Source organism: Melospiza georgiana, chromosome 12 (assembly GCF_028018845.1).
Source record: "Melospiza georgiana isolate bMelGeo1 chromosome 12, bMelGeo1.pri, whole genome shotgun sequence".
Taxonomy (NCBI): domain Eukaryota; kingdom Metazoa; phylum Chordata; class Aves; order Passeriformes; family Passerellidae; genus Melospiza; species Melospiza georgiana.
Window position 1 is genome coordinate 6,049,609 of NC_080441.1, and position 121,945 is coordinate 6,171,553.

The window sequence follows — 121,945 nt, forward strand, 5'->3', positions numbered from 1 at the left end:
TTCAGTTTAGATGAAATGTAATATAATGTAATATAGCATAGAATAATATACTATAATAAAGTAATTAATTAGCCTTCTGATAAGATGGAGTCTTCCTCATCATTTCTCCCTTCATTGGGGCATTCCCTGCAAATACAATAAGGCCTCATTTTCCTCCTGTTCTCCCTGTGGGTCCCTGACCCACATTCCCACTGCCACCCCAGTATTTAGCTGTGCCATCCATCCATGAATCCCTCAGGCACTGCCTGCAGCAGGAGCCTCATTCCAGGGCTGCTGAAAACTCCCAGAGGCTGCAGGACAGAGGGTTCCTGCCCTCACTCCTCAGGAACCCTCTGCCTTTGCTCTGGAAATGCTCTTGGGCAATCCCAGCACCAAAGAGGTTAATCCAGGTTCCTGCGCATGAAAACCAAGCCAGAAGAAGGGATATTTCAGCTCTTCAAGCTGCAAGAGACAGCAATCCAAACAGACCAGGGGTTCAGCCATGTCCCACTCAGAGCAGCAATATTTTAATCAGCACTGATTTGCAGATCTTTGCAATCACAGCAATATTGAAACAACTGTGGTTTCCAACAAAGGCAAAACCAGGCTTGGGAGGGACAGGGGGGAGCTCACCCTCTCCTGGCAGCTCAGCATTTCACACTAGAGCAGGGAACAATGCTGCAAAGCAGGAGCTCAAAAGTGACATACCGCCCTCCTTCACTTTCTTATCCGTCAGCTCAGATTTTCCTCATCCCCAGTTCCTGGAAGGCTCTCTTTGTAATTAACTTCCAGGAACACGTGAGCCCCGCTGTGCTGTGAGTTCCTCGGCAGCAGAGGCAGCTGAGCAGCACAATCCATGGGAAGCTGCTGAGTTGGTGCTGCCCTCACCCAAGGTGTCCCTGGGTGTGGGGACACGGATGGGCTCTCCAGGGAGGGCAGGGCCTGAGCACACCTCAACCCCCAGGAGCTCCTCCTGCGTCAGCCCTTGCGGCTCCCCCAGCCCCGGGATTTTGTTCAGTCCAGGTGCACTTTTTATTGGATTTTGTTAAATTAAACATGTGATCCCATTTTATCTGACCCGGCTCTGAAGTCTCCCAGGCCCAGGCAAAATTTTGCTGCCTCAGCTTTTCATTTCCATGTTTATTTACTGCCTTTCAGATCGCCTGGGCTGCACGGTGCAGCCTCTGATGAATAAATAACGGGTGCCCTTCCAGGCCACATTGATTAGATGGATTTAATTAACGAGCCCAGCTCCCCCTGAGGACTATCCCAAGTAAAATACTGGAACCAGCCAGTGTGTTACAGCGCCAGGACCTATTGATTTACGGGAATATGAACAAGGGATCATTTAGTGACTTCATCGATGCCATAACAAGAGGCTGCAAGGGGCTGGGTCACAGCTGGTTCATCACAGGGAGATTGTTCCCTCCCATTGCTCAGCAAATTAGTGCCTGCAAACATCCATCCATCCATCCATCCATCCATCCATCCATCCATCCATCCATCCATCCATCCATCCATCCATCCATCCATCCATCCATCCATTCTCCCCAGCCTGGCTGCACCTGTGTGCCCAGGGGAACAGGGACCTGGAGCAGCTGGCTCAGTCTCAGTGGGATTGAGCACACACGTGCGCTGGAAAACACAGGGGGAAAAAAAGGCAAAATCCTGAGGAGAGCACAGTGGGGGTTTCTCCACACCAAGGTGAAACCTGGAGCTTTGCTGGGAAGGGGGAGCAGGGCAGGAACACTGAACCCACGCTGGGCTGGCGTGGAGGAGCTGCCAGCACCAGCCTGAGCCCCCGTGTGCCCAGGACCATCCCTCTAAAGGGGACAGTGTGTGACAGGGCACTGAGCCCAGCTGTCCCCCCCCAGCTCCATGGCAGACAGCAGATCCGTCACAGACCTTGGAGAAGGTGCCACGCGGGTTTATTAATTAGTCCATTAAATTATCGCAGAAGTAATTGAGACCCCGTGTTCCTGCTGCAGGTCCCTCCCTGCCAGCCGTGGCACGGGCAGGAGCCGTGACACGGGAGCGGATAATGAGCTGCCATGGGGAGCATCCAGTGCCACCTGCCCTGTCCCCGTCCCCGTGCCCTGGCCCTGTCCCCGTGCCGCCTGCCAGCCTCGTCGCGGTGACAATCGTCAGGTTTTAATTAGTCTCCAACACGACTCCTGTCACAAACACTCTGCTGGGGGTTGTTTGTTTTAATTTGATCAGGGACAGGCACAGAGAGGAGGGGGAAGAAGGAAGGTAATTAAATTTGACTAAAAATCTTGGAATGCGATTAAAGCGGATGTCCTCATTTGCATAATCCGCTCCCCGCGGTGCCCTGAACTGCCACCAGTTTGTTGTGACACTCCCGAGGTGTTCCACAGCAGCCGGGTGGGGATGGCAGAGTCCCAACAGGGGACAGGGGGACACCGGGGTGTGCTGCTGGGGGCACGACACCAGGGCCACGCTGACAAGGCAAATATCCAGCTGTGCCTCCAGATCCCAGCCTCGGGAATGCTCCTGGAGCTGTGGTTCAGGCCCCAGCACAAGCAGGAGGTGGTGGAGGGTCAGAGCAGGTGTCTCTTCTCAACAACTTCTGCCCTTTGGTGCTTCCCTTTCCCTACTTGTGTTTTCCTGTTTAACATGGAGAAAATGGTGCTCCCTGCTTCGCTGTCCGTAGAGCAATTACCTGTAATTATTTCTGCTCATTGGCAAGCTGTCACTAATGATGTTTGCTAAAGATTTGATTATTATTGCAAATGTTGCTTCTACATCTGGACTTGGGGCTGGGATGCTGGGGAAGTTTCTGGGAAAAGCGGGTTTTCCAGGAAGGAGCTGTGCTTTATGGAGATATCTCAGTTGGAGCCAGAGGTTGTGACGCTGTTGGGGTGGGGTTTGTTTGGTTGGGGAGGTTTTTGTTATCTTGATAAAATAACAAATGTGATAAACTCACACCAGGCGACAAACAGGAGTTTGATGAGAGACAGTACAAATCCTGGATGGTTTGGGAAGAAACATGAAATGCCACCAGCTCCTGGCAGGGCTGCAGAGGCAGGGAAAACACCCAGGGTGGAACTGCCTTTTCTAGAGGCACTGAGGGAGCAGTGAGAGCAGGGCAGGGCAGCAGGAGCTGCTCGCCTGCCAGCTGTCCCACAGCACACAACTGCAGCAGGTGATGTGATGTGCTCCTGCCCTAGAAAGCCTCTCATAGCCCCCAGCAGAAAGAGGATGTCATGAGAATGATCCGCACTTGGGAGCAGGATCAGTCTGTTGTTACCATGGAGTGCCCTGGGAGTGCCTCGATGCTGCCCCAGTTTCAGCTGCAGCAGCACTGAGGATGGAGCAGCTGGGGAGGATAGGATCCCCTCCTGACCTCTGCAACCACAGCGAGGGATCTGCAGGGTGTCATCATTCCAGCTAAAAAACCATGGGACTGGCACAGGAACTGTCACTGAAAGGAGAGCTGGAGCATCCTCTGAGCACCTTGCCCAAATATCCTTCCATCCTCTTTTGTAGCTGTGCCTCTAAACCATCCCTGCTTCTAAGAACAACTTGGTCTCCTGCTTCCTTCAGCACCTGGGTGTTCCCCTTGCCACCAGGACTGTCTGACTTCACTTACCTTCAGGATCTGGTCAGATTTGTGCAATCTGTTTCCAGCATGACTCTGCCTGTGTTCCTTTTTAAGCTTTCACAGTCCCAGTTAAAGCAATGTTATCTCCCATTTGCCCCCTTCTATCTCTTTTCTGCCTGAAGGATCTTCTGCACCTGAGGACAGAAAAGGAATGCAGAGCCCAGTGAGGTGCCTTGGGCTGGGAGCTGCAGATGGATAATCTGTGTTCTGGAGCGGGCTGATCCTTTGGGATTCCTGCTGGGACCACTCACCATCCCACAGGACACAGGGCAGGCCCATCTCCAAATTGGGTGTGGGCCAGGAGTGGGGCCTGGCAGGGGCAAACTCTGCATGTGTTCATAGCCCTTTCTTTTATGTAAAGATGAATGGTTTTGTCCCAAATCTCTGTCAGTGGAGTCAGGCAGGGAGGATGCCTGAATTCCCATCTTGTCCATGACCAGCCAATGTCCGTTCTGCAGGAACGCTGAAATCAGAGTGCCTGTTTGTGTGACTGCCAGGCCAGGCAGGTGGTGTGGTCTTCATCCAGAGATGGGGAAAAAGCTCCAGGGAAGCCAGGCCTGAGTGAGAACTGAGGGCTCATCCCAGTGGCAAACAAAGCAAAAGGAAAAGCTGGTTTGGTTTGCTCAAACACAAAGTTATCCTGGTGGGAAGGGGCCTGCCCAGCCATGCTGCACTGCCTGGACATGACTGCAGAGCTCTGCCATGGAGGTCACACCTTTGCAATCCCAGGATATAAATCTATGAGGTTGCACAAGCCTTCCCCAAGCCCCTCAGGGTCTGCATTGTAATATTTGCTGGGCTGCACGACCCAGAGGCTGAACCCGTGGTGGGAGGTGTCCAACAGCCCTACATCATCCAGGCTTGGGAGGAGATGCAGTCCCAGGAGCTGGACCAGGACTGCTGCCAAAGGGTGGGAAATTCTTGGACCACTAACAAAGCTCATGTTGAGAAATACAGCCAGAGTGTAAAGATGCTGTGACAGCAGGGGGTGGGTGACTGGACTGGGCATCACTTGTTTCTCCTGGGTTTATTTCTCTCTCTTCATTAGCATTATAATTTTTTTATTAATTGCTAAGCTGTTCTTAACTGACAAAGTTTCCCTTTTCTTTCCTATTTCCATCCCCACATGGGGAGGGCGGTGGGAGTGAGTGGCTCTGGTGCTGAGCTGCTGCCTGGGGTTAAAAAGCCAAATCTGAGTGCAGGAAGAGAAACCAGTTCACTCCTATCCCCTGAGAAAGTTATTCCAGCCCACTGGAAGCCCCCCAGCATGAAGATATTGCTTAAATCCCCTGGGACAAGAGGGTTTCTCCTGGCTGGGGCTGATTTAGGGCAAGGGGAATATTCTGCCCATGGAGACAGAGAAGCTGCAGTGCCACGCGGGCCCTGTCCTGGCAAAGAGGTAAATTTGAGAAGGGTAGAGGGAGGTAAGTGGGGGAAGGTAGGTGCTGTAGGTGAGGTAGGAGGGTGAGGCAGGTAGACTCTACCACCAGGTGCTACCTGTGCACTGAGAGCTGTGGTTGAGCCTTTAAAGATCCTTCTGCCAGGGCTGAGGTAACAGCCCAAGGATGCCAGGGATGGGCAAATGGTCAGGCTGGACAAGCATCACTCCTGTGCTGGGGATGGCCCACACAGCCAGCTGGGATGGCTGCAGCTTCTCAGAATCATTATTCATTTTCCCCAGATGCACATTTTCAAGTACCTTTAATGAAAGACAACCGTGCATGTTCCTCCCTGTAATTGGGCTGTTTGCACTCTAAATACAGTACAGCTTCTACCTGACTGGCTAATAAGGAATGATTTCCTCTCCTTTTATCTCTAATTAAGCCAAACTGAGCCTGGCATTGCTGCTCTACAATCATTTCCCAATGCAGGGGTTTGTTAGGTTGTAGGGACTGGCTTTTATAAGGTTTGAAAAGATTAATCTGTAATAATGTGCAGGGAGAAAACATAAATCTCTGTTAATGAAACTTGGAGGATTTCAGTAAGAAATTGATTTTACATGTGTGTGTCTGCAAAGCAGGGGTTGGAGGAAAAGAGTTTTGGACTGATCAGGTGATGGTGGTGAGGGGAGGCAGATTTGGGAGCATGGCTGGGGTGAACCCAAAAGCCCTGGGATGGCTCCAGCCAGCTTTGCAGAGGCTTTGGGGTATTATTTGTGTTTGCACCCAGCGCAGCATGGTGCAGGGGGTAGGGAACTCTTCATTCAGTCTGCTGGGGACTTGGGGATGGGGACGATGTGAGGCAGGACAGGGTCCCTGTGGGAGTGGGGGTCCCTGAGAGCTCACTCCCCTCCAGCAGTGGATGCCTGGGTGGCTCTGTGGTGCTGCCATCCCGCTGGGACCCTGGAGGAAGAGATTCCAGCTCGGCCTCCATCCCAGGGTGGGGAGGGTGCCCTCTCCATCCCAGTGCTGCAGCCCTGGCCATGGTGGATTTGGGATGAGCCAGGGTTGCCCCAATACCTCTGCCCATTAGTGCTAAAAGCCAGAGCAGTCCTGCTGCCAATTCCAAGCTCAGAGAGGATTCCTTCCTCTCCAGGCTTTAATCTTGCAGCCTTCATCACCATCATCTTCATCTACTCCAGCATGCTCATTCCCATCACTACTTCCAAAACAGCAGCCAGAGGTGTCTCCTCCAGGGAATTCAACAGCACAATGTGGCTCTTCTTCATCAGCAGCACTGCTGCTGGATGCTCATCTTCCTCCTGAGGGTGCTCTCCCTGCTGCAGGTGACAATGCCAGGAGAGCCCCAAACCCTGGCAGGGCCCTGGAGCACAGCTGGATGTGGAAAACGCTGGGTTTGAGTCTCTTCACCCACACAGGGGCTGCCCCAAGGGCACACATTGCTCAGCACTGGGCTGCTCCAGTGCTGGAGAAGCCCTGAACATGGAGGTTTCCTCATCAGCCAGCAGAACTTGTTAGTACTTTATTAACTGCATGGATGGGAAGAGCAGCCCCAATCCAAGTCAAACAACTGCTGCGCTTTCATATGATACAAAACAAAAGTCCCTTAAATACAAAATACCAGCTGTAAGTGAGCATCACCTGATGCTGAGCTCTGACACCAGAGTTATATATTAATATTCCACCTGTACAAGTATTTATAGATTAAAAAAAAGAAACACTTTAAAAAAATATCAGGAGAAAATTCACTCCCCCACATGTTAGTTATATTTTTATATATATATAAAATACATATATATAAAAGCACAGACTAGAGGCTGACTTGTGCTTTTCTTTTTACCAAAAGACAGACAGCTATGGCCAAACTGACACTGGGGGTCCCCAGCTCATGGGTCGTGTTGCCTTCCAGTTGGAACGACGTCTGGGAATTTGGGTCCCTGCCTGAATGGAGAAACCAGGTCATGTCCTGGGTGCTGACAGCTCCAGTGAACAGTTCCTTCATGAAGGGAAGGAAGGGGTGGAAAGGGGAATGGATGTCTGTGCAGGGAGTAGGTGGGCATGGGCCATGTGTAGCTGCCCAAAGAGGGGTGAATCCCAAACAACTGTCCTTCCTGACTTCCCTCCTCCCTCTCTGGGTACAGCCCTCAACAATGAGGGCAGCACAAAGGGGGAGCTGCTCTGGGGAGTGTCTCCCCACCAAGGCATTGCCCCTTCCCACCTAGGCACAGCTGCTCCAGGGCTCCAGAGTGTCCTGCCCCATGCAAATAATGGGTTGGCTGGTTGAGGATGGCCTTGGCTTGGAACATGGTCCATGCACCCCTCCTCTCAGTGACACCCAGTGCAGAGAGAGGGCTTTTAGCCAAGGAAGAGCAAGGCACAGGAGTACAGGGCTGCTTCTTCCATGCATTCAGCACCAACGCTGCAACAGGTTCCATCTGCCCCTCCACAGGGGCTGGCACCTATGTATCTATAGGCAGCCCCCTCCTCCCAGAACAGCAGCCTCTTCCAGTACCACACAGTGACTCCCTGGCTGTCCCCACCGGGTGACACTGCACACACAGTCCCCCTTCACTGCCCACCCTCACTTCCCACCCCTGCACTGCGACCTGCAGACACGGCCCCGCTTTCCCTGCTCGCTCCTCCCGCCTCACTCCACGCTCCTTCAGCCCTGCTGCTGCTCCTGGCTTGTGTGGGGGCCCCAGCTCCTGCCACAGGCTGCATTCAGGGGTCACCCCATGGCCACTCTTTCCCTCTGCTCCCCCACTTCTCCTGTGGGACACCACGGCTGCCCCTCTGTGGCCACCCTGCCCCGCAGCACCTGGGCCGTGGCACGGGACTGCCCAGCCTGGGGTGAAAGGGTGTTTATAAATATGTGCCTCTGTCTCCCTCCACGGGCACTGCACCACACCGTGCTTCCTGCTGAGAGCCCCAGTCCGGATCCAATGGCAAGTCCACGTCTGAAAGGACAGAGCATCTTCCTGCTGCCTCAGATCTTTGTCTCGGGGCCGACGGGACTCAGGGCTGGGAAGGAGTCTCGGATCCTCACCAGCTCCATGGCACAGAGGTGGCCAAAGACCTTGTTATACCACTCGGGAGACCGACCCCTGGAGAAGAGAAGAAGCAGGAGGGGGTGAGTGGCAGGAGAGGCCCTGGCAGTACCATGGAGCAGCACATCCTGCTGCTGCTGCTCCACGCCCTCCCAGAGGGTCCCGTTACCTGAGGTCAGCCCTGCAGATGTGGGTGACCCGGGAGCGGCCCATGGCGCCGGGCTCGATGAGGTACTGGGACGTCAGCACGATGGCCTTGACACCTCCCTCCACCGGCACCTTGTCGTGCTCCACCGAGAGGGAGCTGAGCAGGCAGGCTCCCCGCGGCAGGTCCGTGCGCCAGCGCCTGCGACACAGCGGCCGTCACTGCCTGCCCTCCATGGCATCACACCCCACAGAGCCCAGGAAAGGAGGAGGAGGAGATGGGGCTGGAGCAGAGGAGTGTAGGACTGTGTCTCAGTGGGTTCTTTGTGTCCACTCTGGCGAGCTACTGACCCTACCCCACACCATCTTACATAGACGAAAGGAAAAGATCGAAAGCGCTTTTTTCCACATGGGGACAGATGTCCTCTGTTTGTTGAATTGCTAGGAGACACCTCAGGCTCTGGTGACTCCCCAGGTAAGAAAGAGGGCATGGCCTGATGGCAGGAGACTTTTATACCCGGGGGGAATAGGGGGGCAGAGGAGGAGGAGGAGCACAAACAGTGGGATACCAGTCAGGAGTGGCGAGGGGTAACCCAGGAAGAGACCACAGGGGGGTACTGGGGTGGGTGAGAGAAAGACCATGTGATGGGGGAAGAACAAACCATGTGATATAACATCAACTATTCAGTGCAATATAAGGACCACTCAGTGCAAAACAACAACTAAATTAACTATTCAGTGCAATACAACAGAGGGGATGTGCCCCACCGAGCCCCCCTCACCGGAGCACCATGCAGTCCCTGCGCGGGTGCGGGGCCATGCTGTCTGTCACATAGTGGTACACCTCCATGTCCTTGTCCAGAGCCTCCACCACCCTGCTCTGCAGCAGGTCCTCGTCCCACAGGTGACGCTCCCGCAGCACCCGGTGCAGCACCGTGGCAGGAGGGGCCTCGACATCCGTGCAGACCTTCCACAGGCGCAGAGGGTTCCCGTCCCCAACCTGAGGGGACGAGGGCAGTGTGACACAGACTGTCCCACAGGACCCCCAGTGCTAACCCCTGAGCAGCTGCACTGATGGCTCCCACTGTCCCATCTGCTGGCTAGTGACGGATGGGGTGGGACCTGCTCTGGCTGCTGCAGAGGTCATGCCATACACATTTCCCTGCATGTTCTCAAGCCCCTCCACAAAAATTTACCTTTTTGCAGGACAGCTCCGTGTTCAGAGGCCCTGGAGTGCTCAGCCATCCCTTGAATTTCTCTGACGACTCTTTGAGCAGGTTCTGGACACTCTGCTCAAAGTAGGAGTGTAAATCCTTGCTCTCTCCCTGGCACACCAAGTCAGCCAGGGGATGGGGATAAGCATCTGCAGCCATATAGGAGCTGCTCAGCTGCAGCAAGATGTCATGGGAGACCTGCAAGCCAAAAGCACATGGATGTTCAGTGAGGCAGAGAGATCTTGTGGGGACTTTGTGAGTGGTCCTGGACAGAGAGAGAACCAAAACTCATTCCCCAAGGAGTGGGGAGGATGGACACACAGCCTGCACCACCTCCTGCTCCAGGACATAGCTGGGCTTGGCTCCAGGGTGAATGGCTGGTGGCTGCTGTCCCACTGAGGTGCTTCAGGACAAGTACCTGCCAGCAAGGTCACAAGTCCCATGGGCAGCGCAGGGCCGGGACACCATTGCCACCCACCTGGAAGAGCTTTTTGCAGTCGATGATCATGTGGGAGAGCCCCTGCGTGGCAGCCATGTTCTCATTGAGGTCCTTCTGGTCTGGCTTCCCCATGGTGCCCCTCTTGTGTATGGCCCTGTGGGGGATCAGGTAATGCTGGCACCAGTGGGCACCCCCTCATTTGTGTCACAGAGCAAAGCCAACAGCCCCCCCCCCGTGTGTCACCACTCCCCCTCCCACAGCAGGCAGTGAAGGAGCACTGGGCAGCTCAGCCAGCCCTTACCTGGGCGATGTGCTTTCCTTCTTGGACACGTTGAGGTGGAAGATGGAGGGGGCCAGGCACACAGCCAGGTTCCCAGCTGTCATCTGGTTCTCCTCGGCCGAGGCGATGTCGCTCAGGAAGTAGAGCAGGGTCTGCAGCACCTCCCTGTTCTCATCTGGCATGAGGATGATGGCGGCCTGCACCGCCTGCAGCCGCTGCTCCTTGGACACAACTGCGGGCATGAGACGGCGTCAGCGGGGCGTCCCCACGGCCACCACCACCCCCTGCATCCAAACAGGGGGACCCCTCCTCCCCAAAGCCCCCGAGGCGCCCCCAGGCTGGCCCTTACACTGGTAGATCTGCAGGAAGGTATCGGTGAGCTTGCTGGTGAAGATGGGCTCGGGCAGGTCGCGGAAGTATTGCTTCAGCAGGTCGGCCACGTCGTACGCCGACTGCCCCGAGTAGTCCACGTGCTCAGGGCTGGTCTCGTTCATGTGCCGGAGCGCCTGGATCCGGGACTTCACCCCGGACTTGCGGAAAATGCCAACCTGGCAGAGCAGAGCGGGGATCAGCGGGCACCGGCCTGGGTGGGCACCACTGGGACAGGCAAAGACTCCCTCCCAAAGGGATCATCCCTGAACCCAAGCAGACACTGAGTGAGGGATGGCCATGGGGATGCTGCTGGGTTCCCACGGACAATCCCACCCTCCTGCCTCAGCACACACCACGAGAGGTGAACAAAGGACCCCAAAGCTGTTTTTTCCCCCAAATCCCAGCAGCCACAGCCTCACCTGGTCCAGGCACTGGCTGCGCAGGTAGCGCATGGCCTGCTGGATGCTCTGGGGCAGGGGCTGCCCCGTCCGCTGCACGTTGACGATGGGTGGCACCCCAAAAACCATCTTGTCCCTGTAGTCAGGGACTTTACTGCGCTTCATGAACTTGGGGACAGTCCTGCAGAGTGGGACAGAGAGACATCAGTGCCATGATCGGTGCTCTCAGCACCTCCCCTCACAGAGAGAGCAGGATCCTAGGAATACACACACATAAACACATTTCTGCAGTATTTGCAATACAAGCAAGGCAGCTTCCCAGCAGGAATGGCTGCACCTTTTATTAAGCTAAAATAATTTTGATACTTGGCTATGAAAAGAAACCACTGTCCCACTCTCGTATGTTGCTGCAGCATTTTTAATGCTCCATGAACACCTGCAGCCCCCACAGTGGCAGATGATGCCAGGAGCCCCCCTGGAAGCCAGGGCGATTCCAGGAGCCTGGGGCTCAGCTCTGGCTCACACTTGTCAGAGCAGACAGCCTTTGGTTCAACTTTTCCCCCTCCACACCCTGAAGCTGCCCCAGGCTGGGGACACAGCACGAGCTGCAGCCCGTGGGCCCCATCCTGGTCCCCCTCTCCCCAGCTCACCACGTCCAGGCCTGCTTGTGGGGCACGGAGTACTTCTCCATGATGGCCGTGAGCCGGAGCAGGGAGCACTTCTGGAGCAGGTTGAGCTGGGCTGAGGACTGCCGGTTGATCTCCAGCGAGGCCGAGTTCAGGCTGGGCCGGTGCGAGTTCTGGAAGCTGTGCCAGCGCAGCTTTCTGGGGACACACGGGACATTCCCAGCTGAGGAAACGCCCACCGCTCTCCACTCCTTCATGGTTACTGCCACATCACCCTCCAGCACAGCCAAACTGGGTGAGGAAAGCCAGAGAGCTCGGCACTAGCCGTAGCTCTGCTGGGGAGAGCCCCGGGGAATACTGGCACAGCGGAGGCTGCGTTTACACTCGTTATTAATTAATGAAAAACCTTTTAATCGCGGGTCTGTGCAGGCTGAAGTGCTGGCAGTGCTGGCAGCGGTGGCAGTGATGGCAGCGGTGTCCTGCGGCCACCAGAGCGCACCCGCGCCCCGCACAGCGCTGCCCTGCCCGCTCCGTGCGGCTCCGGCAGCGCTCCCGTCCCTCCCGCTCCTGCAGTCCGGGAACAGGCGATCATCCAGCCCCGAGGACGGGATCGGCCGCTGCTCCCTCCCCAGACCCACGGGCTGTGCACCCTCCCTGCTGCAGCAGCCCCGACCCCGGGAGTGTTCACGGCCAGGCTGGACGGGGTTTGGAGCAATTCGGTCTGGTGGAAAGTGTCCCTGCCCATAGTGGAGGGGCGGAACGAGATGGTCTCGATGGTCCCTTCCCACCCAAACCACCTCGGGACTCTGTGGTACCTGCAGGGTCTGGTGAGGGATGCTCCTACCCCCGAATCCCGGCGCTCCCGTGTCTCGATCTCTTCAGCCTCGTTGAGGGAGTTCCCAGTGCTATCAAAGTCACTGGCAGAGGTGCCAACATCCGACATGGACTGTTCTTCGAAATGCAGGTTGGAGGGTTCCCCTCCCGAGTCCGACTCCTCCTCATCCTCCTCTTCGTCGCCCCCTTCCTCTCCATCCAGGCCAGGGGAGACGGCTTTACACCAGAGCTCCACCTTCTTCTGCAGCATCCCCATCTGCTGCAGGATGTCGTCGAGGTTCTTGAAGCTGACCTCCCCGTCCTTGCAGAAATCCTCGCTGCTGCCGAAGTCCGGCACGTTGTCGTAGACGCTGACGCGGCTGCCCAGGGAGCTGCAGGAGCCGCGGCGCCGGCGGGCGAAGCCCCTCGGGGAGGACGAGCCCTCCACGCTGCTGCTGCTGCCGCCCCCGCCCAGCCCCACGGCCGCGCTCCCAGCGCCCCAGTGCGTCAGGGAGCCGCCGGCCAGGGGACACAGGCTCTCGATGGACAGGGATTTGGGGAAGGTGCCGGGCTTGTGGTCACAGGGGATGTAGACCAGGCAATCGCCATGGCGAGCCCGGCGCTGGCACTCGGCAGCAGCCCAGGCACCGCCGGCGGCAGGGGCTGTGTCTGTGTCGTAATCCTCCAGATAAACTCCACCGCGTTTGGGGTCAGAGCTGCCCTTGGTGCCCCCGGGGCCGAGCAGGCGGTTAGTCCTGTATGATACCGAGAAGAAGTGCTTTTTGCTGTGGAAAGGGGCAGGTGTCCCTCTTTTAGAGGAGTTGGTCCTGGTGGCTGCAAGGTCCCCATCACCCGTCAGAGAGCCCCATCCTGCCGGGAGAGTGGCGCTGCTGTGTGGAGCCACCCTCCCGTCTGGGCTGGCTTTCTCCTTGTCCTTCCTCCGCAGGGACTCGATCCGCTTCAGGAAGCTCCGAGACCGTCGCTTCTTCACCTTCTCCTTGGCGGCCTCTCCCTGGCCCGAGGGCTGCTCCGGGGCAGAGCCCTCGCTCTGGCTGCAGCTGGAGGCGGTGGCAGCGGCACGGAGGGGGGACAGGGGCTGGGATGGCACGGCTGCAGTGCCCAGCGTGCCACCCACGCTGCCCACACTGCCCGTGCTGTGCAGGGACGTGGCCTCGGGGTTGGTGCTGAGGTCTGTGAGGACGCTCTCGCGGCTGGACACCGGGTGCATGGTGCAGCTCAGGGCCCCCGAGCCCTGGGACACAGCATCGGCGGACCCCACCCGTGACCACCTTTTGCTGTCCCTCTGGTAGGACCACCGGGTGCTGATGGCAAAGTCAACTTCCTCCTCAGAGTCTTCATTCTGGGTGGTTGAGAACAGGGGATGATGATCAATCGGTTGGAGCCACTGAGGGTCAGCACATCCCCCCACCTCAGAGGGGCACGGCCACCAGCATGGCCCCAGGTGGGAAGGAGAGCAGCGGGGTCTCCCCCTAAGCCATCTCGGGAGCCCTTTGGCCTCCAGAAGCCACTCTGTGCCTAGGGCAGTCCCAGAGCTCACGAGGACACTGCCCCACATTGAGCACATGATCCCCTGCACCCCTCAGCCCCTCACTTGCCTCGAGCATGCAGGACTTACCTGTTTACGCTGAAAGTGAACATCCAGCTTCATGGAGGCACAGGTGTTCAGGGTCATCAGCCTCCTGCAAGAAACAGAGTGCCTTTACCCTGGCCCCAGCCCCTGCCCCAGCCCTGCTGCAATCACAGGGATGGCTTTGGCTTCTTTTGATTTTCCTGCCTTAGAGCCTTGGCTGTGTCTGTCACCTGCTGCTTTGAGTCCACAGTCAGAGGGACATCTGACTAACAAGGGGACAATGCCAGCAGATGGTAGCCCAAGCCAGACAATGCCCATGCCAGCTGCTGTGGCAAGTGGACAGGGGTGGTCAGCTCCAGACACTAAAGCAAAATCACCTCAGAAGCTCCTGTGCCCCAGACAGGGAATGACTAAAGGACCTGAAAGCTCAGAGAGGGAGGGACAGGCAGAGACCTCCCATCACCTCCTGCCTCACTGCACCCAGGCAATGGCACGGGGATCCCCTCCTGCCCAGCACAGCAGCCTCTCTGCTGGGAAACAAATAGGAAACAGACCCCGTTCCTGCCTTTTCTCTGCTCTGGGTGGGAGGGACAGCATGGAGCCAGCGCAGGGACATGGCTGTGATGATGTGTCCCGAGAGCCAAGGCAGGGCTGAGTCACAGCACCGAGTGACACACAGCCCATCCAGGCTGACCATGGGTCAGTGCCCTGTTGTGGGTGCCAGCTCTGCCTTGCTCTGAGTGCCCTCATGCTGCTCCCTGCACTCCAGCCCTGCACAGCTCCCAAACCTGCAGCTGCAGCAGTGCCGTGCTCAGGTGGAAACCGGGCTGGGCTGCATTGCCTGGAACTGGGACACCCAGCATCACATGGAGCATAAAAACCTCCTGTTTCCCTGGAACCACCCAGCACCAGCAATGTTCCCTGATCTAACAACCGAGTTCTTACTGCAGAGGGAGTGACAGTACTGGAGCAGACTCTGAGCCCAGCCAAGGTCAAGGCAGGCACCCTACTAAGCCCACCACCACATCAGGCACCCCTGAGCCCACCACCACATCAGCCTGGGCCGCTGTCCTTGTCTGTGCCACATTCCCCCCGCTGATTCCATGTGATGGGGGACAAGGGAGTGTTACCTGCACAGGGATTTGAGGGAATCCTGGTCCAGGAAGCTGTGGTCCTTCTTCACAGCACTGATGTCAAGAGGGAATAATGACTCTGGGGAAGGAAGTGACATCAGTGGCAGATCCCAAGCCAGCTGCTCCACCAGGACAAAGGGCAGCAGTGGGCATGGGAAGAGGAGGAGAAGTGGCTGGAGATGACCCGGAGGTGGGGTATGCCCAGTGTCCATGGGCATGGCTCTTCCCAGGTATGTTAGGTGAGGGTGATATGGAGGGCCTCCATTCAGTTCCCTGCTCATCCCTGAGCACAGACAGCTCTGCTGGGATCATGCATGTGGGACCTGCACCTTCAGCCCCAAGGGTCTCAATCCATCTGTCCACGAAGCCACGGAGTGTGATCCCCACGGGAAGGGAAACAGAGGGAAACACTTGGAGGATGTGGGAAGTTCTGTGGCCAGAGGCTGGAGAAGGGCTGGCTGATCCACAGACTGCAGCACCAGCAGTGCTCCCCAGTGCCCAGCTGTGAGCACTGTCTGGGGCCAGCACCTGGGGCTGGGCATGCCGGCAGGAACACGTGCGGGCTGCCCCCCGAAACAGGCCCTGGCAGCAGACGGGCTGCTCACGGAGCCACCCGCGGGGATGGCTGCCGGGGGCGGGGGCAGTGCCCGGCCGAACAATGGGCCCGGCTGCGGCCGCCCCAGCCCCGCTTCCCGCTATTGTCCGGCCGGACGGGGCCGGCTGCAGCCGCTGCTCGCCCCGCCGGGACCAGCATCCCCCCGGGGCTTCCAAGCACACAGCTGGGCTGTGCGAGCACCACCGCAGCCACCCTGCTACCGCCCTGGAGCTGGGAGTGGGAACGTGGTCTGCTCCGGGCTGGGTGCTCGGAAGGACGGGCTGGAGCTGGGCAGGGGTTGTGGGAGTGGGGAGGGATGGAAGGAGGGAGAACATGCTCGCTCTCCACGTTACCTACACTGGCTGCCCCTGTGCTCCCACCCACGGCAAACACTCCCTGAACCACTTCACAGCTGATGGCTCTCCAAAGCCTGGCTGCCCTTGGCCAAAGCAGCCGCCCCAGGATTCCTCAGAGCCCTGCCTGAAGGGGAAAAGTTCAGGAATGCAGGGAAGTCAACTGGCTGGTTCTCCAGGCCGTGGCCGAGGGCTCAAAGTGTAACAAACAATCATATAATCAGCGAGCAATCCCCTCTGTCCCCTCCTCTCCCTGGAGCTGTGGGCGCTGTCCCTGCAGCCCCCCTTGGAATCTGGCTGGGATGGAGGCCCTGGGCAGGCACAGAGCAGGGGCAGGGCAGGGGCAGCTCTCACCTTCGTACAGCTGGGCATACTGGGGGAACCCCGCTGCCCGCAGCCAGTCACACGCTTCCTTGGCTTCAGCTTCTGTAAGAGAGCAAAGAACCGGCCTGAGCACCCTGCCAGCAGCAGCAACGCCCTGAGAACACAGCCCACACCCCAGAGCCCTGACCCCGAGCCCATGCTCCATGTGCACAGAGCAGAGATGTGTGGCTGCAGAGCCAGGGCTCCTGGGCAGACACAGCTCAGCTGCAGCTCTCTGCCAGCACTGGGCAAAGAGCAGGAGGTGACAGTGGTGCCACCTGAACGACAGGGCCACAAGATGCAGTTTTAACCTTCTGATGAAACGTTTTGTTTCTGAACCCTCCAAACCAAACACAGTTCTTGGCCTGGCAGAGGAGGAAGATCTTATTTTGTAATCATCAGGTCAGAGCTCATGAAAGCTCAGTGCTGATCACTTCTGCAAACATCCCTGAGCAAAGCTGCCAAAGAAACCCTTCCTCCCCACCTCCTTCCCACCACCCAGCCTTCCCCACCTCTCCTTTCAAGCTGGTGTTTGTCCCAGTCAGCACCAAATCCCTGGTGGGGGTTCTTCACCCCTTGCCCAGCTGGTTCCCACCCCTCACACAGGGATCAGCCCTCGCCCAGATGAGCCCATTCCGCAGCCAGCAGCATTTCCTGGGAAATTCCTCCGGTTTAGAGAAACAGCCCAGAGCTCCTGCAGCCACAGCAAGGCATTGCCAAGAGTCAGCACCCATTGGCCCGATGACATTTCTGCTGCTGAGGGTGACAACATCTGACCTCAGGGGTAGAAAATGCCTTGGCAGCCTCAGGGGCTGATCTGTCCCTGCTGGAGGCACACAGTGGGCTGAGCCAGACCCACCCAGCACTGGAATACCCTGATTCCATCCCCATCCGCCCACTGCCTCAGCCCAGAGCTCTGGCTACACTTTGCATTCCCAATTCCAAACTTAAAAAAAGAAAAAAAAAAAAAAAAAAGCTCCAAATAAGCAGCTCAGTTCAGGACAGGACCAAGCCAAAGCCCTGGACCCAAATACTTGGCAAGTTTTGGGAAGAAGTTTTGGAATGAGCATCTGGATCCGGCTCCAAACCACACAGCTGTCATTAACCGTGCCATGAGTCCTGCCAAAACCCAGGGCTGACCCCTCCTGCCCCCAGCAGGGCTCTGACCCAGCAATCCCAGCGGAGAACTCAACCCCGGAGCTATCCTGGGTCAGCAGGTCCATGTGGAGCACCACATCCCTCCCAAAGAACCCAACACCCCACGGCGGGGCACCCCATGGCTGCATCTCTCCATCAGGAGGACACCGAGCCTGGTGGTCCCTGGGAACGCTCCCTGGCCATGCCAGCTCTGGAAGCAGATCCCTCCCACACTCCTGCAGTAGGCAGGACTTCCCACAGACCCTGCCAAGGCACCTGCCAGGTCCCACTCCTGCCCAGCTCTGCTCCCAGTGGGAATTCCATGGGGCCAATCCCAGCCAGCGACTGCATCTCCGTGTGCCCCAAGCCACGAGCAAAAGCAGCAATGTCCCACCTGTGCCATGGATGCTGCCCCAGGGACGGCTCAGGGCAGCAGCAGCAGGGCCCTGGCTGAGCTTACCCCTGCCCACAGCAGGGCTTAGCTGGCACCACAGCATGGCTGGGGCCACACCAGAGCCTGGGGACACCCAGTGTGACCACGGCCACCCCAGCCAGAGCCCAGGGCTGCAGCAGGATGCTCTGTCTGGGCAGGACTGGGCTCAGCCTCCCGTCACCGTGGTGGAAATGCGGAGTCAGAGCACGACATTTCCTTCCCTCCTCCACCCTCCCCACGCAGGGCTGGCGGGGGGCCAGGGCCCCAAACCTCCTCTCCTGTGCAGCAGCCAGCTCCCAGGCTCTGCCTGCTCTGGCAAGTCCTGCCTCCCCCCAGAGCCCCTCCAACATGGAGAATCCCCCTAGAGCAGGTGGATGTTTGACCAGCCCAGGCTGAGCCCTCCTGATGTTTCTGTGACAGAAGTGCTGTCACAGAAAAGGTTTCCAAGTGTCCTGTCCCAGAGGGAGCCAGCAGCCAGCTTCCTCCCCTTCCCACCCTTCCCATGGACGTGCTTTCCCAGGGAAGTGCAGGAAAGGCCAGGCAGGCAAACACTCCTGCTGTGGAATGCTGGCCACAGGGTCACCCATCCCAGCCCGGCTCCCAGCCCTCCCTGCCACCTCTCAGGAGCCTCACGGTCGGCCAGGGTGATGGGACCTGAGCCCAGCACGCATCCCTGGCTGCAGCCTCCACTGGGAATGCAGCCTGAGCCCAGGGATTGCTGCACACAGACCCAAGACCCTCCACCCTCCACCCAGCTCAGCCTGAGCCCCGAGCAGCAGTGACAGAAATGGGTCCCCAGCATCCCCAGATGCCAGGATTCCCTGATGTCTAATGTGGGCTCATCAAGCACTACAACCACCCTCAGCAGGGCACAGAGGGTCTCCTTGCCTCCACTGGTCAGGAAATAATTTCCAGCTTATAGCAACACAATAACTTTGAGATCTGCGGTTTAAATGGTGCAGAAATCATCCCACTCCAGCTGTATAGCAGGAAGAGCAGGCAGAGGGTACAGGCACAGTCCAAGCATCCCTGAGAAACAAGGGGACAAATCCCACCAGCTTCCTGGCTGCAGGCAGGGAGGGCAGACCAGCAGCCCCATTATGGTTCATGCTCCAGAGGAAGCTCTCCATGGGAGATGAGCCCTCAGGAAATGCATGGACAATCCCATGGGGGAAACCAGCACCAACACCTTCAGTGGGAAAAGCTCCCAGTGGTGCACAATCCTGTGGGCCACCAGAGAATCCTCCCCCAGCAAAGCCCCTGCCCTTGTCCAGCAGCTGCTGAGGCTGGAAGGTGTTTCCCAAGGAAAAGGTTTCCACAGCAAGAGGCAGAGACTGTAACCCCAGTGCTACCATGGTCCATCAGAAACACCCTGAGTGGGTCCAATCCCCCCAGCCTGACCCCTCCAGCACTCCCAGGAAGGGGTAGAAATCACAAATGAAGGAAGAGAAGATGTTCCCATTGTTCCAGAAGAAAAGGATGAAAACCAACAGGGAAGTGGAGAAAAAAGGACAAAGTTCCCCAATCTCCTTCTTGCAGTGATTCCACTGTGGCATTTCCCTGGGGTAACCACTGGTGACTCCAGCAGGAATGGCTCCTGGCTGTGGGTCTGATATTTCTATCTCAAGTTCTTTTGGTGCTCCATCCACCCCACTCTGGCCTGGAACAGGGAAAAAAGGGAAAAGCCCAGGACATTCTATAAAAGCTCTAAAACAAGCAACCTGGAACACTGGAGGCCAGCAGAATTACAGGCAGGAAAGCCACTTCCCAGAACCCCAGCTCTGCACTTTCACTTTAACAATCAAAACTGACAAGAAGTCCCAGGCCAGGCTCTCAGCTTCCCACAGCAAGGTTCCAAATCCCCATGAAACGTCCCACACAGCCAATTAGCGTGTGAGGAGAAAACCCCACCACAAAATTGCTCACATGTGACCTCATGGAAAGCTGGAAGCAGCTGCCTGGCACTGCGGGGGAAGCTTCAGCCCCAGCAGCAAGGGGAGAAAATTGCTCTTTTTCCTTTCGTGTTGGTGTGATTTCTTTCCATCCCGCCTGAAAGTAAAACTGCCTACAACAGGGGCTTTCCTTCCTGGCTATAAGCAGAAGTTTCTTGCCTGCTTTTTAAAGGAATGACAGAAAGTCCCAACTCCTCTCCTGAACCAGGGGGATGTGCCTTCAATGCTTGAGAACATGAGGAGCTGGAGCAGGTGTCCCATGGGAAAGGTGAATCCCACCAGGGAGAGAGGGACTGACTCTGCCTGGAGAAATCAGAGCTGCCTTCCTGAGCAGGGCATCTCTCCCACAGCAGCCTAGGGCCAATCCCAACCCTCCCAGGGGGGTTTGGAGGAAGCCTCCATGGTTCCACAGCTGGAACTCAGTGCCCACCCAGCTGGGCTCTTGGGGCAGGGCGCTCACAGAGCTCTACACAGCCACGGGCACCCCCTGCTTCCAGCTCCACTCGGCAGAGGGCAGAGATGTTGGAGCTGCCAGCACAGACATGGACAGGGCACATGGGCAGGAAGGAGGAATGCTCTTGGATGCCCTCCCAGACACGGTGTGTTTCCATAATTAACCTTCACACAGTAAATGGGTCCCACAAGCTTTGGGAACTGCTCCTTGCTATATCACCAATCGGGAATTGCTCAAATGCCTCCTGCACCTCCAGCCCTGAAATGTCTGCCCCAAGGGCATTGCTGCCTGGGGATGGCACCTGGCAAGGGGGATGGCAGCAGAGCCCTGTGCCACCCCCAGACAGCTGCTGGGAACATGAACACGAGGGACATTCAGGGGTAAAAATGATCCTAGAGGTTGTATGGGAATTGCTGGATGGTGTCTGTGAGTACCGGCTGGTACAACCCACACAGGGCAGGGAGACTGTGGCTGTTGGGTGTCTGGATCAGATCTGGATCATAATCCCTGCAGGCTGGGCACAGAGAACCCCCAGCAGCACCATCAGAGCCCCCCAGAGCTCTCCCCCACCTTATCTCTGCCCACTCATCCCTCCGCTGGGCTCCAGGGCTGTGTGTGACCACCCTTATCAGCTGAATGTGGTAGCTGTCATTTCCTCCCCTCAAACGAACCCAACAGCAGCCTCAGGTCTGGTTTACTCAGCCCTCCACGCCCACAGAGTGCAGAGCTTTGTGCTGCACCACGCAGGAACGCGGGCACCAGGAAACCGAGGTGAGGCTGCAGCACCCGTCCACACAAAAGGAGGCACCTGGAGAGGGGCCCAACCTGCTCAGAGAACACCTCTGCTTCCTCAAACAACACCCAGAACAACCTAAATTCAGGTTTGCAGCCAGTGCTGTTCTTAATGGAGATGAGAAGGAAGCACTGAAGCAGACATGTTAGCCACAAGAAATGACGTGTAGGATTATGGAATCGTGGAATGGTTTAAGCTGGGAAAGCTGTTTAGGATCGAGCCCAAGGCCACCACTAACCCAAGTCCCTTCTTCACACCAAAACACCTTCACAGACCCCACAGGGCAGGGCTGAACATGGGATGCACAGAAGGACTGAGTGCTGTGGGACGTGCCATCTGATGGACGCTGGCAGCAGGACACGGTGGGGTGGCACAGACCAAGTCAGTGTCCCCTGGCACTGCTGTGATGGCTGCGGGAGTGTCCTACAGCACATTACAGATTCCTGCTCCCCCAGGCAGCTCCTCAGGGTCCTGCAGCCCCTTGAGCCTGCAGAACACCTCCTCCCAGTAGCTCCAGAGCACTCGGGAGCAGGAGCTCTGTGGCAGCTCAGGGCTGCACGTCCCACTGCTCAGGCTGCAGCTGCAGAGCAGATGTCTGGGGGCTACAAGGGATGGAAAAAGAAAGGAACAGAAACAAAGGGCCAGGAAGGTGAGGACCCTGATCCGTCCTTGCCTCCCCCACCTGCATTTCTGCAGCTGCTCTGAGCCCAGAGGAACAACAGAGAGGGCAGGACTGCCCCACTGTGCTGGGAGCGCACAGCAGCAGCCCCCATGTGTGAGAGTAAGCCCAGCATGGAGGGAACCTGGGGTTCCATCTCTGAAAGGGCAAAGCAAGCTCAGAGCAGAGAGAATCTCTGTCTCCAGCCCACCCTGTGCAGGTCTATCAGTGCCAGCACAGCCACCAGCCACCTCTGTCGGATCCAGGCTTGGGGTGAAGTTTCTTCCTTCTCTTTGGTGTTTGCTGAAGCCAGAAAGAAAAATCCAGAAGATAATCCCAGAATAGTTTGGGTTGGAAGGAACCTTGGAGATTATCTCATTCTGGCCCTATGCCATGGGCAGGGACACCTTCTACAACCCCAGGTTGCTCCAAGCCCCATCCAACCTGGCGTAGAACAGTCATGAGACATGCACAAGGAGCCAGATGAGAACAGCTACTCGGATGCTGAAGAAAATCAATCTGTCTTGCCCATCCTGTAGTCCACCCTTTCTAAAATTGCTCTGTTTTCCTGTTGGCCATCCCAGGGACCTCACACGCCCTTTGTTTGGACAAGCGGACGCCGTCGCTCCGAGGGCAGCCAGCAGTGCTGGAACTTTGGCATCCATCACCCACCACAGGTACCAGCCAGGCTGCACCTCCCAGTGAGGAGCCATCACATCTCACTTTTCTTTACACGGACAACAGCAGAAGTTTTCCAGTTTTCACCATCTGGAAGAGCGTTAAACCAGCACGGACTGAGGTCAATGTCCCGAGTACTGCACGAGACCCAACCCCAGCCACCACCAAAGGCCAAGGAAGGCCAAGCCAAAGGAAAACACCAACAGTTCTGCTAAAAAAACAGAACCAGCAGCAGCTCTGGCTCTGCAGGGAGCTCCAATCACCCATTGCAGCATTGGTATCTCCCATGGATGTGACCTGCTGCAGCTGCTCTCCTGCTTCCCACGCCGAGGAACAACCTCCAGCTCCTGCTGCTAAATCCAGGCACTGAAGAACAGTTATTTCCTTAATACACGAGGTAATGCCCTCCTACTTTCATGCATTTATTTAGCATAAACACGTGTGTTACCAGAGGAACCCATGGAGCAGAATTCCCTTGTGGTCCTGCTGCAGCTTTTTCCATGTTGTACAGGATCACAAACCCACCCCGTTGATGGCTGAAGAATGCTCAGGCTGCAGCAGCTTTGGTGGGAGCCCTACCTGTCCCCAGGGACAGGGAGCCCAAACCACAGCTGTCACACCCAGCCAGTGGCCACTGCCACAGCCCTGGCATGGGCACGAGCCCTTGCACGAAGGAACAGGCACTGAATCCCCAGCAGAGGCATAAATGGTTACTTTAGGGCTCTCTTCTCCTCTTTTGCAATACAAAAATAACCCCAAATCAAGTATTTCCTAGCTCAGCACAAGATCCTTCCTCCTTCCCCACCAGACTCAGCTTTTGTTTATCAACTGGTCCCTGCTGCGCAGGGGAAGTACAGGTGCCTGCATGTGCTCCTTGCTAAACTCCTGAAATCCCAGAAATATCTGCAAAATTCAGGAGTTTAACCCCAAGGAGTCCTGGATGTGCAGCTGAGCACAAGATCCCCCTCAGCTCATGGGGTGCAGGCTCAGAACCCCTGTTCATGCAGGGATCCCTCCCGGCACACCAAGGCATAACCCAAACTCCAAAAATGCAGCCAAGGGACATTTCTCAGGGGGACACAGGTCTGTGTGCCATGGAGAAGGACTGCCACCAGCTCACAGGTCTGTGTGCCATGGGGAAGGACTGCCACCAGCCCACAGGTCTGTGTGCCCAAGGGAAGGACTGCCACCAGCTCACAGGTCTGTGTGCTATGGGGAAGGACTGCCACCAGCTCACAGGTCTGTGTGCCATGTGAAAGGACTGCCACCAGCTCACAGGTCTGTGTGCCCAGGGGAAGGACTGTCACCAGCTCACAGGTCTGTGTGCCATGTGAAAGGACTGCCACCAGCTCACAGGTCTGTATGCCATGTGAAAGGACTGCCACCAGCTCACAGGTCTGTGTGCCCAGGGGAAGGACTGCCACCAGCTCACAGGTCTGTGTGCCCAGGGGAAGGACTGCCACCAGCTCACAGGTCTGTGTGCCCAAGGGAAGGACTGTCACCAGCTCACAGGTCTGTGTGCCATGTGAAAGGACTGTCACCAGCTCACAGGTCTGTGTGCCCAGGGGAAGGACTGCCACCAGCTCACAGGTCTGTGTGCCCAAGGGAAGGACTGTCACCAGCCCACAGGTCTGTGTGCCATGTGAAAGGACTGCCACCAGCTCACAGGTCTGTGTGCCCAGGGGAAGGACTGTCACCAGCCCACAGCTCTGTGTGCCCAGGGGAAGGACTGCCACCAGCTCACAGCTCTGTGTGCCCAAGGGAAGGACTGTCACCAGCCCACAGCTCTCTCCCATCAGGACCCCCTTCTGCTGCACCCCACACCCACGGGCACCGCTTGGGGTATTTCCACCTCCACCCACAGCTCCAAACCCTGTTTTTTTATCATTCCTTCTTCTGAAAACTGCTTTTAAATCAGTGAATTGGTGTCAGCAGGTGATGTCACATCCCAGAGCATGGCTGGCACCAGCACCATCGCACCCCTGGCCATGCCTGCCAGGGCGGTTCAGGCTCGCACCAAAGGATTTTGGCTCAGGAAACCACCGGAGATCAGGAGGAGCTGGCACGCAGCGCTCCCACCAGCTTGGCTGGCTCTGGCAGAAATAAACCCGAATATTGCCGGGGCTGCAGCTCCAGTGAGGAGCAGAGCCGGTGAGGAGAAGCTGCTCGCGGTGTGACAAATGCCAGCCCTGCTCTGTCACCGCCACCGCCGCATCCCCGATCCCAGCAGGGTACAGGGCTCCTGCACGTCCCCGCTCCGGGCACGGCAAAAAAAGGTGAAGGAAATTCTGGTTTTCGAGAAAAGATTAAAAAAATAAAAACCTCCCCGACAATTTTAACAACAACACAAGCGACACCTCTGAACCCTGCGCTCGCCCCCGCTGTGTAAAAGCCGGAGCAAACCGCCCTGCTGCACAGGAAACGCTGCTTCCAAGAAATCTCTAACAAGAAAAAAAGGTCATTTTAGAGCCTTTCCCACCTCCCCCGAGAGCGTTCGCTGCCTGGAGCCTCCCAATCCAAATACAGAGCCGGGACTCACCATGGCAGGAGCTGTTAATCCCGGCTTTGTTCATTGGAACCCGTGGATAAAACGCAGAAAAAAATATCAGCATGACCCCCCCCCCCCCCCCCCCCAGCCTCCTTCACGCCCTCCTCGGCCACCCAGCGCTGTCCAGCGGCGGCTGGAAGGTCTCTGATTCCATGGCAGAGCTGCTGTGCCGAGCCGAGCCGAGCCGAGCCGTGTCCCCGGCAGACAGGACATCCCGGCCCCGCAGGGCTCAGCGCCACGGCGGGGGTGGGAGCGCCGGGAGGGCTCCATCCGGTACCGCTCCCAGCCCCGCCGTCCTGCCCGGCCCGGCACGGCACCGTCCGGCACAGCTCGGCACCCCGGGGCCGCCAGCTGAGCCGCAGCTTCCCGTGCCAAGCCGAGAAATAAAGGGTTAAGGGCAAAGCGTCCCGCACGGTGCCGGCTGCAGGCGCTGGGAGAGGGGCTGGTGGAGATTCTGTCCTGTCTGGGCACCCCAAAACTCCCTCTCATCATCAGACTGGCCACCCTCATCATCACCAAACCAGAGCCGTGAGCCACAGCTGAGGCTCCTCTCGGCAGGTTCTGTGTGCCAGGGATGAGAAAAGTGACAGCCAAGGCTGGGTCTTCATAAATTTCATCATCATAAATTTCCCAGTCCCTCAAGGTATCAAAGAGGACAAAAAGCTCAAAAAGATGGTTCAAGGACAAGAATAGCAGTTCTTGAGTTCTTTGCAATGTGAGATAGCCAGATTAAATCACCCAATTCCCTACAAAATTCCAGTTTGTGCTGAGCCCAGTGTGCTCCACCTGCCCTGGGAATGTTTCTTCTCCATACAGCAGGAATCTGCTCACCTCTCAGCCCAAAGAAGAGGGGTCAGCACGGTCCAAACAACAAGCTGTGGCTGACACAGGATTAGTCTCTGTAGTGAAAACCACATTCCCTGTGCCTGCACTTCCCAAACCAGAGCTTTGGCATAAAATCATTCCCAGAATGAGCTGAGCATCAGCTCACCTTGCTTCTGATTCCTGGTGAGAAACACCACAGGTCTCTCATCCCTATCCAGGGATACAGCAGTGGGAAGCATCCCACCCGCCCTCAGCTCACACCTGGCAGGTCAGACCCTGCAGACCCAGACCTTGCCATCCCCACAGGCTGTGACAATGATGGAAGCTCAGGTGACAGGCCCAATATCATCCCAAAAACATGGGGGCAGTGAAAGCTGCAGAGAGGGGTGGAAACACACCAGGGACATCAGGTTTAGGGGGGTCACTCAGTCAAACAGGAGCACCTGATCTCTTTCTTCATCTCCCAACTGGAAGGAGATGATGTTGGGGCTGGAGCTGAAGGTGAAGGCTTCCCATTCTTTATGGAGCTAGCAGGAGGTGCCAGAACAGCAGGACAAAAGCATTTTGAAGAAGTCTTAAAGGATGTCACAGTTTTCCAAAGAGATGAAGGAACATTTCAAAAAATTACAGAAGTCTCCTTGCCAGGAATGTGGGGAATGTCAGGGAATATTATAAAACAGGATGAAAAACCTGGCCTCAAGCAATATTAGAGACTCTTACGCTGGTCTTGAGGATAATTCACAGGAATGGCAGAGTCAGCTCACATGGTCCCTTCCATCTGCCTCCCACCAGAGAATCCAGCACAGCCAGGTCTGCCTGTGCCCCTTCCCACCCTGCCCAAGCCCACCCTGCACCTGAGCATGGACCAAAATGGGGTCCTCTATGTAAAAAACAGCATTTCTGAGGAGCCAAGGCAAGCAAAGCCTTGTGGGACACAGAGGAGAGCCATGGATCAGGAAGGATCCCAGGATGCACAAAGGGATCTGGGCTGCTCTGTGGCTAAAAACAACCCCAAATCCAAGATCTTTGCTGTAAGTCAGGTGGAACACTTCCCAGACATGGTTCAAACAGTTCCTCTTCATTTTGGTTAATTAACCAAGCAGCTCCCATCCTTCTGAGGGATTTCCAGGCACAGGAGCTCACACCCTGGCACAGCCATTCCGGCTCGTGGGAAGTTATGACGCCGAGCACACCGGAGCCACAGCGGTGGCTGCCAGCAGCAGGGTCAGAGGCAGAGGAACAGCTCCTGGGGTCAGGAGAAGGAGAAGCCCAGGGGTCAGCAGGCAGCAGGAAGCCCCAATTCCACACATCAACCACTTGCAGTAAGAAGCAGAGGCCAGTTACTGGCAGAGCAGCGCCTTTGGCAGGAACGGGCATGTTTGTTCCAGCTTCCCTTCCATGTGAAAGCCCCTCTGTAAGGAAAAGATTTGTCACAGCAAGGCCCACTTGGGGTTTTTTGTCTGGGCCTGACTGCACAACGGCCTCGCTGGTGCTCACAGCTGGGCATGGTGAGGATGGGGCTGCTCGTGGGGCACAGATCCCCTCCTGATGGTGGGCTGATGCCAGGGCTGGCAAAGGCTCCAGCCTGTTCACAGCTTCCCAGGGGTGATACTAAGAGCACTTTGGCCTCAAGACAGTCATTCTGCAATAGCCACTGCTTTCACATAGGGAGGAACCTCACCAGCCAAACCCCCACCACAGCAGCTGTGCATGGCAGGGGAGCCATCCCCAGCAGGCAGGGCTGTGTCCTTCAGAACACTCTAAAATGCTCATCTTTCCCCAAGCCAGCATTCCTTTCCACTCCCAGCAGTGCGCAGCAGTTGCCCCACTGGTGTTTCTGAGGAAGGCTTTGCCTCAGCGAAGCTCTCCCCCAGTGCTGCTGGCTGATGTGTTTGTGGTCAATCAATCAGCTCAAAACCCTTCTAGAACTTTATCCATCTAATTTTATGACTAATTTTTGACTCAAACGTGAGTTCTCAGAAGGGGCCCAAATCCCCAGCACACCTCAGCATCTCTGAGGACGAGCAGCACCTGCCCCCAGCCCCATCCAGGACACCTTGTGCCTTGATTTGCCCAAAATCCCAGTCCCAGAGGCTGGAGGTGTGGCTGCTCACCCAGCAGTGCCTCTCTGAGCCACAGCCACGCACACAAGGCCAGCCACGCTCCAGTGCCCTGCCTGGCATGTGACAGGTGACACCGGGCCGTGACCGCCGCTCGCAAGGACGCGCCGCTCTTCCCGCCGGCTGCTCACCCAGGGCTTCATTCCCACCTGCCCACGCACTGCGGGGTGGCACAGGGTCCCTGCAGCCTGAGAGCACCAGCAGGGCTGCAGGAGCTGGTCTTGGCTCTCCTGGGTCTCCAGAGCATTCCCACAGAGAGGTGGGACATGGCATCTCCTCCCCCTTCCACTGCAGAACACCATCCCCACCCAGGAGCTCGGCAGAGCTGGGGATGAGCTGAAGGGGAGCAGTGCTGGAACAACAGGGAAAGCACTGGCAAAGCCACCAGTGCATCACTCTGTGCCACGATGGGCTGAGGAGCCTGGCCAAGAAACACAAATGCTCAATAATCCATGGAACCCAGTCCTTCACATGCTGCCAGGAGCCCTTCACAGCTCAGTCCCTGCTCAAGGAGCACCATGAGAGCAGGTGAATGCCAGGTGAAGCAGCTGGGCAGGTGAGTGGCTCTGCCAGCACAGCCAGAGAACAGCCCAGGAGCAGCCAAGACCTCTGTGGGTGCTGGCAGCAAGGACAGAATGGGATCTCTGAGGATTTGAGTTCCATCTCGAGCCAGCACTGAGCACTCAGGGGGATGTGGCCCTGCCAAGACAGATGTTCTTAACTCACAAAGTTTCCTTCTGTCCTTAGAGACCACTGATAAAATATCAGTGAACCTTATCAAACGCCAGTCATTGAGACTGCTGACCTTGCTATCTCTGTCGTCTCCAACTGCTATGGCCAAAGGAACAGAGACACAAGACTCAGGACCCTGCCTGGGGGACCCCAGCCCAACCCTCAGAGCAAAAATTGACACCCAAAGCAGGGAGGGAGCAGGGGCTGAGGTGGGGGCGGCCACAAAGTGACTTTGCTTTGCTGAGAAGGGCAGGAAGGAAAAGCGTCAACCTGCGAGCTCAGCCAAGGGTCCAGCACTGCTTCCTGCCACGGTTCTGCAGAGAACCTCATTAATGAGCCAACAGCTGCAGCTCCCCAGCCCCTAACAGTGTTCACAGAAACAAAAAATTAATTAAAAAACAATCCCTGCTGCTCGAGCAGGTGGGAAGGCTGTGAGAGCAGGAGAAGAGAGGCAGCCTCACAAGCGTGGCTGCAGCACGGCAGCCGTGCCCGAGCTCCAGGGACAGCGTGATCCCCGCCGGCCTTCCTCAGTCAGAGGAAGAGCTTTGGGCACACCCAGCTCCTCTCAAAGCAGCTCTGCCGGTGGGGAAGGACATCCACCCAAAACTCACCAGGTCCCAGCCTGTTCCTGCTGCCCCTCCCTGTGCCCGGGATCCTGCGGTAGCCAGAGCTGGCTGGAGCTGCAGGACACGCACCCAAGGGCAGGCTGGCAGTGCCCAGGGGGAACATGGGCACAAAACTGCAGCTCACCAGCAAACCTGACTGTGAGCACTGCTTCAGTCACAGAGAGAACCACAGTGATCACAGAATCATTGACTAAAGGATGGTTTAGTTTGGAAGGGACCTTTCAGCTCATCCAGTTCCAAGCCCTGCCACCAGACCAGGTTACTCCAAACTTCATCCAGCCTGGCCTTGGACACTTCCAGGGATGGGGCAGCCACAGCTTCTCTGGGCAACCTGTGCTGCCAGGGCCTCAGTACTCTCACAGGAAAGAATTTCTTCCCAGTGCCTCAGCAGCACCTGAGGGTCACCTCTGAACCCTCTCTTTGCATTTAAACACTAAAAAAAATAATCAAAAAATTAAATTAAAAATGTGTGCTGCTTCTTTTGTGCTGGGAATTGTCCTCACCACACCAACCAACACCACCTCTTTTATTTACCCCCTCTTCCCTTCCTCCTGCCATGCACACGCCATCCATCCGTGCCACCCCTGTGCCTGGCCCAGCACACAAGGACCCCAGCTTGCAGGTGATGTTTGCAGCCAACCAAACCAGCACCCTGCCAGCTCCCTGCCTTTAACCTGAGGCAGCCCCAGGTGCTTTCAGAGCACCAGTGCTCCCAGCCCAGCCCCGGGACCACCACTCCTGTGGCTGCTGGAGCAGAGCGACACCCCAGCGCTGTGGGGCCGGGAGCCAAGGCAAAACAATGGGAGCCATTTACAGGGCAGGAAGCTGCATCTGCTGCATGAAACGCTATCTTCAAACAAGACGTGTTTGGATAACTCCAGTTTCATAACTCGCCTCTTCCGATGTTAGGAAATCACGGTAATAAAAGGAAAACAAAATGGGGGAGAAGAAAATTGGCACGGGGAACATTGGGGGGCAGCTCGAGCCTGGGGGAGCCCAGCCTGGGGCATCAGGGTCTGGCTGCAGCCCCTGGCCCAGGATCTGACCAAATATCCTCAGGGAAAGAGTTAAACCTGCACTACCCACCCCAGGGGCACAGGGAATGCTCATGATCTGCTGCATTTCCACCTTGGCTTCTTGGACTTTTCAGCGGCAATCAAAGCCATCCTGGGGGAGGGAGGACACCAATGACAGGATAACGGGGTTCAGCAGCTCTTATCTTCATCATCTTAAAGACAATGGAAGGGATGGCATGAAAGCAGCCTCAAGGGTGCCAGCTCAGGCTCAGCACAGTGGCAGCAGCACTGCCAGGGCACAGGGGACCCTGCAGGACCCTGCTCTCACCCTGCTGTGACAGGAGGGACCTGCAGGACCCTGCTCTCACCCTGCAGTGACAGGAGGGACCTGCAGGACCCTGCTCTCACCCTGCAGTGACAGGAGGGACCTGCAGGACCCTGCTCTCACCCTGCAGTGACAGGAGGGACCTGCAGGACCCTGCTCTCACCCTGCAGTGACAGAAGGGACCCCACTCTCACCCTGCAGTGACAGGAGGGACCCTGCTCTCACCCTGCAGTGACAGGAGGGACCTGCAGGACCCTGCTCTCACCCTGCAGTGACAGGAGGGACCCTGCTCTCACCCTGCAGTGACAGGAGGGACCCTGTTCCTCACCCTGCTGTGACAGCCAGCCCAGCCAGCACCTCCCGCAGCTGCCACCTCCACAATTGGGGACAAGGAGCCAAAGCTGAGGTCACCCAGCTCGGCTGCAGACCCTCCCCAGCACCCACCTCCTCTCCCCACCCTCCCCAGGCCAAATATAAATTTGCTTACAGGAAATGCCTTAAAGAAAAGGCACCTCCCTGCGTCCTGAAGAATGCCCAGAAAATAAACTGTCTCTGGACAAGAAGGAAATGGCTTTTTTTTTTTTTTTTTTTTTTTTTTTAAATCACATTGCAAAGCAGCTTTATTAACCCCTTCAGTCCCTGCTGCAAATGTTCCCCGTGTGCCTCAGGGAATCTCAAGGTGTCTGGAGTTTGCATTGGTGATGTGAGAAGAGCCTATCGGTGGCATTGCCAGATCCTGAAAAAAATGGCACAAAACCCAAAATCCAAACATAAACTCTGCCTGGCAAGGAAAGCATGAGATCCCCAAAAGGGCTCATAGCTGGGGACCCACTCTTGACTTCACAAAAGCTCTGGCCCCATTCCCAGAGGCACTGGGCAGAACTCATGCAGCTGTTGGCATTGCTGGAGGCCCTGCACTGCACCAGGGGCTGCAGCTGTGCCCCCTCCCCAGCCAGACCCTTTCCACAGGGGCCCTGAGTGGGCTGTGTGAGGGTCCCTCAGGGGCTGTGCTGGGATCTCCAGCAGATGGAACCGTGGCTCCTGAGCCTGCTGTGGAGGGCAGGGATGGGGTACCCGGGCCCCTGCAGCCCCCCCAGCCCCCTGCCAGCCCTGCAGCTGCTGCAGCCCAGCAGGGACACACGTGGGGGCTTAGGAAGCACAAACGCTGCCTTCACACCAACCTCCTGACATAAGGCACAAGAAAGCAGAAAGAGAAGAAATGCAGGAAATGCAGGAGGTGGAGAAGCAGCTGCCTCCAGCAGTCAGTCAAGGACAGAGCAAAGCCGAGAGCAGAGAGCTCGCTCTCCTGGGCCCTCCAGCACGGGACAGCACAATAAATAAAACAATAAATAAGCTCAGTGCCAGGATCTGGCAGTGTTCCCGTGCACTCACAGGTCACAGCCACAGAGAGGGTGATCCCATTCTCTCTGTGCAGCAGAGGACACCAAAGCAAGGCCAAGGGCACAGCACTCCCTGTGTCCCCAGCCCCCTGAATATCCCCTTAATAAGCAGGCACTTGGTGCTTTCAGCCCCAGAGTGGTTTGATCCAGCTCAGCTGCTGCTGCAGAACGCCTCCATGCCTGCTGGGGTTGGGAATTTCTCAGCAGAGCTGGAAGAGCTGTGGAGGTGTGAGGCCAGGCATGGGGATGGGAAAGGGAAGCGTGGGGTCAGCTGCCACTTGGCTGGGAAACAAATTTCTGTCCAGAGAGCAGCCAGGGCTCAGGGTTCAGCAGGAGAGAGATCGCCTGCGTGGAAAAGAGAGGCAATCTCTGCCTTGTACCTGATTTAGCACTTTGTGTATGTCCATTATTTTTATCTGTGGGAGAACATCCTACATCCTTGCTGCTCCCAAGCCAGCAGCGCCACGGCTCCCAGGACTTCACAGCAGGAGAATTCACCCAGCCACAGTCCCTGTGTGCGCCCAGTGTGTCTGTCCCATGCCAGTGGCTCTCTCCATGCAAAGCCATCCTGGGATTTGCTCAGGAAGGTGTCTGGAGGCCATGGGGCAACCCTCTGCCTGGAAAAGCAAAGCTGGAGCACCAGCCCTGGCTCGGACATCCTGCTCTTGCCCAATGACACTGATGAAACGAGGTCAGGTGCCCTCTGCGTCACCGCTGCGGGCACTGCCCTGCAGCCTTGTGACACCCCTGGCCAGGGGCAGTTCCAGTTTCAGCAGGAGCAGCAGGGCCAGCGGCCAACCCTCTGAAACCCCACAGAGCAAACCCCACCTGCAGCCTCAGAGCCAGCCCTGCTCCAGCCCAGCCCTCAGCACTGCCAGCAGAGCCTCATCCTCTCCACTCCTTTTCCTTTTTTCTTCCTTTGCCCTTTAAATGCCAGCTTTCTTGTGCTCTCCCCCTGCACCTGCAGGGCAGGAGATCCCCCAGCTCACCCAGGCTGGGCACACAGGACCCCTCAGGTTCAGCACAAGCCACCAGCTCCTGCTCTCACTTAAGCAATGGGACCAAGCCTTGGCTGCAGCACCCATGGAAATCCAGATGTTCATCCCAGGACCACGCCAGATGTTCCAGGGCTCATCCTGACCACCCCACCGGCCTGTCTGCCCTGCAGACCCCCAGGCTTTGACACTGCAGCCCTACTGAGATTGAACATGCCTCGAGTACAGTGGGATAGGAAGTGGCTGAGCCCTGGGAGGGTCCCCGAGCTGCTGAAGCTGTTCCAGCCCTGCCGTTAACGTTTGCTCTGCCGGGAACTGGCACGGGTGACGAGTGCCCCGTGCTGATAAGGGCTCTGCAAACAGCCAGGCCAGTGCCCACGTGGCACAGGGACCTGTCAATGATTAACCCAGCAGCTGCAGGGGACAGCAGCAGGCTGGGGACACGGCCACCCGTGGGTGTCACAGCACCCAGAGGCATGGGGACCCACTGGAAGCCACATCCTGTGGGATCAGGGTCACATCTGCATCATCAGGGAGAGGATGACCAGCCTGGAATGGGCAGCACAGCTCCACACCAACAATGCTCCTCCTGCAGCACATGCAGGTAACACACCCAATGAACAGAAGGCAAACAGATAACAAAAATCTGGAAGAGCACCAAAAAAGCACCAAAAAAGCATCCTCTTACTGGAAATGTAGGGACAGGCCCTGTCTCTTTAAATCCCCAGCAGCCTGGAAAGGTTCCCATGTTGCCGAGGTGCCTCTGCAAATGGCAGGAGCCAAAGGGCCAGAGCAGCTCAATCATTAACCTGCCGAGACCCCCGGCCTCGCTGGAATGTGCCAGTCCCCTCCAGAGCTCTGCTCCAAGGTTCACAGCAGCTCCTCTGCCCTGGCCACCAGCCCTGGAGGCTCCAGCCACTTTCCAGCACAGCTTTCCTCCAGGGCTAACCCCCCAGACACCTCTGACACACGTCCCAGCAGGGGTAGAACACCACATGCAAGAAGGGAAGTTGAGAAATAAGAAATCCCAAGTTCTGGGGAGATGTTCCCATGCTAAGCAAACTTGTGACATGGTTTTGGGAGCTGTAACTCCCTGTGGCTCCTCTTGCCTTGGAGTACCATTGCTGCTGCAGCAGGACCAGCATGGGCACGGCATGGGATGGGAAGAGTGGCACAGCAACAGCATCTCAGTTTTTACAGCCCCCATGCTGCTTCTAAAGCTTTTTACATGCACATAAACAGCTCAGCTTTCATCTCTGGGCTCTGGTAATCCTTGTCACCAAATCCAATGGGCAGAAGGGATGGAGTAACATCTCTGCTATGGGGCTGGGGGGAGGAAAGGAGACCCCTGTGTTAAGGGATGCTCTGACCCCTGGTCCCACCACACCACAGGACCCCCAGCTCCCCATGAATCAGGGCCACAGTGACCCCTCCAGAGGCATTCCCTTCCCCAGAGACCCTGCCTGAATTTGGGGATTAAACTCCCACAGACACCGAATGCAGAAGCCTTTCCAAAGCCACACTGAGGGAAAATCCCAAACCCCTGCAACAGGCAAACTGTCTCAGTCTTTACATGGGGTGATCACTTAAAGGAAGGAGACTTCGTTCTTCTCTCTGCTGGCAGTGATTTACCCTCAGCACTGCCTGCACCCTTCAGTGCCAGCCAACTTCCAGGCTTGGTCCTCCTGCCCAAAGTCACGCAGCAGCCTCAGCATGCCCTCGGGGAAAGGGTGACCTTTCATTCTCCCACTCACTTCAATTGACTTTGAGAACCTTCAAATCTTTTTGAAATTAGTACAAAACCAAAGGGAAGTACTGACGTGCCCTTGGGCACAACCACATTTTGTTCTCTTACGAAACTGAAGCGCTGGCAGCCTGTCCTGAGCACACACTGGGGTTTGGGCACTGCAGGCGATGCAGACGAGGAATTCTCAACGGAAGCGCGGCTGGATTTATGCTCTCAGTCTTTTATCAGAAAAATATTTCTTGGAGGAAGTGCGAGCACATGGCAGGAACGTGAGCTGCTCCTCAGAAGGAGCTTGGATACCTGCTCTGTGCTGGAACTTTGTGTTTTGCCACACACAGAAAATACTGACAAGCTGTCAGGATAAGGGTGGGAGCTGATTTTCCCCCTGCAAGAATGGAGGGAGACTGATGGGATGTGAGCTGATATGTGGCCCCTGCTCCTGTTGAGCAGCAAGGGGTGGCTGCACAGCACCTCCTCAGCTGGGCTTTGGTGAGAGTGCAAACAGAAAAAGGCACAGCCATTGATAACAGTTCACGTATGCAAGTGGAAAAGAGTGTGGATTTCTGCCAAAAATTCACGATATGCACTCCAACACCCAGGGACTGTACAAAGGTCTTTAAGTGTAAGAGGCTCTGCTGCCCTCGGCACACAGAGCACTTCAGAACACAAACCACAAATCCAAACGCACAAAGAGCCGGTGTTTGAGCTCGGCACATCAAAGAGCCCCTGAGGAAGCAGCCTCTCACCTTGGCAGCACGCTTCCCCAGAGCACTGCTGGGTCACAGTGTGACAAATGACACAGGCACAGCAAATCCACCCCTCCCTACCAATGACAAAGGGTAGGGAACCTGCTGCAAACGTGCCCAGGGCACTGAAAGCCAGGACACAGAGCCCAGCCTCCCCCACTGCAGGGAGAGGGGCTGATCTGGAGTCCCCTGACAGATGGCAAATCCGTGCTTTCCCAGCCACCAGGCTACCTGCACTAATCCCAGCTAGGGGAGGTGAGGAGGAGCCCTGGGGAAAGGCAGGTGGCCAAACCCCCATCCCTGCTGAGCCCTGCCAGCCGTGTGCAGGTCTGACTGAGCCGAATTGAACGTGCCGAACCCAAACCGGCCGATGCAGGGGCAGATTCTCAGCCAGATTCTCGCCCCACACATGGCCGTGACTCAGCCCAGAGGACAGAGGGGGATCCAGTTTCTGCACGAGGCAGTCAGGAGCTGCATGCCAGCTCCAAGCTCCTCATCCTCCCCGCCTGCAGCACAGCCACCTCCTCCAGGCACCGAGTCCGGCCCAGCACGGACACCGGTACCAGAGCCTGGCGCATCCCAGATGCTGCTGGAGCCACGGGTGAACCACAGAATCTCATTCGGGTTAGAAAACCCACTGTGACCACCGAGCCCAGCACTGCCAAGCCACCACTAACCCACGTCCCCAAGTGCCACAGCCACACAGCTGTTAAACCCCTCCAGGGACAGTGACTCCACCACTGCCTCGGGCAGCCTGTGCCACGGCTGGACAGTCCTTTCAGAGAAAAAATTGTTCCTAATATCCAACCAAACTTTCCGTGGCACAACTTGAGGCCACTGTATCTCTCCGTCACTGCCTGTCGACTCACTCCACTACACACAGAGCTGGAAGTGATTTCAGGAAGGGATTCTGCCACGCTTGTGCAACAATCGGAGCACAGCCCAAAGACAGCAGATTGCTGGGTGCTTTCCCCCAAAATCCACCTCCTCCTCCTCCTCCTCTGCACTGACCCCCATCCCCACGTTCCCCATTTACCTTGCGGCTGTGCCCCGTCCGGCGCTCTCGGGGGACCTGTCGAGGGATGGGGAGGACGGAGGGCTCTGGGGGAGATGGGGGGCGCAGGGGGGACCCGGTGACCGGGCCCGGCAGTGCCAGCCGGCGCTCCGGCTGTTGTCGGTGTGAGCGGCAGGTGCGGGGCTGTGCCACGGGAGAGCTCGGGATCCGCCTCCCCATCCCCGGGATCCGCCTCCCCATCCCCGGGATCCGCCTCTCCATCCCCGGGACCCGGCCCCCATCCCCGGGATCCGCCTCTCCATCCCTGGGATCCGCCTCTCCATCCCTGGGATCCGCCTCCCCATCCCCGGGATCCGGCCCCCATCCCCGGGATCCGGCCCCCATCCCCGGGATCCGGCCCCCATCCCCGGGATCCGCCTCTCCATCCCCGGGATCCGCCTCCCCATCCCCGGGATCCGCCTCTCCATCCCCGGGATCCGCCTCCCCATCCCCGGGATCCGCCTCTCCATCCCCGGGATCCGCCTCCCCATCCCCGGGATCCGCCTCCACATCCCCGGGATCCGCCTCCCCATCCCCGGGACCCGGCCCCCATCCCCTGCACCGCCCGCCCCGGGACCGCCCCGTGCCCGCAGCCCCGGCCCCGGGCTGGAGCGGCGGGGGCTCCTCGGTGCCGCATCGGGGAAGGGGGAAATGGAGATGGAACCTGGAACCGCTCTGCCAGGGAGCCAGGCAGGGAGAGCTGGCAGTGTTCATCTGGAGGAGGCTCCAGGGAGACCTTAGAGACCATTCCACTGCTTAAGGGGCTCCAGGAGAGCTTGGGACAAGGGATCGAGGGACAGAACAAGGGGGAATGGCTTCTCACTGAAAAAGAGAAGGGTTAGGTGGGGTGAAATTCTCTCCTGTGAGGGTGGGGAGGCCCTGGCACACATTGCCCAGAGAAGCTGCGGCTGCTCCATCCCTGGAAGTGTCCAAGGCCAGGCTGGACAGGGCTTGGAGCAATGGGATAATGGAAAGTGTCCCTCCATGGTGGAGGAGGGAATTAAATGAACTTTAAGGTCCCTTCCCACCCAAACCATTCTGTGATTCTGTGCCACACATGGACCCCACTGGAACCCCAAGCCCTGTGCATGTCCCACAGTGCCCCAGGCCCCCGTGCCCCCCCCAGCTCATCCATCCCTGTCCCTCCACTCCCAGACTGGCAGCAGCAACTGCAGGGCCTGGCCTGGCCCGTGGGGCTGCAGGATGGGGACACCAACAGCTGCCACCTCCCTGCAGGACTCAGCACACACAGGGATCCCTCAGGCTGTTCCCCCCACAAACAGGAGCCCCAGGACAATTTCTGGACACACCTGGCTGTCCCCAGCTCTCCCTGTGGTCAGACCCAGCAAATGGAACAGTTGGGGTGCAAGCCACCACGAGGCATTGAGAGGAGCAGTGGGGCTGCTCTGTAGTTACTACTGTCCCCCAAAATCCCCTAGCACTGCTCTGTAGTTATTACTGTCCCCCAAAATCCCCTAGCACTGCTCTGCAGTTGCCATTCCAACAGCACAGAGTGAGGAGGACCTTCTTCATGGCACACACACCTCACAACCTGGCTCTGCACCATACACTTCTGTCACACCAGAGGGGCCACAGGTGATTTGAAAGAGGGAAAAACAGTGCTTACAATGGACTTGAAGGATGAAATTTTTGCGAGTAATGAGAGGTGAAAGGGCTGGAGGCCAGGAGGCACCAGCCCAAGCATGGAGGGAGAGGCAGAGGGGGCAGAGGGTGAGATGGAGGCAGGCAGTGATCTGGGGTGGGATGACCAGAAAAACAGGAGAGAGACCAGGTACATTGCAGAGATGCCAGAAACCACCTTTCCTCTGGAAATCACTGCTTGGAGAGACGCCCAAGCTCCAAACACGGGAGAATCAAGTTAAAAAACAGGATTTTTTCCCCATTGTTTTCATAGTCTGAGAGGCACATCTCCTTCCTTCCTTCCCAAGCTCCTGACTCTCCTCCCACCAACCTCTGCCCCCCCTGCCCTGGCTGTCCCCGCGGAGGGAAGGGACCCAGCACAGGCTGCTCAATGCGCCTCTTGTTGGCTGCAAACCCCTCCCGCAGCTTTGTGCGTGAGAGCCCCTGACAGCTGGACCCGAGGGGCGGCCAGGGGGTGGCAGGGGCTGACAGCAGGCAGCCAGTGCCCCCCGGGGTCAGCCCCAGCGCAGGGACAAGCTTGCTGCTCGGGGGAGATCACTGGGAGGTCATTTAGGCTGTGAGCACCCGCGGGCAGAGGAGGCGGCAGGGGGATGCGGGTGTCAGGACCCAGCCGAGCCTTGACCCCCACAAGTCACAAGCCCACCACAGTCAGGCTCCCCGGCTCATGGGGAGGGGACAAAAAGGGACAGAGGGTGAGCAGAGGCTCTGGAAACACTTCGGGTGCTGGCTGACCCCCAAAGCCAGCACCCCGGGACAGGGATGGTTTTTTCACCCGGGTGGTCCCATCACGCTGACGGCCACTGGAAAAGCGCCGGGCTCGGAGGTTTCGGGCATTTTTCCGCTGGTTCCTTGCGTGAAGCAGGAACAAGGGAGGGTGTGGAGGCAAGAGCAGGAAATCTCGCGGAGACGCTGAGCTGGAAAGCGGCGGAGGGGGCAGAGCGGGGCGGCCGCTCCCAGCCGGGGCTCGGGGGTCCCCAAAGCGCGACCCCCCCACACCCTGCGGGACACGGATCCCTCTGCTGCCCCCGGATCGTGAAACCCCCGGAAGGGTCACAGCGAGGAAACGGCGGAAAGGAACAAAATACGGCTCCTAATCCACGGGAAAAACACATTTGTTCCAGCCGGGAACCCCCAGCAGAAGGGGAACCCAGGCGCCCCCGGACACAGCCTGCTCCAGCACATCACAGCCTTTTCACTGCTGCTTTTTCCAACAACCCGAATAAATGGGGGGAAAAAGCTTACAGTTTTCTTTCAGGCATATAAATACAAACAGAGCCCCATAGTGATGGGCTCTGGGGCATGTGTGTAACACCCAGCTGCCAGGGGACTCCTGCTCTGCTAATGCATTATCCATGGCTCTGTTTTTCCACTGCTGTCGATGGAGAATGGAGAAACTCGTGTTATTTTCTCATGAAGGCTGCCACCCCCTGGCAGAGCTGGCCCAGCCAGTACTGGCACCCTTGCCCACCTTTGGAGGCCCCTTTTTTCTCTGTCCAGCTGCCCTAGTGCAGAACACCTGTTGGCTTTTCCAAGCCCTAAAAGCATCACCCAGGCACTGCCACTGCAGCCCTTCCAACCACAGGGTACCCAGAAAATGCCACAAGGATCCCCAGGCTCACAGGGCATCCCTAACACCACTGAAAACAGTGAATCTGCAGCACAGAGAGGCCATAAACCACCTTTGCCCATCCACCTGGAGCTTCCAGGACCACAGGGATGTTCCAGCACTGGCCTCACACCAGCAGGAAGGGAGCAAACCAGCCAAGAGGAGGAGGATGGCTTCAATGTCCTTCACGAGAGGGAAATGAGGGGAAAGAGGTCGCCTGGCACACCCGAAATGGCAGCTGGAGCTGTGCTGCCAGCTGCATGAACACAGCAGGCAGGAGCTCAGCAGTGCCGAATTCCCCAGCTTCCAAAGGAGGAGGGCGAGAGGGAGGAAAAGAGAAGCTCAGAGACACACACAACAGCATCATTCATGGAGCTGGGTTTGTGCAACAAGGCTCCTGTGTCTGCCTTGGAGCTCCGGGCAATTAAAACAGCAGCCACAGATCTGGGAGAAACAGCAGGAATTTATCCCAGGAATCCGGATTATGTGGCCACTGCTGGAACAGAGCAGAAAGCCCCCAGCTCCTGGAAGGCAAAACCCTGGCAAGTGATGAGCAACCAGCTCCATTATCCAACTGTTCCTGCCTCACCCACCTGAGTCAGAGCTTCCTCTCCTAACATCAGGAGTGGGGGGATTGCTGCTGCTGCTGCTGCTGCCTCCAGACAGGCCCACCAAGGGGCACAGGGGGCTGCAGGGCTGCTTGGGGGACACATGGCAAGGCAAGTGTGCTGTGCTCCCAAAGATAAAGGCAGTGCTTTGCAAGCCTAAGAATGAGGTTTTCCATTCTGGTCCATCCTTGGAAGCATGCACAGGGTTACCAGCACGTGTGAAAAGGGAGACGATGCTGAGCAATCCTGTGAAAATCTTCCTGGCAGGGCTGGCTCCTGGGAGCAAGCACAGACCCTCCAGGAGATCCCAGAGAGGATCTGTGCTCCCTGCTCTCATGTGGATGATCTCAGAACAATCTCCTGTCCCCTACAAGAGATCCTGTCCCCCCTGACCCATGGGGCAAACAGCCCCTGGCTGCAACTCGCCACATGTGCCAGCTCTGAGACAGGCAGTGTCACTGGCACGGGGTGTAGCAGTGGGAGATCTTTAGAGAACTCGACTTCCCCCTTGCCTACAATAAATTAAGCTTATCTTGTCACCCCTGAGGAATTGCCCCCGTCCACCTAGCGTGATTTGGGCCATTCCTGAAGAGATCATTTATCAGCAGAAAGAATGAGTCTCCAGGTGTGAGGTGGAATTGTTCACTAAGCATCACAGCCGATGGAGAAACCAGGCAGCAGCAGTTCCTCCTTTAGATCCCAAAATAAATGGCTTTCAAGATCATTACCCACACCCTGTTATCACAGGCATCTTTACAAGCCACATCAAACCAGTTTTAGCACCCGAGTTCCAAATGAACAAAAACTCCTTAAGCATTTTCACAGCCTGGACAAGATGACTGATACAAGCATCATTAAAACGTTATCAAATACAAAATAATGCTTTTTCTTTGATGAAAAGTGGAAGTCCTTGTCACCTGACCGACTCTTGGGTGGATCATTTGCTTTACCAGTCGGCTCAGAACAGTCCCCGCCTCGGCTTTGTGACCGGCATCACACAGACACGACAGACAGCCGGGCACGGCCCAGAACACCGCCAAAATCGAGTTTGGACGGAAAGCAGAGCCCGCGCTCCTCAGTCAGCCGCATCCCCTGTCTGTGCTCTGCCCTCTGCATCCACCGCACTGACCCACACGGAGCTCTCACCCTGCGCCAGCCGCGTCCCTCGCCCGCCGCGCACCGAACGCGCCGGCCCCGCTGCCAGCGCTGCCCGCACCGGGCTGATGGCAGCCCCGCACCGGGCTGATCACAGCCCCGCACCGGGCTGATCGCAGCTCCCGCACCGGGCTGATCGCAGCCCCCGCACCGGGCTGATCGCAGCCCCGCACCGGGCTGATCGCAGCCCCGCACCGGGCTGGCCCCGCACCGGGCTGGCCCCGCACCGGGCTGATCGCAGCCCCGCACCGGGCTGATCACAGCCCCGCACCGGGCTGATCGCAGCCCCCGCACCGGGCTGATGGCAGCTCCCGCACCGGGCTGGCCCCGCACCGGGCTGATCGCAGCCCCGCACCGGGCTGATCGCAGCCCCGACACCGGGCTGATCGCAGCCCCGCACCGGGCTGATCGCAGCCCCGACACCGGGCTGATCGCAGCCCCGCACCGGGCTGATCGCAGCCCCCGCACCGGGCTGGCCCCGCACCGGGCTGATCGCAGCCCCGCACCGGGCTGGCCCCGCACCGGGCTGGCCCCGCACCGGGCTGGCCCCGCACCGGGCTGATCGCAGCCCCGCACCGGGCTGGCCCCGCAGCCCTGGCCCCGCAGCCCCGGCCCCGCACTCACCTGCCCGCCCGCGCCGCCTTCCCCCGCACGGAGCCGCGGCCGCGGCGCGGCGGAGCCGCAGCCCCAGGGAGCGCCCGGAGCCCCGGCGCGGAGCTGCGACCCCGGCCCCGTCCCGGTGACCCATCGCTCTCCGACCCAGCTGCAGCTCCTCCCCCACAGGGATGCGGGCACGGGACCGGGGCCGCTCCGGGGAACGCCCGCTCCCCTTCCGCCCGTTCCCCGCAGCCCCGGCCGAGCCCCCCCGGCCGCGCCTCCGGCCGAGGAAACCGCTCGCCCCGGGGGTCCCGCAGCATCCCCGGGACCTGGGATCCCGCTCAGCCCCGTCCCCCAGGCTCGGGCATCACCAGGGCCCGAGGTGAAGGTGATGCTGAGCCACGTGTTCCACCTGCACCCCCCAAAACTGAGTCACCCCCGCTCCGCTGCCGCCTCCGCTCCGGATGTTTCCCGGGCAGGGCTCAGGGGTTCTTCTTAAGAAGGGAAGGAATTAACGTGATCAGACTGGCCTGCCAACACCTCACACTGCTTTTTCCCCATCTGACCTATGGGGCTTTGAAAACAAACTCCCGTGAGCATCACACAGCCCCAGGAGACTCCCACAGCCCCATGCCTGCTCCCTGTGCACCAGCTTTGCCCAGAAGGACTGAGGGGCTGCTTCAGGCACAAGGATTACCTTCCTGCGCATGTTAAGGCAGTTTGCATGTCCAAGATCTGACCAAAGAAAAACCACTGCCCAGCCAAACCTTTCCGCCAGTTTTCAGTGCATTTTCTCATGGTAATTTCAGGGAAATGACCGCACTCGGAACTTCCCTCTCGCTCCTTTCAGTCTCATGCAAACCACCCGAGGATTCAGATAGAAATGTACTTTCCTGCCTGCAGTTACTTTCCGTTCAGTCTCAGTCGCTCCTTGCTGCCATGGGAAAAATTTGGCGACACTCCGGGCACGAGGTGGCTAAAGGAGCCTTTTCCCAGCGCGTTCCCTGCACTTCCCACGTGCTCTGAAACTCACCAACACAGAAAAACCTTCTCTCTGACCCAGGCTCTTCCTTTCTGGCCTTCAAAGAAAATCCCCCAACCTGTGAGCGGATCCTGCTGTCCAGAGGGGGGAATCTGTATTTTGTTAGCTACAGGAAATGGGAAAACTTCCAGCCCTGGAATTAAAGCCCAGAAGGAAGGAGCTGGGCTGGGGGAGGGGTCTCTGTCACTGCAGCAGTCATCAGGGGGTCAGAGCTACACAATTTTACAGGCAGAGGGACACAAGAATGAGAACTGGTGATTCACCAGTCAAGCCTGAACCCAGGAGGGCAGGGAAGAGGAAGGAGCAGCACAGAATCCCCTCATCACATGTCCCACCAAACCCACAAATAATCACATTCGGTTCAGCTTTTCTACTTCCCAGCGCTCTGACCCACGCCCAGCCCCATGACTGCCTTTTCCACCATGTAAGAGCAGCAGTTTCTCAAGGAGTTCCAGAATGGGTCTCTGCTGCCACATCCAGCATCCCACTCCCTCCATGGGTCCCCTCTGATGCCACAGCCAGAGCATGGCCCCAGTGCCAACAGCAGCAGCCCCTGCACACCCACAGACCCCAGGGCCTGCCAGCCCCTCTCCCTTCCAACACATTCAGCAAAATCAGATCCCAGTCTCTGCTTCTGCCCCCAAACCAAGGGAACCACAGTCATGGGCTCAGGTCAGGTGAGGAACGGGGGCCTCGTGCTCAGGCCACAAACCCACCAAGCCAGGGCAGGAGATTTTTGTGTAAGGAGAGAAGAACAACTCAGCTGTGACAACACATCAACAACAGCTAAATTTAGCAGGTTATTTTCGGTGATCCAGATGCTGAGTAAATACAACCTTATTATTTCATGCAGGGGCAAAAGTTCAGCCGAGTCCCTCGTGCTGCTTTTCCCTGTTAGTTCAGCACATCCAGCCACAGGAGCCCACCCTGAAATGCTGCAATGTCACCACTGTGACACCACTGTCTGGCTGTGCTGGCAGGAGTCCTGTCAGTCCTGTCCCTGTCCTTGAGCAGCAAGAGGAGCCACTGCTCCATGACATGGGCAGAGCAGCTCCCAAACCCTTCTGGAGGGGCCTGCTGCTGCTGTTGGTAGGAATTTAGTCTGAGGATGCAGTTTTCAGGTGCATGGCCAGGCTGTGAGCCTTTCCTTTCTTCAAGCTTTTCCTTTCTGCTCAGTCCAGAACAATACATGGGAAGTGAATGCTGGGGAGAGGAAACAGAGGGTTAGGAAATCCATGGAAACCTGACCCAGCTGGGATTGTTCCAGTGGTTCAGTCTGGGGCTGTGCAGGGGCTCTGTGTCCCATGCAGCCAAGGGGGCTGCAGGGTGGGCTAGGGAGGGCTTTGATGTGGGAAGGGCAGCAGGAGGGAGAGCAGGGACACAGAAGTCCCCATGTGCTCCACAGCTGGAACATCACCTCCAAGAAGGCAGATGAAATCCAAGTTGTTTTCCACCATCACTGCAGGAGCTGCCATGGCATACCCCGGTGTTTTAATGACTTCATCCAGCCAGTGGTCAGGGAAGGGGCTGTGGCAGCACAACCACAGCTCCAAACAGGGGGCAGGGAGTGGGTCTGTCCATGCCTGGAAAGCAGCTCAGGGAGTTTGCCAGGTGTGTTGGGAGAGCAGCAGTGCTGAAGGGGAAAAGCCAGAGGCAAGCTCTGGGAATTGATGGACAAGACACTTCACCAAGAGCTGCTGGGATAAAGCAGAACCATCTCCACCCTGCCCCATGCCACTGTGTCAGGAGCTGAAGTCCTCGTGCCACCCATCCAAAGTGACTGAAAATCATCATAAGGGAAGGCAATGGTGTCCCCAAGCCCATGGCCTGAATGCTCCCTTTGTCCGAGCATCTTCTGGGGACAATGAGTGAAGAGGACAGCAGGACCTGCCCTGGCCCCTTCCCAGTGGAGGGCACAACCCCCCTGCAGGCTGGCTCATGGGAAAAGGAGAACTCCAGCCTGCCCCAGGCACCGTGCTGCTGCAGGTCACAGTGACACCAGAAGCTGCTATGGCTCCATCATCACATCAAGTCACAGGTGACAAAGCCCACAGTGAGAAACTCTGCAGTTGCTTAGGACACGAGGCTCCTGCTCCTCCTGCCCCCAGAGCCCATGGCCACCCAGCCATCCCTCCAGCAGCCAGAGCTGGGACAGGGACATGTGACAGGCAGGTGTCAGCAGGGGTCATGTGAGTGCCACTGAGCCTTCATCAGGAGAGATCTGGATTCTACAGGCAGTTTTAACCAAGGGGGAAAAAACCTAAAAACATTCTTTGCCCCAAAATCCCAGTCACAGTGTGATCCATAGGAGCCTTCCATGCCCCTTCCCTTCCACAGGGCTCTTTAACTCTTGACTTTTATGCTCTTAATCTCTCCCGTGCAAGGGCCAGAGACCACCCAAGATACCTCTGGGGCTCTCTCACAAAGCACCTTTTGTTTACCCAGAGCTCTCCTGTGCTCTAGGCTCTCACCAGCCAGGCTCAGAGCTCACTTCACCCTTACGTGCATGAAAACAAGAGGCCCTCAGTGCACCACCCTTTGGGCAGGGAACTGCCTGGAGATCCCCAGGCACATCCCATGGGCTCCCTGCATGGGATGGGAGAAGGGATGTTCCCTCTCCATGGTGCCAGGGCTCCAGCCAGCAGTGTGGGCAGCCCCACTGCACCCACCTCCAACACCAGAGCTGTCATCCACAGGGCATGTCCTGAGCCCTGTGCCCAAAGCAGCAGAGCCACCACTTCCAGGGCCACCAGAGGCATGGGACACCCTGTGTAGGATGGGACAGCTGTGACTCTGGGGGTGTCACTGCACAAAGACCCCCAAGGCACCAACAGTGGGATGAGGAAAGGCTCCTCTGCCCCCCTGCCACAGCCCCATCCCCATCCCTGCTTCCTGGTCCTGCTGGCACACACACCTTCCTCCCCCTCCTCCTCCTCCTCTTGCTCCCAGAGACCCCCTCCAGCCTCCCCAGCCCCCACAAACCCCTCATGGCAGGGCAGTCCCATCCCCAGCCCATGCCTGCACCTTGGCAGGGGTCTGATCAGGGCAGCAGCAGCCGTGCACAACCCCCAGGCTCAGCCTGAGCTGCACTGCCAGTCCCTCCTGCCCCACACTCATGCCTGAGACACCCCAGGCACACAAAGCTGGGGTCTCCGAGCCAGGGCTGCCCTTCCTGCCCATGGCACTGCAGTGCCAAGGCTCTGGAGCTCTCCATGGCATTATCTGCTGAGCACAAAGCTGCTCACCACAAAGACAAGAGGACTTGAAAAGGAACCAAGGTTCCTTTGCAAATATATTCTCTTGAAAATAATATTTTGGGGGGAAAATCACACTGCTGGCAGAAGAACCCACAAAAGGGACATTCCTCTTCCCATGATCCCTGCTCACCTGCCCTTGTTTAACAGCAAGGGCACTCCTGCCCCAAAGATTATTGCTGCAGCTTACCTGCATCTTTTTTATCTTCTAACAAGGTGAATTTCTGTGAAAAGAAAGAAAGAAAGAAAACAAACAAAAATAATTTTTAAAAATCATTTTAATTCTCACATTTGTGAAATGCTGCCCCTCACATCTGGGCTTGGCCCCTGCTCCAGCCTCCCCTGTGCCCAGAAGTGACCTGAGACCAGCAGTGCTGACCCAGAGCTGGAACAAGCAATGATGCTTGGGGCCTGACAAAGGCTTCTCCCAAGGGCATCACCCCACTGGTTGTAAAACACCACTGCCACTCCCAAGGCCCTGAGCACTGGGCAAAGACGCTGTGCCCAGCTGGCACCCACCAGCGCAGCTCCCGAGGGAAGCACAAGAAACGGGATTCAGAGCAGCAGGGCAGCACTGGGGACACAGCAGCATTTTGCAGAGGTGGAGGAGTGACAGAAGGTCCCCATTCGTGGTCCCAAGGTGACCCAGAGCCCGGGAGGGTCCCCTGTCCCTGTCTGGGTGCAGACTGAGCCCCTCCAGTGCTGCTGCCCCGCGGGATCACTGCAGGAATGCGCTGCGGGATGAGCCCGGCTTTCCCACGGACCCAGGACCCCTCTTCCTGCCGGGGCAGCAGGGCTGAGCTGGCCCAGGGAAGGCAGGCTTAACCATGTCCCTGCTGCTGTGCTTCCCCAGCCCTGCCTGCCCCAAGGGGTGCCATCACCAGGGCTGGACCTCACAGCGTGCCCCTGTCCACAGGGGAGGTCACCCAGCTCCTCTGGATCCTTTGGCATTGCCCAATCTGTTCCCACACCTTCTTTTTCCCATGAAACCTTCCAGCAGCCACAGATCCACCTCTTTTAGCCTGGAAAGCTTTAATCCCACAGACAGAGCCCAGCACGTTTCTCCCTGTTCAAGGAATTCCTCAGCAAGGAAGGTGAGAATTCCTCGCCTGCTGGTGGTGAGCAGCTGAGCAGCGCTGGCATGGGGAGGAGAGGGCTCCAGGCTGAGGCAGAAGGCTCAGCCCTACAGGAGCCCACTGAAAGCAGCAAGGAGGGTGGTGCCTTGGCCAGCTGGGCCACCAGAACCCTACATTGGGCCAAAGACACAGGCTGAAGGCAGGGGGCTGCTGGGTGCTTCCAAGGAGGCTGAAACCCCTGGGTACCAGAATCTGTGCAGGCCAGGCTGGAGCCATCCCAAGCTGCAGCCGTGCCAGTGGCCATGCAGGACCCAGTGTCACTGTCCCTGCCATCACCAGTACGATGGCAATGCCAACAGGCAGCACACAGGGACAAACAGGGTTAATGAGGACAGCTAAACTCTCCAGAGACAGCGGGGACGAGACAGCAGGGACAAGACAGCCACTAATATTACCAATGAATTTCACAAATGTCATTTTTAGACTCAACTATTTTAAGCATTGCACACTGAAAGCCCGGGGGGACAGCGTGCATTCCACATCCATTTCACCACAGCAGACCCACTCACCCAGCACAGCCCGGTGTACAGCACTGTCTGAAAAGGGATTTTAACACTTTTCCCATATGAAACTCCCAAAATTCACACTAACTATAACTCCACAATCTCCCCAGCTCACCTCCCACCACACTGCATAGGCTGGGACACAATAAACCAACAGTGATCAGGAGGAGGCAGGGAGAGTTGTTTGTTATTAATGTGACAGATGAAGAATTAAACCCTAAAGAAAAACCTCAGATGTCACGCCATAAGAACTGCTGCTGCAGGAAATGAAAAGCTGGGAGCCCTTGGCCTTGCTGCTCCTTTGTCATCCTGCTCAGAGCTGCCCTGACCCTCCACGTTGGCCACGGTCCCACAGCCACGCCACGGGTGACCTGAGCCTCTGGGCTGGGAAGGATGTCCCAGCCTGCCCACACCATACTGGCAGGCTCCTGGCATGGGCTGACCACCTTGGGGGGCTGAGGGTGGGCACACACACACAAAAACACAGACAGACAGACACAGAGACAGACAGACACACACAGCCCCCTGCCCGCCCAGGGCTGCCGGGGCACGGTGACCCAGGACAGGGCAGTGGGCAAGCTCAGGGCACAGGGACCAGCGCACTTACACACGGCCCAGCCAAAATTAAACCCTCTCACATGCACGGCACCCCCGGAGCAGCCGCCGACACCGCCGGGGACGCGTCCCCAGCGCCCCTTGCCGAGGCTTCGCAAAGCGGAGCGTGTCAGCGACGGACACAGCCCTCCCCTACCTTGGCTCTTTTGAAGCAAGCCCAGAAGAAGTCCAGCAATGGCATGATGTGCCGGGGGGCCCGGCAGACCCCCCTAGAGCGCGGGGAGAGCCCCCCGCGGCACCCCCATGGCAGCGCGGCGGCGGCGGAGCCTGCGGAGCCCGGTGCGGGCGGCGCGGAGGGAGGAGCGGCCGGCGGCGGAGGCGGGCCAGCATTCAAACCCTGCACCGTTATTCAGTTGGTTGGGAACGGGCTTGGACGCGATTGAAATTCCCTGAAGATTGCGAGTTTTAAACAGCTCCAGGCTTTCCTTCCTGCCTGGAACGCACCCGAGCTGCTCCCATTCGCAGGCAGTGGGAAGGGGCGAGGGGTGACCGGCACGCGAGAGCGGGAGAAGGGGGGTTTGGGCTGTCAAAGGCACATGTAGGACATTAGAAACCCAAACCCTGGACGGTTCAGATTGTCACTCGGGTCCTGCCCGAGCTGGCTGGCAGCTCCTGGCGCTCTCCTCTGCCGGCACAAGGTGTACCCAGCCGTGGTGCCATCCCTGGATGCTCAGGTGCTGCTGAGCCACGGGCACAGCAGAGCAGCGTCACCCAGGGCCAGCCTGCTGGGGGCAAACAACACGGGGGAACCCCCCCAGCCAAGATATATATCTGAGCCCTTCACTCCAGCTATTCACAGCTCCTTATCTGCCTTCTGCAAACATCATTTGTTCACAAGCGCCACAATAAAAGGTCAAGTCACAAACATTTGTGTCAGCCCCTAACTCGCAGCCCCTTGGGCCAGGATTCTTCCTGCAGGCACACAGGAACACCCCACAAACTGCTGATTTGTGTCAGCAGTTCGGAGGGAGCAAGAACGAGCAGATCCACAGTGATGTATGGGCTCGGCCCTGCTCCCAAGGACCCTTGGTGGCTGTCACCCACCCTGGACTGGCATCAGGCTCTCCAGTGGCATCGCTCCTGCCCACTGCCCATCTCGGGCTGGTGTCAGCTCCACTCTGACAGGACCTGCAGGAGGAACACGAGCCAGAGCACAACGATTCTGCTCAGGATGTGACACGTCTGTACCCAACCCCCAGCAGCTGGTGCCTGTGGCAGCTGTGTCCAGTGCCACGTGTCAGGGCAGGCCAGGACCGGGTGTGGGGCCCCAAAGCCTGAGGATAAGGGAGACAAGGCAAGCACAAACAGCAGGAAGGCCACGGCATAACCATGTCAGGTGTACCTGCCTGGGGAGGATGGAATGAGGCACTGCCAGGATCCAGCAGACCTGAGCAGCACCAGGGCCCTGGAGTGGCAGCAGTGCCCTGGTGGCACTGGCACAGCCCTGCCATGGCCCCAGCAGCCGTGGAGCTCACAGGAGCAGCAACAGTCCCGGCGCCGGCTCCAGCTGCCTCCTTCCATCTCTCCCTCACTCATTCCTCAGCGGGCTCTGGCACCGCTCCCAGCCTTGGCACCAGCTGCAGCTCCTCGCCCTGTCCCCTGCATTGCTGGTGTAACTGGGCCACTAATGTCCCCAGCAGGGCTGGGGACACCAAGGCAGCACAAGCTTTGTACACCAATCTCTTTTCTCCTCCCTCAAAATCCCAGGGCTGGGCAGAGAGTATCCCCTCTGTGGCACGTGTCCCACCAGGGTCACCTCTCCTAGCAGGGATTTTCCCTACAGGATGTAAAGCCCAACGCTGCTGCCCACCCTAACTCACCCACCACTGCCTCAAGAGCTGCAGTTTTACCCCAAGGACTTGCAAATACTCCCCTGCAGGGATGAAGGCAGCTGGGGCACTGCTCACTGCCAGCCATCCCCATTCAGCTCACTGGGCACTGCTGTCCTGGGGCTGAGGCTGCCAGGGCACCACCACCGTGGCCAGGACACGGAGGGGCACTGCCAGCACAGGGTCCTGTGAAAGGCTCTGGCACCATCATTCCAGGGAGTCCAAGGAGACTCTTCAATGATTCCACAGGCTCTGGGACATCTGGGCCTGGGTGAGGCTGAGAAGGCAGCTGTCAAGGAGGGACTGTCCCTTCAGAGAGGCAGGCACTGCCAGGCTTGGTGGCACTGGGCTCCTGTTCCCATCAGGGGCTCACCCTTCAGCACCCTGCGTTGTTCTGGAGCAGGACAGGTCCTGCTGCTTCAGCCACAACCCTGCCAGGACCCAGAGAATTGCCCCTGCTGGCTCCAGCAGCATCGGGTCCTTCTCCCACTTCCTCCAGAAGCTAAAAAAGCCGAGCTAGCACAAATAGAAGCAGGCTGTCTCCTTCCCAGGCCTGGGAGACAAACCACAGCGGTTTCTGCATACTTGTGTAGCTTCTTCCTACCCGGTCATCCCAAAAGCATTCCAGTAATGCTACATCTTGGATCCTTCCTCAGCGTGCCAGGACACTGTCCTCGGCAGGAATAGCTCCTGGGGACTGGATCCATGGGGAGGTGGCAGGAGCTGTGCACACCAAATGGGTATTTCTGCTGAGTGGGCAGGGGACTGACCCTACTGCTGCATTTGGCTCGTCCCAAAATTCCTAATGTACCCACTCTGCAGACGAGCTTACAGGACAAGCAAATGCAATATCCATTCATTCTATAAATAAATATGTGTGTGTGCGTGTGTGTGTGTCACTATCCTCCTCAGACCCACATGAGCACCCATTTTAAACCTGAGTTAATTTTAAGAAGCTGATTCTATGGAGAATGTTACCCTGTAGACATTCACTAAGAGCTGCCCATAGTGCCCAGGACACCAGGATGTCACCAACCAGCCCCAGCACGGCCACACACATCCCTCCTTCTCCGAAAGTCACAGGACAGGGCCGGAATTTCGGAGGGCAGGTACAGCCTCTTCCCACAGCAGATCATTCCCTGGAAGGAGGATCCCGTGCCCAGGGCTATTTCTGAGTGCCGCTGAGCTGTTGCTGTGGCGGCTGTCACCCGGATCAGCGCCAGCCCGGGCCGGGTCCCCGCAGCCGCAGAGGCCGCGCTGGCACCGCGGGCTGTGAGCGGGGCCTCCCCTGGGCCGGCCCAGCCCCGAGCCCGCGGCACACGAGGATTGTCGGGGATTTTCCACTTTCCGCCGGGCACAGGCATTTCCCGAGGCTGGGAAGGGCGCAGCTCCCGCCGAGCTGGCGTTTCCCCATCAGCACAGCGGGAACAGGGACCCTTTTCTTCTCCCGAGGCCGGACACGGGGCGGGCGCTGGCGGTGCTGGGGCTGTGACACCATGAGGGCGGTGAGACAGGGACGGGGGAGGGAGAACACGGGGAAACTGCCGCAGTGGGGAGGCACAGAGGGCAAGGACAGGGCTGAACCCCTCTGTGTGCCCCCGAGCAAGGGCTGTGCCCAGAAAGTACCAGCACACAGAACTCCATGGCACCCCACAGCTCCCCAGGGCCGGGGCTGCACTGTGGGGCCAGCCCTGCTCAGAGCTCCGTGCCCAGCTCCAGCACAAAGGGACAAATGTCTCTGATGCCACCAAAGAGGCACCACCACGAGCAGAGCACAAGAAGGCAACTGAGAGATGGCCAAGGGCAGCAGAAGACAATGCCGAGGTCCCACAGGCCACCTGTGAGCCCCCTGCCCACTTGCCATCACTGTTTCTCCATTAAAAAGCTCCTCATTTAAAATAATCCCCATGTGCTCCGGTCTCCAGTGGCTCAGGGGTGGGATGTGCCAGGCACGGACACCCTGGGAGGGCTCAGGACACACGAGGATTGCCACACAAATCACAGGCTGCATCACCGGAGCTCCAGCCCTGAGGGAAAGCTTCTCTCTGGGATGGGCAATTAGGCAATTACTTAATCCCCACGTGCAGCTCCTGTGGCAGAAGGAAGCGCTCGGGTGAGCAGGGCAGTACCCTGGAGAGCCTCCCGGGCCAAAGGCATCGATCCCCTGTCCCACAGGGATGGAGCAGCCAGCCAGGCCCATGGCATCCCCTCAGAATGCCCCTTCCAAGGGCTGGGGCAGCACAGGGGGATGTCCCCTCTCCCAGCACTGGTGTCCTGCTGAAGCATCACCTTCCAAAGCCAGTGACACTTTTGTTTAGTCCAGATGTGCACTGGACTCCCAGGAAGCCTCCTGCACTCCCTGTCCCCTGAGGGGTCCTGGCACAGACAGCTCTGTACATTTCCCCACACAGGATGCTCCAGTTTGCAAACACCAGTGAGAGAATTCACAAACACCGACTGATTTAGCACACACACAAAACCAAACAAACTTTGCAGCTGACTAATCCTCACAGACTGGCAGAACCTCCCAGTTTCACTGAAAAAAAAGAAAACAGTCCATGATAGTTCTGGGGAATTTCTGCTGCACCAGCTGGGGGGTGTTCCTGCCCCAGTTCCCAGAGCCAGAAAGATTGGGGAGCTCAGCAGGGGCCTGGGACTGCGCTCAGCATGGGGCTATTTAAATGCACTTAAAAGAGCATAACTGAAATGGTGACATTTCTGAGATACTGTAGACAAGATACACAAATTACTAATAAACACAAGTGATATAGAAGGAAACAGATTTTTTTGAGAGCCATATTCCCATTCAATTTTAACTCCATTTGTATTCAAGCACCCAAGAGTTACTGTCTGGGGGTGTTTACAGAGACTCCCATGCAGGACAGAATTCCAACAAAAACCTGCTGCTACTGCTCTCTAGTTCCCTTCAAGATGCCTTTGTGAAAGCAAGAAATATAAATCAGGCTGCATTTTGAAGTACAAAAGGGCACATAAGTAGAATGCTCACCAGGCAGTTTTTCCTACCCCTGGGAATAGCACTGAGCTGCTGGAGCCTGGCTGGGACATTAATCCTGGGACATTAATCCTCTGCCTTCAAGGCAGGCACCAGAGCAGCCCAAGGAATTGCAGCAGCTCTTATTATTAGCTGGAGCAGGGAGGCTCCCGTGGTGGCACGGGGAGGGCTGGCAGCACATGTGTGCACTCACACTCACACTCACACTCACCCTCAGCCCTGGTACCTGCCACTCACAGCACACTCAGCAGCTAAAAAACAACCACAGGTGACAGGGACACCCCTCCTCTGGCTGGCACCATGAAATGCCATTTAATAAACTGCATCTGAGCTCCTTGGGTATTTTTGCACATAGCTCTGGTGACAGCTGCTGTCTGGGGAGGATCCCAGCCCTAATTCTGGCCAAGGGTTGGGATTAACTCCCAGGACAGAGGAATCTTGTCAGGTGCAGTGCTGGCTCCTCAAGGGCAGGTGTCTGCAAGCTGAATCTGTGGCATGAATTCACACCAGCCTCCCTTCACTTGTGCAGGGTTGGGCCATTCGTGTTCCAATTTTCCCACACCCAAATCCAGAGGTAAACCCTGTCCAGTGCAGCTTCTTGGGCAGAGCTGGGGACATGGCATCAGGACTGGGACACAGGATGGGGGATCGCACAGCTCCTGGGTGCCAACAATCAAAATCAAATCCCCTGATCTCCAAGCATGCAGCCCAGAGCAGATGGGAGGTGACAGACCCAGGGGTTTTTGCAATCCCACCAGTGCCCAGTTTGTCACACTGCAGCACTCTGGGGTGTCCAGAGGATTGCCACCATGACCCACTGCCTGAATCCATCACAGTGCAGAGCCCAGGTGCCCTCAGAGCCTGGGGTTGCTGTCAAACCCCACCAGAGCCAGGCTGATCCTGTGGGCACCCTGAGAGCAGAGCTGAGGGGGCGCAGGGCACGGGCAGGCAGTGGGGACTGGCAGGGACACGGTGCTCCTCCCTGAAAGGAACATCAGAGCAGGATTTACAGCAAACAGCATCAGGCACCTCTTCCTTGACACTGTCCAGTCAAAACCACTGCCCAAAGATGAGCTTTCCTTCAGGCGTGGACAAGGAGAGACATTCCATGCTCAGGGACACCAAGTGCCCATCCCGTGCCCCTGGGCACCACACCCCAGGATATTTCCAGGCTGGACAGGAGCCATGTGCCACTGCCAGCCTTCTTTGGGGACGCCAGGAAAGGCTCTGAGGCAGCTTCAGAAAACCCTTTATGCCAACCCTCACACACACAAAGCCCCATTATGTGACAGCGAATTCCTTTCGCCCCCTGTGGCCGCGGGGGCTGCCAGGCTGGTCCTGGAGAGGGATCCTGTCCCAGCCTCTGCCACAGGGCTGAGCTGCTGCCACCCCAAATGGAACCAAGAGGTAGAAGAGGTTTTTTGGGGACAGATCCTGGCTGCAGACAGGGTGCAGAGCAGGCTGTCCCCATACCCTGTGCTCAGGCTTCTGTTCCTGCTGCTGGGAAGAATTCCAAAGCCCTGAGAAAGAAGAGGCAGCAGCCCCAGCCCAGACCTCAGCCCCGTGGGTTTTGCTAAGGGAGGGCTGAGTTATGGGGAGAGGAAGGATTTAAATCAGTGCCCAGGATAAATAATTGCATGTTCTGTTTATGATCCTGAGACAGTGACACAAAACACTGAAAAAGACTTGAAAAGAACCAGAAAACAATCCTGGTGAATTCCAGCAGTTCTTGCTTAGCTCTGAAATTCACCCTTTGCCTTTCTCTCGTAGATATCAATGAGCTTATCAGGCTCCTGCCTTGCAGCAGCTGTGGGAAGCACAAGAACAGAGATAGGGATGGGGAAGGAGAACAGCCATGGGGACAAGGCTGCTCCAATGGCTCCACTGGCCCCACAGCTGCTCTGCTCCAGGGCTCTGGAGCCTGGAGCTCTCTGCAGCCCAAATAACCAGGACCAGATGACTTGAGGGGCAGTATGCTCACATGAATATGCACAGGCACTCAGAGGGGTGCAGAGGTGTCACTGGGAGCTGACAGACAAACAGGCTGCCCAAGGAGCACAGACACTGCAGTGAGGGAGCCCAGCCAGGAGCCTCTGGGCCCACAGGCACAGGAGGAGCTGAGAGAAAAGCCCACAGTGCCCAGACGAAACATAGAGGAAAACAGCCAGTGCCAGTTCCCCTGGCCAGGGAGGATTCTTCTCCCTGCAGGGCCTTGGGGGAACACATCTTGGGGCTTGGAGCACAAGGCATATGAAGAACGACCGAGGGAGCTGGGGTTGTTTAGCCTGGAGAAAAGGAGACTCAGGGGTGACCTTATCACTCTCTACAACTTCCTGAAGGGTGGCTGTGGTAAGCTGGGGGTCGGCCTCTTTCTCCGGGCGACAACAGACAGAACAAGAGGACACAGTCTCAAGCTGCGTCAAGGGAGATGTAAGTTATAATTAAGAAGGAAGTATTTTACAGAAAGAGTGGTCAGATACTGGAATCATCTACCCAGTGAGGTGGTGGAGTCATCATCCCTCGAAGAATTCAAAAAAAGACTGGATGTGGCACTTGCTGCCATGATCTAGTTGAATTGTTAGAACATGGGTTGGACTTGATGATCTTACAGGTCTCTTCCAGCCTTGAATTTCTGTGATTCTGAAAAATTTCTGTGATCTGCCATGAACCCCTGGCACACTCCCTGCTCTGCTGGGGATGAACACAAATCCAGCTCCTATTTGGGCAGAAACCCCTCAGGGTAGTAAGACCAACTGTTAAAGGATACTAAGGCAACTTAACACACTGGATTTAAACTGCACATCGCCAGCTTAAAGCAGGAGTTTAGAGGAAAAGAGAAGACAAAGCATCCATGTCTGCCAGAGCATCCCAACCTCAGGAGCAGCTGGGCACCTCTAGGGAGCAGGGAATGGGGCACAGGGAGCAGGCACCCACAGCCACCATGTAGAACACTTACCAGATGTCCAGGACATGTCTTCACTTCCCCAGGAGACACGGGGAAGGCATTAACCTCATCTTCCTTGCAATCCAGGGCATTGTGGGCTCTCCCCAGGTCTGCCCTGAGCAGCCCCACCTGCTCTGTTTCGTTGTGCCTGAGCATGTGCCCAGGCTTTGTCTGGGAATGTTCACCAAAGGCCAACACTTCGCTGCTGCTGAAGAATTTATTGTGGCCTGTAGCATCCCTGCTGTGCCCGGCAGGTCCCTGTGTGGGGCTGATAAATCCTGTTTGGTGCCTCCTCCTTCTCCTGGGAAAAGATCCACAGAGGAACTGCAAGGATTTGTCATGGATCAGCTCATAACCAGGCTCATCCTCAGCACTGCACTTGCTGCTCCTTGGAAAGAGGAAGCCATAGACACCTTCCTCATCTTCAGCTGATAAGGAAGAGCATGGGGTCAGGGGCTCATCCTGCTGGCCTGGGGACACTGGTGGCTTTGCTTTGTGCCCAGGGCTCCTCGGCTCCATCGTCCGTGGGTGGAACCCTCCCCACCACTGGCAGAGCTGGCAATGCAAAACCAAAACTCATTAGAAGAACCACACAGGAGGCTACATTTATTTTGCTTTTCCTCATTTTCCTTTCCATTCCATTCGATTAGAAAGGGGTGTTAAGGCCCTCACTCCAGGAACCTCCATGTTCTCCTCACCAGAGCAGGCAGACCCACAGTTACAACTCAACCAACTGGGTTTGTACTTTTTATTTCTCTCTTAAAATACCAAATTCCCCCTATACTTTCAGAGGAGGGTGTGCTTCCCATCATGCCCTTTTCTCTTCTGCTGGCAATGCAGCACTGGGGGAAGAGCAAGGGTTTGGAGGGGGCTCTTTGGGGTGGATTTCAGGCTGTCTGAGGTGTGTTTCAGGCTCCTGGAAAGAGCTGCACAGGCAGGGGAAGTTTGGCTGAGGCAGAGAATCACTCCATCTCCTCCCACCTGTGCATAGCTGGGAAGAACGGAGTTCCCAGGTGGGAGGACCCTGCCTGCCCACGTGCCCACTGTCCCCAAGGCTCTGACAATGCTCCCTTGGTTCCCTCAGCAGCATCAGCAGCAGCTGCTCACACACAGAGGGCTCAGAGCACAGACACAACGAGGTATCAGGGAAGCTGTGGCACTCCAGAAAACTTGCCCTGTTCCCCTCCCTGAAACGTGGGCTGAGGGGACAAGGTTCAGAGAGTGTAACTGGGGCAGAAACACCAAACCTGTCCTTCCTGCATCAGGAAGTGTACTTATTATTGGTGTTTATTCCAACTAGGACTCAGAATGAATAAAGCAAACCTTCACTCTTGTCTCCCAGAGACCCTGAGCCCCCCAACACAGGCACTGCCCCACACAAGGTGACAGCAGAGCAATGCAGTGACCCTGTGTCTGTCCCAGCAGCTGCCCCCATGCTGGGCTGTCACACCTGCCCTCGGTGACGCTCCCCTGACACTTCCAATGAGGAGCCCTCTGTGCTGGACACAGCCTGTCCCATCCCCCCCGGCACTGCCCTTGCATTCAGTACCTGCAGTGTGGAGATTCAGCAGCCTCCAGCCCGCCTTCCAGCTCGTGCAGCCATGTCACCTGCTTGCCCTGCCAAGAGAGCCAAAGGTCGGGAGTGCACAGTCCCAGCTGTCAACAGCAGCACTCTGTGGGTAACACTTCCTGATTTTACTGTGAAAATCTGTCCTTCCACTGGCACCTGCCCCATTTGTTTGCCCTAGGGTACAATTCAGCGTGCAGGATATTTGCCTTAAAACATTCTCTTAGAGAAGATGCTAAATTCGAGCTTTTTCAAACAAAGTGTGACTACAAAGCCCAGAGCTACACTTGGGAACACCTCTTTTCAGCGGAACAGGGACATTTCCAGGACTGGTAAATTGTCTTAAGAAAAAAAAAAAAAAAAATAAAAGCCAAAAAAATACCGCTTGTTGAATGAAAGTGTCTTCTTGCTCATCAGTGAGCAGGCAGAAACCCCGCAGCAGGGCCAGGTGTGGCACCCCGAGCTGGTGGCAGGTGGTGGCAGCTGAGGCTGGCAGCTCCGAGCTCACAGCCCCCAGCTCACCTGCCGGGGCTGCCGGCCAGCCCGGTCCTGCTGCGGGGCCAGCCCGGTCCTGCTGTGGCACCGAGCCCCGGGCTGTGCTCCCCGGAGCTCCGGGAACCACGCGGAGGTGACAGCCAGGGTGCAGAAAGCTGCCAGGGACAGCGCGGTCCTGCCGCCCTCTGGTGACCGCTGGCCCACGGTGGCTGTCCCCAGCCCCGCAGCCCATGCTCGGCACAGGGGCAGCGTGTCCCTGCTGCCACCAGCTCCGGGCCAAGGCTCCCTGGCCAGGGTGGTGTCATGTATGTCCTCATTGTCAGCCAGAGCGTGGACAAACCCCTGGCCACCGCCCCAAGCCCTGCTGTGGCTCAGGGATGGGTTTAATTGCCATTGGTTCATTAGCCAGGCAGGGATGGACTTTAATAGCCATTGACCCATCAGATCACCAGGTTTCTGCTCCCCCATCGCCCCCGTGGTCCCTGGCCAGCACCACTGAGGCACACACAGGTCCCCTGGGTGGCTCTCGACGCCTCCCCAGCCCTGAAGCCACTGGAACCCCGATTTTGGGGTACAGCAGCACCACTGCTCCTCCCCTGAGCAGGGTGTGAGCACCAGCAGGATCCCAGCCCGGCCAGGGCCATGTCCTGGCTCAGCCTCAGTGGCTCTGGCACGAGTGGCACACGTGTCCTGCTCTCTGTGTGGGGACAGGGGACACGAGGGTAGGGACTGGGGAGCTTCCCCCTCCTGCCCCAGTCAGGCCAGGTGCCACAGAGAGCACAGAGCTTCCATCCATCCACACCTCGCGTTGCCCATGTGACTTTCAGCCAGTTTGAATTTTTCAAGTTGAAGCACATAAATTATTTTCCTTTTTATTGGTATTAAAATTGAAAATCAAACATATATAACAACTTCTGCTGATAAACAATATTAAAAAAAAATCCTAGTAGGAAAGAAAGCCTGATTTGTGCATTGGAAATCAGCCATTTCTGTGCAGAGCAGTTCAAACACTCCATTATAGGCAACACAGCTGCTTCTCCTTGTCACCCATCCCCAGCAGCTTTAAACAAGAAGGAAAAGCCTTTCTCCTTGGAAAGCACAACAGTTCTCACCACAGACATTTCCAGCACAAATTAAACCTCTGTTGGTGACAGGGATCAGTCCCCTGCAGGGCCCTTGGGAGGGATGTGCTGCACACCTGGCTGCACAGGATGAGGGACATTCAGGGAGCACTCACAGGTGACACCAGCTATTTAAAGTGCTGCATTAATCAATCAGCTGCATTAATTCCAGCATCAGCAAATATCAAACAAGCTTGAGGTGTTTTGTTTCCCTGAACCAAAATGGTTTGGTTGTGTTTAATGTGCCCATGTGGTTCTGTCACAGCAGGGGCTCTGCAGGACCTCCAGGGTGGCTGAGGAACAAACTCCAGTTTGGGCTTTTTGACTTTCTGAAGAAATGTAAAAAAAAATCAAAATATTACTGGATCAATTAAATGCTACTCCAATTATCCTTGAGATAGAAGAGCAGCTCAAGTCACAAGACCCAGAGAGAATCCAAGGATTTCTTTCAAAGTGTGGTTAAATTCTTGTAGGACAGAAAGATTTGGCTCAAGGAATCCCACCATAGCCATCAACAGCATTACCATCCATTTCCCTTGAATATTTCTTTTCAGCTTCAAATGCTGAACTAACATCTAATTGAACGAAAAACTGCACACTTTAAAAGAAAAAACACATTCCATACCAGCAATAATTTAATGGAAGCTTAAAAATTCCCCTCTCCATGGTTCCCATGTCTGCCAACCACCACAGCTCCCCTCCAGCCCCTTGGTGCCACAGGCAGGCCCTGCCACACACAGCAGCTCATTATCCACTAATGCAAAAATGCACTTTTAATCTGAAATTCAGCAATTTCCATCCCAGCTCCCACCCACTACCAGTGTTTACAGCACAGACTGCTCTTGCACATAGAAGTAGAAATTAGGCACATTTGCACCTCAGCAGAACCCACAGACCTCAGTTTCAGTTTGTCTGCACAAATGTAGGAAAAAGGACATTTTACAGCAGCTTTTTCACCCCAGATATTTCATGGATTGCTGAATGAGAACAACAGACAACAGGAATCATTTCTGTAGTTCCAAAGTAAATCCCAGCTCCCAGTGTCTGTGCCAAAATGCACCTGACTCTTCCATACCTGTACCCAGGAGAGGTACACAATGAACCTGCAGCGACTGGTGGAGCCCCCTCCCTTTTATTAAAGTATTAAGCAAAATTAAAACCCCACAGAACAGTGTCTGACATCTCCTGGGAAGTACAAGGGAACAAAATGCACATTTGCACACATTTCTTTGCTGTCCCCATGAACAACCAAAGGAACAGTCACAGAGAGGCAGGTGAGAGCAGAATTCACATCCTGCTTCAGAGCACCAACACCTCTAGTACCATTTATTTCCCTTCCTTCAAGCTGTTTTAACACTTTGGGGCCCAAGCCCTGGTAGGGTTTTACAGACCCAAAACCTCAATTTTGTGCACAGAACTTTTTGTTTTTATCATAGATACACATTCATGGTACTTCCCAAGGAATTTTCACTTCCCAAATGCAGGGTGAGAGCCCAGACTTTGTTACAGTCTCAGCATTTCTGCAGGACTGTGAGCTTTGTTCCCTCTGGTCACAGGTCTGCAGCTTGCAGTGAGCCCACAGTTCCCTCACAGAGGCAGTGCTGAAGGCACCAAGCTGGAACCTTCTTTCCTGCCACATGAAGGGATGGACACACACAACATTTGGATATTGGCCAAAGCAACTCCCTGCCACCAGCTCCAATTCCCTGCAAAACTGAATTTTGACTGAACTCTCCTTTCCTGGGAAAGCCCCAGTCCCACAATGCCTGGGTGGACATCCCACCACTCTAGAAGGGAATGAAAAGGAGTCAGACACATCTCTTTCCTCTCCACACATCATTGCAGTGAAGTTCTATGGTTTGATAAGGCATTTTTATCTTCAGTGAGAATCCAAGCACGGGCAGGAAATCTGCCAAGTCGTGCAAAATCTTCATCTCCCAGCAGCTTGAAAATCCAGGATTTCCCACTTTCTCCTCAGATGGAACAATCCCTGTCCCAGTGGGCATTGTTTATTTAACACCAGCACAGAACAGGGCTAAATAAACCCCTCAGCAGCTGGACCTCAGCATCTTTCACAAAGAGTGACACACAAATGAGCACTTTTTGCAGCCCTCTGGCTTTATCCCACAACCTGCCTTTTTACAGTATCCCTATATATAAATTAGAAGGAGATAAAGCCAAGGATTCACTGCAGCGTCCATGAGAAAGTCCAGTCAGTGTAGCAGCCCCTTGGGATGGTGCTCACTGCGGGGTGAAGGTCAGGATCATCCAGCTGATGACGAAGTAGAAGAGGAAGATGGGGTACACGACCAGGGCCTTGCGGTTGGGGGGCTGGCTGTCTGCCAGGAACGCCGTGGATGCTGCAGAGACACAAAAGCTGTGAAGCATGAGCAGCACAACCCTCACAGCCCCCTCACAGCCAGGATCTGCACTGCACTTGTGCTGAAAATCAAACCACTGCTCAAAGCAACGGGCTGTAATCACCAAGTGCAACTTCTCTATTGTACAGAATGACAAGTCATAGAATCATGGAATCACAGCGTGGTTTGGCTTGGAAAGGATATCCAGTTCCACCCCCTGCCACACCTTCCAGGGGACATCTTCCACTAGCCCAGGCCACTCCAAGCCCCAACCAGCCTGGCCATAAATACTGATTAACACTGTACAATGAGAGCCAGACTTGCAGGCGTAATCATGCAAATGCATCTTTATAAAATCAGCATTTTCTAAGAGTATTTTTAACATAATCATAGAATAAACCACCCAACAGTCTCACAGAGTTTAATACTAAATCACCATCCTGCTGCCCAAGGTGATTTGCATATGACCATGGATATCACCAGGAGTAGAAGCAGAGGCTGAACCTCTGCCAGCTCAAGGATTGGAAGAACTATTTCTAAAGCCCTTCAGCTTCAGATTAAAAGAACTATTTCTACAACCCTTCAGCTTCAGATTGGAAGAACTATTTGCACAGCCCTTCAGCAGCCCAGGGCCACCTCAGACTAGAGTACGCCTTGGTTCTCCAGAGGGAATGCACAGGGATCAAGCTGCCCAGGCTCAGGGAGGACTCACCCAGGGTGGACCAGGCGAACATGGCCCCCACCACGATGAGGCGGATGATGAAGCTGACGGTGCCCGCGCCCGCCAGCAGCACCAGCCTGCACACCAGCATGGCCACGGTCAGAGGCATCACACAGTACCCCAGCACACACAGGCTCTGGAAGAAGGAGCTGCACAGGGAGACAGCATCAGGGAGACAGCAGTGAGGCCAGGCAGGGCAGAGCTCTGTGCACAGTGAAGCTCTACAGAACAAACCCACACTCACATGGTGCCTCCCAGGAGCTTCGAGTTGAGCGTGATGACGACGGCCCCGAACCAGATGATGACAAAGACCTCGGCAAACTGGGGCCCTCCATCATCCTTGCTGTCTGCAGAGCCACCCTGCAGCATCCTGGAGTGGGGAACAGGGAGAAACAGCTGCACTGGAGAACATACAGATGGAGTTTTCCCAGACTGGAGCAGGCCCACAGTTTTTCCTCCATTTTATATTTTCATCATATCCTCAGTTTTGCACAGGAAAAAAATGGTTGTGGCTCAACTGAACTGATTTCAGTCCATTTGTTTCCCTATTTTGAGGGCTGTGAAAGCACTCAGAAGGGAACCAAGCCATGGACAACAGGCTTGATTCCCTTCTGAGATGGAAATTAAAGTACCAAAGTTCTGGTACCTCTCAAAGCAGCAGAGTGGTGTGTGATTGAACAAACCAGCCTCAGAGAAACCCTGGAATAACTACAGGATGCAGGACTACAGCTGATAAGGATAACTTGAGACACCTTCAGTAAAACCCTTCCTAGGTCAGGGGACCAGGAAGAGTTCATCCCTAAATCCTAAATTTAGGGACAGGAGGTGCTAATGGGCTTGAAGTCTCACAAACACTTTTTATCAGAGAACCCAACCAAGCAGTGCTTGCACAAGACAGAGAGGGACCAGATGAAATCGATCTTAACATATTAATGAGTAATTTTTAACATCTCATTTCCCTCATGCTCTGGGTTACAAAACCCCAAATTCCCCTGGAATACTCACAGAGCCAGGGAGACACACAGCACCAATGGGCCCCACAGATCCCCTGCAGGGAGAGGGAAAACACATCACAAAAGGCACAGCACCACCTCAGTTACACCCTCCTGGGAGTGACAGAGCCCCTTGCCCAACTCCCAAGGTGCCACTTGCCACATCTCACAGCTTCACAATTCTCTTATCCAGCATCTTACCCCATGATCTATAACAAAATCCACTCAAGACCCAGCAGCTGCTGCAGCTGCCAGTTGCACCCACCCTGCCCCAGAGCCCTGGGGACACCCCAGGTGCCAGCTCTGCTGCTCAGGGTGCTCAGTCCCCCTGGTGCCAGCTCTGCTGCTCAGGGTGCTCAGTCCCCCAGGTGCCAGCTCTGCTGCTCAGGGTGCTCAGCCCCCCTGAACCCCCCTCCCCTGCACGTACAGTCCCTGAGGAGGGCACTGCTCTTCCGGGGATACATGACATGGACAAACTTCTTCCCAACAGCCTTCAGGTCCCTCATCTGAAACAAACACAAAACACTTCCATTTAGCCCCTCATAAAAATTACAGCTCCCAGCTAAAGCAAAGAGACACAAGTAAAGGAACATGGATGTCCATGTTCAAATCAGGAGAGGATCCAACCCAACAAGTTCTGCAGCACCCTCTGCAACAAACAATGACTGCTTTTCCTGCACTCCTTAGCAACCACAGCATCACGTCCTTTTCTTTAACAACCACAACACTGTAGCTTTTAATAACACCAGAATATAACCAACAATTTGTTTGCTCCTCTAGGAAAAGAGAATAAATGAAAAACACTTTAAATAGTAGAGTTTCTCACAAGCTCCCACTCAGGTCTCTGCTCACACTGATTTCAGCATCACAGAGAAACTTTGGGCCACAATTCAGACACTTTTTGACCCACAGGAATTTGTTTTATGTGATGAGTTCTAAAACAATTCCTGCTGAAGTACAGAGCTGTGCAAAAACACAGATTTTGCACAACAGCTGCCAAAACCTCCAGAAAACCTGAGTTCTATCCCAGCCACGGGCTCAGACTCACAATTGTGTCCTTGACTGGCTCATCCAGCGTGGAGTAATCCTCATCAGGAGAGTGAGATCCCACAGGGACAGTGATCTCCCCTTCCACTGGAATGTCCTGGGATATGGACACATCTGCCAGACCTGGGAACTGAATGGGCACAAACCTTTAGGAACAAACACAAACATGATCTTCATGTGCACTTCAGATGGGCTGGGGATGGACAGAGCTGCTCAGAATTCAGAGATACAACAAAGAAAAGGTTCTGCTATCCCTGCCCGATGTGAGCAGTGACAGAAGAGCCGAGCAGGTGTGTGTGAGCCTGTCCCCTGCCACCCCCAGAGCCCACCCTCTGTGCTGTGCTCCGGCAGTAACTGAAATAAATAAATAAAAAGCCGTGTTTGAAGGGAGGTGATGCCTGAGGGCTGCACAGCCGCACCACCCCCGAGTACCCACATTTAAAATTAACATCAAACATTTAACATTAACACGGACACCCCCGGCCAGGGCACACACCGAGGCTGCTCAGGGACCCGTTTAACCGGGCTGAAGCCCTCCCCGCCCGCGGGCGAGCAAAGCTCCGGGGTACCCGGAGGCGAAGGCAAACAGGGCACGGCCCGACCGGTTCTGCGGGAGGCGCTGGCCAGGCGGGCCACGGAGGGCACGACGGAGACCGGCAGCCCCCGGCCCTGCACCGACCCTGTCCCCTTTCCTGTCTTCTTCCCCTGTCGCCTTCCTCGCCCCCATCCCCGCCCTCCGGACGAGCCGCCGCCCGCCCGGGCCTCCGGACCCCGCTGCGCCTTTGCTCGACACCCGACCGGCTGCCCGGCCCTGCTCAGGGACAGAGGGGAGCCCGAACGCCCCCGGCGCGTCCTCAGTCCGGCCTCCCCGGTTCCCCTCCCGCGGCTCCCCCCGCTCTCCCCGGCCGCCCTCACCAGGGTCCCCCCGGCCCCGCTCCCCTCCGCCGCCGCCATCTTGGCTGCCCGGGCGACGTGGAGGCCACTTTGACGTCATCACCGCGCGCCGCCGCGTCACGCGCCGCCGCCGGAGCGTCCATGGCAACGCGTGCGGGCGGCACCGGCCCCGCCCCGCCGGCAGGGGGCGCGCTGGGAGCGGCCGGGGGGCGGCGGCAGCGCCCGGCCCGGAGCGCCCGAACCGAACCGAACCGAACCGAACCGTGCCGGGCCGGGCCAGGCTAGGAGGGTGGGCGGCCGCTCATCCCGGACTACACCTCCCGGCGGCAGCGGCGCGGCCGGAAGCTCGGCGGGCGGGCGGGGGTCGCTCGGGCGAGGCGCGGCAGCGGGAGCGGGCGGGGAGCGGCGGGCGGGGCCGGCGGGCGGGGCGGGCCCGCGGGATGCCGGCGGCGCGGGGCGCCCGGGGCGGCGGCAGCGGCGGCGCTCGGTAGGCGCAGCGCGGCGGAGCCGGGCCGAGGCGCGGCCATGGGGCACCCGCCGCTGGAGTTCAGCGACTGCTACCTGGACAGCCCCGACTTCCGAGAGCGCCTCAAGTGCTACGAGCAGGAGCTGGAGCGCACCAACAAGTTCATCAAGGAGGTGATCAAGGACGGCAACGCGCTCATCGCCGCCATCCGCGGTGAGCGGGACGGGCGGGGGTCGGGGCAGGGCTCGGGGTGTCCCGTTCCCTGGGCAGGGCTCGGGGTGTCCCGTTCCCTGGGCATTGCCCGCAGCTCCGGCTGGAGTTCCTTTGGGCCGTGCCCTGCATCGCTCCGGGCAGGGCTGCCCTTCCCTTCCCTTCCCATCCCCGGCTGTCCCTGTCCCCGCAGTGCCACCCCCGGGGCCACCGCCGCCGTCCCCAGGCAGGGCCGGGCCGGGCCGGATCCCCCGTGCCGTGGGCTGACCCCGGCCGAGCCTTGCCGTGGATGGGCTGGTTTAGGGCCGGTGATCCCCGCTCGGGGAAGCTGCTCCGTTATCCCGCATCCCCGGAGCGGGGGGAGCGGGGCGGGTCCGTCCCGGCCATCCCGACACCCTGCGGGACCCCCGTGAATGAGAGGGGCCCTGCTGGAAATCCTCCCATTGTTGTCGGCGCTCTGTCATCCTGCGAACCGCGGTGAGCATTTTTCCCAATGAATGCCGATCTCAGTGTTGACTTTGCGGGAGTCGCCTGTTCAGAAGTGCTGACAGATGAGCAGAGCACCTGGGCCAGGTTGTGTCACCTGAAACCGCCGAGTCTCACGTGTTTGACACTGTCCTGACTGCTTAGGTTTGTTTTCCTTCCCCGCAGCTGGATCCACCTTCATACACACCTTCCCCGTGTCGTCTCCCTGGCCTCCATGATCTTAAATTTTCCAGTCCAGATGATTCCATGATTCTCTGCTGTTGTCCATGCTGTTATCCAGGCCAGCAGAGCATCCATGGGGGCAGTGCAGGGACGCAGACAATCCACGCTGGTCACACGCGGTTTTCCTGCCAGCTGGTTGGTTTCAGTTGGTGTTAATAGGTTTAGCTGCTGCCCTTTTGTTCAGAATAATTCAGAGCTTCCTTGTTATCGAGGCTGTGGCTGGAATAGCCCGTGTTTGCCCATCTGGAAGCAGCAGAGACAAAAGCTGGTGTGACTGAAACTGCCGACGTCACGGGGCTGTGAGACCTAACGTGGGTACAAAAACTCAAATCTCTGCACAGTCCAGGGCAAAGAAAAACCCCCAGCAAAATGGAAATCAGAGGGATTAAAACAAACACGCTTGCTAATGGAAATGCTGTTCTTCATCACTTTGTTCAAAACCATTTCCCTTTTCAGTGTTTGTAGCGCACAGGGATGTGAGGGATTTCGCTGGGTCAGCAGAACCGGCCCAGGGAGACTGGCCAGGGAGGAAGGGCAGAAGCAGAAGAGAGCAGAGCACACCCAGACAGCACTGAGAACCCCCAGGGATGAGGATTTCTTGCCTGAAATGCCGTGGGGTGTTTTTGTAGCTGATCCAGCAAGCTGCCAGGGAGGTGCTGTGGCCAGTCTTGCCTGGGCTTCCATCAGCTCCCTGTGTTTAGTTAACAGATAACTTTAAAAACTTGATATATCTCTGAATCCTACCCATGTGGAGCTGTGGGTATGTGGGGTACTCACTGGGCATGGCCTCACCACGGCCAGCTGGCAGATCCCAGTGTCCACTGGGACACAGCCACGGCTGGCAGCCCCTCTGTGCCCCCTGACAGGGTGGGAACGAGGTGCCCTCAGCTGTTGGGATGCTAAAGTGGTGGTGCTGCCATCAGGAGAGTGAGATCCAACGAGGAGAGAGGGTGAAGTACCTGAAGGGGCCTGCAACAAAGGTGGGGAGGGACTTTGGACAAGGGATGGAGTGACAGGACAGCAGGGAATGGCTTCACACTGAAAGAGAGCAGAATTAATGGGATAATGGGGAGAAATTCTTCCCTGTGAGCCCTGGCAGAGGTTGCCCAGAGAAGCTGTGGCTGCCCCATCCCTGGAAGTGTTCAAGACCTGGTTACCTGAATGAGGGGGGCTCTTTAGGGGGCTTTAAATTCATTTGATCTTTCATGGATTAAGGGAAACTGGTTCCATTCCCTCCACCTAACTGTGTCACCAGCTGGAGCAAATAAAATTCCAGGGGTGAAGTTCTTCCAGAGGCCTGCAGCCCGCCATGTCCTGGGGAGGGTCATCCTGCAGCCACAGCCCCACCAGTGCTGCCTTTGAGCGTGGTACTGACACCCCCCAGCAGCTGAGTTGTCACAAATACACAGGACACCACAAGGGGACAAAGTATTCAGTATTGCCAAGTGGGGAATTAAATTACTAAAGCAGAGGATAATATTGTTCATTTGTGACATTCTTGGGTGTGAAAGCCAATAATAGAAAATAATGCTTTTAGTCAGAAGTGGAAATTATTTTTGCTGTAAAGTTGGCTGCATCCCTTGTTTCCTGTGCCAGCAGTGTGGCGAGTCAGTGGCAGTGCCAAGTGACAATGCTGGTCCCACACGTTGTACTGGCAGTGCTGAGACCACCGTGGCCTGTCCCTGGTCAGGCAGGGAGAGGTTCTGTCCCATCCCCTTGTGCTGGCCAGGATCAGGACCTGCTGTGGGCCCTGGGGATTCAGCTCCAGCAGCAGCTGGAGCTCCCCATGGCCATGGTGGGACGTAGGAGCTTGCTCAGGGCACGTGCTCCAGGGCACTGGCTTGTCAGAAGTTGTGGCTCCATGGCATCACCGTGGCTGTAAGAATGGCTGCTTTACTGCAGTTTATTTCTGTGCTTTAATCTCTCCTGCTCACTGTGCTCAGCTGTGTGCATGATAATGCAAAACCACCTATTTCCCCTGGTCTTTGATCTTCTCTCCCAATTAAATATCAAATGGAGCTGGAGAAATGTCAGATGGAGGCTTTTCTCATCACTACCTGTGAGTGCTGTGATGGTGAAAATTGTCCTTTGAAGCTTGAAGAGCTGTGAGCTCTCATGCAAATGTTTTGTTTGTGGTTTTGCACTTGATTTCTGTCCAGCCTGGAGCTCTGCAGAGTGCCTGGGACTGTGCTGGCACTTCCCAGCCTCCCCAGCTACTCTGAGCACTTCATCCTGAGGGATGGAGTGACAAAGAATGTGTAGGGACTGTGTGAGCTTTTCTCCAGAAATGGGGTTCCTTGGACACCCAGGAAAGGTCCCTCCATCATCATCATCATCATCATCATCATCATCATCATCATCATCATCATCATCATCCCTGCAGATCTTCAGTGCTGTATGTGGGAACTGGCCTGTCCCCTCAGGGAACTCTGGTGTCCCCCAGCATGGTAGACCTGTTCTGGACAGGTTTCTGTGCTCTTGTTGGATGTGGTGTCTGGGGGTTTGATGCTGTGGTGTGTGGGAAGCAGCGTGGCATTGGAACAGGTTATTTTAATGGGACTGAAGCATTGGAACAGGTTATTTTAATGGGATTGAAGCATTGGAACAGGTTATTTTAATGGGATTGAAGCATTGGAACAGGTTATTTTAATGGGATTGAAGGCACCCAGAGTGGCCTGTCTGCCCAGAGCCCCCTGTCCTGGTTCATGGGAAGGCTGTGGGGCAATGGAATCTGTTCCTGCAGCACAGCACAGCCAGATCCTGGGGACTGTCCAAACAACCCTAAAGCTCCTCTCGACAATGGGGAAGAGGAAGGAGCCTACCCCACACAGGAGAGGCTGCAGCTCTCCAGGCAAGCATCAGCTTTGCTGGGAGGCACAGCTGCAGTGACAATGTCCTGTCCCACAAAGACAGCTGAGCATGAGACAGTGAGGAGCAGGGGAAATGACCTGCTGGAAAACACATCACTCTCCTCCAGCAATAATGTGATCCCTTCTTGGCTCCTTGCTGGTCTTCCCCATCCCCAGTGGGGATTTCAGCCAGTAAGGGCACCAGTTACAGCTGGTAACTTGTACAATTGTCTCCTGACTTCCCAGCTCTGTGTTAAATCACACCCATAGCCAGAGCCCAGCTCTCCCTGGAGCCTCTGCACCCTGCAGCACCCTCAGCTCAGCTGGGCACAGGGGATCTCTGCAGCTGCTGATGGAGCAGCTCCTGCTTCTGGGCTCCCAGCTCTGAGCACAGCACTGGGGCCTCAGTTGGTGCAAATCTAAACCAGACAGGCTTTAACCAGACACTAAAACACAATAGCAGAAAAAAGAACAAAAACCCTCCCAAAAGCCAACTCACCCCCAGTGCCAGAGCTGATCCTCAGTGCAGGCAGGAGCAGTGAGGGCCCAGCACAGGCTCTACCAGATCCAGCTGGGAGGCAGATCCCACCCTGTGTTCTGGGGCTCAGGGAGGTGTTTGCTGGGTTTTGCTTCTTCTGGAGCAGCTCCCTGGCTGGGCAGGTTGTCCCTGTTGGGTTTGCTTTGCCCGTGGCTGAGGATGGTTTGGCTGTGCCATGATGTCCCCAGGCCTGGCTCCTTGACCCTTGCTCCCTCCCTGCTGCAGTCCTGAGCTCCTGAGCCTCCCTCCTGGCTCCTGCTGGTTCCAGCTGCTCCATCCATGCCCAAATGTGCCCAGGGCTGGGTTTGTTTTGGGAATCCCAGGGCAGGGGTGGCTGGCAGCAGCACCAAGCCTGCCCTGTCCCTGCCAGCTCAGGGGCTGGTGGGAGGGCTCTGGGCCAGCTTTATTCCAGCTTAAACAAACCAATGTGCAATATTTTGTGATGGTTTTTTCCAGCCCTGATATGCTTCCCGAGGACTCGCCTGCCTGCAGCAGCACAGGGGCCAGGACAAAAGGCAAAATCATTTTCATGTGTTTAAGGATATTTTTCCTTGTGCTGCACATGAGGCATGCAGGGAGCTTTTCATCCATCTTCTACTGGCTTTTCTGGCTCCTTCCCTGGGAGGATGTGGGTGTTATCCATGTTCTGTGTGTCTCACAGCCCACGGCTCACAGCAGCACTGCTGCTGACCTAAGAGTTTCCTCTTGAGTCACTGTTTGAGGACTCAGCTTTTCTGGCTTTTTCCTTGAGGTATTGTTGGAATATTTTATTCCTAATGCTGTTGATGGCACATTGATAACTACAGATGTGGCATCCCATGCTTGCCCCCAGGCTTTTCTATCCTGCTGGGTGCCAGCCTGGCTCTGTGGGGCGACAGTGCTGTGCCAGCTCTGTTCTGCCAGACACCTGTGGCACGTCCTGGCCATGCTGCATCCTGGCTCTGGCACTGATCCCTCGCTGCCCAGCCATGGATCTGGGCTGCAGGTAGAGCCTGCAGTGCCAGCTTGGGCCATTCTCCAGGGACAGAGGGGCAGGTGCTGCTGTGAGGGCTGTGAGGCTCTGCCTGGCAGGAACACAGGTTTGGAGAACTGTGAGTTCATGGAAAAAAACTCTGGTGAGCAGTCAGCACTATTTACAGATACTGAGCACCAAAATGCAGCAGCTTTGGAACTGCTGGAGAAGTTCAGGAGGCAGCAGTTATTTTTCCTTACTCAGCATTAAATGAGTCTTCCAAACACATAAAGCTTCTGTCTGAGGATCTGACACGTGTGAATGAGAAAGCTTCTGGAACCTTGTTGTTGCTGTTCTGTGCATTGTCCACGCTGGCCTGTGTTGTGTCTCACAGCTGCTGCATGGGAGCAGTGATCCCAGGCCAGGCTGTTTTCTCCTGGGGCACATTCAGACATGGTCTCTGTGCCCCTTGTCCTTTCCTGTCACCCAATTCTCCGTGCAGGTGAACGTGTGGTCATGAGTTGTTCAAATGATGATAAGAGCAGCAGAATAGCCTGAGATAAAGTCTATAAATACAAGTACAGCCCAGAAGTCAGTTGCTCTCTCTCAGTCTGCTCTTGCTCCTTTTTAGCCCGTTCCCCCAGCCAAGCCTGATTTTGAAGAGCCTGGAGATGTTTAAAACAAAAATAGATATATTAATGTTACTAAACCTTGTAGCTGTGAGAATGGAGAACAAGGGACACTTGTGGACACTTGTGGACACTTGTGGACACTTGAAGGATGAAGTGGTGACTTGCAGAGCATTGGGGGACCCTTTGATATGGAAACACAAATCCAAACCCCCAAGTCCTTGCAGAGGTGCCCAGAGTGGGGGTAGCTCTTGGCAAAGCCCCCCTAAGTGTGTGGGTCAGGTTGATGGTGCCAAGGAGCCTCCCAGGAGGTGCCAGCTGGTGCAGGACAGGCTGGCGTCATGTCCCAGCCTGGATCCGGAGGGAAGCACATTCCTGTACGGGGATCCAGAGGGATGCACACTCCCAGCTGGATCCAGGGGGATGCACATTCCCACCCTGGATCCACAGGGATGCACATTCCCATCCTGATCCGGAGGGATGCACATTCCCACCCTGGATCCACAGGGATGCACATTCCCATCCTGATCGGGAGGGATGCACATTCCTGTGCTGGATCCAGGGGGATGCACATTCCTGTGCTGGATCCAGGGGGATGCACATTCCCAGCCTGGATCAGAAGGGATGCACATTCCTGTGCTGGATCCAGAGGGATGCACATTTCCAGCCTGATCCGGAGGGATGCACATTCCCATCCTGATCCAGAGGGATGCACATTCCCATCCTGATCCGGAGGGATGCACATTCCCAGCCTGGATCCGGAGGGATGCACATTCCCAGCTGGATCCAGAGGGATGCACATTCCTGTGCTGGATCCAGGGGGATGCACATTCCCAGCCTGGATCCGGAGGGATGTGCATTCCCAGCCTGGATCCAGAGGGATGCACATTCCTGCCTGGATCCAGAGGGATGCACATTCCCAGCCTGATCCGGAGGGATGCACATTCCCAGCCTGATCCAGAGGGATGCACATTCCCACCCTGGATCCGGAGGGATGCACATTCCCAGCCTGGATCCGGAGGGATGTGCATTCCCAGCCTGGATCCGGAGGGATGCACATTCCCAGCCTGGATCCAGAGGGATGCACATTCCTGCCTGGATCCAGAGGGATGCACATTCCCAGCCTGATCCGGAGGGATGCACATTCCCAGCCTGATCCAGAGGGATGCACATTCCCACCCTGGATCCGGAGGGATGCGGTCCCTCCCCACCCCGAATCGCTGCTGAGCCGCCCTGGTGGCTCAGGGATCTCTCCCTCCCCGGCTGTGCTGTGTGACTCAGCTGGCCCCTGCCCAGCCCCGCTGCGCCCTTATCGAGGGAAACTCTGAAATCATCGGGGCTTGGAGCGAGCGCCCGCCGGAGCCTGCCCTGCCCGCGAAGCGGGGCTGCAGGGACATGTGGATCATGGGACGGCTCCGTGGGGATCGCTCTGCTCTGCCCGGATAACAGTCCCTTGTTTTCATGTTTGTTTTCCCCGTGTCCGTCCTGTGCAGCAGCGGGAGCCGCGGATTTGGAGCACACCCTGTGTGCAGCTCAGCCAGAGCTCCGTGCCAGGAGCCTGCTCGGGGAGCTCTGGGTGGTGTGGCTGTGTTCACAGGGGTCCCAGGACGAGGGAAGGGACGAGAATCTCGACTCCATGTTTCAGAAGGCTGATTTATTATTTTATGATATATATTAATATATTAATATATCGATATATTAATATTTGCATTAAGAAAATTATATATTAAAACTATATTAAAATTATCTAGATATTAAATTATATATATATTAAAATTATATATTAAAACTATACTAAAAGAATAGAATTAAAGTTTTCACTAGAAAGCTAGCAAAGACTAGAATACAATTAATAACAAAAGCTTGTGGCTCTCAGAGAGCCCGAGCCAGCTAACTGTGATCAGCCATTAATTAGAAACAACCAACATAAACCCATCAAAGATTCACCTGTTGCATTCCATAGCAGCAGATAAATATTGTTTTTCTTTTCTTCTGAAGCTTCTCAAGAGAAAAATCCTAGCAAAGGGATTTTTCAGAAAATATCATAGTGACAGCCTGGAGAACTGCAGGGATCCCTGCTGCTCTCCTGATGCCCCTGGGAAAGCAGCTGCTGCCCCTCCCTGACAGCTCACTCCTCCCAAGGGAGGGCAAAATCCATTTGTTTTCCATGGCTCAGCTTCGTGTATTTTTATTTTAATTTTTATTTTTCAAAGAGCCTGTTCTTCGTTCCCCAGCCTGAGCACTGTCCCCAGGCTGGCACTCTGAAGGTGGTGACTGCCTTCTGTGGGACAGCGATGTCCCACATCAGGTGTATAAATAGGTGCAGCAGCCAGAGCCACCTACCAAGCCTCACCCTGCTTCCAGCTGGCTGCCTGCTTGGCTTCCAGCCCCAAAGTGTCACCCTCAGCCACAGCTCACCTGGCACTGCCATCCCCAGGGCTCTCCTGGCAGCACCATCCCCACCCAGCGCTCACCTGGCCATCCCTGCTGCACCCAGCAGCCTCTGTGCTGGGAGTTCTCAGGAAAGCTGAGGGTGCTGCCGCCCTTGGAGCCTCCTGTGCAGGGTTTGGGAGCTGCTGACTGCCCAGCTCAGGAGCTGCCACCACTTCCAGCAGCAGCTCTGGTGCCCACAGAGCCGGGCACTGTCCCCCAGCTGGGCTGTCCCTCCTGCACCCAGCCAGGTTCATTGTGCCCCAGGGCAGTGCTGAGCAATTCCTGCTGTGCTGAGACTGGATTGGGACACCAGCTGGTCTGAAATTCCTGCAGGTGTGGCAGCAACCCTGGTTGGGCTTGGTCTGTGGTGAACCAAGAACTGTGACAGCGTTTTGTGACTCTTCTCTGCCTCTGCAACCCCAGGAGTTGCATTATTTCTTACTGTGCATTTCACCACTTTTGCTGATTTCTAAGGCAGCTCATCTTTTCTTAACTCCCATTTCAGTTGGCCACGTGTTCTGGGCTGGCTGCCTTGTTTTTCTTCCCAGTTTTGCTGAAGCAACTCCTCCAGCTTTGCAGGGCTGCAAGGTTGATTTGAAAGGCCAGCAAAATGGCAAAGGGGAAAAAACTAATCTCTGAGAAGTTCAGGCTTCCAAAGTGCAGCTTTACCCATGGCTCATCCTGAGGAGCACTAAGGGAAGTGCTGATGCCAGCAGGAATTTTGCTGCTGTGGGGAGAGCAGGGGTGCCCTGGCTGAGCTGGGCCAGGCAGGAGGCTGTGCTGCAGCATCCTGTGCTGCCCTTGTGTTGCAGAAGCAAAAATCATTAAAAAAAATCATCCAGCACACTGTCTCTTATAAAAATATTAAATGTACAGGCTGAAGTGGTGCTCTCTAGGAAAGCAGTACGAGCCAGTGAGTGTCACTGGGAGAATGCTGTGCTCCATGTCTTTGCTTTGAAGTGTGGCTCTGCTGCATGATTCTCTTCCTGATCAATGGATCTGTCACTGTGGAGGTCTTGGGAAGAAGATGCTGAATAATTTAACCCCAGGGAGGGTGAGACTGCATCCTTCTCCCAGAAGCTGTATCTCACATCACTCCCTCCCAATTTTCCCCAAAACAGACCAATATACCCCAAAACTTTGTTGTCCTTCCAGTCTTGCTTGGTTGCTTTGTGTTTGATTGGGATTTTGGGCTGATATGTTGCCCAGCTTCCAAGCTGTTGGTGAGGAGACCCATGGTCTCCTTGTGCTCCAGGCATGCAGGAGAGCCCCTGTGTGTGTTTAACTGCCTTGAGCTTTGAGGTGCAGCCTCAGAACCTTTGCCAGCTCATCTGGAGCATGGCAGGTTCTGCAGAGCCGGTTTCCTTCAGGCAATGGGGGAGATAAAGCAGGCGTGAGAATTGTGTGATGAGTGTGAACCCTCGCTGTCTGGCTCCTTGGGTATTTAATTTAACAGTAAATAAGAAAATAAGCCTGTCAAGCTCGTTTGGGCACTTCCCACAAGGCTGGCTGGAAAGGAGAATAATTCATAATAAAAGATTGAAGTTTAGGACAGGAAACAGAAATTGTGGAGGGTGGGAGGGGGATGTGTGAGTGGAGGTGATGGTCCAGAGGGCAGGTAGCCAACTAGCAGAGCAAAAGGTCACTGGTCAGGGAGAGATACTGAGAAATGTCCTTTAACTGGGAGCACAGCCCTGCTCTAATGCCTGGAGCCTGGGCTGGACTGGCTGTGAAAGGGAAGCAGCAGCTTATGAACAACTCAGTCAATGAGGGGCTGATTAGGAGAGGTAAATGTGTGACAGTGTGAGACATCCACTCAATTCCTTCACAAGAGATTTGTAAAGCACAGCTAAATATAGCAAGTTATTTTTAGCACTTCACGCTAGCCACTTACTCCTGGCAAGTGGAAAACCCGTGTCAGTGTGGGAAAAATGGCCTTTGTCCAATGTGTCAGGGTTTCTGAGTCCCCACAGAGCCTTCAGGGGACGGCTTGGCCTGGGTCAGTGCCAGGCACTGCCTGTCCTGGGCCACTCTGTGATCCCTGGTGGTGAGCATCTCCCCTCTGGGCTGCAGTCCTTGCAGGATCCTGTGGATTTGGGACTACCTAGAGGCTAACTGGAAGGTTATATTTGTATCCTCATCGGAGCAAATTCACATGTTTCTGTGTTTGAGCAGCTGTGGAGTATTTGGGAGTGTTCCATGAGTCAGGGCTCATTGCTCCTGATCCTGATGGCACATCTGGGCGCTTGGGGGGTAGCTCATGGCTTTCCAGGCTGACGTGTTTTTGTGGGACAGAGACTGGGGGCTTCATGCAGTGTAAATCCAACACCTTGGAGCAGAGTCTGGCCCCTTGGCCACTTTCTTTGTGTGCTGGCTCCTAAAACTCTGCTGCAAGGACAGAGAATTCCCCAGGAGCAGTGGGTTGGGTACTGTGTCCAGAACCTCCTCCCCAGGGTGGTGATGGTGATCAGTTCCCTCTCCTTAGTGATGCAGCTCCCCATGGGGAATTCTTTGGCAGGAGTTGGTAACAATGGGCACATTATTGTCTCCTTAGGAATCACAGCCATCTCTCTGCATGCTGGGAAAAGTGGAATTTCTCAGGCTGTATGTATGCTGTGCACAGCTCTCCACCAGGGAGGAGAAAATCACCCATAGGGACCATTGGTCGGAGATGTAGGTGTGTCCTCAGCTGCTGTGTGTCAGGGTCTTGCAACCTTTCCCTGACAAAAATGGATTTCCAGGGGTGAGATCCCAATGTGAAAATTTTCATGTCTTAAAATGCCCTTGTTTAAGGGCAGAGTGAATTTTATATTCTTTTGTTTGCTTATTTGAAAGGAGAGTGTGTGTGGCCAGCTTTGATAGTTCTGTTTTCAAGCTGGAGAATAAGAAAGCAAAATGCAAGATGGAGCTCCTGCTTAGCTTTGCTCAGGTTATTTGCACTGCCACAATCAAACTCACATTGTGTTTTCCCTGTTGATTCCTTATGGGTTTTATTCAGAGCTGAAGCTGTGACTGAATTACTCTGGCACTGCACTCTGTGGGTTGGGCACATGCAGAACCTCAGGAACTGCCTTTTTCCCCATGGAAATCCCTGTTGGCTGCTCTTCCCTGAGCTGTCCATGTGTAGGTGTGGGCAGGGAGAGCAGTGAAAGTCACTTCCCACCTTCCAGTGTGGGCTGGGACATCCTGTCCCTTCCTAGGAGCGGGGCAGGGATGCTGCAGCCCCATCACTGCTCAGCTGGATCAGATTAAACTCAGGACTGCCTTTGCACTGAAAGTGTCATGGCCAATGATTGCAAAGATGATGAGTAGAGGGGTGGTATTTTTATTTTGTTTTTTCCTCCTTAATTTGCTCCCTGGGAGCAGCATGTGATGAGGATTAGCCAAAGGGCTGCTGAACCCACTGCTTGCTCTGGCCCTGAGCTTCTGGAGGAGCAGCAGTTCCCACCTGGCTGTTTCCTAGGAAGCAGAGTGGTGCTGTATTCCAGCTGCTGCACAGTGTCATCTAAACAAGGGCTATTGGGGTGTGGATAACAGGGGTGAGGGTGCTGGCAGCCTGGCCCTGGCCAATGTGATGTGTACCCTCCACACCCACTCTCCTGCACAGCTGGAGATGTTCTATTGGTTTTCCAAGTGTTTATTTCTAGAAATCAGGCTGGTTTTTGTCCCTGTGTCACACCCAATGTCCAATTGTGTCCCTGTGGTGTTCAGTGAGGCAGCCCAGGCAGGGCCCTCCTGTCCTGGCTCAGGATCCTGCTGGTCCCTGTAGCTGTCACTGCTTGGTTGTCACAGCCACTTCCATTTCTGTGTGCTCAGGGGCATGGTTTCCTCTCTTGGGAACAGAGGACCATGGCAGTCACACAGACTGTGACCTGGGTTGCAATTAGTAAAACTAATTAAGGCTGTGCACCTGTGGCACCTCGAGCAACTGCAGACCCTCAGCAGCACCTCGGTGCCCCATTCTCTGCCTGTGTCTGCTCACCCTGTTCCCCCAGGGTTCTTTTCTGTGGTGATGGTTTCCTTCTGGTTTAAATTCTAAGCATTGGAGGAAAAAGCAGCAGCACAGCCTGATTTGGGGCTTGTTTGTGTTTTGTCAGAGACCTGTGGCTTTTGCAGCGGTAGCAGCACTTTTTGGTTTGTGGTTTTTGGTTACCTGTGGTTGCTGTCAAAGTTTGAAGTGACAATCATAGGTCCTTACTGAGCAAGCTGTGAGGCACATCCTTCCAGAGCTGCTGGCTCTGGAGGTGTGTTTATCCAAACATAAATACAGCCCTGAGCTCTGTGTGTGCCTCCTGAGGCTGGCATGGCTGGCACTGCTGCCCCCCACTCCTGCCCTACAGCCTGGCTGGGACCACTCTGTGCAGGGATGGAACTTCACTTTGACTAGGAGAGTAAATTATTGTAACCACAAATTGTGATATTTGGCATTGCTTCCTGAGGCTGGAAGGGAGAGGAGTCCTTGAGGACTCCTGATGAAATTCATTTTGGTGTGTTTCCATGGAAACAGGCTGAGCAGGCAGGGTCTGTGGGGCAGTGCTGTTCACAGGGATATTCCAGCTTGGAGCATGGCACTGTTCCTTGGTTCTGGTGCTGGGGGAGCAGGACAGGCCCTGCAGCTGCCTCTGCCTCCTGCCAGGCTCTGGGGGTGCAGAGCAGCAGCCTTTGGCAAATGAGTGTTTGTATTGGTGGGGAAACATTTCCAACAGTTGAAACAAGGGAGAACACAGAGTTATCTCTCCTAGCGTGGGATGGAGCCCTGCTTTTCCACAGCAAATCTTTTCCTGCTGGCTCCTTCCTGTGGTCAAGCCTCTTTCCTGTGGCCATGGCTTATTCCTTTCTCCCCAGCCCCCCTGTCCTGCCTGATGGGGTGTCACCAGTCACCACTGCCATTTGGGTGCCACCGAGGGAAGGGGCAACATCCCCCCGAGTGTGTTTGAGCACTGACACCGATTCTCTGCCTCAGGGCCTGGTGCTGGGCCCTGCAGGGACACAGACCCCGAGTGGGGACATCCTCTGTTCCCATGGTGCCAGTGGTCAATCAGCCCTGTGCTGTGTCCCTCTCACACCCCAGGGCTGTCCCACAGTGCCAGCAGTCACTGATCCCTGTGCTGTGTCCCACTCACACCCCAGGGCTGTCCCACAGTGCCAGCAGTCACTGATCCCTGTGCTGTGTCCCACTCACACCCCAGGGCTGTCCCACAGTGCCAGCAGTCACTGATCCCTGTGCTGGGTCCCACTCACACCCCAGGGCTGTCCCACAGTGCCAGCAGTCACTGATCCCTGTGCTGTGTCCCTGTCACACCCCAGGGCTGTGGCAGTGCCAGCAGTCACTGATCCCTGTGCTGGGTCCCAGTGACACCCCAGGGCTGTGGCAGTGCCAGCAGTCACTGATCCCTGTGCTGTGTCCCTCTCACACCCCAGGGCTGTGGCAGTGCCAGCAGTCACTGATCCCTGTGCTGTGTCCCACTCACACCCCAGGGCTGGGGCAGTGCTGCAGCAGCAGCGATGCTGCCCTGTGCATGCACACAGGAGCTCTGTCAGGAGCCAATGTTCAGCCAAGGCTCTCTACGTGTGGGAGTGGAGTTGTGTTGCTCTGGAGAAGCCTGGTTTCCATTAGGAGCTCCTCCAGAGCCTGCCAAGCACGCAGGGTACGGGCTCACACCCCCCTCCCTCTCTGCCTCCTGCCCTTCTTGGCTGGCAGGGACACACAGCACATGGAGACCCTCTGTCCCTGCCCGGTGCCACCCCTGGGACCTGTGTGTGCTGCCGTGCTCACGGGTACACTGGAGCTGTGTGCCTTGTCACCTGCCCCCAGCCAGCACCCATGGAGGGGACAGACGGACAGACAGACAGATGGGGGTGCTGCTGCTTTCAGAGGGGCTCAAGGACACGCACGGGGCTGGGAGGGGTGTTGGGAGGGAAGGATTGAAGATCACCTGTGACCAGCAGCAGGGGAGGGGCTGGCTGGGGCCACAGCAGCGTCAGGGATGGTGATGGTGATGGGGATTTGCAGGGGATGAACAAAGATTCCCCTGAGCAAGGGCTGAATGAGCCTCCAGCCTGGCCTGAGTGAGCTCTGGGGCACTGAGGGGGAATTATTTGCTGAGGTTTTCCATCAAGTCAATGACATCGTTCTGTGAGAGTTCACCCATTTACGTGCTCCAGCCCCTGGCAGCTGGGGCTAAATAGCGACATTCAGGCCTGAATCTGCCCATTCAGGAGCCAAGGTTTGACCCATCAGGGAGCTGCTGAACGAGGCTTTTGAGGGAGAAGCAGGGACTGCACTCTGAGCCTGCACTGGGGACCCGGCAGTGCCCCCACTCCTGCCTGCCCAGGGACCTTGGGGAGGGCAGGAGCTCCTGACCTGGGGGCAGGGGAAGCAGGGCGGTCTGGGGGCCTGCCAGGGTCCCACACAGGCCATTTGATTGCTTTTCCCCAACATTCATTTATTTCAATGTTGTCCAATTTTTCTCTCTCCTTCACAGCAGCATTTCAGAGCATCCCATGGTTGCCACCACAGTAGTAAGTTTTATTTTCAAATGAAAAAAACCCATCCATGTACACCAAGTTCCTCTATACAGCAGTCATGGTGCTGGCTTGACAAAGCAGTGGTGGGAGCTGGTTGCCCATAAGGTCTGTGCTTGTCACATCTTCCCCACTTGTAATTTCATGAATTTCTGAAAGTCCCGTCTCTGTGCCCTGCCACAAAGGAGTCCAGCCTGGGACTGTGCCCACAGCTGGAGTCCCAAATTAGAAGTAGCAATGCAAATCAGAGTCTTACATTATTCCTTTGCTTTTCTTTTTGTGGCCTGCATGCTCCTCTCTGAGGTCAGGCAAGTGCAGCCTCCTTCTGTTTGTATCTCAGGAATTGCTGTAGCTTTGTGCAGGGTGATGTGGTCAGTGCAGTGAGTGTGCTGTCCCTGCTGGCCCTGGGTCAGGCTCTGTGCTGGTGTCACTGTCACGTCCCAGGGCCCCTCTGCCAATGCCAGCAGACGCCATCCAGACACGTCCTGCAGCCACACAGGGTGCAAAGACAAAGCATCCTTTGGGCCAGAAACTTCTCTGCAAGCTCCAAAAATAATTTGGACTGAGCCACAGGAAACATCAGGCAATTTCTCTGCTTCCAGCCCAGACTGTTCCTCACCAGCAGGAGCAGCAGGTCCCAGGGCCATCTGTGGGTGCCCCTGGCTCAGCTGTGTGCTCTGTGGCACTGTCCTTCCCTCAGGGCCTGCCTGTGTCCATGACCCCACACAGGAACAGTTATTTTTAGTCCCGCCTTTTCCCTCACATTTATTTTCTGACTCTACAGATTTTTCTCCCATATTATGAAACAATTTCTGTGAACAGTGGCCAGCCTGTTCAACAGCCCCTGTGCTCCAAGGAGCTGTGCTGGTGCACACAGAGCCCTGGAGTATCTCCTCAATGTTTTCCTGCAGGGAAGTGTCCCTTCCTGTCTGTGGCTGGACACAAGGCCATTGATCAGTTGTTGTACCGTGTGGTGCATCCATTAGTGCTGCAGAAGCTTTTTCAGAGAGAGAAAAAACCCAAATCCAATTCTCTCTGCAGCCTCTGAGGGTTATTAATGCTGCAGCATTTTCTGCAGCGCTGAAATTCCCAATGCCTGTGGATTTGCATAACCACCCTCCTCTGGCCTTGTTCCATCAGGATAAATTCCTAGGACATGCAGCCTCTGTAGAGCAATTGCAGAAACCCGCAGCTGATTGCTCTGTCCTTTTCCAGGGTACTCCTCAGCAGTGCAGAAGTTCTCCCAGACTCTGCAGTCCTTCCAGTTCGACTTCATCGGTGACACACTAACAGATGATGAGATCAATATTGGTGAGTTCTCTGCTTTTTGAAGCTGATTTCCAGCAATTGGAACAGTCTCCCTCTCTAGGAATTAGCCTGCCTGATGGTTTTTAAGCAGCCTCAGGAGCTGGGTTCCAGGCAGCTCTTCCACAGCTTATTTTCTGAAGTTGAGCAGTCACGGGTCGAGTTTCACATTCCCAATTCAGCGGATAATTTGCAGAGGTTTTCCATGGCTCCAGGCCTGCTCTGTGCTGCCAGGTGCTGGGGAGGAGGCAGTGTGGTGCTGACCTCCCAGCCAGCCCCTCTTCCCAGAGCTGCAGTGAGCCCAGCTCTGGGTGCTGCTCCCAGAGCTGCCTTTGCTGTGCTGGAACAAACTGCCCCACGCTGCCCTGCAAGGGCACCAGGCTGCAAACTGCTGGGGAAAAGGGCTGCTGGATGTGTCTCAAACGGAAAACAATGGCCATCTGTGCCCTGGGCAGCCTTGCAGGGCTGCTGCTTGCACATCTGCTTGGGGATTAGTGATCCTGGAGCTGTGTTACATCCCTGCCCTCCCCCAGCTCAGCTCTGGGAGTCACTCAGCATCCACAGCCTGGGGGCCTTAATGCCCCAAACCCTGCACGTTTCACATGAATCTGCTCTTGGCTTAGCGAGTTGAGGGGACTCTGGTGGGGTGCCAGGGGGCTGCAGGAGGGACAGCAAAGCATCCTCAGCCCCCAAGGTTGTCACCCTGCCCCATCAGACAAAACACTTGTTCCTCCTGCCTGGGCTGAGGAGCTGGGGCTGCCCACAGGCTCACAGGGCATTCACCAGGCAGGAGAATTCCCAGGGCATTCATGGGGTGGGGCACAAGGCACAGGGTCTTTTCCAGGCTGCTCCCAAGGGCTGCACAGAGGGGTAAAAAGGGAAACCAGCTTTTGTCAGGCAGTGGTTGCAGAGTGGCAGCAGTGTGACATTGCTGGTGTCAGATCTCTCAGCTGCTGTCAGAAGGGGAAGGAAGTAGAGCCTGTTCCTTGGGCTGTTGTATTTAAAGCCACGTGAAGCAGACTGCAGCCTGCCCCTCCAAAGCTTGTTTCCTTTATGGAAAGTCTCTGGGTGAAACCCACTGGAAATGAATCAGCCTCCAAATGTGATGGCAGCAGAGGTCTGAGCTTGCAAACACACACGGGTCAGGGAGGGGGGAACTCTGCCATGGAAATGCCCCTCCTGGGAGCTGAGGGGTCTGAGGCAAACAAGCCATGCAAGGAAAGGAGTGTCCCTCCTCTTGGCTGGAAGGAACAAAGCTCCAGCAACCAGGCAAGGCTGCTGGGAATGACAGAGGTTGAATAAAGGGAGTGTGGGATGGGGGAGAGCAAGAGAGCAGATGTAAAACTCTCCGTGGTGAAAGGAGCGTGTTTCCCTTCAGTTTTGCTGGGGAGGATTTGTTTTGCTTTTTCAAGAAGAGGTCCCCAGCTTCCCTGTGAAGAAGCCTGGGCTGTGTTCTCCTCCCACCCAGGCCCTGGTGTGCCTGCAGGGGTTGAGGCTTCCTTATTCCTGACACAGCAGCTTCCATCTGCCAGGGTGCCAGGGGGCTGCGTGGGAGTGCAGAGCTCATTTCATGTGCAGGGCATGGGAGGGAAGCACAACACTTCCAGGCACTTCTTATGCTCTGCAAGAGAACGTGTTTGGGTTGTAAATAGAGCTAAAGTCACACTGCTCTCTCCTTGTGTGGGCACAGAGCAGCCTGGCACCCGCGCGGGTGGCAGCGGGGACACTGCAGGTGGCAGTCAGGACACTGGGCTGATGTTGTCTGTGGTGAGCAGCACTTTCCCCTGGGCTTGTGAGAGGTCATGGATGCACCTGTGTTACCCCACAGCTGCAGCTCCTCCACTGTCACCTCACAGGACACAAATCAGCAGCTCCTGCAGGGATGGAGGGGCAGTGAGATGGGGGGGAATGTTCTTCCCTTCCAGGCATGGGAACCTGGAATCCTGTAAGGACCTTCCTGGAATGGTTCTGGCTGCCCAGCAGAGTCGCTCTGGCATTTCCAGGTGTCATTGCCCAGGTGTGGCTGGGCAGGCTGTGGCTGCTGGTGGCCCCCCTGCTCCACACTGCCCTGCATGGGCTGGCAAAGTCTGACCCAGGCCAGGAGCACAGATGCACCCCAGGCACTGCTGGGCTGGCAGCAGGATCTGAGCCTTGTGTGTGGTGCAGGTCAGACTCAGTGGGCTGTTCTGTGACTGGAGCCAGGAAACATGTTCCTGGGCTCTTCCTGTAGAGCAAAGGGAAAAAATGGCGAGGGAACATTTTATGCACTGACATATTTCCCTGTAAGTTTGGGGCTGGATTCTTTCTCCCTGTGATAATTATTTTCCTGGCTCAGGCCCCTGGTGTCCGTGCACTCCACCATCCTGGGGAGCCACAGTGACTGCCACGTGTGGCCCTGGGTGTGAGCACCATGAGCTGTAGGGCCATTGCATTGCTGGGTGCTGGAGCAGTCACTGGAGGAGAGCTCAGAAGCTCCTGACTCATCAGGAAGGTCTGTTGTGCCACTGCCAGCCGAGTGCCCGTGTCACCAGGCTGTTTGTTCCCTTCTGTGTGTCTCAGCAGCTGCAGAATGAATCCTCACACTGGATTTTAGGGCAGGTACCTCTCCCAAGGTGCTGCTGTGATTGAGGGGAGAGGACTCTCAGCTTGCACAGGGAGCACAGGAGCACTTTCTCCCTGACCTGTGGGACAAGCTAATCCTGTGCCTGCACTGCTGTACAGCTGCTGTGCCCCTCGTGTGCTGCCCTGCCCTGCCCTGCCCTGCCCAGCCCAGCAGGGAGGGAGGGTCTGAACTGCAGAGCTCTGGGGTCTCACAGAGCCACTCTGGGATGTTCCCACCAGGGCCAGAGGGAGCCTGGGACCCACCAGACCTGTCCCACTCTGTGCTGAGCAGGCTGGAGCTGTGGGAAACTTTCCCAGCTAACTCCCTGGGGTGATCAGGGTGTTCCCCCAGGCAGCCAGCACACAGCCACACTACCTGCATGGGCAGGAGTTTGCCCAGCCTTGCCTGCAGCCCAGAGAGAGGGGAGTTTAGCTTGGTACTGTCAGTGCTCTCCTGCTGAGGGGTTTCCTCCCCTGGGACAAATTCAGCCCCTTCCCAAGTTCTCCTTTGATGGGCAGGGAGAGGGGCTGCATGCTCCCCCCTTGGTGTGGGGTCAGCTGCTCCCACTTAGTCCTTTATCTCCCCAGGCTGAATTATTGTTATTTCAGTTTGTTAAAGGAAAAGTTTCATGCTATTTTTATTGTAGTTGGACTCCAACTGCTTATCAACGAGATCTTTTTGTTTCACTGCTGAGATTTTAGGGAGTGGTGTCCGTGTCTGTGACCATGTCTACACCTGCTGCCTTTCCTCCTGTACATGGACTTTGTGCCTCCTGGTGCTGCATGTGAGCTTTGTCATTTCAGGCCATTTTCATTTGACACATTTGTCCTGGTCCTGGCAAGCCCCTGCAGCTCTTCCTGGGACAGAGGTGGCACCTACAGCTCATCCTGGTGCTGCTGGCACCCCTGTCCTGCCCAAAATGCCCTGCTGCAGGCCCTGGGGATGCCAGCTCCCCTTCCCCCTGTTTGCCTTTCCCTGCATTTGTCCCTTCTCTGCTACCTATATTGCCATCTCTATAACACAATTCCTAATAAAACTTCGTTAACATCTTCTCACCTTCCCAGGGCCTTCACTCCTTCATTGCCTGGGTGTGAGACCCTCCTGTCCCTTGCATACATAAATACCCCTCAAGGCCATGCTGCCCCTGGCATTGCCTCACTCAGTTTCTGCCAAAAGAAGCCACCTCTTCTTGGTTTTTGGTCAGCCTTTAGATGGCCATGCTGGGGGTGCAGCCACATTGGGGTGTCCTGACGTGTGTCACACACTCCAGTGCCACATCCAGTGCCACATCCAGTGCCATGTCCCAGCTCCCCTGACCAGCCTCTTCTTTTCTTACAGCCGAGTCCTTTAAGGAGTTTGCAGAGCTGCTGCAAGAAGTGGAGCTGGAGAGGTCCATGATGGTAAGGAGATGGGAGCCGGGCTCTGTCATTCCTGAATGCCAAATCACAGCCACAGCACCATGTGCCTCTGTGTCAGGCTTCTCATCAGAGGGAAGCTGGGAGCACTGGCAATGTGCTCTGTACTCATCTGTCCATGGGCCCTGAGCATGGGCAGGCACAGCAATGGGTGTGGGGGGCTGTGGCTCTCCCAGGCAGCTCAGGCAGGCACAGAGCCCCAGGCCCTGCAGCTGGAGGGGCTGCTCACCGTGGGGAAACCAAGGGTTAAAGAATCAGAAGTGTTTTCGCTCAGTTTTGCTGGGTGCAGGAAGGCAGGTGTCCCTGAGGCCATCAGTGCTGCTCCAGCTCCTGCAGTACAAAGCACTGCCATCACCTTCTTGCTGCCATGCGCCCTCAGCCTCTCCAGGCTCCTCCAGAGCCAGTGCTGGCTTCCCATTCCACTCCTAATTCCAGGAAAAACATGAAGGTTAGGCTCGGTGGAGAGCGTGCAGCGTGCCAGGAATGTGCTGCTTGGCTCTGCCTTCCCCTGCCTCGTGCAGCAGCAGCAGCTCCTGCCAGGCTGGGCCAGAGGGGCCATGGGCAGGCAAGGAACTGCAGGAAACCAGGAAAGCACTGAGATATTTCTTTATTATTAGTTACATCCCAGGTAGAGTGGCTCCTTTGGCAGCGGGGGCAGCAGTGGAAGGTGTTTCAGGGATTATGAGCACTGTCCAACTTTCAAAGTTGGGGTTTTTTCCCTCTACTTTTAGGACCAGTTCTGTTTTATAGCAGCTCCCTCAGGAGGTTTTACACTCACTGTGTTCATCAGATTTAAATCCCCTGAGGGGCTGTGCTGTGTGGTGTCCTGTCCCCTTTTGTCCCCCTCTCCCTTCTCTGGAGCCTGGGACAGAGCCTGTCAGGGGAGTGGGGATGGGAGCAGACAGCAGCTGGTCCCAGTGCCTGAACGGAGCTGCAGCCAGTGATACAAACTGGGATGAACTCACTTTCATGTGGATTCATGACAAAGGTAGGCAGAGCACCATCCAGGAGAGATCTCTGAGATCTTTGAGATCTGAGGCAGGAGTGGAAGGGACACAGGCAGGCTTTCCCTTTTCCCTGGATGTTCTGAATCTCCAGACAAGGGAACCCCATCCTTTATTTGAGGTGGGGAACACTCCCTGTCACCCACAGGATGTCCCCAAAGCCTCCTGGGAGGTGGCTGGGGTTTGCTGTGTGTCACCCATGGGGAAGAGCAGGTACAGATGGTTTAAGTGAATTCACCTACAGACAGAGAAGAAGTTTCCAGTCAAAAACATTAAAATCTCAGAGCTCTTGGCTTCTAGCCATGTTCAGCCTCTGTTTAAGAGAAAATTGATCAGCACCCTGCAGTTAAAATGCTTTTTCTTCGCACTGTAGGTGCAGAATGCAAGTGATTTGCTGATCAAACCTTTGGAAAATTTCCGGAAGGAGCAGATAGGGTTCACCAAGGTAAGGTTGGTTTGTTTGTTTGTTTTCAGTGTAAACAGATTTGTTTTCTGTTACTGTCTTTGAATTCAGATTTTTCTCCTGTTGTTGCTAACAAGCAGTTGCTCCACTGCATTCTGACTTCAGGCACTCACAAACTCCCTGCTCAATGCTGGCTTTCAGCTGCTGGCTGAGGGTTCGTGCTGTGACTTTTAGTCTGATTTTTCAATCTGAAGAGTCTCCAAAATCTTTTCCCGAATTCTCTGGGTTCTCTCCTGGCCTGATTCCAGCACTGCCTCAGTCCTGAGCAAGGAGTGCTTGTTTCAGCCAGGAGAACCTCCTTGCTGCTTCACCCCCTCTCTCCTTTGTTCAGTCAGTGCTATTGAGAATAAAATACTTTCTGCAGAGAAGTGTGTGGTGGAGTGGGAGGGAGGAAGGGAAGGAGGGAAAGCAGGAGAGGCCAGCAGGCAGAACCTGATTATAGTCATAGGGCTTTTGTTATGAAATATTTACATAAAGCATCTAATGAGTCTTTCAGATGGACCAAACTTTTAAAGAAACAAGCTATAAAAAGCAAATTCTGCACATGTGGAGCACAAAAGATCATTTTTCCCTTGTCTGCTATCAAGAAATCCAGGTTCCATGTTACTCAGCGGCAGCTTAAAATGGGGCTGGCTCTGGCCCAGCTCTGAAATGGAGATGTTTTGGAGAACACTTGAGGCTTGGATTCAGCCCAGCCCATCTGGAGGCTTTGACTTTTAATAAATACAGGGTTTGAGGAGAGATACTTGATGGCCCTCCTGCCCTCTGCCATGCCCTGAGGGCTGGTGTGAGGAGCCCTCTGAAGAGCTGCAGCCACGAGCATGGCACAGGTGCTGCCCAGGGCCCCTGCCCTCACGTCCTTCAGGCTGGTTTTGTCCCAGAGAGCCCTTAAGGTGTGTAAGGGCCGCTCTGCCCCCAGCCCAGAGCCTGCTGTGCCCTGAGAGCTGAGCTGGCTGCACCCACAGGCCTGTGCCCATGTCCTGCTCCCTTCCCTGGTGGCAGGCACGGGTCTCAGCAGGGCTGGTGCCACTGCCCCAGCACTGGCACGGATTCACCTGGCAGCCTGCAGCCCTTCCTCAGCCCCTGTGCATGGGCAGAGTGCTTCAGGTGGAAGCACCACCACCACAGGGTGGTGACAGTGGCAGGGCACTGCTCAGAGCAGCTGGAGAGGTGGCAGAGGGCAAGGGGGTGTTGCAGATGGCTCAGCCATTGTGGTTTGGTTTGGGGTTTTGTTTCTTGTGAGGAGCATGAGCTGCAGAGGTGCCAGGGCACTGTGGTGGGAAGAGAGCTGTGCTGTAGCTCCATGCGGGAGCTCACAGGACAGCACCTTGTACTGTGCCAGGATCCAGCTGTGCCATGCTGACAGGGATGCACAGGGAGGTACCCCTGTCCCCAGTGCCACCCCAAAGCCTTGAGAGGGTGCGAGTTTGGGAGTGAGCCCCAGCCACTCCAGCCCCATGTCCTCAGCTCTGATGCTTCTCTGACAGCAGCCTGAGGTGTCACCCTGGGCACAGAGCCTTCCTTCACCTGCCAGCCTGCAGAGCATCTCTGGGCCATCCCCAGCCAGCAGCAGGAGGGGGGAAGTACAAACGAGGCTCCTCATTTGTGCTCTGTCAGTGTGGGTTCCTCCCATTGCTGCTGGGCCTTCCATCACCCCATGGACCCTTTCTGATCTGCAGCAGGGGCAGAAGCCCAGGGCAGCCTGGAGACATGACACAGGGAATTTGTGCCCTCTGCTCGGTTTCCGTATTTTGGCAGCGTCGCCTTCTGTGAGATGTTTTCTGTTCCCTGTGCGAGCTGCTGCAGCCAAATAGGAAGAGCCCTTGAATTGAGGCTTTGTGATGGCTCTGGCTGGAGCACAGCCAGTCTGAGCAGCACATCTGAGTCTGCATTCAGCCGGGAGCAGGGGAGTCTCCTCTGTGCTCCACACGGGGCAGCCCCTCCAGCTGCTCCCTCCCGCACAGCCCCACGGTCACTGCTTCAATAAGTCCAAGTGCCAAATATTGCATTTCGGCCACAATAACCCCCTGCACCGATACAAGCTGGGGACGGAATGGCTGGATAGTGCCCAGGTGGAAAGGGACCTGGGGGTGCTGGTTGACAGTCGATTGAATATGAGCCAGCAGTGTGCCCAGGTAGCCAAGAGGGCCAATGCCATCCTGGCCAGTATCAGGAATGGTGTGGCCAGCAGGAACAGAGAGGTCATTCTTCCCCTGTACTCGGCACTGGTGAGGCCTCACCTGGAGTATTGCATCCAGTTCTGGGCCCCTCACTTCAGGAGGGACATCGAGTTACTTGAGCATGTCCAGAGGAGAGCAACGAGGCTGGTGAGGGGCTTGGAGCACAAGCCATACGAAGAGCGACTGAGGGAGCTGGGGTTGTTCAGCCTGGAGAAAAGGAGACTCAGGGGCGACCTCATCGCTCTCTACAACTTCCTGAAGGGTGGCTGTGGTGAGCTGGGGGTCGGTCTCTTTCTCTGGGCGACAACAGACAGAACAAGAGGACACAGTCTCAAGCTGCGTCAAGCGAGATGTAAGTTAGAATTAAGAAGGAAATATTTCACAGAAAGAGTGGTCAGATACTGGAATCATTTACCCAGTGAGGTGGTAGAGTCATCATCCCTTGAAGAATTCAAAAAAAGACTGGATGTGGCACTTGCTGCCATGATCTAGTTGAACAGTTAGAACATCGGCTGGACTTGATGATCTTATAGGTCTCTTCCAGTCTTGAACTTCTGTGATTCTGTGATTCTGTGATTCTCCTGAGACCTGCTGTCACTGTGAGTGACACTGCACAGGTAAAAGGGACCCCCTGAGCTGAGCCATTGCCCAGCTCTGGCACTCATGGCCCAGGGTGAGTTTGGGAAGGAGCTGGTGCACATGGAGGTCCCATCCCTCTCTCTCCAAGCCCTGGGGCTCAGCTCCACACTGTGGGGCTGGGACCCTTGGGGAAGAAGCTGGCCAAACTTACTAAGCTGAGGAGGATTTGAATAGAAAAGTTTAATTCCAGTTTCACTTGGAAGGAGACAGCTTTTAAAAAAAAAAAAAAACACAAAGCCAACCAAAAAAATCAGAGGGAGAATTTTGTTGGGATGTACTGTAAGAGCAAGAGGAATGCTGAATAGCTGCAGTGTTTGTCAAAATTTCTTCCATAGGAGATAACATATTCCTACAAGGTCTTATATAATTCTGTTATTAATTTCATTAATTATAATTTTAAAAGAAAGGGAGGTTAATAACTTCTGCATGCTTTCATCTCTGGGGGAGCAGGGCCTAAGGAGCATTTGAGAGAAAGCAGTGGGTGAGGGTAAAATGCCAGGATGAACTGAGTGTGCTTTGACAGAACTGCTCTTTCTACACCCTTTGACTTTTTAGAAGTCTGTTTTTAAATTAACTGCAGATGCCTCTTAAAAATGAACTGTGATGATCCTGCATCCACCACTTTTGCACCCAGACCCCTCAGGTGTGCATGGAGGTGGGGGCTCCCAGCAGGAAAAGTGTGTTTGATTTTCCTTATGGAGAGGAGAAGTGGCCTGTGAGCTGGGCTTCTCACCTGCCACTCGCTCCACCTCCCTGAAAATGGGGATTTCAGAGGATCCTAATTAGCAACTAATGGTTAAAGAGGAGTTTTGCCAAGTCTGTTTGCCCTTTTCCCCCTGATGAGCAGGACCTGAAGCTGCTGAGGGGCGCTGGTGTCACCCCAGTGCTGGTGGCAGTCAGGGTGCAAGCAGGACCTGGCACACACAGAGCAGCCAGAGCCTCAGCAGGCAGGCACTGCTGCCCCATGGGCTGTGCCATTCCTGGGCACAGCAGTGCCTGCCAGAGCTCCCAGCATGGGCTGTGCCATTCCTGGGCACAGCAGTGCCTGCCAGAGCTCCCAGCACAGGGGGTTTCAGAGCCCCCTCCTGCCTGCCCTCAGTGGGATCTGCTCGGTGTCTCCCAGTGAGCAACAAAGGGAAGGTGGGTGGTGCCTTTTGGCAAACCTCAGTGAAAACGTGGTGCTGCCCTTTGATGAATATTCATGAGGAATTAATTTGTGCTCGTGTTTCCAGATTGTGCTTCAGTCTGGGTGATTTTTTAGTGTTGTTTTTTTTTTCTGTCTTGGCTTGCTCTGGTCAGCAGCCAGCTCAGAAGGATTTGTAGGTCATCCTTCTGCTGTTCAGTTACATGCTAATTGCCAGAGTGGGAATGATTGGCCAGCTCCCTCTCAGTGGCCCAAAATGCCACACTGCACTGTGGTCCTGTCACACATGGGTCCATCCTGGACATCATTCCCAGTCCCTCCAATCCCCAGAAAGGGCTCAGTGCTCCATGTCCCCACTCCCTTCAATCCCCAGGAAGGGCTCAGTGCTCCATGTCCCCACTCCCTTCAATCCCCAGGAAGGGCTCAGTGCTCCCTGTCCCCAGTCCCTCCAATCCCCAGAAAGGGCTCAGTGCTCCATGTCCCCAGTCCCTCCAATCCCCAGAAAGGGCTCAGTGCTCCATGTCCCCAGTCCCTTCAATCCCCAGAAAGGGCTCAGTGCTCCATGTCCCCAATCCCTTCAGTCCCCAGGAAGAGCTCAGTGCTCCATGTCCCCAGTCCCTCCAATCCCCAAGAAGAGCTCAGTGCTCCATGTCCCCAGTCCCTCCAATCCCCAGAAAGGGCTCAGTGCTCCATGTCCCCAGTCCCTTCAATCCCCAGGAAGAGCTCAGTGCTCCCTGTCCCCAGGGTGTCCCTGCCTGCCTGGGTGCTGCCAGAGGAGGAGGCACTCCCAGAGTTGTTCCTGTCTGGCTCCCCAGCTCCTGCTGCAGAAGGAGCTCCCCTGCTCTTCCAGGCTCTTCCTTTCTCTTCCTCAGAGCCCACCAGGGAGCTGCCCACAAGCTGGTGACAGAGCTGCAGCCTGGTGGTTTGTGGTCTCCCTGTGGCTGCAGGCTGTGGCCTCCTGTGGCCATGTGTGTGGGCACCGCAGCCACACACAGCTCATGGCCTCCTCCGTGGGCTCTTGTGGCCACGTGCACGGGCACCACAGCCTCCCACAGCAATGTCACCTCCCCTGGGGACAGGCCAGGAGCCACGTGCTCCCAGGCTGCTGCATCCAGAGGCACATCCCCCTGCCCATGGGCTCTGCCATGCCTGGCCATGGTAGCACCAGGCTCTGGTGGTTCCCTTGCCCTGTGCTTCCCACAGCTCCTGGCTGTGACCCTGTTCACAGGGGTCTGAGGATGAGGGAAGAGATGAGGATCTGACTCCATGTTTCAGAAGGCTTGATTTACTATTTTATGATATATGTTATATTAAAACTGTACTAAAAGAATACAAGAAAAGATTTCATCAGAAGGCTGGCTAAGAATAGAGAAAGAAGGAATGATAACAAAGGTTTGTGTCTTGGACAGAGAGTCTGAGACAGCTGGACGTGATTGGCCATTAATTAGAAACAACCACATGAGTCCAATCACAGATGCACCTGTTGCATCCCACACCAGTAGATAATCAATGTTTACATTTTGTTCCTGAGGCCTTTCAGCTTCTCTGAAGGAGAAATCTTAAGGAAAGGATGTTTCAGAAGATATCATGGCTACACCTGGCACAGGTGAGCAGCCTCCCAGATGGAGAGCAGGAGAGGTTGGTCCCAGCTCTGGCCTGCAGTGTGGCTGTCTTCCCTGCTGGCCTCTCCACAGGGTGGGGACAGCTGAATCACCTTATGAGTGTTGCTTGCTGGTGGTGAGAGGTGGGAGAGAGCTCCTGGAGTGGCTCCAGCCCCATTGCTGCTGCTGAGGAGCAGGGATGGCACCATCCCAGTGCTGCCACCACCACCTCTGCACACCACCTTGCTGGAGACAGTGGAACCCTTGGTTGGGTTTGCAGCTACCTTTCCATGGCAGCACCTGCTTTTCTATCTCAGGACGTGCTGCTGGCACAGCCATCTCCTCTGAGACGTGAGGAAGTGGCATCAGGAGTGCTGTGCCCGCAGCTCTGCTTCCCTGCACTTCTGTGGCCTTGGGGCTTGGAGGCTCTCTGAGGAAATGGGAACAAGAAAAGTTCCTGGCTGTATAAGACAGGGCATTAATGGCACAGACAGCCCAGGAGTTTGACCTCACAGACACAGGAACTGCTGCTCCACAAATGCTTTCGCTGCTCTGGGTTTGGGGTTGCTGCTCAGGGCCTCAGTCACGAGGGTGATGGTTTGTTTTCATTCTCCTTCCTGGCCTCAGCCCACAGTTGCTGCACTGCTTAAATTAGGATTCACCCTTGGAGGACTCTCTCTTGCTCTGGATTTGGTGTAGATCTCTCTGTTCTGGTGTGTGAGGCTGCTAACACAGAGTCACAGCACCTGATATTGCAGGGGGTGATTGCAGAGGATGCACTTCCCTTCAGGTGTCCTGTAATTCCAGGCTCTGCACAGCAGGATATGCAATTGCTGAGGTGAAAAGGTTTGCTGGGCTAAGCCCGCCCTGCTCCAGACACTTAGACAGGGGCTGGTGCCACTTCCTCATGGTAACTGTGCTTTCACTGCAGCCATGGCAGGACTCTGGTGGGGAGAGAATCCTCTTCCCTGGAAGGCAGCTGCTAGGAAGGCTTGTTCCTATTATTGGGAGCCACCTGTGCTGAGCCCAGGGGCTTTGGGAGCCCCCAGGCATCCTGCTGCAGGGCATCCAGACAGACAGATGGAATAGGCTCTGCAACTGGAACAGGGAAGCAAAACTTCAGGCAGGGGAAGCTGTGGTCACTCCTGAATTCGTGAGGAAAGTTCCTAATACCCAGCAGCCTGGCAGAGCCCATCTGCTCTGGCTGTGGCACTGGTGTATGCTTGCTTATCCATGCATTTCTGAGTGGGGGCAAGAGAACAGGATTTCAGAGCTTTCAGGAGACAGATGTTGAAAGATAGCAGTAATTCCCCAGGAAGCTGGAACTGCTTTCCACTTGCTTGAGTTTTCAAAAGCCAGACAGAAGATCTGGGCATCCCATACACACCTGCACTGTGTGTATACCAGCTCTCAGCTGCTTGGACCTGGCACTGAGGCTGCTGCCAGGCTGGAATTTCCTGATTTCAGTAATTTAGTTGCCTCCCAGGAATCCCTGATGTGTCAGATACCATCTAAAGTGGGTATTTGTCAACCTGGCCCCTACTCTGGTTGTTTTGTGATTGCCAATGTCAGAGTCAGTGCAGGCAGGAGCCAAGAGCCTGGTGCTCAGTCCTGCTGCTCCCTGCCTGCTCTCAGGGGTTCCTTCTTGAACATCTCTGTTTGCTGCTCTTTTTCATTTGTGCTCTCTTTGCAGCACTGCTGAGGCAGATGAGGATTTCCTGCCTGCCAGATGACCTGCCAGGCTTCAGCTTTCCTTCTGCTACTCTCAGAAACAAATTATAAACTCTTTAGAACAGAAAGTTGCCAAAATCTAATGAACCTTTTCTTGACCTTGCTGCGCCTCTGACAATGCAGTGTTTGCCCAGTTGTTTCTGGGCTGTGTGAGCAGCATGTCAGGAGGTGGTGAACAGGTTTTTGATGCATGAGCTCATCTTCAGTCTATTGGAAATTGAAGAGATTGAGAGAGGGAACAGCACCTCCTCAATGGGGCTTTTGCCATGATGTTGGCATGAAAAAATACTTCTTGTGTTGCTAGACTGGGTCTTGAGGTATAATTGCATCCAAGGTAGGCAAGGGGCTGTGAAATCAGAGCAAATGAGAAGTGGCCTTCTGTTCTCTGCCTGGGTTGACCAAAATTTGTCCATGGGAATACAGAATTGCAGAAAGAATCTCGGTGTTGATGCATGTTCTTATCTGGAAAATGCCAATAACTGGTTCTGCTTTGACCTCTCTGCATCTACAGGAAAGAAAGAAAAAGTTTGAGAAGGATGGAGAGAAGTTCTACTCTATGCTGGATCGCCACTTGCATTTGTCTTCCAAAAAGAAGGAATCTCAGTTACAGGAGGTGTGTATGGAATTTTTCTCAGAGCTAGGTCCAGAAGCAACAGCACCAACTGCTCTAGGTCTTAAAAAAAAGGAGAGGAATCATCCCTTAAAGTAACCAATTGAAACTGATAATCAATTAAATCTACCCAAAGCCTGAGTTCTCTGTGAGATCAGGGAAATCAAGCTCAGTTCTCCTGTGTCTGTTGGATGCTGGTTGTGGCTTCAGACATTGTCATTGCTTGTTGCCACCTTGATGGTGAAGGGCAGTGACCAGTGGCACAGCTGGGGACTGGCCACCCTTTCACCTGGGGAAGTGCTCTGGCTGAAAAGTAACCAGTTATTTTTCCTTTTGCTGGCCTGGTGTCCTGCCTTGCTGCTGGTGCTTTTGGGTGGCTGTGGGGCACGCAGAGGAGGGGGTTCCTTCCAGCTGGTGCTGCTGCAGGCATGTTGCAGCAAGGAAGGAAAGCCAGCTGGATCTGGTCAGATCTGTCAGGCCAGTTGTCACATCAACCTACGAGAATGTCTGCAAGGCAGACTGTGTGTGAGCTCATTGTGTGCTCCTGCCACTGCTGCAGCTGCAGAGCTGCTGGTTCTGGGACACAGATGGAGTCAGGCAAGAGGGTGGTGAAGGTGGTCTTGTCAGGAGAAGAGGCTTGTGCTAAAGTAATAAAAGAGCTTTGGGAAAGCCTTTTCTTTGCAGAGTGAGAAGAGGTTTTAGATCCTTGAATGAAAGGGAGCCAGAAAAGGGCAGACCTAAAGGAATATCCATGTTCCAGCTCACAGCTGGGCTGGACACCAGGCAGGTTTTCAGTGAGGACAGAACTGTGTGTGGGCTGACAGACAAAAGCGAGTCAAATGTTTTCAAACTACATGTGATGTATTTTCTTTTTCCACCTTTCCCTCTTTCTTCCAGGCTGACCTTCAGGTGGACAAAGAGAGACACAATTTCTTTGAGTCCTCCCTTGAGTATGTGTACCAGATCCAGGAAGTACAAGAAAGCAAGAAATTCAGTATTGTGGAGCCGGTAGGAGCTTCCTTTGCTCTCAGTCTCATTTGCTGACGCTCAGATGTGCTGGCAGGGGATGAGCTGCCAGCTTGGATTAGGTCCTGTGGGGCAGGAGCACTGTGAAGCCCCAGTCCTGTTTCTTCTGGCTATCTGTGGATTCTGAGGAACAGGCTGGACACTGTACAGAGCTACAGGTCTTGTTATGACTTATCTTGGCCCCCCTGGGTTTGGTGAGTGCTGTCTGTCTGCAGAGGGACAGAGGTGTCACCTGCCCTGCTCACCTGTCCCAGCCTGGCTGAGTGCAGGGACCCTGCCCTGGCTGGTGGCTCTGCCCCAGTGCCAGCTGCAGTGGGGTGTGGGATCCTTGGATCTTGTGGATGATCTCTGCACATCTGCTCTGGGTCTCCCTGCAAGGTCTTTCATTCTGGGGGTTTTATTCAGACAGATGTGTGGCTGGTAGCTTGAGCTTTAAGGACACTGGTGGATAAGCCATATCAAGGCTGGCATTTCAAAGCAGTGAAGAAAAAATAATTGCATATGTAATTTCTGAAACCCCACACTCTGTCCATCTTTCCTTCCATTATAAACACAGAAGTTCAGTGTGTCCCTTCCCTCCACTGCAGGTGCTGGCATTTCTCCACAGCCTCTTCACTTACAACAACCTGACAGTGGAGCTGACACAGGATTTCCTCCCATACAAGCAGCAGCTCCAGCTCAGCCTGCAGAACGTGAGTCCCTGCCCAGCTGAAGGACTTTTCTGTGTGACTTCTGTTCTCATTTGTATTTACACACCTCTGATGGCAAGGTCTTTCCACCCAAGCAGTCTGGCCATGTTTGCATTGTTGCAGATACAGTTATTTCCTTCTCAGTTCACGTGGGTTTTCCCCTCTCTTCGTGGGACAGTTCACAAGTCTATGAAATTGTTTTCTCTGGAAGGGGCTACTGCAGTTGCATAATTTAACCTGGTGCATAAACAAGCCTGAGATTTTCTTTCAATCAAGAGATTGAAATTGTACTATAAGAAGGCCTCTAACCTTGATCTTAATGGTGCTGGCTTCCTGCAGGCTTTCTGCATGCTTTGGTAAATTCCTCTGCTGGCCAAGTCTGCTCATGGGGTAGAATATCTGAGTCCTGTTTCCTTTATCTTCAGTCTTTCCTGACTGGCCTTCATTTCTGTGGAACAACAGCTGTAAATCTGAGCCAGGATGGTTTTGCTGCTGGCTCATTAATTGGTCCAAGGAGTATTCCATCCAAATTCCTGGATTTTGTACCCCCTGTAGGTGTGACTCTTTCATGCAAAGCACTGTAGCATGATCAACACCTTTGGGAGGAGAACACACCTGTTACCCAAGCAATGCTGTGAATGGGAGCTCCTCTGCTCCAGCCAGCCTTGAAATGTGCTAAAGTTCCCTAATTAAGGGAACAAGTGGCCTCCCAGCTGTGGCCCTCAGCACCATCTCTGCACATGATATGTCTCTTCAGTCATCCCTTAGAGCTCAGTGGTTCTTATAGCCATGTTCCATGTGGATTTGTGGAGTGGTTTCCATGTTTTGTACTTCGGGAATGGATTCATTTCTGCAACAGCACCTCAGATTTATCCAGGAATAAATAACCTGCAGCTCACTTTTTGCTCATGTTCTAATATGCTTCTGTTTGTTTTCTGTTCCCAGACAAGGAATCACTTTTCCAGCACACGGGAGGAGCTGGAAGATCTGAAGAAGAGGATGAAGGAAGCACCCCTAACCTGCAAGCTGCCTGGGCAGCCCACCATCGAGGGCTACCTGTACACTCAGGAGAAATGTAATGGCTTTGGGATGCAGGTGGATGCAACAGGGCTGCCCTGACATAATTCCCTGCTGCACTGGGTGTCACCACAGCCATGCACAGCAAGCCCAGGGTGTCACCTTCTGCCACTGCTGAGGTGTCACTGCCTGCAGTGCCTGGAAGCACTGGCAGCCTCAGCTGGCAGCACTGGCACAGAGCTCTGTCCAAGTGACATATCTGTGACAGCACAGGGATAATTGCCCTGCACTCTGTTGAGATGGGATTTATGACTCCAGAGCCTGGAGCTCTGGCAGGCTCTGCCTTGGCTGTGTTTTACCAGGGTGAATCTGGTGTCCTGCCCAGCCTCCCTCTGGCAGCCTCTGCGAGCAGCTGAGCACAGCCAAGGTGGAACCAGTGCTGAGCTAAGCTGCTCAGAGCAAAACTTGTAATTCTGAGCAGAATAAAATCAGACCAAATGCAGCCTTTTCCAAAACCTGGCTGCAGCTCTCCATGGCCACGCAGCAGGAATGCTCAGGGGACATAAGTCTGTGCAAAAGTGTGACCTCTGGGGCTACAGACAACTTTGTAAGCATTCATTCTTAATCCTACGTAGAAATCTATTTATACATATATTTTTATGTCTGTTTATCTTGCTTTTAAAAGAAAGCACACTCAGTAATTTTAGATCCTAAATGTGGCATGTTCCTGCAGGCCAATGGCTATTTTCTGTCTCTATTTATTCTTCCCTCTAAATCAAGTATGAAAAGTTGTTCTTCCTGACAACTGCAACTTAAAAACAAATTATAGAAAAAATACTAGTTGAATTATTTCCTATAAATGAATTCAAGTAAGAAAACAGAGGAAAGTGACTATGAATCTGGAAATAGGAACTTCAGAGTATTTCAAAGCTGCTGTTGTCTTCATTATTGAGTTTTCACCCACAGGAAAAAGCAGTGGGGTTTGTGGATCAGACATTCAGGACATGTAGGATCCTGTCAGTGTAGGTCTTGGCTGGGCTTGGCCAAACCAGCCTGACTTGTGGTCAGAGTCCCACAAATGCCCTTTCACCAGCTGTGAGTTGGGAGGGTGCTGGAGACACAGGCTGCCCTGTGCTCCTCTCCTCCTCCCCTCCTCCTGTTTCTCCTCTCCTCCTGCTTCTCTCTTCCTCCTCCTCTGCTCCTCTTCTCCTCCTAACTCTTGCCCATGGAGACACCTGCGAGGTTGATGTCCCCAGAGCTGTCAGTGTCCATCCCCAGAGAAGGGAGGACGTGTGGGCAGCACTGACCATGCCTGACCTTGCTGGCTGCACCAAGCCACAGCCCTGTCCCTGATTCCAGCCTCTCCTGTGTCCTGCAGGGGCTCTGGGCATCTCCTGGGTGAAGTATTACTGCCAGTATGAAAAAGAGGCCAAAACCTTACGGATGACACCCATAGACCAGAAGCCTGGAGCTAAGCAGGTGAGTTGGATGTCTGCAAACATTGGCCCAAGCACTGGACCCACCTTCCACCCATGTATGGCCTCCCTTCCTGTGACAGCTGACCCTGCAGGTGCCACAGAGCAGAGGGGTGGGCTCTGTCCCCTCCCTGCCCACTCAGGGCAGTTTGGTGTCACCTGGAAGAGGCACCCCCGTGAGGAGAGGTCTCACTCCACTGTGTCCCTGAGAGCCCTGCAGGGTTTGGCAGCAGATGTGGGTCCTGTGACATGAGAGATACCAGACAGTGCTGGCCCATGAGTTCAGCCTGGGGTGAAACTTGTGCTTCTCTGGGCCAGCTGATGTTGATCCTTCCCCACAAAAACTGTGGCAGCCACTGAAGGGCCTGAATGACTCAAGTTACTACAGGAGTTCCTGCTTCCAAATGCAGCATTTCCTCACAGCACTGCGTGCTCACAGCACTAGTTTGTGGTTTGATTTCTGCTCTCATTACTGATTCTGTGGGACTGGGACAGTGTTGGAAGAGAAGAGGGGTAACAGTGCAGCTCCAAACTGCACTAAGGCAGCAATTTGGGTAACTGCTTCTTTCACAAAGTGCTTTGGCTTTCCAAAGCCTGGGAGTTCCCTCAGTTCTCCTCGTGACAGGGGAGGGCTGGGAGGATGGAGCCTCCAGCTGAGTCCCCCGCCCTCCTCTGCCATGGAGTGGTCCCCAGGGCCTTCCCAGCCAGGCCTGTGTGCTCCAGTGTGTGAGCTCATGCTCTGCTTTTGGCAGGGCTCTGCACACTGCAGCAGGAAAATAAAATAGATGTTTTGCAACCCCTTGGCAGAGAGCTGGGCAAAGAAATAGCCAAACTATTGTATGGAGAGATTTGTTGTCATTTATGCTATAATCATGTCTAGTAAGGCCCAGTACTGCAGGAAGGGTCTGGGAAAACTTAGTGCCTTTCCCAAATATTGGTAGCCTGCACCATCAGGTCACAGCTGGCCACAAAACCACAATCAAATTATGAATTAATCTGCTGTGGAGTGCAGGGACACAAACACCCAGGGCCAGAGCAGAGCCTCTCCAGAGCATGTCTGCTCTGTCTGGGGTGAGGAAATGTACCTCCCTGTGCCCCACATGTTTGTGTAAAGCCATTTGGTTCCTTGGTGCTGTGGGTAACTGGTACTGACAGCCAGCCCTGGTAAAAATTAGAGCCCAGTTGTGTCAGGGCATGGTTGAGCATGGTCCTGGCCTCAGAGACAGGCAGTGCCTCTCTGGGATGGTTGGAGCAGTGTTCCAGCACTGCAGGGGCAGGGTGCTGCTGTGTGGGGTAGTGCTGTTGAGTCCAGAACATTCTCTGGCTGAGAGCAAGCCTGGAACTTCATCTGCCTGTGATGATGGTGGGAGAGCCACCTGTGCCCTGGTACCAGTGCCATTGGAATATCAGCACAGGCACTGTGGGCAGTGCTGGGCTGGGCCTGAGGAACCCAAACTCTCCCATGTTTCTGTCCTCTCACCTTGCCTTTCATGTTCTCTCCTAGGGCACCTTGGACCTGACCCTGAAATCCTGTGTAAGGAGAAAGACTGACTCCATAGACAAAAGGTTTTGTTTTGACATTGAAACTAATGAAAGGTGAGAGGCTTCATGCCTGGTGGCCCCAAACCCCACGGACCAGCAGCAGATCCCTCTTTACTGTCTATTAAAACCAACTTTTCTTCCTTTCCCTGCCTGTCCCTGGGGGAATTGTGCCCAGGTCCGGGACCATCACGCTGCAGGCGCTGTCAGAAGCCAACCGGAGGCTGTGGATGGAGGCCATGGACGGGAAGGAGCCGGTGAGTGTCCCTGGAGCCGTTCCCAGCTGGAATGCGCTGCCCAGCAGTGTCCTCTGCCGGCGGCTGCTGCACCATCACCACGGGCTCCCTGCCCTTCCCTCAGCTCCCGCTGGGGATTTTGGGCTTCTCCCTGAAATCTCAGGGTGTTCCAGACCCCAGCCTTTCCGGGCTGCTTCACTCCTGCTCCTCACTGCCTGCTGGAGATGATTGGCCTGTCCCTGCTCTTAGCAGCCCTTAGCTCTTTCCAAAGGTGTCACTGCCCACCCTGCACCTGTGTTCTCCAACCTTTCTGTGCCTACTGATGTCCTCTTCCTTCAGTCTGAGCAGAGCCCAGAGCCCTGTGGTTTGCCTACAGAACAGAGAATTTCCCCAGCAATAGGTGCCCCACTGAAACACAGGGAGGCAGCAGAAACTCCTTGATTGTGCAGATAATGGGTTCTTGCCTAATTATAAAATGAGATTTCTATGGGACATTGTCTTTTTGGCTGTGATTGCCTCTGGGTAATCTGGGGATGATTTATGGGATTTTCTTTTAGAAATAAATTCCAAATCATGCTGATGATGTTTTTGCTTCTCCCTCCCCCATTCCCGCCCTTTTTTCAGATTTATCACAGTCCCATCACGAAGCAGGAAGAAAGTGAGTCACTTCTGTTGCTGTTCTTTGGGCTCTCACAGCCTCGAGGCCAGGCAGAATTTTCCTTGCAGATACACTCATCCTCAAATCCTGCTGAGTAGCATTGTCCCCGCTCCGTGACAGCAGTGTCACTGCTGTTCTCACACCACAGTGCCTGGCACTGAGCCCAGATGAGAATGAGTTGCATAGAACTGCAGTGAGCAGTTTTATTTAGCCAGGAGCAGTGGGATGTGAGGTTCAGTTTGCACCTCAGGGAGAGATTCTGAGGATATGTCCCTTAACAAAGGTTGTAACAGGGCAATGGAGGTGACACTGAGTTCCCTGCATCTCCCACCAACCACCGTGTCCTGTGTCCCCCCTGTCAGCTGTGGGGTGCACCCTGCAGAGCCCTGGAACCCCTCTGGGGCTCTGTCAGCTGGGTGAAACCTGCATTCTGTCCCAGAGCTCACTTCATCAGCACTGTAGCTAGCTGGGTCTAATGAGCACAGGGGGAGCATTCCCAGAAGCATGAGCACAACCCTGCTGTGTGGCCATGTTCACATCACACGCTGGGAAGAATGTAAATTAGGGTTCCACTGAATAAACATTCTCTATTTGCCATAGATTAAAGCTGGTAAGAATTCCAGTGGTATCATAGCCCTCAGTGTCAAGCACCAGGTGGTTCTGTGCTTGTTCCTGGGGCAGGGCTAAGAGATGTCTGAGCTTGATGTTGTTGTTGCTCAGAGCAGACAGAATCAGTATAAACAATCTGCTGAAAATGCAGGGATCCCATAGGATTGCCCAGCTCAGTGGAGGAAGCCCTGTGCTCATTTTCCTCAGAACATCAAGCTGGATTGGTTTTGCTTTTTAATCCTAGTGATGTAGATAAGCAGAAATTACACAGTCCCATGACGAGGAATAACTTTAACTACAGATTTTGCTCTGGAGAGTATTATTTAAGTCTTTATCAGATACAATCCAAAGTATTATTATTATTATTATTATTATTATTATTATTATTATTATTATTATTATTATTATTATTAAATACCTTACTATTAAAGACAGAGAGGGGGTAGGGAGCAGTGCTGCAACTCAAAATAAATTTGAGGAAAAACGGGAGAACATGTGGAACTAATAACTCCTTGTTAGGATGTCCAGATCACTGGTGTTTCCTGAGGGGGTGTGGGTGCAGGTGTGAGCACCCTGTGTGCTGGGGCACTGAGGCTCTGGGTGCTGAGAAGGGCTGGGGGTGGGCTGGGGGCTCCCAGGGTCTCCAGGAGGGCTCAGGCAGCTAACACAGCTTCCTTGTCCCAAACAGTGGAGCTGAACGAGGTGGGCTTCAAGTTTGTTCGGAAGTGCATCAATGCAGTGGAGACCAAAGGTGAGGAGCTCACCCAGCCTGGCTTCCCATGACCTTGATCACACTGTGGTTCCTGCAGTACAGGGTTGGCCACTGGCACAGGACTGCAGCTTTCAGCTGAGGAATGTGTGCTCTTCAGTTCTTTGGGAGCAAAAGTCCCACCTGCTTTGGAATGTTGTACCAAGGCTGTTGGGGTTGAAGTTCCACCTTTCTGCTGTTTTCACTCGTGGTTTTCTCAGTTTTGGCCCTGAGCACACCCAGTGCTGGGCAGGAGAGCAGCTCTGGCAGCAGGGATGGCCACAGGCTGCTTCAGCCCCAGTCTGTGAAGCAGCAGCAGCAGGTGGAAGGGTGGCAGCTCATCCTCTGGGCTGTCACATAACATCCAGCACCAGTGAACACCACCAGTGTGGGACAGGGGTCTGGATTTATCTCCAGATGTGGGGTTGGTGCTGCTGGGGCTGTGGCAGCCAAGGCTCACTGGAGTGGGGAGCAGTGAGGGCACAAAGACCCTGCTGGCAGAGCTAGGAGAGACAGTGCTTCTGCCTGTCCCTGCACTGGCCAGTGTTTTTAATGCCTTTGTCTTCTGTAGGGGTTTGAGCAAATCCATGGTAAAGAAATGGGATGTGTGGGCTGGTGTGTCCCACACCCTGGCTGTGCTCACCTGGCTGTGACATGGTGACCACGGTGGTGCTGGTGGCCTTGGCTGCTGGGGTGAGCAGAGCCCCTGCCTGCAGAGCCCAGGGAGTGGGACAGGGTTTGGGAGATGGGACAGAACCTGGAGTGTGGGACAGAACCTGGGATAAGGGACAGAAGCCGGGGTGTGGGACAGAGCCCAGCAGCAGGAGAACGTTTCCACTAGATGGGGCTTTTGGATCGCCAGCAGGAAACCTCGGCTGACACTCTTGGCTTTGTCCTCTCAGGAATCACCACGGAGGGCGTGTACCGGACTGTTGGCAGCAACATCCAGGTGCAGAAGTTACTGAATGCTTTTTTTGGTAAGAATTGATTATTCTGTGCAATGACACTGTCCTGTTCTTGAGTTGTTTGTGATGAACAGAGAGGATTCCACAGTGAGAAATGTCCAGCATGGGTTTTGGTCCCTGTGGCCCCTCTGTGTTATCCCTTCTCTCCTGGGATAACACAATGAGCTGGACTGGGAGAGTGGCCTTTGCAGGGAGCCCTCCAGCCTGGTGTAAGGTTTGTCTCTGGAAGGATGGGGACACCTCACTGTGTGCAGTGTGTACCATAAGGAGCCGATGTATGTTAAGAAGCCTGTGGATCCATTCCTGCTGGGAGCCTTCCTGTGGCTGGATCTGTCTGTCACACAAACTTGGCAACTGGGGAAGTGTTTACAGTCTTAGCAGGTTTAGGGGCTCAGCAGCACTGCTTTGTGCCAGGACAGCCCTTCTGGGCTGGGCCCTGGCTGAGGCCATTGTACCCTCACCTCGTGGCCACCTGTGAGCCTCTCAGGGACCCTCTGGGGTAGATCCCCACCTACCAAGGCCAAACCTTTCTCCCCAGCCCTGCCTGGGGCTGGAGCACAGGGCAGGGATTGAGCTCACCTCCCTCAGGCGTGCCTCGGGCTCAAGCCAGCTCAGACATCTGATATTAATGCAGCATTCAAAGGCTTTGGCTGTTTCCTATTGCTTCTACTCTGGATGTTGTTTATTAAAACCTTGGTTCGTTCTGGTGTCTGGCTATGCCCAGTTCTCACAGTGCCATGGCTTCGGGCATCTGCCCAGCTCTGCTGGCCCATGACTCATTGCTAAGCCTCAGGTTCTATTGCTGCTTGATTCTCACCCTCCCTGTGAGCAGCCCTGTGGTTTTCTCCTCTGAATCCCACCAGTGAGTGCCTTTTTGTTTTGTTTATCTGCATGGGTCTGGGTAACCACTTGCCACCCCACTGCAGATGAAAGCATAATGGAAAGTCCAACACCACAGAAATAATTGCTGCAGCAGGATTTCATCTTTAACCACTCAAAGGAGATAATTTATTTTTTTTTTTAGTCTCTAGTCCTATTTATTTTCAAAAACAAGTCCTGCTGTTTATTTCTGTAGTCCAGCTTCCCCCATCCTACAACTACATCCTTCACTTCGTGGCGCCACAGACGTGGTGTGGTTTGTCAGGGGGGGGAGGCAGCAGCAAATTGTATTTCCATGCTGCTGGGCCTCCCCTGAGCTCCCTCCTCTCTGTGCAGCAAGAGGGAATGCTTCCAGAACAGCCTTCAGGGGAGTAGCTGCAAGTGAGAGATTTGAGCTGGCATTCAGATTACTTTGGATGTCAAAAAGCTTGTCTTGGACCTGTTGAAATCCGTTGTTTCTGCCAACCTTGGGAAAAAAATAAACTATAGAGAATATGCTCTCAGTGACTTCTCAGCCCTGCTTAAATTTTACCTTGTATTTCCCTCTTTGTCCTCATTAGCACCACTCCCCAGCCTCCAAAACCCTGACACTGGTGCTGTTTTTCTGCTTTTCCTAGCCATGGGAATTAGGAACTCTTTTTGTGTGCTGCTGTGGTTTCATGTGTCTCAAGGGGAATCCCCCAGCCCAAGCAGATTGTTTGTTAGTAACCTCTGAATGAACTTTATTCTAAAACTTTTTCATTCTCCTTCCAGATCCAAAATGCCCTGGGGATGTGGATCTCCAGAGTGGGGACTGGGACATCAAGACCATTACCAGCTCACTGAAGTTCTATCTCAGGTAGCACTGCAAGTCACACCTGCCCCAAGGAAAGGAGACTGGGGCTGACCCAGATGAAAGCTGAAATGAGCTGCCAGATATTCACATCTGGCTGTGGAAAAGGGCAAAGTGACAAAGGCTTTGGGAGGAAGGATGATGAATATGGATGTTGCAGAATCCCTCAATCCCTTGGGGAGGGCTCTTTCACTGTTATTGACTGCAGAAGGAAATGCCACTGGGACTTGGTGGCACTGAGGGATGAGCCAGTTTGCCCATTGGTCCAAGATGGTCACAAGTGGGTCACAGTGCCCTGCAGAGCTGAGTTTTCTTTCTGGTTGTTGCAGGAACCTGTCTGAACCCGTCATGACGTACAAGCTCCACAAAGAGCTGGTCCTGGCTGCCAGTAAGTCCCACAGCTTCCCCACTGATGGTCCCTGGCCCTGCTCTCCCCAGCCAGGGTCCATCAAAGTCACTTGGCAGAGCTCTGCCAGCCCTGTGGTGTCCCACTGCTTCAGCTGTAGAGAGAGCAGTGCTGTCTTCTCCAAGTGCTTTTCTGTGCAGGGGATGTGGTGCTGGATGTTCCCTTCTCTCCTTTGCTCCTTCCCTCAGACAGGGTCTGTGGTCTCAGGGGGGTCTGGAGAGCCAGAGGATGTCACTCACTTGAAAGCAGCCACAGGAATTGTTTCCCTCTAGTACTGATATATTTATTTTAAAACCTGTGAGGAAATGGGATGTGCTGTTACTCCCCAGATAAGTAGGTATTCCCTTTAGGTTATGAAATTTGTCCTGGGATGTTGAAAACAGCCCATGGAAGGCATTTCTCTGCTGTAGCTGTTGGGATTGAGTCACAGTTGGGACTAACAGAGGTCAGCCAAGAAGCTGCTCTGTGTCTGTCACCTCATTGTGGCCACTGCAGATAAGCTGTGACAGCTGTGAGCCAGTGTCCTGTGAGGCAGAGAGCATAATGAGGGTCATCACCCTCAGCATAGGAGTGCTGGCATTTGGAAATGTGTGGGATTACAGTATCCTTCATCCCATTGTGCCTCCACAAGTCACAGGGAGACTGGGAGGGATGCCCACTTCTTCTCCATGTGTCCCTCTGGAGAATGAATAACACCCATTTTTCTTGGAAAGGGAAATGTTCCACTTCTTGCTGAAGGTAGTCAAGCCCAGGATTTATTATTTTCAGAGATGGTTAAGCCCCTGATGGCTGGGTGTGACAGGACATTTATCCTTTCCCTGCCCTCCCTCAGGAACTTGCACCACTGAGCTTCCCAGCCACCCAGACCCCACACTATTCTTTTCACACAGAGTATTTTATTGTTTCCTGATTATTTATTCTTCTAAGGGTGACCTCTTTGGGTCAGGGACTCAGGTTTATTCCCTGTGGGATATTTTTAGGTGCTGTTCAGTGTCAGAGCTCTCTGGGCTCATAGACTCCCAGAGGGAAGCTGTGTGCTGCCAGGTGCATGGAACAAGGGTGTGAAGGGGAGGACCTGCCCATGCCCAGCCTCTTTTGGAGTGTGCCTTTGGGCTCCCTTTCAAGCTCCATTTCTTCCTCTTTCCACTTCATGTTGTTTCTCACAGTATTCATCCTGTTGCTGTGAAATCTCACTTCCCTCTGCTCCCTTTTGCTCCCATGCTGCAGAGGGAACAGCTTCCACAGGTTTCCTTTGGCTTTATATTTCTCTGGTGTATTTAGTTTGAAAGTGTTTGGTACAAATTCTTCTTTGTATTGCTGCTTTCCAGAGTCTGAGAACCTGGATTACAGGCTGGGAGCCATTCATGCACTGGTCTATAAACTGCCTGACAAGAACAGGGAGATGTTAGAACTCCTCATCCAGCACCTTGTCAAGTAAGCAGATGTTTTCCTCTAAAACCAAAGAAAGGGGAATAATGGAATCAGCAGAACAAAGCTTTTTGGGAGGTCAGGTTTGCAAAATTTTACCCACTGTAGTCCCCTTGTGAATTTCCATGTGGATTGCACAAAGGGGGTGACTGTCTTTGCTGCCCTCTGCATGGAGTGATGCTTCTCTTTCTGGTGGTTCCTTCCATCCTCTTTCAGATATGCACAGAGCAGCAAATGATTTAAAAATAAAAATACTCTCTGAGAGCAGGGGCTGTAAGCTGTCACCTCTCAGAAATTTATTGGAAACCACCACAGTGTGCTCCCTAAATTCAGTTCTCTTCCTTCAGAAGGAAAGAAAATTAAAGCCAGAAGTCAGTTGTGGATAAAAAGGATATAGGATTTAAATGATTCCTTTTGTGCATATGTTGTGCAGATGACTTTTGATTGCAGAGTTAAAGAGGAGCTGGGAGTGGGAAGAGATCAAATGAAGATGCTGTCAGCACATTGCTCTCTCCAGCATCTGCCCGAGCCAAATGTGTGTGTCAGACCTAAAGCCATGTTTGTCACTGCTGGAAAACAAATTCTGAAACACAATGAAGAAAATTGAATTACTGATTCTTAGTGTATCCTGGGTTTTGTTTTGTTTTTTTGGTTTTTTTTCCTTGGAATAAGATCTGTTTGGAAAAAACCAAACCAAAGCAAACTCTGTTCCTCCTTCCCCTGCCCCTGCAGCGTGTGTGAGCACAGCCGGGAGAATCTGATGTCACCGTCCAACATGGGGGTGATCTTCGGGCCCACCCTCATGCGGGCACAGGAGGACACCGTGGCAGCCATGATGAACATCAAGTTCCAAAACATCGTGGTCGAGATCCTGATCGAGCACTTTGGGAAGGTACGGGGCAGCCCCGGAGCAGCCCCGGAGCAGCCCCGGCTGCTCTGCCTGCTCCTGCAGACTGTTGCTGTGGCAACACGGCAGCTCCAGCTCCTTCTGGAGCCTCCTTGGGCTGGCTTTATGTAACATTCTGCTCTGAAAGGCTTCAGGAGGAAGCAAAGAGTAGCAGGTGTGTGTTCCTCAATGTTGCTGTTATCTGGTCCCCAGAGGAAACAGCGAGTCTGGGCATTTTTGCCTTTTCTTTTTAAACAAGGGGAAAAAAACGTATTGTATGACTGCTCATTACAGGGCTGCACTCTTTCCTTTGCTAGACAGGAGCTAGGCCAGAGGAGAATTGGTTTTAATGGGCACAGTCCAAGATGAGGCACTGCTCAACTGTTAAATCAGTGGAAAAAAAAACTAGAGCAGACAAGTGTTGAATGGTTGATGAAAGTAATTCAGCTGTGGTTGCGTTCAGATACAGACACAGGGATGGTTTTAGAGATGGAATGGGGAGTCTGAAGGAGATGCTCCCTGGACTGAGGGAGCTGCTGCCTGGGGTGGAGCTTTCAGAGGAGCTGAGGCTGGTGCCCATGTCCCTGGGCCCTGCTCTCACACGACTGAGCATCTCATCTGCCCTCCATGGATCTGCTCTGGGTATTCATATTTCAGCCTGAGCATCGCCCGTGTGCCCAGCCAGGCTCTGGTTGCTGGGGTGGTGCTGAAGATGCACGTGCAGACAGCAGCTTTGTCATGTGTGCCTTTGGAGAGCAGAATGTTCCACTGTGGCTGTGCTCACACTTGCTCTCAGATACCTGACACTGGCTCAGGGGTGTCGGGTGGCTGGGGGATGACAGGAGCTGGGTGTTAATATTGAAAACTGGAGCAGCCTCTGCATCCAGAGCAGCCGATCTTGAGCAGGGAGCAGATTCCTGTCCTGGGAACAGCCCTGGGTTCCAAGGAGTGAATTGGGTCCTCCAGCTTTTCACAGCAGAGTACACAGTGTCCAAGCCTCTCTCGTGGAGCTGTTCATTCAGGGATGCTGTTTGCTGTGAGGGGCTGGAGCAGCTCCTAGAATACAGGGCAGCATATGGGCAGGGGGAAAGCTCCCTTTGGAAAGGGAAGAGGCAGCCAAAGCTGGAACAGCAAGGTTCTTGCAACAGGGATGTGGAGCCAGAGCAACCAGGTGGGGACCACAGAGGGGTGTGGGACCAGATGAGGGGGTGGGAGTTGGCTGTGATGCCAAGGATTGAAATGGGATGGAAGAGCTCAGACAGGCTTGTGAGTACCCAGAGTAGAAGCTCATGGAAACACCAGCCAATTCCTTTGTAGGTCTCTATGAACACTTGTAATAAGTTCCCACAGAAAAACAGGAACTGGTTTTTGTCTGGGATCTCACATGCTTGCTCCAGAGATGGGGCTCTGTGCTCCCCTCCTTACAGCCTGCAGCACAGTCTGAATCAACACACCCTGCCACCTCTGAGAGCTGGCATGACAGCTTTAATTAAGTCAGATGTCCTTTTGCTTGCTTTTAATTTCTCCAGCAATAAGGTTTAGTTAGTCACATTTATTGGATTGAGTGTATAAGTTCGATGTTGGAGCTGACAGAGTCTTCAGCTCACACATGAGCAAACAGCTCAGATGAGACTTGGAGGAAGAGGGGATGTGGGTTATATGGTGCAATCTGAAGACTGAGGACAGAGTAACTATTCATGAAGTGTTTGTGGATAATTGCTGTTTCCACAGCTCATGTTTCAATGCTGTGGTTCAATTAAATAGGTTGATTGTTCTGGAAACACCTTCTTCCCTGTACAGACCTCCTTAAGGTGAGGGTCTGTCAATATCTTTGTACATTTATGTTATTTAACTTGATTTTTCAATTAGAAGTAAATCAGAGCCTTCACCCACCTCTTGAACACAGTCATTTGTGGTTGGTTTAGCTTGGGTTTCAGGTGTTGAAAGCAGTATTCTTTGGTACCTGTATAAGTGTCCATGGGGAGCTTAATGTTTCTTTTAAAAGCAGGATTGGATTCTGCTCAGGATAGAGGAATGAGGTTGATATTTCCAAAAAATTTCCCTCCTACAGGCAATCCTCTGCTGATTTAATAATATACAAGCTGCTTTTAATTCATGTGCTGCTGTGTCACAGCAAGAGAGTACTCCAGAACTCCAGACCTTGTGTTTTGGAGCAGGGAATGTGTCTTGCCCCTGCCCAGGGCAGAGCCCAGCAGGCAGTGAGCCAGCACCCGCCCTGTGTCACCAAACCCTGAGTGTGGGGCTTTTTTTCCCAGAGTGGGTGTGTAATCTTCCCTCTCTGGAGATATTCCAGAACTGTCTGGACACAATCCTGGGCCATTTGCTCCTTAGGGAAGCCCTGCTTGAGCAGGGAGGATGGACCAGATGAGCCACTGTGGGCCCTTCCAGCCTGAACCATTCTGTGACTCTGTGTTGTTTCTCCTCTCCTCGTGCAGATTGGGCCAGGCTGTTGGGAGCAAAGCCTGATTCTGGCACATGGATTTATCCAAAGCCAGCCAGGCTGGGCCAGAGCAGCCTGACCGTGGGGTGTGGGAGCTGTCTGCCACTGCCAGCCCTCCCCAGGCACACACTTGGGACCAAGAAATTTAAACCAGGGACATGTTTTCCTCTCCCATCCCCCATCTTGGTCTCCTAGCCCTGCTCTTTGGCCCGGAGAAGAAGGAATACATTTTTGGTTTGAATTACCAAAATGAGACATTTAATCAAAGCAGAATGTTACACTTCTTCATGGTAAGATTTTTCTGAGTGATGCAATTAGGCTGTTTTTCCATATTGAAGTGTGGCCCAAGGGTGTGGTGACCCAGCATGCCAGTGGGGCTGGCACAGCTCTCCTCCTCTGGGCTGGAGCCAGGAAGGGTCCAGCACCACATCTCCCAGGACAGGCAGTGCAGCCTCTGGGTTCAGCAGCTGAGGCCACCTCTACACAGTAACTCAGGCTTTAAAGCCTGATAAAACTTCAATTAACATCCCTGGGAAGAGCAGAGGAGCAACTGTTGTGGGCCTTGATGGGGTATTTCAGCTCTTCAGATTTATTTCTTTTTCAGCTCTTAAAAAAGCCCTGACATAAATGAGAACCTCTCAATTAATCCCAACTAAATAGGTGCCACATTACCAGTGAGAAAAGGAGATAAAACTTCTCAGTAACGTTGCTTTTATGCCAGTATTTCATCCCAGGTAATTTCCTGGTGCCAAATGTGTCACTGTAAACCAAGAGCTGAAGGGTTTTAGTGTTAGATATGGAACAATGCAGGGTTGGTTTGGGTGATTCGAGGATTGTATCTCTGTGACAATGGGAATCTTGCTGTTGGTGAGGAGCTGTCAGCTCCAAAGCCTCCCTCATCTGCTCCAGGGTAATTTGCTTCTACAAATTGTCTGTTTGTGATCTTCTTGCTGAGCTGCAGGGACAGTATCTGTGGTGGGAATGGTGTCATGGTGGGGACAGTGTCAGTGGTGGGAATGGTGCCATGATGGGGACAGTGTCAGTGGTGGGGACAGTGTCAGTGGTGGCCTCTATCACTCTCTGTGCTGGGAGGGCACACCTGCAGCAGAAGGTGGGGCAGCAGCCCCTTTGTGTTTGGTCACCTGAATGTGTTTCCCTTTACAGATCTACTCTGGCCCCCCAGAAGACACCACAGCCCCCCCAGTGCCCCCACCCAGGGTGGCTGCCCGGCGGCACAAGCCCATCACCATCTCCAAGCGTCCCCTGAGGGAAAGACCTGTGTTCTTCAATGCCTCTGTGGAGGAGAGTGCAGGTCAGTCTGGCTGTTCCCTGATGCCTTACCTGCTTCTCACCCCTCCTGCTTTCTGTTACACCTTTCCAGGAGCAATGGAGGTAACAGCAGCAGGGCTGCACTTTCCAGGTCCTGGACATGGCAGGCAGTGAGGGCTGCTCAGAGAGAAAGGAAAGCCAAAAACGCTCATACATTGATTGCATCGTGTCACAAGTCAGATTTTGTGGGATTTGAGTTTTTCTGCTACCTGCTGCATGCTCCATTAGCTAAACTAAGGCTGGTTCTTGGCACAGGAGAGACCCAGAGGAGAGGTTTTGTGGCATCAGAGGCAAAAACACCTGCATGGAGTGTTGGTGGGATGGTAGCCAGGGAGGGTTGTGCTGCAGGAGGCCCAAGGAGGTCTCAAGCTGGCTCAGCTGCTGGCAGTTCCACATCCAGAGCAAGAACTCCAAAGAACTTTTTCAGGATGCAGTGAAGGTATTTCCTAGACCAAGTTCTACTCTGACATTACCATAACAGCTTCAGGATTTCCTTACAGTCAGCTGGATTAACAGCAAAGGACACATCACCTTAAAATTATATTTCTGCAGCCTGGTTTGCTCTAGTTGTCACTGCAGGCTGTGCCCTGATTCCACAGTCACCAAAGAGATGGAAAGTCTCTTTCTCCATTAGTTTTCAGAGCTGTGATGATGTTTAGGTGTAAAGTGTACTTTGTGACACTGGCAGAACATGATTGATTCACATTGCTCTTTAAAAGTCCCAGACTGCTAATGGAGTTGGGGCTGGCCTTGCATTTCAATGCTTCCTCGACCTGGGAGCAGAAGCATTTGTTCACCTTGGCCTGCCCCGAGGCTGCAGGGAGCAGTGAGGTTCACAGCAGAGCCCCTGCTTGCTCCTGGTTCTGCAGCACAGCAACAGGGCTGGGATGAGTGGCTTTTGGAGGCACACCAAGTGCAGTACACAGCTAACCCCACAGCTCTCTGCTCTCTTGTCTCCACAGCAGAGAGGCTCAGCCAGACCCCCAATGGCGGCGGCATGGAGGCCCCCAAGCCCCTGCACCGCAGCCGCCTGCCCGCGCCCCGGCCGGGGGGGGACGAGCTGGGGCGTTCCCCTGCCGAGAGCCGGCCCCAGCCCCGGGCTGAGCCCGAGCCGGGCAAGCTGGGCGTGGGGAAAGGGCTGCAGGATGGAGGGGCCAAGGCAGCTGGCAGGGCGGCCAACGGCGTGGTGACCAGCCCTACCCTGAGGACTGCCACGCTGCAGGCCAGGAGACCGGCACCCCGACCAGGCATCTGTGGCAGAGAGGGTGAGTGTGTGCCTGGGGCCAAGCAAGTGCCCAAGTCAGCCCTCCCTGGGCACGTGGTGGCCTCTACCCTTGAGTCCTCTCAGTGTAGTTCAGCAGGAGTGGCTGGGAGTACAGAACAGCCTAAGGTGTGGGCATGGGTAAAGTCTAGCACTCATTCCTTGTTGACTTGTTTCTTAAAGACTTTGAAGGGTTAAGTGAATAGTAAGGTTGGCTGGATCTTGGGGAAGAAAAGAAGCCAAGGAGAGGACAGGTGGTATCACTGTCCAGGATGAAAGCTCAGCTGCAGGAATCACCAGTTTACGCTGTTCCTCTCCCATTCACAGAGCAGCACTGCACAGGGTTTGGTTAAGAACACTTGTGATTCCCAGGAAGTATCAGCTTCACAGTCAGCAACTGCATTGAGTTTGTCCTTGCAGATCCAGATCCAGCCCCTGTTACCAGTGCCAGGAAAGCTTTTCTGGGACAGGTAGTGTGGGAACTTCTTTCCCTGGACTCTGTCCCTCTATTCTGGCTATTGGCCACTGTCAGGGAGAGAGTGTTGAGGCAAAGGGGCAGAACTAAACCCACGAACCTGTTCAATGCCCCTTCATAAATATCTGGCCTCTGCCAGAGCTTCCTGCTCAGTGTTTGTTATCTCCATCCCTGCAGGTGACTGTGATGGTGTCCCTAAGCCACGTTCCCATGGTGATAAGCCTGTGATAACACGTCCCCCTGTGAGACCTCCGGATCCACCGTGCCGGACTCCCGTCCCTCCAAAGCTGGAGCAGAGGCCAGATCTGATAGCAGGGACAGCAGAGGAGATGCCTTCATCTGTGTAAGCCAGCAGCCCATGGAGGGTGCTTGGTGCTGGTGGGGACACTCAGGGGCTCAGTGGCTGGAGCCTGTGGATGTTCCCTTGGCACTGGTGCAAGTGCAGGTTTGAATGTCACTTAGAAATCTGAGCAGAGGGCACGGCCAAAGAGGGGAATGGTGCCACAGTGAAGGCAAACAAGAAGCTTTGGAGCTGCTCAAGCACAGCCCAAGGGCTGAGCCTTGCCCCATCCCCTTCCCTGCTGTTCCTGGGTTGGTGGAGCTGAGCCCCTCCCTGTCAGCCTCCAGCAAACCTCTCAAACGAGACACTTTCTGGGACAGGACAAGATCCAGCTTGGATCTTAAGGAAACTGGGTGGAGTTCAGCTTCATCTCATCCTCAGATTTCTTTCAGATTTTAAGATAGTCAGAAACCCTGCTGGCTTTAGTGGGAATTAACCTAAAGAAAACAAAAGGTGCCATGAGGGTCAGCTCTGTGCCAGAACTGCCTTAATTCCTTCTCTAGGATAATTTAACTTCTCTTTCTTGAGCATGGGCAGGAGCACATAAACACTAAAGGAAGGACCATAAAGGTCGTGGATGCACATAGGATTATAGGCAAGAGCACAGAAATAATGACTGGATGTGGCACTTGGTGTTATGTTTTAGTTGGTGTGGTGGTGTTTGGTCAAAGGTTAGACTCCATGAGGTTGGAGATGTTTCCCAGCCTAAATGATTCCATGATGCCATGGTTCCATAAGCAGCCCAGCCAAAGCACTGGCAGGTGGTGTGCAGGTGGAGCGAGCACAGAAGGAGCCCGGCTATGCCTTGGCACAAGAACTGTCAGTTGAAGGTGATCTCTGCAGTGCTGCCAATGCTGCAGCTCATCCCCCTGGCACAGAGCAGATCTCATTAGCAAATTGCCAGGTCGAATCAGGAGAGACTTCTCCTGTTTTCTTTGCAGGGTGGCCTCTAGGACCAAGTTCTTTGAGACGGCGTCCCGAAGAACAGGCAGGTAAGGCTGGCACGGGGAAGGTTCCGTGTGGAGAGCAGCAGCCCTGCAGCACACGGTGCTCCCTCTGAGGCAGAGCCAGCACAGACAGCCCCAGCCCCAGGCCTGCCTTGTCTTGTACTCACAAACAGCAGATGGGGCTCAGCTAAAATGCTGAAACTAAACAAAGAGCACAAAGCATAAAATGTGAGTCCAGATACAGACTTGATAAATTAAATCCACCGAGCGAGAAACATCCCTGTGGATCCCTGTTACCAGGTGTGTGGATCTGTGGGGTGTAGTGCCCATTGTACTCAGGCTTTGTGGGAAGATCAGGTCGTGGGTGAGGTGGTGAGGGCTGGTTAGGTCCCAGCAGCTGCCAAGAGAGCATGGCTGGTCCAGTCCAGGGCGTGTGCAGACAGGGAGCTGGGGGGTTATGGAGACAGTGTGGGCAGAGCCCTCAACTCTGAGTGGCAGCAGGTTCCATTTGTGATAATATTTGTCCAAATAAGCCTCAGCTTCCTGCCTTGAAAAGCTGCCAATCTCTGCCCAGGAGAGAGCAGGTTTGTGTGTAAGTCTGAGAACTGCTGCTGCAGGTACTGAGAGAAAACATTTGTGCTATTGCAAAACAGACCCCTCCCTGCCCTTACCCAGCCTCGAGGAGCTTGTGGAGCTGAGTTGGAGCTTGCTCCTTGCACTCATTTTTTCTCTGTTCTTCTACTTCCTTTTATGCAGTTCTTCATCACCACAAGGCAGGATCCCAAGTGATGAGAGCTGAGGCTAAAGGTATGTGTTTATGACAACAAATTGAATAATAAACTGAAAGCAGACATGTAAGACAAATCACCATTTATGGGGTTTTTGGAGGGAACAAACAAATTATGTGGGATTCCAGTGGTTCTGCCATTACTGGTGGGTTTGCATTGCTGCACAGAACATGGAGCTTGTTTTCTTCTTCCAGGCTTTGTAAGCACACCTCAGCCCAGCTGGACCCAGGAGACTTTCTGTGCTTGTGACCCAGGAGTCAGAGCTGAGCCTTGCCAGCCCCAGTGCCCTGGAGAGCAGCTATCTTACTGGACGATGATTTCCAAGCCACAAGTGGCCCAAGAAATTAGGAGAGGGAGACCACAATGGAGAGCAGGTCCTGCCCACACATCTGTGTTGAACTGTTCCCTGCCCTCCCACCTCTCCTCCCTCTCCTCCCCTGTGTGTGCCATGCAGGTGATGGCAGCATGGGCAGGACTGGGGGACATGGACCACCTGTGGAAGGGACAGTGGAGCCCCTGTTCACCTGCACACTTTTGGGAAACACACCTTGAAAAGGGTGTTTGGACAGCACAAGGGCTGAGTCCCTCTGTTTGGATGCAAGGGCAAAACAGCTGCAGTCCCCTCTTGCCCTGCTTGCCCTGAGAAGCCCCTTCCTTTGTGCTTGTGTCCCTCACTTGGTGAGTGTCATTGTGTGGGACAGCTGTGCCTGCTAATGCTGCCCATGGTGACAAAAGCTGGGCAGGGATGGAGGAATCACTGTGCTCAGATCTGTGGGATGTCTCCTCATCTCCTCCTGGACATCCCTGGCCTGGGACACTACACTGACAGAGAGGCTTGGCCAGGGGCTTGGCCTGAGCCAGGGCCACAGCCTTGCCTGGGATCAGCTCTCAGGCAGCACCCCCGGGTCAGCAGCCTCCAGGGGTGCAGCTGGGGGAGGGGGGCAGCAGGTGCTCCTCCTCTTCCTCCACTGCCTCCTCTTCCATGAGCCACACTCCCACCAGATCCACTTCTCACAGGCCCACCAAGAAGTCTCCATCCTGGGTGATTGTGGTGGCCAGCACAGAGGTGCTGAGGATCTGAAACTCACTGTTTGTGGGTCAAACCCATTGTTTGTTTTCTTTTTAAGAACTGCCCAGTTTGTTGTTTGCTTGTTTATTCATTTCCAGTACAAGATGGCCAGCCTGTCCCTCAGCCATGGCCCTGTGGATGATGCCCATTGGCCTGGGAGGTGTCCTTGGCCAGGACCTCTGTAGCACTAGAAGCTTGTCTGTTGCTCCAGCTGCCACCAGGGCCCAGCTCCAGGGCTGTGCATGGCAGAGAGCTACTTCCCTGCTTCCTCCGTCTGCCCAAAGATGACTCCCTCCTTTTGAATGGTTTTCTTTAGGTGCTGAGAGCCTTTGCAAACCAGTGGCCAAACATTCCCACAGCTGCTTCCCAGGTGCTCCATTCCCTGGAGCCTGGTGTCCTGCCTGGTGCAGGTCCTTCCCACCTCCTGGCACTTTGCCTCTGTGTGACCTCGTGTCTCTTATTGCTGAATGGCACACAGCTCACGTGTGTCGTGTCCATGGTGCTCTCACTCCCTTGGCTTCAGCAGTGCCCCAGCTGCTCCCTCCTTTAGGCCTGGCACATGAAAGTGGCTTTAAAACCAATCCAGCCCTGTGCTGTGGCAGCTGAGGCTGTGCCACATGCACTGGCAGCCCCTGGGGCTGTGCTGGGCCCCTTCTGCTGCAGCCCTCACCAGGGGCTCAAGGACAAGGCACAGGGGTTCTGATCAGGGATCTCTGAACAGGAATGGAGCTGAAGCTGGAGCCAGCTGCCCTGACCAGCCTGGCAGTGGGGCCACCTGCCTGCAGCACATCATCCCCTGGCCCTGCTGGGGTGTTGGGCCTGTGGCTCCCACACAAAAGGCCAGCATTTCCCTACTGTTTTTCTTGCTTTGGGACACTGTCTGGGGACCCCTTGAGCCTGTCAGTTTGGGAAACTCCTTGGGTTGTGCTGATGCACGTGGCTCTGGAGGTGACATTCTGTGGGAGCAGTGGCTTGTCACATCCTCCTCCTGCTTGTGCCCACTACCCAGCACAGACCCCAGGACAGAGGTGGGCTCCATGGGTACGGAGAATCCAAGGGTGGCTGGGTTTCAGTCTGACAGTATGAGCAGTGGGGAGAGGCAGCTTCTTGCAGACTTTCATGGTGTCCTTTTAAAGTTCTTTGTCACTTGTATGTCTGCACCCGTGGGTGCAGCTGAACACTGGGGACCAGCAGTTGGGCAGTGGGGATGCTGGTTGTGCTGGCAGGGGGCTGTTGGGTCCAATTCCTGCTGCTGTGGGGCCCAATCCCTGCTACTGTGAGCACAGTCCCTGCTGCCAGTGGCCCAGGAGGGACGGCTGGGAATGTGGGATCATCCTTTGCAGCATGGCAGCCCCCAGCATCAGCCCTGGAGCCATTGTGATGTGTACAAGCTTAGGTTACTGCAAGTGTTTATAAAGTTTTTATGAAGTGAAACAACCATGTCGGTGTGTTTTGTTCCTCTTCACCCTGAGCCCAAGCGCTGCCCCCACTGTGCCCCCTCTGCAGGCAGACTCTGCTGTGGGACCCAGCTCTGTGCCCCAGGGAGGCCACACAGGGCTGTGTCCGTGGGATTAGGAGTGCCCTGGGCTCTGCCATAGCCCCGCTCTGGGTCTCCAGTCCCCAAGCTGGTTTTCTGCATTTTTCTGACTGGAGAATATGCGCTGACAAGGCTGAATATTCCTGTGCTGCCGCAGTGCCTGGACAGCATTCTGTGCCATGGGTCACCAAGAATCCACTTTTCCTGTGACTAATGGCTTCTTTCCATCTATCCAGCACTCTTTTCCCCTCCTCACATCTGTTTTCCCCCTCCTTTGACATTGCACACCAATGTTTGCTTTTCAGGCCTCTTGCTTTCCTTTAGCAGCAAACCCTCTCCCAGGAGAGAGCAGCTTCTCTCTCTGGCACGGGAATCTCACAGCCACCTTTGGAGCCTGCATTTCTGGAGAAGCCTGATGGAGGTGACCACTCCAGAGGGTGTTCCTGGGGACCCAGGGACAGCCAAGCTGCCTCCACAGCCACGAGGGTTCCTAGCTGGAGAAGGGCAGTGTTCCCACCCACACCCCACTCAGGGCTTCTCTGTGTTTTCAGGATCCTCCTGCAATTATTTTGTGCGGGCCCGCCCCCCGCCCACGGGCCCTTGGTGCAGCATGGGCCCGGTTTGCCAGGCCAGGTTTGCCAGCTCTGAGAGGTCTGTGCCAGGCCAGGTTTGCTAGGCCAGGTTTGCTAGGCCAGGTTTGACCAGGCCAGGTTTGCCAGGCCAGGTTTGCTAGGCCAAGTTTGCTAGGCCAGGTTTGCCAGGCCAGGTTTGCCAGGCCAGGTTTGCAAGCTCCAAGAGGTCTGTGCCCGGCCAGGTTTGCCCAGGCCAGATTTGCCAGGCCAGGTTTGCTAGGCCAGGTTTGACCAGGCCAGATTTGCCAGGCCAGGTTTGCCAGCTCCAAGAGGTCTGTGCTAGGCCAGATTCCAGGCCAGGTTTGTTAGGCCAGGTTTGACTAGACCAGATTTGTCAGGCCAGATTTGCCAGGCCAGGTTTGCCAGCTCCCAGAGCTCTGTGCCGTGCCCTGGTTCCGGGCCCAAGCAGCCGGAGCATTCCTGAGGCGGGCATGGACACAATGCACCAGGAGCAGCAGCTGGAAGGTTTTCTGCTTGTTTTTTCTGGCTTCTTGTTTCTCTCAAAAATTTCCTTGTGGGTCTGTAACTTTTCCAGGGCTGAATGCATTCAAAACAGCCGTGTTTGGGGAACAAAACTGTTTCCTTTCCTCACTAGGCCTTGTATTAAGTGATGGTGAACTGGAACAAGCATTGAAGCACTGCCCCAACAATCCTTGTCTGCCAACCCACAGGTGCCTGGCTTGCTTTCTTACAGAAAACATTTGGATTTAATATGAGCAAGAAAATTATTTTCCAGCACAAGTAAAACCTTTCAGGTTTTTATAGAGAGAAGATAACAAAACAATCAGTTCCAAAGCTTGAGCCTGAGCCTCAGTGAGTTCTTCCTGGAGGAAGATTTGAAGAGGCCAAAGACTCTGCAGCAGACACATCTGTGTGATAAATTTAGAATTGAAATATACTTAGTGGAGCACTGACATCTGAAATTTATGTGCTACACAGAGACCCATGAAGGCGCTGGAATCCACCCACGTGGGATTCCTTGGAGGATCAGAGCCATAGTTTTCAGCTCTGTAGTTCTCCCTGACCCATCCCACTGCACCATTACCCATCTGGATGCTCCGAGCTGGGAGCAGCTCCCTGTGCTGGGCGGGTTCCTGGCAGCCCTTAGCAGGTTTCTTGGCCCGTACACATGGCTCTAAATCAGGTCAGGCCTCCAAAAAATCCTATGATTGGCTTAAACAATCAGGAGACGCTTTGAACCACTAAAGGCCATAATGTTTTCCATTCTCTGTGTTTTCAGAAGTTTAAGAAGTGCTTTAACAGCCTCTGCCAGTGTCTCTAAGAGCTCCCGCAAGGCAGAACTGTTGCAGTGACTTCTGAAGACTCTTGAAATCCTGTGGGCCATGCCCATGAAGGTTCAGAGAGACAAGTCCCCACAAGCTCCATCCTCCTACAGCTCCATCCTTCCTCATTCTGTGTCCTGCACACCCCCAGCTCCCTTCAGTGCCTCCCAGAGGCTCTCCTGGTGGCCACCACACCATGCTGCCACACCATGCCACTGCACCCACCCTGCTCCTATGGGCTGGGACACAGGGCATGCCAGGCAGGCCCTGTTTGCCCTCCCCTTGGCACCTGTCCACTGCTGGTAGAGGGAGGCAGCAGCAGTTTTGGGTAAGGAGCAAACCCCAGCGTTGGCTGCTGTCCCTCGTGTCAGGGCACTCGAGTCAGGGTGACCCCACTGAGGTCTGCGGCTGCCACTGGCCCGCCCTGGGAGCACAGGCACAGCCCTGACACCATGGCAGGCACACAGGGCTGGCTGCCAGCACTGCAGGGTCACAGTGCTGGCACTCCCAGACCCCCAGGGAGGGGAACTGATGAAAGGGCTTTTTGACAACTCGTCAGTATTTTTGGAAACAGAACTTCTGTTTTAAAAACATCCCACTTTGTGCTATGAGGACAAGAACAAATAAATGACTTTAAAGCATGAGGCCATTTCA

At 55.0% G+C, this 121,945-nt stretch overlaps 3 protein-coding genes across 7 annotated transcripts; 1 reads left to right on the forward strand and 2 right to left on the reverse strand.

The window, feature by feature from the left end:
* Positions 1-6,550: 6,550 nt before the first annotated feature.
* Positions 6,551-49,043, reverse strand: STARD8 (StAR related lipid transfer domain containing 8). 4 transcript variants are annotated; one of them, XM_058032999.1, is made up of 15 exons: positions 48,926-49,043; positions 46,726-46,759; positions 16,364-16,435; positions 15,059-15,140; positions 13,974-14,037; positions 12,340-13,697; positions 11,549-11,722; positions 10,920-11,079; positions 10,478-10,676; positions 10,150-10,360; positions 9,888-10,002; positions 9,392-9,607; positions 8,978-9,195; positions 8,221-8,397; positions 6,551-8,108 (listed from the first exon to the last, which is right to left on the reverse strand). In XM_058032999.1, exons 1-15 carry the CDS (start codon positions 48,968-48,970, stop codon positions 7,991-7,993), a joined length of 3,243 nt encoding a protein of 1,080 aa, XP_057888982.1. In that variant the 5' UTR covers positions 48,971-49,043; the 3' UTR covers positions 6,551-7,990. The 4 variants fall into 4 exon arrangements, with proteins under 4 accessions (XP_057888982.1, XP_057888984.1, XP_057888983.1 ...); XM_058033001.1 differs by lacking the exons at positions 46,726-46,759; positions 48,926-49,043 and adding an exon at positions 36,594-36,672; XM_058033000.1 differs by lacking the exons at positions 46,726-46,759; positions 48,926-49,043 and adding an exon at positions 25,017-25,092.
* Positions 49,044-59,483: 10,440 nt separating this feature from the next.
* Positions 59,484-65,856, reverse strand: YIPF6 (Yip1 domain family member 6). The gene is made up of 7 exons (XM_058033004.1): positions 65,794-65,856; positions 64,880-65,008; positions 64,259-64,337; positions 63,845-63,887; positions 63,084-63,209; positions 62,831-62,988; positions 59,484-62,118 (listed from the first exon to the last, which is right to left on the reverse strand). Exons 1-7 carry the CDS (start codon positions 65,830-65,832, stop codon positions 62,000-62,002), a joined length of 693 nt encoding a protein of 230 aa, XP_057888987.1. The 5' UTR covers positions 65,833-65,856; the 3' UTR covers positions 59,484-61,999.
* A 393-nt stretch (positions 65,857-66,249) lies between these two features.
* OPHN1 (oligophrenin 1) lies at positions 66,250-118,991 on the forward strand. Of its 2 annotated transcripts, none has more exons than XM_058033002.1 (24): positions 66,250-66,451; positions 82,298-82,393; positions 86,328-86,389; positions 87,782-87,853; positions 95,678-95,779; positions 96,674-96,784; positions 97,390-97,494; positions 98,437-98,566; positions 99,887-99,987; positions 101,488-101,579; positions 101,701-101,779; positions 102,383-102,416; positions 103,714-103,776; positions 104,676-104,750; positions 106,371-106,455; positions 106,779-106,837; positions 108,184-108,289; positions 109,016-109,175; positions 112,795-112,942; positions 113,922-114,224; positions 114,873-115,038; positions 115,977-116,027; positions 116,739-116,789; positions 116,965-118,991. In XM_058033002.1, exons 1-23 carry the CDS (start codon positions 66,298-66,300, stop codon positions 116,779-116,781), a joined length of 2,397 nt encoding a protein of 798 aa, XP_057888985.1. In that variant the 5' UTR covers positions 66,250-66,297; the 3' UTR covers positions 116,782-116,789; positions 116,965-118,991. The 2 variants fall into 2 exon arrangements, with proteins under 2 accessions (XP_057888985.1, XP_057888986.1); XM_058033003.1 differs by having other exon boundaries at positions 113,925-114,224.
* The last annotated feature ends 2,954 nt before the right edge of the window (positions 118,992-121,945 follow it).

Coding starts and splice junctions, on each gene's coding strand:
- STARD8 (XM_058032998.1), bottom strand. CDS start 18,006: ATGCTGTGGTGCCAGCTAAGCCCTGCTGTGGGCAGGGGTAAGCTCAGC. Junction 15,141..16,363: donor GTATGCCCAGCTGTACGAAG/GTGAGAGCTGCC, acceptor TTCCTTCCCCAG/AGTCATTATTCCCTCTTGAC. Junction 10,677..10,919: donor GCAGCCAGTGCCTGGACCAG/GTGAGGCTGTGG, acceptor CTGCTCTGCCAG/GTTGGCATTTTCCGCAAGTC.
- OPHN1 (XM_058033002.1), top strand. CDS start 66,298: ATGGGGCACCCGCCGCTGGAGTTCAGCGACTGCTACCTGGACAGCCCC. Junction 82,394..86,327: donor AGATGATGAGATCAATATTG/GTGAGTTCTCTG, acceptor CTTTTCTTACAG/CCGAGTCCTTTAAGGAGTTT. Junction 99,988..101,487: donor AGAAGCCTGGAGCTAAGCAG/GTGAGTTGGATG, acceptor GTTCTCTCCTAG/GGCACCTTGGACCTGACCCT.
- YIPF6 (XM_058033004.1), bottom strand. CDS start 65,832: ATGGCGGCGGCGGAGGGGAGCGGGGCCGGGGGGACCCTG. Junction 64,338..64,879: donor AGCCAGTCAAGGACACAATT/GTGAGTCTGAGC, acceptor TGTTTGTTTCAG/ATGAGGGACCTGAAGGCTGT. Junction 62,119..62,830: donor GTTCGCCTGGTCCACCCTGG/GTGAGTCCTCCC, acceptor GTGTCTCTGCAG/CATCCACGGCGTTCCTGGCA.